The sequence below is a fragment of the Nicotiana sylvestris genome, chromosome 1 (genome assembly GCF_000393655.2).
Source record: "Nicotiana sylvestris chromosome 1, ASM39365v2, whole genome shotgun sequence".
Taxonomy (NCBI): Eukaryota; Viridiplantae; Streptophyta; class Magnoliopsida; order Solanales; family Solanaceae; genus Nicotiana; species Nicotiana sylvestris.
The window spans coordinates 109,562,228-109,701,445 of NC_091057.1; the positions used below are offsets into that span (position 1 = coordinate 109,562,228).

General features: G+C 38.8%; 3 protein-coding genes and 1 pseudogene across 3 annotated transcripts; 2 read left to right on the forward strand and 2 right to left on the reverse strand.

Moving 5' to 3' along the window:
• The first annotated feature begins 20,714 nt into the window (after positions 1 to 20,714).
• Positions 20,715 to 95,556, forward strand: LOC104222004 (telomerase reverse transcriptase-like; annotated as a pseudogene).
• Positions 95,557 to 105,508: 9,952 nt separating this feature from the next.
• On the forward strand, positions 105,509 to 109,610 carry LOC104210943 (ATP synthase subunit O, mitochondrial). The gene is made up of 6 exons (XM_009759916.2): positions 105,509 to 105,873; positions 106,374 to 106,421; positions 106,852 to 107,095; positions 108,444 to 108,556; positions 109,176 to 109,262; positions 109,349 to 109,610. Exons 1-6 carry the CDS (start codon positions 105,769 to 105,771, stop codon positions 109,466 to 109,468), a joined length of 717 nt encoding a protein of 238 aa, XP_009758218.1. The 5' UTR covers positions 105,509 to 105,768; the 3' UTR covers positions 109,469 to 109,610.
• Positions 109,611 to 113,592: 3,982 nt separating this feature from the next.
• LOC138873168 (secreted RxLR effector protein 78-like) lies at positions 113,593 to 113,946 on the reverse strand. Its single transcript, XM_070151610.1, has one exon. It carries the CDS (start codon positions 113,944 to 113,946, stop codon positions 113,593 to 113,595), a length of 354 nt encoding a protein of 117 aa, XP_070007711.1.
• Positions 113,947 to 114,482: 536 nt separating this feature from the next.
• LOC138873172 (uncharacterized) lies at positions 114,483 to 114,980 on the reverse strand. The gene has a single exon (XM_070151614.1). The coding sequence runs from the start codon at positions 114,978 to 114,980 to the stop codon at positions 114,483 to 114,485; it is 498 nt and encodes a 165-aa protein (XP_070007715.1).
• Between the last annotated feature and the right edge of the window lie 24,238 nt (positions 114,981 to 139,218).

The window sequence follows — 139,218 nt, forward strand, 5'->3', positions numbered from 1 at the left end:
AGAATCATGACATTGTCTCCCTTGCTGGGATGTTATTGTTTTGTTATTGTCTCCCTTGCTGGGATTTGATTGTTGTACTATTGTTCCCTTACCGGGATTTTATTGTGATTTCATTTATTTCCTTGCCCTTATTTCTTGTGATTGTTGTTTGGGTGAGGAAGAGCGTTAAAGCACGAAGGGTGATGCCGTGTATGATTTTGTGAGGAAGAATGTAAAGCACGAAGTGTGATGTCGTGCCGCACCATGTACAATATTGTGCCGATTATATTGATTTTATGGTGAGGATGAGAGTAAAAGCACGAAGGGTGATACTGTGCACTTGTCCTTGATTTTCCTGATTCTTGCTGATAATTGAGTTATGTTGTCCTTTACGTTTATTTATTGATTTTTCGTTGTTACTTGATTTATTTTGATATTATAGATTCCCTTACCGTATTTGCCTTGTGATTGTTACTTGGGTGAGGAAGAGTGTAAAGCACGAAGGGTGATGCCGTGTATTGTTTTGGGTGAGAGTGTTAAAGCACGAAGGGTGATGTCGTGCACTTGTCTTCAATTTCCTAATTTTTATTGATAACTGAGTTACGGTTTCTCTACAATTAATTACTGGTTTCCTGTTGATACCTGTTGTACCCCACAGCATGATTCCCCCCCCCCCTTCCTATTTTCAATTGAACTGTGGTGATCCTCATATTTATTTGTTGATCTTCTATTATTATTCGATATCCCCGCAGCACGTTACCCCCTCCCATACTTAACTGTACATTACTCTTCTTCTTTTTTGTTGTATATGATTTAACTGCACATTTTTATTTGGTAGTCTGATCCTAGCCTCGTCACTACTTCGCCGAGGTTAGGCTAGGCACCTACCAACACATGGGTCGATTGTGATGATACTACACTCTGCACTCTTTTGTGCAGATCCCAGTGCTGTACACTTCGGACCGCATTGAGATTGTTGTTTCTTGTTCATCAGGCGACCCGAGGTAGTTCTGCAGGCGTCCCCAGGCCTTGGAGTTTCCTTTTATCTACTATTCCTGTTTCTTTCATGTACTTCCAGAGATAATATTGTATTTATTTATTTCATGCCTTTATTTGTAGTACTCCTAGACAGTCTGTGAAGTTGTGACACCAGTCTTGGGTAGATTTGTTATGGATTGGCATTAGCAGTATTATTAAAACTTTACAATGCAGCCTTCCGCTTATTCAATTCTGTTGTTATCTAATTGTTGGCTCTTAACTGTTATTATATTAAAAATGGAATAAGGTAAATTGTTCAGTTGGTTGGCTTGCCTAGCTTTCACTAGTAGGCGTCATCACGACTCCCGAGGGTGGGAAATCCGGGTCGTGTCACATCTACTCTTAGGTTTTATGTTTTGCCCCTCTAATGTATGACTACCTAGGGATCCCTATGAGATCCCTCTGAACACTTATACATTAGAGCTGAACCTTCCACACTTCACTTACTTAACCATGATTATGAAATCTGGTTGTGAGCACTACCCAGGATCCCTTGAGGTCCTTAGGGAACTCTGACACACCTGAATTATGTGAAAGGCTATGAGGCAATCTGCCAATGGAAACTCTAGAAATATGGGCCTACTTTCAGGCTCCCTATAAAGTAACTTCTTATTCTTCTTATATAATCATGTAATTCATGCAATATTGGTCTGTAATAATTGTTGTAAACAGATACTAGGGATGGATAGTGAAAATGGGAGGGTACCTATGCATGTTATAGACATCAAAGAGGTAGAAACCATGCTTTAGGTTTACATTTTCTATATGCGTGATAGAATCCATGTTTAGAACCAACATGTGCAAAGCATATCATGTATTATAGACCATGCTCTTAGGTTTCATGTTTACTGTTTCTGCATCTCGTTTTAACATTTTTGCTATCACTCAGAAATCATGTTCTAGGATAAAGGGCATTAAAATAAAAAATGCTACTCATGCACACTTGACAGTATGCTCTACAATGTTGCAACCTTTATGCATTTAGAAATCCTGCTTTTTAGGAAATTCTACAATCATATTGTGCATTTAGAAATCCTGCTTTAGGAATCTTGCATATAAATCATTCTATACCTTATGTATGCATATTGGATACTATGTTTAGGTTCTCGTTCATACTCACTCAGTTATGCCTAGTTAAACTACTAATGTATGAAAAGGAATATAAACAATCACATCTTGCTTTAAACAAACTGGTAATAATCCCTATATTTTGTAACACCTAGAACAGCATGCTCTTAGACAAAAAACAACTTCTGAACTTCGAATGGTTCTGGTAGCAACTGCACTATCCCATGCCTAGGCAAGCCTTAGGCAAACAACTCTTATAAAACTGGAAACTGCCTCTTTGTATGTACTACTTAATGATTAACAGGCTTAAAATCAGTAGGCAAACTAATTAGGGCCCCTGCTTCTGAGTTACAAAATAAAAACTGCATATCTCATGTGTTTTGATATTCGCCTAGACATCATGTCTTAGGATACTGTTTAACAATATTGCCCTTGTATGTGTTCCTATCATGTTGTTTACATGCATTATCTGGGGAGGTAAACCTGAGCCTCTTATTTGCTCCGTCCTGCTTTTATTTGCTAAAAGTCCTATGTGTTATTGCTTGTCGCTTTAGTATTTTCTCCTTAAAACCATAGGGGGTCTATCTAGAACTGCCTGTAGGTAGAGGTCCTAACCTTCTCCAGGACCATTAAGAAGGGACGGGTAACATCACGCAATAGAGATCGCTAACCGACACTCGCTTTAATAAACGTTAAGGGGTGGGAAGAGTAGATATAGGATATGATGACTACGCGTTAATGTCACGTGTATCCCCTCATCGAGGACTGTTTACCGGTCATTGAGTGGGGTGATACTGTAGGATAACAAACCTAGGACCCCTCCTTCCAAAATTTCCTTTGCTTAAACTTTACTTTTCTATATGTATACAATTTGTCTAAGTCTTTCCTTTGTCTCATTATTTGAGTCATGTAATGTCCAAAACCTTCTCTTATTTGCAATTATGTGTTTAAAACTATTTATATGTTGATGGACTAGTTCACAAGTATAAGTTCGGCCGGGACCCACCGTTGTGGACCGAGAAGGGTGCCTAACACCTTCCCCTCAAGGTTATTTCTAGCCCTTACCCTAAATCTCTGGTAATGCAAATAAATCCAAGATTTAATCACTCTAGGTGCCCTAACGCACCATAATCCATTAGGTGGAGACTTTTCAAATACCCAATTCCCAAAAGAAAATGAGTTATCACCCCCATGTAATGTCGAAACCCTGACATTCTCTCCGTGGAGGTAAAAAAAAGGGGGCGCGACAGCATGGAGACTCTGTTGGCGATACCTTTAGGCTCTTACCATAACAAACTTGTCTTTTATGAGTCATCCCAAGCATGTTTTACCCCGTACCATTTCCCTTTATGTGAATTTAACTGCCTATTTTAAGCATTTATGTTTCTTTTATTCATGAAACTGACTTGTCTCTTTGTTTCTTTTTTCTGTAACTATCTTTTCAATTATTTAAATGCTGTATTTATTTTTCTTACGTGCAAATACTTGACTACATGCTATTAACTTCTACATATTTCATGATACACATCATATTCCACTTATGCGTATCAAATCCTATAGCAATGCTTCATGAGTGGTTGCGATCTTCCTATTTATTACCCTTAAATTCGGAAAGGCTTATTTGTGGTAAAACCAGTCGATCAGCGGTGCAGTTAATGGATCCATGCCTTCCCCCTCAAGTTGTCCGCTTGAGGGTACTAGCCTAAAACCCCATAGTAACCTTACTCTTATCAATTATGCATGCATCATGGTCAAACCTAGCCGGATCAATTATGTTGTCCACATAATGATCTTTTAAGATGGGCCTTATCCAAAAGTCCACCGGGGTTTCCATAATCCCAACGGACACAACCATGTTCTGTGCATTAATTTTGAGAACTAAATGTCGATATGCTAATCATGAATGTACAAATAGTCGAGTCTGGTAGGGGAGAAAGGCCTAACCCTTTTGTTTTGCAAAAAATGAGGAACGAGGTCCCCAGCTTCGGTATGGTTATCACACCCTCACTCTTGCAAGACTGTTGGAGGAATCTTCCATCAAGTCACCAAATCAATGAATGGAAGGAGAGCGTCATCAAATTTAGCGAAAAGCTATAATATCTGGAATACAGTCTGTTGGAATTGGAAGGAAAAGTGAGGAAGAGAGTCACCGACTGCCAGAACACTGAGGGAAACGAAGGAGGACATTTGGCAAAGGCATTCTTACTGATGAACCTACGCAAATCGGAGGATTTGATCGACAAAAGCATTTAGCCTGAAGAAGGTCCTTTTGAGACCAAATAGATTAGGTCTACTCGCTTTCCAAATGTAATAAGGCCAAAGTGCCAGTAGTGACTTATTTTCTTTATCTTGGTGTCATTTTGGGATTTGTCTACTTTTATATTATGAAATGAAGCATTTATTGTCATTTAAAGTTCTCCAAATTTATTTGTCTCTAGGCCTACCTCGGGCATAATGAGGTTCCCAAAATAGGACATGAATTTACATTTCCGCAATATGTGTTTAAATACTACAAATGTTTCATGATCCTTACTGACTTGTTACCTTTTTTTCTTTATTTTGATTATTCCCATCCCCTTAGGTTGGTTCACTCATATTGGACTCATCAGCATATCATACCATATCTAGAGGCCCTCCACCTCCTCCTCCTCCAAGCAATACGAAAGGCATAGGAAAAGCAAAAATGGACAACATAAGTGGTATCCGAAAGGATAATATTGAGAACGCAGAAACCTCAGATGGTCGTAGTACTCCGGCCCCAATGATCTAGTCTAGAGACTGGAATAAAAGATACTGGAACTGCAAGGAGAACTTGAGCAGGTTCGCAACTTGGCAAACCTGTCACTCACCTTAAATGTCCCCGACATCCACCAACAAAATACAAAGAACCCAACACCTCCTCAGAACACACAAAACCAGAATCCTCCTGTGCCAAATCAATACACAACTCCACCTAAAATCTCAATCCACTGCCAACTCCGCCACCAATTCAAAATCCACAAACCACCACTTACCACACTCCCCAAAACACACCACAACCCATTCCCGATCCCCAAAACTCCACCAATGACCATCATTACACCCAAGTCCCTGGCACCCATCAAACCAACCATATATACGTAGAAATTGTACCTCACTCCATCCAACCCGTCTCCTATACACCATAATCCTTCGAAAAAGACCTTCTCATTTAAAAGATGGCTGAAGAACTTAAGAAGTTAACAAACTGAGTTCAAGGTGTCGAAGGTGGCAAAGGAATAAAAGGGCTGAATTATGAAGACTTATGCATACAACTAGATGTAGAATTGCTAGAATGATACAAACCTCCCAAGTTTGAGATGTTTGACGGCACAGGTAATCCCAAGGTTCATCTAAGGACCTATTGTGACAAGCTTGTCGGGGTCGAGAAAGATTATGACGACCCAGCCGGTCGTCTTAAAAAGTAACGCCCTGATCCCCTATCAATTGCTTTCCCCAAGTTTATTTCTGCTATTTTGATTTGTCGGGATGTTCGATTTTGAGTTTTGGATAGTTTTGGGACACTTAGTCCCTAAATGAAAGCTTAAGTGTTGGAAAGTTGGACGTAGTCAGAATAGTGTTCGGATTTTGGGCTTAGGGGCTTGTTCGAATTGTGTTTTGGAGATCCGCAACTAATTTAGGCTTGAAATACCGAAAGATCGAATTTTGTAGTTTCCGGTTCGATAGTGAGATTTTGATCCGAGGGTCAAAATGAATTTCGGAAGTTGGAGTAGATCCATAGTGTTGAATGTGACGTGTGTGCAAAATTTCAAGTCATTCGGACGAAGTTTGATAGACTTTTTGATCGAAAGTGTATTTTTAGAGTTTTTGGAATTCTTAGGGTTGAATCCGATGAAAAATAGGTGTTTTGATGTTGTTTTGAGCGTTCCGAAGGTTGGAACAAGTTTGAATGATGTTTTAGGATTGGTTGGCATGTTTGGTTGAGGTCCCTGGGGCCTCGGGGTGATTTCGGATGGTTGACGGAAAGATTTTTGGGGTTTGAAGTTTGCAACTTCAGCTGTTATCTGTCATAACCGCACCTGCAGTTTGGGTCCTGCAGGTGCGGCGTCACAGAAATGGCTCAGTGGTCGCAAAAGCTGAAATGAGGAAGGGGTCCAGGAACCGAAGAAGCGGTATAAGGAACCGCATTTGTGTGACCGTAGATACGGAATTTGAGGTCGTAAGTGCGAAATTGGGCTTTTAAGTGAGAACCGCAGAAGTGGTTCCCCAACCGTAAAAGCGGTATCGCAAGTGCAATTATCTGACCGCAGATGCAAAAATAGCTGGGAAGAAATATGAAATTTCAAGGGTTTAGTTTCAAAAGTTGGAAATTCGACTTGAAGTTCGGGAGAGGGCGATTTTGGGAGGAAATTGAAGAGGAGATCATTGGGTAACAATTATTTAACCTTTCTATTTTTATTCCATCAATCTATAGTTAGTTTAATCATTTAGTTTCGGATTGGAGATAAAAATTGGAGAAAAATTGGAAGAAAGTTCTTAGACCTTGAATTCGACTATTGATTGGGAATATGACATTGGATTTGGATAATTTTGGTATGCATGAAATCGTGAGAGCATGAGGATTCTGAAAATATAAATTTAACCCAATTCCGAGATGTGGGCCCGAGGGGCGTTTTGGTCATTTTACCTAATTTCGCAAATTATCTTAGAATCGCTTTATAAAATTAGTTACTTGAAGTGTTATTTACATTATACAATTGAATTGAATAGATTTGGACCATTTGGAGTCGAGTACTCGTGGCAAGAGCGTGGTTTCGGGTTGATTTTTGAGCAGGTTCGAGTTAAGTGGCTTGTCTAACCTTGTGTGGGGGACCTTTTCCTTATGATTTGGTATATTTGGTAATTGAAATGCCTTGTACGTGAGGTGATGAGTGCGTACTTGTTCTAATTGTTGGAAATCTGCTTTTCTTTAAGTAATTACTAGTATGTTTCCTTTCTTGTTTATATTACTTGCACTTTTAAGCTTGTTGTTAGCTTAGGAAAGTATGTATAATTGCTTTATTTGCTCAAACTGTTTTACCTGAATTCTGTGCAGCATGCTATCCTAGAATTACATGTTTACCTTAATATGAAACTGAATTTGCCGAATATATATCTATGTTGTTGCTGTGTATTTACATTTGGGACTACGGATGTGGGATTCTGGTAGATTCCATTTACCTGTTTATTTCGGACTACGGATGTGGGATTCTGGTAGATCCCCCTTGTCTGTTTATTTGGGACTACGGATGTGGGATTTCGGTAGATCCCCCTGCACAGTTATATGGAACTACGAGACTGCACCCGGTAGATTCTCCTAGTACTCGGTATTTACATTTGTGGACTACGGAATGGGATTCAGGTAGATCCCCGGTGCATTATGAGTTGGACTGCGGGATGACACCTGGGAGATCCACTGGACATTTACATTTGGGGGATATAGGATGGTATCCTGGTAGATCCCTGGTTGTTATCTCTATGTTGAGTTGTGTTCCCTCAGTGATTATCTTGCCTCTGTTTTAGTTGTTGTTGCTCTTTCTATTTTATGTTATTTCTTACTGTTGCACTTAATTAGACTGTCTTGTTCTACACTGTTATACTTTGTATTTTATTTAACCTCAGTAGGGCCCTGACCTTCTTCGTCACTACCCGACCGAGTTTAGGCTTGGCACTTACTGAGTACCATTGTTGTGTACTCATGCCCCTTCTGCACATGTTTTTCATGTGAAGATCCAGGTACTTTCACTCAGTCTTATCATCCTTGAGGCAAGGTGCTTCTGTATAGACTATGAGGTATATCTTCCGCGTCCGCAGACCAAGGAGTCCCTTTCTATCTTTCTGTAATAGTATAGCCCTATAGTACTTCCCTTTTGTTAGACATTTCTGGGGTTAAAGCTTCTTATGTATCTCTTAGCTTGTGATTCATGGGTTTCCGGGTTTTGGGAGAGACATATATTAGATTTGAGAGCTATATTTTGTATGCCAAGCGGCACTTTTAAACGCTGTTTTATTATATTATTTCTATTTTAAATTGTATTCTTCCGCAAATTGGTTATCCTTCGCATTTTAGGCTTACCTAGTCGTAGAGACTAGGTGCCATCACGATGGTTCACAGAGGGCAAACCGAGCTCGTGATAAGTTGGTATCAAAGCTCTAAGTTCATATGAGTCATGGATCACAAGCCCGTTTATTAGAGTCTCGCTGATCAGTACAGAGACGTCTGTACTTATCTAAGAGAGGCTATGTAACTGTTAAGAAAATTCCACTTTATTTGATTTCATTCTCGTGCGATATTTTGACATCACAATTCTAAACTTCTGTCTTCTATTCACTCACAGATGGTGAGGACACGTGTTACCTAAGATGATCAGGCACCCACGCCCCTACTGCAGCCGTCAGAGGCTAGGGCCAGGGTAGAGAACGAGGACACGCACTTGGTGCAGCCAGAGCACCCGCGCAATCTGCCACCGAGGTGCCACCAGCAGTTCCAGCTGGAGACCAGGCACCTGACACGCCTACTGCAACTTCTACTCAAGCTCTTCAGGAGACTCTGGCATAGTTCATGAGCATGTACACCACTCTAATTCAGGCAGGGTTGCTTCCCCTTGCTGCAGCTACATCTCAGGCTAGGGGAGGAGCACAGACTCCCGCGGCTCGCACTCCTGAGGAGTGAGTGCATGTTGAGCAGGTCCCTGAGATTATTCTTGTACTTCCTACAGTACTAGTTTAGCCCGAGGGTAGGGCATCGGCTTGAGAGGAGCAACTGAGGCTTGAGAGGTTCAAGAGGTACAAGCATCATGTATTCAATGGTCTAGCATCGGAGGATGCTCTGGGATTTTTAAATGAGAGTTACCACATTCTACGTAGCATGGGTATATCAGGATCGAGCGGGGTTTCCTTCACTACCTTCCAGCTTCGAGGAGCTACCTATGAGTGGTGGCGCACCTATAAGTTAGACAGTCCGGATGAGGCTGCTTCACTAACTTGGACTCAGTTTTCAAATCTGTTCCTGAGAGAGTATGTTCCTCAGAGCCTTAGAGACACATGGCGCGCAGAGTTTGAGCATTTGCACCAGGATGCTATGACTGTCTTAGAGTATGCTGTCCGTTACACTAGTTTGGCTAGGCATGCACCAGCCTTGGTTTCTACTATTCACGAGAGGGTTCACCGGTTTATTGAAGGCCTTATTCCTAGTATCAGGTCTAACATGGATCGTGAGTTGAAGATGGATATTTCTTATCAACAGGTGGTGAGCATTGCTAGGAGTATTGACGGTATGCATGCTAGGGAGAGAGAGGAGAGGGAGGCCAAGAGGTCTCGAGAGTCAGGCCATTTTTCTGGTGCCCATGCCCCAGCAACAGGTTGTTATGGTAGGGGTTCTATGAGTCGCCCTGTTCATTCAGCTCTTCCAGTAGCCAATGGTATTCCAGCTCCTCCTAGACTTCACGAGCCTTATTATGCACCTCCGGTATATAGCGCGCATCCCGCGTAGGGTGCTTTCAGAGGTCAGTTTAGCAGACCTGGCCCGAGCGAGTCACAGCCACCACATCCTCCTAGAGCTTGTTTTGAGTGTGGTGACACACGTCATATGCTGAGGGATTGCCCCAAACTTGGGAGGGGTACACCTCCACAGACATCTCATTCACAGCGTGCCCCGTAGAGTTCACAGGCTATGGTTACAGCTCCAGTTGCTACCCTACCTGCTCAGCCAGCTAGAGGTGGAGGTCGGGGAGGTAGAGGTCACCCTAGAGGGGGAGGCCATGCCAGATACTATGCCCTTCTTTCCCGTACCAAGGATGTTGCCTCCAATTTTGTCATCACATGTATTATATTGGTTTGTCATAGAGATGCATCGATTCTATTTGATCCAGGCTCCACTTACTCATATGTGTCTTATTATTTTGCTCCGCATTTGGGTGTATCTCAGGATTCTTTGAGTTCCCCTATTTATGTGTCTACTCCTGTAGGAGATTCTCTTGTTGTGACCCGCATTTATCAGTCGTGTTTGGTTGCTCTTAGTGGTTTTGAGACTAGAGCCGATTTATTGTTACTCAGCATGGTTGACTTTGATATTATCTTGGGAATGGACTGGTTGTCGCCCCATTACGTTATTCTTGATTGTCACGCCAAAACCGTGATGCTGGCTATGCCAGGTGCACCGCGTGTTGAGTGTAAGAGTACTTTAGATCACACTCCCAGTAGAGTTATTTCTTTTCTTAAAGCTCAGCGTATGGTTGAGAAGGGGTGTGACACGTATTTAGCTTATGTGAGAGATATCAGTATTGATACCCCTTCGGTTGATTCAGTCCTAGTAGTACGGGATTTTCTCGATGTGTTTCCAGCTGATCTTCCAGGCATGCCGCCTGATAGAGATATTGATTTTGGAATTTATCCATTGATGGGCACTCAGCCCATTTCTATTCCTCTGTATCATATGGCTCCTCCTGAGTTGAAGGAGTTGAAGAATCAGTTGCAGGAATTTCTTGATAAGGGTTTTATTCGGCCCAGTGTATCACCTTAGGGTGCTCATATCTTGTTTGTGAAGAAAAAGGATGGTTCTATGCGTATATGTATTGATTATCGCCAGTTGAACAAGGGTACAGTTAAGAATCGTTATCCTTTGCCTTGTATTGATGATCTGTTTGACCAACTTCATGGCGCACAGGGGTTTTCTAAGATTGATTTGCGCTCAGGTCACCATTAGTTGAAGATTCGGGAGCCAGATATCCTGAAGACTGCTTTCAGGACTCAGTATGGTCATTACGAGTTCCTTGTTATGTCATTTGGGCTGACCAATACCCCAATAGCCTTTATGCATTTGATGCATAGTGTGTATGGCCGTATCTTAACTCGTTCGTCATTGTCTTTATTAATGATATTCTGGTGCACTCCCGGAATTGGGACGATCATGAGCAGCACCTGAGGACTGTGCTTCAGACTCTGAGAGAGAAGAAGGTATATGCTAAGTTCTCAAAATGTGAGTTTTGGTTGGATTCAGTAGCATTCCTAGGCCACGTGGTATCGAGTGAGGGTATTTAGGTGGATCCGAAGAAGATAGAGGTCGTGCATAGTTGGCCCAGACCATCATCAGCTATCAAGATCCGCAGTTTCCTTGGCTTTGCAGGTTACTACCGTCGTTTTGTGGAGGGGTTTTCATCGATTGCAGTCCCAATGACCAGGTTGGCCTAGAAGGGTGCTCCGTTTTAGTGGACGGAGGAGTGTGAGATGAGCTTTCAAAAGCTCAAGACAGCTTTGACTATAGCCCTAGTTTTGATATTGCCTACAGGTTCGGGGTCTTATACGGTCTATTATGATGCCTCAAGGATTAGCCTCGGGGCGGTGTTGATGCAGGACGGTAGGGTGATTACCTACCTGTCCAGACAGTTGAAGATACATGAGAAGAACTACCCTGTTCAAGATCTTGAGTTAGCTGCCGTTTTTCACTCCCTGAAGATTTGGTGCCATTATTTATACGGGGTTCCCTATGAGATTTGTACTGACCATCAGAGCTTGCAGCACCTGTTTAAGCAAAAGGATCTAATTTGCGCCAGAGGAGGTGGTTTGAGTTGTTGAAGGACTATGACATCACTATTTTGTATCACCTGGCAACGCTAATGTGGTGGCCGATGCTTTAAGTCGCTGGGCAGAGAGTTTGGGAAGTTTGGCTTACTTACCAGCATTGGAAAGGCCTATGGCGATGGATGTTTAGGCCTTAGCCAGCCAATTTGTGAGATTGGATCTTTCGGAGCCCAATCGGGTTCTAGCTTGCGTGGTTTCTCGGTCTTCCTTATTTGATCGCATTAGGGAGCGGCAGTATAATAACCCTCATTTGCTAGTCCTCAAGGACAAGGTTCAGCACGGTGATGCCAGAGATGTGACTATTGGTAATGATAGGGTATTGAGGATGTAGCGTCGGATTTGTGTACCCAATGTTGCTGGTCTTCAAGAGTTGATTCTAAAGGAGGCCCATAGCTCGCAATATTCCATTCATCTGGGTACCACGAAGATGTATCAGGATTTGATTTAGCTCTACTAGTGGAGACGGATGAAGAAAGATATAGCTGTATTTGTAGCTCGGCGCCTCAACTGTCAGTAGGTGAAGTATGAGCACCAGATACCAGGTGGGTTACTTCAGCAGATAGAGATTCCAGAGTGGAAATGGGAGCGGATCACCATGTACTTTGTAGTTGGGCTTCAACGGACTTTGAGAAAGTTCGATGCTATTTGGGTTATTGTGGATCGGCTCACCAAGTCCGCTCATTTCATTCCTTTGTATACTACTTATTCTTCGGAGCGGTTAGCGGAGATTTATATTCGGGAGATTGTTCGTCTGCATGGTATTCTAGTGTCCATCATTTCAAATAGAGGTACTCAGACGGACGGTTTTGGAGGGTCATTCAGCATGAGTTAGGTACTCGGGTGGAGTTGAGTACAGCATTTCACCCTCAGACGGACGGACAGTTCGAGTGTACTATTCATATTCTTGAGGATATCCTCCATGCGTGTGTGATCAAGTTTGGAGGGTCTTGGGATCAGTTCTTGCCATTGGAGAAGTTTGCTTACAACAACAGTTATCAGTCCAACATTCAGATGGCACTATATGAGGCTTTATATGGTAGGCGGTGTAGATCCCCGATGGGTTGGTTTGAGCCGGGTGAGGCTAGATTATTGGGCACAGACTTAGTTCAGGATGCTTTGGAGAAGGTTAAGGTGATTCAGGATAGACTCCGCACAGCCCAGTCCAGATAGAAGAGTTACGCGGACCGGAAGGTTCGTGATATTTCCTATATGGTTGGAGAGCGGGTTCTGCTTCGGGTTTCGCCTATAAAGGGCGTTATGAGATTTGGGAAGAAGGGAAATTTGAGTACGAGGTTTATTGGCCCTTTTGAGATATTGAGGCGTGTTGGGGATGCTGTTTATGAGCTTGCCTTACCTCCCAGCTTGGCAGGAGTTCATCCGATATTTTATGTTTCGATGCTCAGGAGGTATCACGATGATCTATCGCACATGTTGGATTTCAGTTCAGTCCAGTTGGACAAGGATCTAACCTATGTTGAGGAGCCAGTGGCAATATTGGACAGGCAGGTTAGAAAGCTGAGGTCAAAGAACATTGCATCAGTAAAGGTTCAATGATAGGGCCAACCGGTCGAGGAGGTGACTTGGGAGATCGAGTAGGATATGGGCAGCCGTTACTCTCATCTTTTCACTACTTCATATATGTCTTTATGCTCGTTCGAGGACAAACAAATGTTTAAGTGTAGGAGGATGTGACGACTCGGACGGTCGTCTTATGAATTTATGCCTTGATCCTCCATTAACTGCTTTCCCCAGGTTTATTTCTGCTATTTTGATTTGCCGGGATGTTCGGTAATGAGTTTTGGAGTGTTTTGGGATACTTAGTCCCTAAATGAAAGCTTAAGTGTTAGGGGCATGTTCAGATTGTGTCTTGGTTGTCCATAGCTAATTTAGGCTTGAAATACCGAAAGGTAGAATTTTGCAGTTTCCGGTACGATAGTGAGATTTTGATCCGAGGGTCGGAATGGAATTCCGGAAGTTGGAATAGCTCCGTAGTGTCGAATGTGACGTGTGTGCAACATTTTAGGTCATTCGGACGTGGTTTGATAGACTTTTTGATCGAAAGTGTATTTTTAGAGTTTTTGGAATTCTTAGGCTTGAATTTGATGAAACATAGGTGTTTTGATGTTCTTTTGAGCATTTTGAAGGTTGGAACAAGTTTGAATGATGTTTTAGGATTGGTTGGCATGTTTAGCTGAGGTCCCGGGGGCCACGGGGTGATTTCGGATGGTTGATGAAAAGATTTTTGGAGTTTGAAGTTTGCAGCTTTAGCTATTATCTGTCATAACCGCACCTGTGGTTTGGGTCCCACAGGTGCGGTGCCGCAGAAACGGCTCAGTGGTTGCAGAAGAGGAAATGAGTAAGGGGGCCAGGAACCACAGAAGCGGCATAAGGAACCGCATCTGCATGATCGCAGATGCAGAATTTGAGGTCACAGGTGCGAGATTGGGCTTTTAAGTGAGAACCGCAGAAGCGGTTCCCCAACCGTAGAAGAAGTCTTGCAGATATGGAAATAGCTGGGCAAAAATATGAAATTTCGAGAGTTTAGTTTCAAAAGTTGGAAATTCGACTTGGAGTTCGGGAGAGGGCGATTTTGGGGGGAAATTGAAGAGGAGATCATTGGGTAACAATTATTTAATCCTTTCTAGTTTTATTCCATCAATCTATAGTCAGTTTCATCATTTAATTTCGGATTGGAGATGAAAATTGGGAAAAAGTTGGAAGAAAGTTCTTAGACCTTGAATTTGACTTTTGATTGGGAATTTGACCTTTGATTTGGATAATTTTGGTATGCATGAACTCGTGAGAGCGTGAGGATTCTGAAAATATAAATTTTATCTGATTCCAAGATGTGGGCTTGAGGGGCGTTTTGGTCATTTTACCTAATTTCGCAAATTAATTAGAATTTCTTTGTAGAATCAGTTACTTGAAGTGTTATTTACATTATGCAATTGAATTGAATAGATTTGGGCCATTTGTAGTTGAGTACTCGTGGCAAGAGCGTGGTTTTGGGTTAATTTTTGAGCCGGTTCAAGATAAGTGGCTTGTCTAACCTTGTGTGGGGGACCTTCCCCTTAGGATTTGATATATTTGGTAATTGAAATGCCTTGTACATGAGGTGACGAGTGTGTACTTGTGCTAATTGTTTGAAATCCAATTTTCTTTAAGTAATTACTAGTATGTTTCCTTTCCCGTTTATATTACTTGCACTTTAAGCCTATTGTTAGCTTAGGAAAGCATGTCTAAGTGATTTAATTACTTTATCTTCTAAAATTGTTTTACCCGAATTCTGTGCAGCATGCTAGACTAGAATTACCTGTTTACCTTAATATGAAACAGACATTTGCCGAATATATTTCTATGTTGATGTTGTGTATTTACATTTGGGACTACGGATGTTGGATTCCGGTAGATCCCCCTTTCCTGTTTATTTGGGACTACGGATGTGGGATTCCGGTAGATCCCCCTTGTATTTTTATTTGGGACTATGGATGTGGGATTCCTGTAGATCCCCCTGCACAATTATATGGAACTATGGGACTGCACCCGGTAGATTCCCCCAGTACTGGGTATTTACATTTGGGGACTACGGAACGGGATTCTGGTAGATCCCCAGCGCATTATGAGTTGGACTACAGGACGACACCCTAGAGATCCACTAGACATTTACATTTGGGGGCTATAGGATGGTATCCTGGTAGATCCCCGGTTGTTATCTCTGTGTTGAGCTGTGTTCCCTCAGTGATTATTTTGCCTTTGTTCTAGTTGTTGTTGCTCTTTCTATTTTATGTTATTTCTTATAGTTGCACTTAATTATACTATCTTGTTCTACACTGTTATACTTTGTATTTTATTTAACCTCAGTAGGGCCCTGACCTTCCTCGTCACTACCCGACCGAGTTTAGGCTTGGCACTTACTGAGTACCATTGTGGTGTACTCATGCCCCTTCTGCACATGTTTTTCATGTGAAGATCCAGGTACTTTCACTCAGTCTTATCATCCTTGAGGCAAGGCGCTTCTGTATAGACTATGAGGTATATCTTCCGCGTCCGCAGACCAAGGAGTCCCTTTCTATCTTTCTGTAATAGTATAGCCCTATAGTACTTCCCTTTTGTTAGATATTTCTGGAGTTAGAGCTTCTTATGTATCTCTTAGCTTGTAATTCATGGGTTTCCGGGTTTTGGGAGTGACATATATTAGATTTGAGAGTTATATTTTGTATGTTGAGCGGCACTTTTAAACGTTGTTTTATTATATTATTTCTGTTTTAAATTGTATTCTTCCGCAAATCTGTTATCTTCTGCGTCTTAGGCTTACCTAGTTGTAGAGACTAGGTGCCATCACGATGGGTCACGGAGGGCAAACCGGGGTCGTGACAAAGATGAAAAGATCCGGATGAAGATCTTTATGAGGAGCCTTACTAGGGATGCTTTGTCTTGGTACATTAGCCAAGATCCCATTAAATGGTCCAATTGGGTAAGTTTGGCGTCAGATTTCATGGACCGGTTCAGATTCAATACAAAGAACGCATCGGATGTTTTCTACATTCAGAATCTTAAGAAGAAACCTACCAAGACTTTCCATGAGTATGCTACTCGTTGGAGGTCGGAAGAGGCCAATGTCAGGCCATCTTTGGACAAGGAACAGATGAACAAATTCTTCGTCAGAGCACAGGATCCGCAATATTATGAAAGGTTGATGGTTATCGAAAATCATAAAATCTCTGATATCATCAAACTTGGAGAAAGCATCGAGGAAGGAATCAAGAGCGAGATAGCAACGAATTTTGAGGCACTATAGGACACAAATAAGGCATTACAATCAGGTGGCATATCAAAGAAGAGAGATGTTGGGGCAGTAACGTTTGCCCAAGGTCCGAAATCTCCACTTACATATCAAACACCTCTACCCACATATCAAACACCTCCACCCACATATCAAACACCTCTATCCACGTACCAAGCACCACCACCCGCATATCAAACTTTATCTCCCAGATATTCCCAACTAGCCGTTGTCCATCACACCTATTACTCCCAACATCCCATTTCTAATCACCTCCAACTCGTCAAAACTTTCCAAGACCAAGACCCAACTTCGACCGCAAGCCACCCAGACAATACACCGCCATTACTGAGTCCATCGACCAGTTGTATGAAAGGTTGAAAGTTACAGGTTACGTCACTCATGTTCCCGCTGTGGCCTTAGAAAACCCATCCCAATGGGTCAATCCTAAACAAAACTTGTGCGTACCATTCCGGTATGAAAGGGCACACCACTGTTGAGTGCCGAACATTAAAGGATAAGATTCAGACGCTACTTGAGAACAAGGTCATACAAGCAAAGGAAGTCATACCTAATGTCCACGACAATCCTCTCCCTGATCATAGAGGCGGTGGAGTACATGTGATAGAGACGAATGAAGAATGGGACCCTGATGGGTCGACTGGGCTTATTCGAGAAGGTGATGCTTTTAAAGTTGCAGTCACCCTTACTCCTATTGTGGTACATACTCAGTCACCAATCGAGGTTGAGGTAACCGCGTCAGTTCCATTAGAGGTAGAGGTGGCTCCGCCTGCAGCCACCCCTGCTCCATTTGAAGTAGAAATAGTCACACCTTTCACTGTGATAGTATCGACCACACCTCTATTCAACTCAAAAGAAATACCTTGGGATTATGTTGCTGAGGCTCGGCGAAAAGGGAAGGCATAGGTAGAGGAATCTGACGCTGTACAAGGAATGAATAGGACTAGAAGGGTCTATACACCTGAACAATTGGGAGATTCAAGTAAGGATGCCACTACAAGACAGCCTATCATTGAGACTGGGCCGGATGACCTGTGGTGGAAGGTACAAGAAAAGGAGTATTCCATCGTTGACCATATGAATAAAACCCCAGCTCAGATATTTATCCTCTCGCTATTGCAAAATTCAGAGGCATAAGAACGCTTTAATGAAAGTACTGAGCGAAGCTTATGTACCCAATAACATCAGTGGCAGAGAAATGGCCAACATGGTGGGGCGGGTATTGGAAAGTCATAAGATCATCTTCCACGAAGATGAGCTGCCGCCTGAGGTATTGAATCACAATCGGGCATTGCATATTACAGTGCAATTTGAAGACAAGTTCATTGCCAGGGTCTTGGTTGACGGGGGTTCAAGCCTAAATATTTGTCCATTGGACACTCTGAAAAGGTTGGACAAAGGTTTTCATGAAGTACGGGTAGGAACCATGAACGTGAAAGCTTTCGATGGATCTCAAAGGGCCGCGATCGGGGAAATCAATCTTTGCTTGCAGATGGGGCCAACTTGGTTCGACGTCGAGTTTTAGGTGCTTGACATACCAGCCTCATATAATCTTTTGTTGGGCTAGCCATGGATCCATGCCGCTGGAGCCGTACCTTCCACACTACATCAAGCCGTGAAGTTTGAATGGAACCACCAGGAGGTAATCATTCATGCAGATGGAAGTAACCCCATTTACACTAGTCAAACCATCCTGGCCATTGGACATAGAAGAAGGCTATGAGGGGAAACCTATCATCACATTGAATGGGCCAATGCCATCTAGAAGGATAAATGGTGGAGCAGTAAAATAGAAAGCATATTGGCCTAGTCTGGATATGAACCCAGCAAAGGATTGGGAAAGAACCTCCAAGGTATCACCAAACCAATACAGCTGAAAAATCATGGTACCACCTTTGGGCTCAGATACCAGTACACATGGCAAGAGTATAGAAATTAGTCGCCTCCATGGCGTGGACCGTACTACCCTCTTGAGCAACCAGTGCTACATTTGGAACAAGCTTTTCACCAAGCTGATACAATATGGGGGACTGCTGAAGAGGAAGCACTAGCTGGGTTGAAGAATTTGTTCTTGGAGGATGAGGACATGAACTGCAGTGCCATAATTGAGGAGGAGGAGGAAGAAGGCCTCACTATTCAGACCATGAAGAAAGGAGCCATTCTCAGGAACTGGACTGCCACTCCATCCCGAGCCCGCCGAGTCCCTGGGCAGATTGGCATATTTTACTTCTATAGTCATTCTAGGCATTTAAGATTTCATGTAATTTTGTTTTAAGATTTACTTATTTCAAAATAAATGCTCGATTCGTCGAGCCGTACTTTGTCTGGATGATTTTTTAGTTTTAATCAAATGTGTTTGCTCTTTATTATTCACTACTATCTTTACACTTTTCCTTTCTACATTGTTATTATTACTTTTCCTAATAAACCAGTGATCATGACATGTAATGAGGAAAAGCAACATGAGAATAGTGATTCAGACAAAGAAGATGAGATACCCGAGAAAATTGTCAGGGAAGTTGAAAACTTTGAGAATAAGCCTAAGTCCAATCTAGATGAGACCGAAGCAGTAAATTTGGGAGACGCCGAAACCATCAAGGAGACCCGCAACAGCATTCATTTTTCACCAACAGAGAAGGAAGAGTACATTCGCTTCCTAAAAGAGTATGAGGATATTTTCGCACGGTCGTATGATGGCATGACCGGTTTGAGCACATCCATAGTGGCTCACAAGCTTCCTACCAATCCCATATGTCTGACAGTAAATTAGAAACTCAGAAAGTAGAAACCAGACATGAGCCTGAAAATCAAGGAAGAAGTTACCAAGCAGATCAAAGCCAAAGTTCTCAAGGTGGTTGAGTACCCAACTTGGTTAGCTAGCATTGCACCAGTTCCGAAGAATGATGGGAAGGTCGGAGTATGTGTTGACTATTGAGATTTAAATGCAAGTACCAAGGACAACTTCCCTCTGCCAAATATACACATCCTGATCGATAATTTCGCTAAGCATGAACTCCAATCCTTTGTAGATTGCTTCGGGGGCTATCACCAAATCTGGATAGATGAAGAAGATGCAAAGAGGACAACTTTTATTACACCTTGGGGTGTATACTATTACAAGATGATTCCATTCGGTCTGAAGAATGCTGGGGCCACTTACATGAGAACCATGACAACCATATTTCATGATATGGTACATAAGAAAATAGAGGTGTATGTGGACGATGTCATTATCACATCAAGAGGGCCGCAGTTCACAAAGCGGACCTGAGAAAGTTCTTTGACAGGATAAGGAGGTAAAATTTGAAACTGAATCCCACCAATTGTGCATTTGGGGATCCTGCAGGAAAATTATTGGGATTCATCATCAGTCATTGAGGGATCGAGCCGGATCCATCTAAAGTTAAGGCTTTAGGAGTTACCACCACCCAAGAGCAAAAAGGATGTGATGAGGTTTATAGGACGTCTCAACTATATCAGTCGCTTCATAGAACAGTCCACAGTCATATGTGAACCCATCTTCAAGATGCTGAGGAAAGATGTTGAAATAAGCTGGACAGACGATTGTCAGAAAGCTTTTGACAAGATCAAGGAGTACCTGTCCACACAACCAGTTATTGTCCCGCCAGAACTAGGACGACCTTTGCTACTCTATCTATCTGTATTGGATGGAGCCTTTGGATGTGTTTTGGGACAACATGATGAGACAGGAAGAAAAGAGCAAGCCATATATTACTTGAGTAAGAAGTTCATACCTTACGAAGCACGGTACTCTCTGCTAGAGCGCACTTGATGTGCTTTGACCTGGACAGTTCAGAAATTGAGACATTACTTCTATGCCTACACTACATACCTTATATCCAGGATGGACCCTCTAAAGTACATATTCCAAAAACCCATGCCGATTGGAAAATTGGCCAAATGGTAGATACCTTTAAGTGAGGTCAACATCATTTACGTAACTCAAAAGGTAGTCAAGGGACAAGCATTGGCAGATCACTTTGCTGAAAATCCTGTAGGAGGAGAATACGAACCCTTGAAAACATATTTTCCTGATAAGGAAGTATCGTTCGTAGGAGACGACATTATCGAAGCATATGACGGTTGGAGGATGTTCTTTGATGGAGCCGCAAATTTCAAAGGAGTAGGCATTGGAGTAGTTTTGGTATCAGAAATGGGTCAACATTATCTGGTATTTGCTAAACTCAGATTTCCCTGCACCAACAACATGGCAGAGTATGAAGCCTGCATACTAGAACTCAACATGGCAATCGACATGAATATTCAGGAATTGCTGGTGATCGGTAATTCAAATTTGCTTGTGCACCAACAAAGAGAGTGGACCACTAAGAATTCCAAGATATTGCCATATCTGTACCATGTGCAGGAATTGAGAAAGAGGTTCACGAAGATAGAATTCCAATATGTGCCTAGAATTCAGAATGAGTTTGCCGACGTATTGGCCACTTTGTCATATATGATACAACAACCAGATAAGAATTACATTGATCCCATTCGGGTGAGGATCCATAATCACCCAGCATATTGTGCTCATGTTGAAAAAGAAGCGGATGGAAAGCCTTGGTTCCATGACATCAAGGAGTATTTGTCAAATGGAGAATATCCGGAGCATGAAACACACACTCCGAAGATTGTCCAATCAATTCTTCCACAGCGGAGGAAACATGTACAAGAGAACACCTGATTTGGGTTTGTTAAGATGTCTCGACGCAAAAGAAGCTTCTAAATTACTTGAGGACGTACATGTTGGGACCTGTGGCTCGACATGAATGGTTTCATCTTGGATAAGAAGATACTCAGGGCCATTTAGTTTTGGATGACTATGGAGATAGATTTCATCTAGTATGTCCGCAAATGCTTTTAATGACAGGTACATGCCGATATGATAAAAGTGTCGTCAAACAAGCTCACCTTGGTCATTTGCGCTTGTGGAATGGATGTTATTGGTCCTATTGATCCCACTACTTCAAACGGGCACAAATTTATTCTGATAACCATTGATTACTTCATAAAATGGGTAAAAGTTGTAACCAAGAAAGTCGTCGCAGATTTTGTCAAGGATCGAATTGTTTGTCGATTCGGTGTTCCCGAATCCATTGTTACTGATAATGCCGCCAATCTCAACAGTGATCTGATGAAAGCTATGTGTGAAACTTTCAAAATCAAGCACATGAATTCCACAGCTTACAGACCTCAGATGAATGGAGCCATAGAAGCCGCCACCAAAAACATCAAGAAGATACTAAGGAAGATGGTAGAAAATCACAAACAGTGGCACGAAAAGCTACCTTTTGCTTTATTAGGATACCGCACTACAATTCGCACATCAACCGAGGCAACTCCCTACATGCACGTTTATGGTACCGAAGTTGTCATCCCAGCCGAAGTAGAGATCCCTTCTTTAAGAGTCATACAGGAAGATGAACTCCGCAATGCAGAGTGGATAAGGAGTCGCTACGAACAATTGGCCCTTATCGATGGAAAGAGGATGAACGCAGTGTGTCACGGCCAACTTTATCATAATAGAATGTCCACAACTTTCTACAAAAGGGTCAAACCCATGAAATTTACCCCAGGTAAGCTGGTGCTGAAGAAGATCTTCCCACATCAAGATGAAGCCAAAGGGAAATTCTCTCCCAACTAGCAAGGTCCGTACATGGTTCATAGGGTGCTGACAGGAGGAGCACTCATACTTGCAGAAATGGATGGAGAAATCTAGCTGAAACCAATCAATTCAGACGCAGACAAGAGATACTATGCTTAGATTATTTACATTTCCTCATCTGATGTAATTGAACTACGCCCTTGACCTGATTCTCGTTTAAGAGGGGATATGTAGGCAGCCTTATGGGTTTGGTCATATCATAATAAAATTTTCATTTTCCCCCAAGATCAGAAACTGGGGAAGAATTTTGAGGAGGGTCCTCAAAATTCTGGAGCAAGTCCAGCCAACACCAACAAGAGTCAGACGGTCAATAATCAATTAAGAAACTGGGGGATTCTCAAAATTCTGAAGAAGGTTCAGCTAGATCCATTATCCACAAACAGCCGAAGGATCATCTACTAAACTGGGGCAGAATTTTGAGAACCTTCAAAATTCCGACATAAGACAATTGCAATGCCTTTGAGACGTATTACAGTCACTAGTTCATCAAAAATTATTTAATATATCAATAAGTTTCTAAAAACAACTATATTTTTATCAATAATTGCATATTTTCGAAAACTTTATTTCCATATCAGTCAGGTGTCACCCAGGGTAACTCAAAGGCCTTTATAATGGAGCAAATCAAAGCTAGCGGACAAAGGCACGAACCAACCTCCCCCCACAAAACTTACAATTTTTCTTTGAACGCAGGCACATTTGACGTAACGATAGCACTCACAAGCATAAATACACAAAGCAAATTCACCATCCATCCAGCCAACAGATACTGAATATATCTCCAGCTAAGAAATACACTACTCTTATTTGCTACTCGCTCTTTGCATGGGACTAATCCATGTCCCCCATATCTGCATGAGGCTAATCCCTGCCTCCATATTTTCATGAGGCTAATCTTTGCCTCCATATCTGCATGAGGCTAATCCTTGCTTCCACATTTGCATGAGGTTAATCCTTGCCTCCAAATCTGCATGAGGCTAATCTTTGCCTCCATATTTGCATGAGCCTAATCCTTGCATCCATATCTGCATGAGGCTAATCCTTGCCTCTATATTTGCATGAGGCTAATCCCTGCCTCCAGATCTGCATGAGGATAATCCATGCCTCCATATCTGCATGAGGCTAATCCCTGTCTCCATATCTGCATGAGCTAATCCCTGCCTCCATATCTGTATGAGGCTAATCCTAGCATCCCTATCTCCATGAGGCTAATCCATGCCTCCATATTTGCATGAGGCTAATCCTTGCCTCTACACCTGCATGAGGCTATTCCTTGCCTCCATACCTGTATGAGGCCAATCATTGCCTCCATACTTGCATGAGGTCAATCCTTGCCTCCCCATCTACATGGGACTAAGCGGTGTCCCTCTTCGCATAAATATTGCTCTATTTCTAGTACTATCTACTCGTTTTCCAATCGGGCTAAGCTCCACCCTTCATTCCACAAGACTAAGCTTTATCTTGTTAACATCATTACTGCACATCATGGGCTAAATAATTGCCAATCTATCCAAAGGCTTCATAGTCTAAAAGGCATCATCCTCATAGCCGGAAAACACCATGCCACTGCCTGAGGATCCCTCAAATTTGCGTATCATTATTCAAAGGAATCATAGTTCAGAGGCACCATCCTCATGGCTCGAGAACATCATTTCACGGCCTGCGGATCTCTTATCAAACGATTCATGGCCCAGGACATCATGGCCTAAGGACGTCATCCCTAACCGTTCGAAGACAACTTTCATAGTCCAAAGGGAACTTGCATCATGTTTAAATTTATGCAGAATATACATTTGCGGTATTCTTATTTGCAGGTAACCCAGTAAGCAACGGCTATCCCAACAGGAGTGATTTCGCTCCAGTTCTCCCATCCATATAAAACCTAACCATTCCCATAAATCGTTCACTCACCCAGCCCTAGATGTTGCGTCCGTTCTTGAAATGACTTCATCTGTATACTTCGCCGATGAATCTGGAACTACATATGGCCTGATTCCTGTAAAACCAAGTATATGTAGGCAAATCGAAGACCGGAGTCCGGCCTTGGCTTTCAAAATATCCGGCCCGGTCAAAATTGGCCATCATTTCTTTACCCGAAAACTCTTTCATCCTTCCCAGGTAAAGAGAGTCAGTTGTTGATACCTAATTTTTCCCAAAATATTTTAAAATTGCTTATATACCTTCAGAGTCATGCATTAATATCAATTAGTATTTTTTCAATAATTGTTCTACATTTTTTATAAATTTGTCCAATATTTTATTTCCAATAAATAATTACAAAATTGCATCACAAATGATTTCAAAAAAAACCTTTCTTGATATCATTTATTATTTATGGTCTTATTAAGACCAAATCATTCCATAAATAGCCAAATTGGCACCTTTTGGCTATAATTGCAATAGCGTTGCAATTTTAGACCATGCATATAATTTTGTACTATTTTTACAAAAAATTAGTCTTTTGCATTTTTAAAATACCAAATAATCATTTTTAAAATGTTTCTATGCATGAAATTCATTTTTTATAATTGGTAGCTATTTTATAAATTATTTTCATTAATTTTGATTGGGTATTTAAAAATAGCCCCATTTTATTTCAACTATAACCTAATAAAACCAGCCCAAATCACCTAATTACACTAGCCCAAAGACCCAGGCCCAAACCTAAATCCTACCAGACCCAATTCCGCCCAAATCCTCGCGGTTGATCATTTTTTATCAACGACCCAGGTTAATTCTTTCCTTAATTATACTAATGACCTAACCCCAAACCCCTAATTCCCTCTCACCCTCTCCGTCGTCACCCCTCTCCTTCTCTCTCAAACTCCCTCTGCCCTAACCCTAATCCCTCTTCGCTGTTTCTTGCTCGTCGTTAACAATGATGGCTCACCACCACTCCCAGCCTTAATGGCTCTCCTATGATCGGGATTCATGCTGTCTTTGAGGTCCCCAAGGGACTAGTGGCTGGTCCGCTCACCCTTGGGCCTGTTCTCACCATCCTCAGGCCACCATGGCTCGATTGAGTAAGATCGTCCAATTTTTTGTTAGACCTATGGTTTCTAAGTTGGCCTCTCTTTATCTCTAGGTCATTTTTCTGGAAACCCTAATTCCCTAACAGATTGAGAATATTTGAACTATTTTTTGCTTGTTTTATGAAAAAAAAAACCTTTCGATTTTCAAAGCGTCGCTTCATTTTCCTTCATAACTAGGGTTTCTGAAACTTTCTTTAAGACGATTTTGATTTCTAAGTGTTGTTCTCTGATCCCTGAGTGTTTAATCAGGTTTTGTTAAGCTTTCCCTTTAAACCTAACTAGTTATGTTGAAAACTCCTAATTGTTTGGCTTTAGTCTTGGATTTTGTGTTCGTCTTTACTGTTTGTTCATTTGATTTGTCTGTATGTTTGATTCTCATGGATATGCTTCGATTAATGAGAGTATTTTATGATTTTCACCCTAGTAATATCTTATTAAGGTTTTCGATTTGGTTCTTCCTGTTTATACTCCGTTTATTGGCTTACTCATGGAAGTCTATACTATTTCCCTTAATATTAGTACTATTTTTCGATTCTTGAATCCTTGATTTACTATGTTGATACTCTTATACTGATTTCCGACTATTTTTCCTATTTTCATAACCCTTAAATTATTTTTTACCTTATTATGTCATTGATTGTATTATCAATTTATTCCTACTATTATTTCCTTAATTAGACCCTTATGTATATATCCCTAATTACATATTTTGAACCTATGTTGTTTGAATTCTTTCCTTATTTGTTACCTGCTTTATATCATCGATAAATTACTCCCTTAATTAAGGGAGACTTGGCTGATTTTCGTTCTTAATTGATTCTGTAGTTCTATAATTGTTGAACAATTGATCTTGTCTTATTTACCTATCTTTCAAACTATTATATATACTCTCTTCTCTTTTCATTACACACACGAACACATTGGTTCAAAAGCTATCTCTCTCATAGTCAAAACTTTCTGCGTTACTTACTACTATTCTAAGTTAGCTGGCTTCAAGCCAAGGCTGACTATTATGCTCTCCTGCTCCTTCACTTTTGTGTTTACTGTCCTCTTGGCTGGTATGTCCCGATTTCAATTAAAAGTTTCAAAACAACATGTTTCTTTTATTACTTCAATTCCTTATGTTTCTAGTCTGTTTTCACTTATGGTTTTGTTGTTCAACTTGCAACTAATATGTTTACTTCATTGCTTCATCGGCATGCTTCTGAATGTGTCCCCTCCCTTAGACTCAACATATTTATGAAATGTTATCCCCTTCTAGTATACCATAATATGACTCTTCTTTACTAATATTTCTGTGCAAAGTAGTTGAATATCATTAATTAGCCTGATTCTGTAGTTCCTTAACCCTTTAGCATATTGCTGATTCTATGCTTCAGTGTTGTTGTAACTATGTGCTTACCTATGTGACCTATGTGTCCCAAAATCCCATTACCCCTATTTGTGGTTGTTGAACCTGCCTTGGTTCTATGTTCCTTGGTTATGTATGAACTTGCGTTGGTGTTATGTTTTGACTATTGCTTATTACTCTACTCTCTTTTCAAAACTATCTCTGTTTTTTTTTACAAAACTATTTCAAACAAGTCTCTTTTCAAACAGTTTTCCTGCTTAAATCTTTTCAAGTACTTGCACATCTACTCTTAGGTTTTATGTTCTACCCCTCTATGATGTGTGACTGCCTAGGGATCCCTATGAGATCCCTCTGAACTCTGATACATTAGAGCTGGCCCTTCTATATTGCACTTACTCAACCGTGATTATGAAATCTGGGTGTGAGCACTGCCCGGGATCCCTTGAGGTCCTTAGGGAACTCTGACACACTCAGATTATGTGAAAGGCTGTGAGGCATTCTGGCATTGGAAACTCTAGAAATTTGGGCCTACTTTCAGGCTCCCTATAGAGTAACTTCTTATTCTTCTTATCTGATCATGTAATTCATGTAATATTGGTCTGTAATAATTGTTATAAATAGATACTGGGGATGGATAGTGAAAATATGAGGGTAGTTATGCATGCTATAGACATCAAAAGGGTAGAAACCATGCTTTAGGTTTACATTTTCTATATGCGTGATAGAATCCATGTTTAGAACAAACATGTGCAAAACATATCATGTATTATAGACCATGCTCTTAGGTTTCATATATACTGTTTCAGCATCTCATTTTGACATTCTTGCTATCACTTGAAAATTTTGTTCTAGGATAAAGGGCATTAAAATAAAAACTACTACTCCTGCACACTTGACAGTATACTTTACAATGTTGTAACCTTTATGAATTTAGAAATCCTGCTTTTTAGGAAATTCTGCAATCATATAGTGCATTTAGAAATCCTACTTTAGGAATCTTGCATATAAATCATTCTATAACTTTTTTGTGCATATTGGATACTATGTTTAGGTTCACGTTCATACTCACGCAGCTACGCCTAATTAAAGTACTAATGCATGAAAAGGAATATAAACAGTCTCATCCTACTTCAAACAAACTGGTAATAATCCCTGTATTTTGTAACACCTAGAACAACATGCTCTTAGGCAAAAAATGACTTCTAAACTTTGAATGGTTCTGGTAGCAACTGTGCACTATCCCAAGCCTAGGCAAGCCTTACGCAATCAGATCTTATAAATTGGAAACTGCCTCTTTGTGTGTACTGCTTAATGATTAACAGGCTTAAAATCAGTAGGTAAACTGATTAGGGCCCCTACTTCTGAGTTACAAAATAAAAACTGCATATCTCATGTGTTCTGATATTCGCCTAGACATCATGTCTTAAGATACTATTAACAATATTGCCCTTGTATGTGTTTGAGTCGTGCTGTTTACATGCATTATCTGCGGAGGTAAACCTGAGCCTCTTATTTGCTCCTTCCTACTTTTATTTGCTAAAAGTCCTATATGTTCTTGCTTGTCGCTTTAGTATTTTCTCCTTTAAACCTTAGGGGGTCTATCTAGAACTGCCTGTAGGTAGAGGTCCTAACCTCCTCCAAGACAATTAAGAAGGAACGGGTAATAATACGTAATAGAGATCGCTAACCAACACTCGCTTTAATAACCGCTAAGAGGTGGGAAGGGTAGATATGGGATATGATGACTACATGTTAATGTCACGTGTATTCCCTCATCGAAGAGTGTTTACCGGGTATTGCGTGGGGTGATCCTATAGGATAACAAACCTAGGACCCCTCCTTCCCAAATTCCCTTTGCTTAAACTTTACTTTTCTATATGTATACAATTTGTCTAAGCCTTTCTTTTTTCTCATTATTTGAGTCATGTAATGTCCAAAACCTGCTCTTATTTGTAATTATGTGTTTAAAACTATTTATTTGTTGATGGACTAGTTCACAAGTATAAGTTCGGTCGGGACCCAACCTTGTGGACCGAGAGGGGTGCCTAATACTTTTCCCTCAAGGTTATTTCAAGACCATACCCTAAATCTCTGGTAATGCAAACCAATCCAAGAGTTAATCACTCTGGTTGCCCTAACACACAATAATCCATTAAGTGGTGACTCTTCAAATACCCAATTTCTAAAAGGAAATGAGTTATCACCCCCATGTAATGTTGAAACCCGGACCTTCTCTCCACGGAGGGAAAAAAGGGGGCGCGACAGTTCCAATAGTGTAAGCATGACATTTGTGATTTGAAAGTTTCCCACCCTAATGCGGGGCGGGACTATGGCACTTGCGCAGACTTCATTCGGCAACTCACAGTGTGCCACTGCTCTTGGAGAAGGTGGGTGTGGAACGCAAACATTGTTTGAGGCGGCCAGCCTCGTCTATTTGCTTGAGGTTCAAGAGGAACCTCATCAACTTGGTCATTATCCCCGTCATCCCCCAATGGAACGTTTCCAAGAGGATCATTGTTGTTGAGAGCCATTGTATCACCTACAATTGTTTGATAAAAAGATTAGTACCTCGGAAGGAAAGGAAGACAAATCACACAAAAAACCAAATATATAGCTAAATCCTTTTTTAGCTCCCCGACAATGACGCCAAAAACTGATGTTGCCCAAGTTCACACCTCAAATTGAAGTTGCGAAGTGGTCGATGCAATTATAATTAACTAACTAGGAGTCAGGATCGAATCCACAGGGAGCGTAGATGGGATGAGTGGTATATATTTGACTAAGTGCGTAAAGTGTCTAAGTTGCACTTCCACTAACTTTGTTTTGATTCTACTTCTAAATTATGCTACGATTTGCAAATATAAAATGTGAAACTAGAGGATGATATTTTTGGTGTTGTTTTTCAAGTTGTAAAAAATCTAGGTCTGTGACTTCCACCTAGGTGGTTTCCTAAGGGTTGTGGTCATTAGAGCGAGTTTCATTGGTCGGGGTGTATTATATCAATCAACACATAATTACCCACTCAATACCTCTCGGTAAGAGAGCGGTTTTGCCGAATTTGGCTTTCTCAAGCCCAAACGGGTGTTGCACAAAACAGTTGATAAATGATCAAGTTGGGTTTTACTATCTCTAGGTTCAACCCTTTAATTGGGACTGTCAATTTCTTGAGTTTACCCCAATTTCTTATTAGTCAAATTTTCCTAGACTCAATCTCTATCTCAAGTAGAGACTAAGTCAAATAGGCTTGAATCAATATTTGCAACCATTAATTCTACCATTAAAGCAAGAGCTGGGCTAAATATTATACACCCAACCATAAACAAGCCCTAAATCAAACAATCATTGGGTACTCACACAAGGGTTGGGTCACACCCCTAGCTAGAAATTTAGCTACTCATAGGTGAAAATGAAGAAATTAAAGAAGAAAGCATGATTTAACTCCTATTGAATGATAAATAGATGAAAATCTAATGTTTAATCACTAAAGTAAGCTAAAGGTGCTTAAACCAGTAAAGAAAAACGGCTAGCAACTTTCAGATATTCAAATTTTACCTAATTTTGATAAAAAAGACTATTTATATACAGGTAAAATTATCGGACAAAATTGCATCTGTGGAGGTTCTGCCGCCGCACAATTCTGTGTTTGGTCCGCAATTTGAAGCTAGCTTGATAGGGTGGACTTCTACGGCCGCACAATTTTGGGATGCGGCCTCTCTTCTTCAGATTACGCAGACCGCACATTTCTGAGTGCGACCACACTCTTGAACTTGAGCTTGACATGAGAGACTTTTGCGGCCCGTACATTTTTGAGTGACGCCTCACTTTTGATTCTATGGACGCACAATAATAGTGAGGTCTGCACTTCTTCATGGACCCAGACTTCTATCTCTCTGAACCTCATCTTTTGCGGCCGCACAATAATTGTGCGGTCCGCACTTTGCTCTTTTGCTTGGTGTTAGTCCTTGTCCAAAAATTACTCCTTCTTGAGTTGATTTTCATCTCTTTGGCTCATTTTCTAATAATCCTGCAATAACCACATTTTATCAGTTCTCGGGAATACCTTTAAGCATATTTGAGCTAAAACTAAAGTAAAAGGGTGAAAATAAGTAGTAACAATCCCTACTTATCAGTATCCATGGAGAGGTTTTTTGCAGAGAGTTTTGGTCGGGGTGATGTAGCTCGGTAGGGGCCATCATTGGTATTTCTAGTGGTGGAGTGAGTATGGCCCCCTTTGGTACATGTGGGTTTGGGATTTATGTGGGCCTCACCCTAAAAAGATGACAGGCTTTCGCTTGGGCCCTTTGGGCCTATTGACTTGTTACCCTTGGGCGCTGCCTGGACACTTCCTTTTTGAAGTGTAGGCCCTTTGTCTTTGCTAGATATTGGATCTCTCCCCTCTGGTCCCACTTTCCTTTTCATGCTCGTATTGGGCTGCTCTTTTGTGGGATGGTTCTTGGTGGGCTGATTTAGAGGGAGGGAAGTGTTTTCCATTGTCCCATTATTTGGGATGGTGTCCTGCACAGAGTTAGGCTTTGAATTATAGCAGAAAGTTTTTGTTTGAGGAACTTACGGAATTTGCATCAAACATTCGGACTTGGATGTCGCCTGTTGAATTGGTGACTTTACCTTTCCTTCCCTAGGTTGTTGTTGTTTGGCGTTGCTAAGGGGGTGAACCTATTTTTTATTCTGCGGAAGATTACCGATTTCCACTCCTCTTCCTCATTATCATTGGCTTTAGCATTTGAGCATTCTGACTGGTCCTATGATGGGGAAAAGGGCTTCTACTTGTGTGTGTACCTTCTCAGGTTGTGTCCCAACCTCCTGTATCCTGTATAGAGGATGTTTTCCACTTCATATACTACCACTTGTTTGTGGTCCCCAATGGTGACGGATGTCGCAGTTGGTGTTTCCAGTGGGATTTGAATACAAATTCGTGCATATCTACCCCTTAGCGTAGCTGATATGCACGCATCAACTTTGAGAAGTTTCCCAAGTTTTCTGCCCACCTTTTTAGTACCTCCTTGTCGTAAAATTCGATTAGCATTTGAGGTAATCGTACCCGCATAGCAGTGAGAGATAGGGTGGCTTCTTGTGGGACAAATTTTGGTTCCCACATTCTAACTGAGGGAAAATTCTGGATATGAACCATGGGCCTTGGTGTATTGCCTTGATCATGTTTTATTCCTTTCCAAACTTGATTATGAAAAGTCTCATTCTAGGACAATCAAGATTAACTGTTCAGAGGGGTTTCATAGTTCAATTATTCTGGATCGGAGAAGATGATGTGGCATACGTCGACCAAAAATTTTATAATGACTGAGAAGCGCCTTGGCTCATATAGCATGTTCTTATCCCTTTGAGAGAGATGACTGGGCCTAGTTTTTCCTTTCCCTTTAACTCACATCCTCATTTATCAAGATCTAATGTGTAGTATTCCGTTTGGGAAGTATCTTTCTTGTCTAGGAGCATTTCCTTTGTCACAACCCGGAATTTTCACCCTCGGGACCGTGATGGTGCCTAACATTTCACTTGCTAGGTAAGCCAACATTAGAACAATTTATCCATTTTCAACAATTCAAATTAAATGATAAGAAAGAACTGAAATAACTGTAATAACCCAAAGTAAATGCGGAAGCCAAAACAGCTAAAATATCTGATACAACCCTAGACCCAATGTCACAAGTGCATGAGCTACTAGAGTAGTACAAATAAAGGTCTCAATAAAACAATAAGTTATCTGAGCATTAATACACAACTAATAAAAAGAAAAGGGGACTCTAAGAGCTGCGGACGCTGAGCAGTTATACCTCAAGTCTCTGCAAAACTGGCCAATTCGGGCACGCTAATAACCGCCACTAGGACTGACTCCAAAATTTGCACAAGAAGTGCAGAGTGTAGTATGAGTACAACCGACCTGAGGTACTCCATAAGTGTCGAGCCTAACCTCTACGAAGTAGTGACGAGGCTAAGGTACGTCACTTACCCTACAACATGTATGCAGTATATAATAAATATAGGAGAATAAAATATGGAACAAAATAAAAGAGTTAACTGAAGCAAATAGCTAATACTTCGAAGAAAACCTGTGACGATCAGAAATTACCGATCCTTAGAGTTCTGTATGAAAATTCCGAAAACCAACATAGCATAAGGAAATAGAAACACATAGATTGTTGTGGCACGGAACTCGATACCACCGCACAATACAATCCTTCCTTATTCCACCATAACAATATCACAATCATAAATAAATATATGTTGCGGCGCGCAACCCAATCTCACCATATAACAAAATCAATATCACAATTCACTCTTATTTCACAGTATCAATCCACCATTATTTCACTTGTTGCGGTGTAAAACCTGATCCTACCATATCAATACAAATTCACCCTTATTCCACCATATCAATACACCCTTATTCCACCTGTTACGGTGTGCAACTCGATCCTATCATATCAGTATCCAATAATCAATGAGTGGAATCAAGTCAATAACTCAAATCACAAGAACCTCTATGATTGATGAATATGAAGCTAAATCAGAAAGGAAGCCTCGTACCAAATTGACAATTCACATATATAATATTAAACGGCAAGACAAGTCCAGTAAATGATAATTAAAAGGTGTAAGTAAGTCAATTAAGGCAATAATAGTGAGTCATGAAAACATGGAAAGTTTTAACATTCTTAACATGAGAAACAATGATTAACAAGTAGCAAATAAAGCATGGAAGGCATTTAGGACACATAATAGTTAAAGCATGGGAGGAAATAATTAAGGAAAATGGAAAATTAGGGGAACAAGTTATTCGACAGCGTATAAGCACTCGTCACTTTGCATATACGCTGCAACACATAAAATTCACATAGCACATAATCTGAGGGTGCCTAATTTCCTAAAATCAAGGTTAAACTCAACACTTACCTCACTTCGTAGTCAACTCAGAGCTCTATCGGGGCCTTTCTCTAGAATCTGCTTCCAAACCATTCGTATCTAACCACAAATGACTCAACAATATCAAATATTGCTAAAGGAATTAATTAAAATGCATAAATTTAGGATTCCCACTCTTTTCCCCCAAAAAAGTCAAAACCCTAGGCTCGTTTGGTCTAAACCCCGAAATTCGGACAAAAACCCGATTACACATTCATCCCTGATGGTAATTATGTAATTTGTTTCGAAATACGACCCTAACTTGAGGTCTAAATTCCATTTTACAAAAATCTCTAATTCTACCCAAATTCCCAATTTCTACCATGAAAATCCTAGATTTTAGGTGGAAATCATATGAAATATAATGGGTAATTGAAAAAAAGTACGTTAGAATCACTTACCAACAAATTGGGGAAGAAGAGCTCCTGGAAAAATTGCCTCTAGGGTTTTCTAGGTATGAAAATTTAAAAGAATGAATAAAATCCCCTTTTTGGGACTGTTTTAATCACTGGAGTCAAGTGTTCATTGCGTTCGTGTGAAACCTGACGCGTTCGCTAAGGCACTGCCCATATGGTTTACGCGATCGCGAGCCACTCTACGCATTCGCGTAGGCTTAGCCCCCTAGCCTTCGTGTTTGTGATCCTTGTCATGCATTCGCATAGAGTGACTTCAAAATCCCAGCCCCCACCTCTATAACACTACGTATTCGCGGTTGATTGGATGCATTCACGAAGAGCAGGACCCCAATGCTCCACGTTCGCGACCAAGTTCTCGTATTCGCGTAGAACAAAATCCTCCCCAACCCAAATTCGCGATCGCGAAGAAGGAAACCCTAGAAACCAGTAGAAATTTAAGAACAGAAATTTCCAAGTTCAAATCATCCGTAGCATATCTGAAACTCACCCAAGCCCTTGGGGCTCCAAACCAATTATGCACACAAGTCTAAAAACATGATACAAACTCACTCGCGCAATCAAAACACAAAAATAATACCTAGAACTACGAGTTGGGCATAAGATCAAATGAAATTTTCAAGAAAACTTTAGAACTTCTATTTTAACAACCGGACGTCCGAATAACGTCAAACAAACTCTATTTCTCACCAAATTTGGCTGATAAGTCATAAATATAGAAATGGACCTATATCGAGTTCTGGAACCGAAATATGGACACGATATCATTAAAGTCAAATATTCGTCAAACCTTTAAATTCATTAAACCTTTAAACTTTAAATTTTCGACAAAAGCGATAACTCGAGCTAGGGACCTCCAAATTCGATTCTGGGCATACGCCCAAATCCCAAATTACAATACGGACCCACCGAGACCGTAAAAACACAGATCCGGGTCTATTTGCCCAAAACATTGACCAAAGTCAACTCAAATAGATTTTTAAAGTAAAATTTTATATTTTACCAATTTTTAACATAAAAGCCTTCTGAAAAAATACCCCGATTATGCATGCAAATTGAGGAAGGCTTAAGGAAGCTATTGGAGGCTTCAAAACACAGAATTAAGGTTTAAAATTATAGATGACCTATCGAGTCATCACATTCTCCACCTCTAAAATAACCATTCATCCTCAAACGGACATAGAAAAGTACTTGGGCTGGTAAAAAAGTGTGGATACCTGCTCTGCATGTCTGACTCGGACACCCAAGTAGCTGCCTCGACCGGCTGACCTCTCCATTGCACTTGCACTGAAGGATAACTCTTTGACCTCAACTGTCGAACCTATTGAGCTAGAATAGCCACCGGCTCCTCCTCATAATTCAAATCCTTTTCCAACTGGACTTAGCTAAAATCTAACACATAGGACGGATCATTGTGATACTTCCAGAGCATGGACACATGAAACACTAGATGGAATGGTGAGGTGGCAAAGCGAGCTTGTAAGCTACCTCACCTACTCTTTAAAGAATCTCAAAATGTCCGATAAACCTAGGGTTCAACTTGCCCTACTTTCCGAACCTCATCACACCCTTCATGGGTAAAACCCGGAGTAATACCCTCTCTCCGACCATGAATGCAACATCACGAACTCAGTAGTCGTCATAACTCTCCTGCCTAGACTGAGCTGTGCGAAGTCGATCCTAAATAATCTTGACCTTATCCAAGGCATCATGTACTAAATTTGTATACCCAACAACCGAGTCTTCCCCGACTCGAATAATCCAACTAGCAATCAACACCGCCTTCTTATAATACCTCATAGGGAGCCATCTGAATGCTCAACTGGCAGATGGTTTTGTAGGCAAACAACGCAAGTAGAAAGAACTGATCCCAAGAACCCCCAAAATCTATAACACAAGCATGAAGAATATCCTCTAATATCTAAATAGTGCGCTCGGATTGTCTATCCATCTGAGGATGAAATGATGTGCTTAACTCAACTTGCGTGCCTATCTCGCATTGTACTACCCTCTAGAAGTGTGAGGTGAACTGCGTACCTCGATTAGAAATGATAAACACATGCACACCATGAAGACGAATGATCCCACGGATATATATCTCAGCCAACCGCTCTGAAGAATAGGTAACTGCCACATGAATGAAATGCGCTGACTTGGTCAGCATGTCCATAATAACCAATACTGCATCAAACTTCCTCTGAGTCCATGGGAGTCTAACAACAAAATCCATAGTGATACACTCCCACTTCCAATTAGGAATCTCTAACTTCTGAAGCAAACCACCAGATCTCTAATGCCCGTACTTTACTTGCTAATAATTTAGACACCAATCTACATATGCAACTATATCATTCTTCATACTCCTCTACCAATAATGTTTCCACAAGTCCTGATACATATTAGCGGCATCCGGATGAATAGAATACCGGGAACTATGGGCCTCCTCAAGAATCAACTCATGAAGCCCATTTACATTAGGCACACAAATACAATCATGCATCCTCAAAACTCCATCATCTCCAACAGTAACCTGCTTGACACCACCGTGCCGCACCATGTATCTAAGTACAAGCAAATGAGGGTCGTTGTACTGCCGATCTCTGATGCGCTCAAACAAAGAAGACCAAGCAACTGTACAAGCTATAACACTGTTGGCTCAGAAATATCCAGTCTCACGAACTAACTGGCCAAGGCCTGAACATCTAATGTGAGTGGTCTCTCACCAACGGGGATATATGCAAGGCTGCTCAGACTAGCTGAGTTCCTACTCAAAGCATCGGCCACCACATTGACCTTCCCGCGATGATAAAATATGGTGATATTATAGTCTTTCAATAGCTCCAACCACCTCATCTACCTTAAATTGAGCACCTTATGCTTGAACAAATACTGCAAACTCTGATGGTTTATGAATACCTCACATGGAACGCCATAAAGATAGTGCCTCCAAATCATCAGCACATGAACAATGGTTGCCAGCTCTAGACTTCTTTTCTGAGTCATGTAATAAATTTGATTCTGATGGTACCACTTAAACACACTACTTTAGGATTTTAAATTTAGACCTTAACTGTGTATAAGTCATGTTGTCTATATACATTATTTGTGGAGGTATAACTGAGCCTTCTACTTGTTTTCTGTGTTTTTCCCTTTTAAATACAGTCCTACTTGTTTTGTATATCGCTTTAGCATTTTGCCTTTAAACCTGAGGATCTGTCTAGAACCTTCTTATAGGATAGGATTCCTAAATTCCTCTGGGACCGATAGGAAGGGACGGGTAACAGCATGCAATAAGAGTCGAGACCAATCTTCGCTCTAATTACCTTCACGGGGTGGGAAAGGGTAGATATGGATATAATGATCGTTGCGCTAATACCGCGTGTAGCCCCTTTTTTAGGAGTGTCATACCGGGTATTGCATTGATGTGATCCATATTACAAACAAACCTAGGACGCCCCCTTTACATTCATAAGCATGCTTAGATCGTAACTCTTTTTAAAACCTTGCTTTTATTAATCGTTTTCAAACACTTGTGTATTTAAATCCCCTATTATTTGAGCCCTACTTGTTTATTTGCTAATTGCACAAATTTACAAAAACTATCTGGCCGGGAACCACACTAGTGGATCCTGAGGGGTGCCTAACACCTTCCCCTTAGGATAATTTCAAGCACTTACCCTATCTCTGATTATCAAACATAGTTGTAGATGAACCTTATGGGTGACATAACGCACCTTAAAATAGTTAGGTGGTGTCTCTTCAAAAAATGCAAACCTCTTTCCCAAAGGAATGAGTTGTCCCATACCCAAATGTCATGAACCCGATTTTCACGGAAGGAAAAAAATGGGGGTGCGACAACGTGAGTACACCAACTCAGTAAGTAACAAGTACAAACTATGGACTGACAGGTAGTGATGAACCAAACCTCAACAGGTAATTCGATTAAACTGACAGAAAAAAGTAGACATGCTTGCAGTTCAAGTAAAAATTCAACAGTAAATAAATGCAGTCTGAACAGCACGGAGTATAAAGCTCAGGAAATCTCTATGTACCAATGAACAGATAGCATGATCAATTTTCCGTGTACCTCCACTCACAAGTTCTCAACAACTCGGTATTGTATATGGCCATCTGACACAGGGAAGATCCATCTCGGAATATATATACATCATTGACCGCAGTTATCCTGCACCGAGGAAGTCCATTCTATCCCTATGGAGAAGATACATCTCCAGGTATAAATACTTCGGACAAGATCCATATCCAGGGAAGATCCATCCCTCAATATCATCAACTGCGCTCACTAGGGGTGTAAAGACTCCGGAGGGGCTCCGTTTAGCCCAAGCGCTATAACAAGCCAACTAAGGCATAATCAATATCTCGTTACGGTGTGTAACCCAATCCCATACTGTCACTCAATATCAGGCTCTCAGTCATCACTCTCCAGTCTCACACACACGGGCTCAAAAAGTCATGATACTAGCCCGAACAATGATATGATATGTCAAATAACAATAATCGAGACTGAACAGGACTGAGTTTGGAACATCAATGAAGCTAATGATATGACAACAAGAAACAACCTCTCGGGTCTCAACAATATTGGCATGAAGCCTTAACATGATAATTAGCATGATTTACAACTCATTGACTTGATCACATAATTACAACACAAATATCAACAAGAAAGAGTCACTAAGTGGTGCCATAGAATGATCCAGGCCGTGATTCTCATGGTGCACGCCCACACGCCCATCACTTGGCATTTGCATCACCTCAATAGTAATCATTGAACACAAAGTTCGGGGTTTAGAACCCTTAGAACCAAGCTTGGAAACGTTACTTACCTCAAATCAAGCCAAACTTTAGCCCGTGATACCCTTGCATCTCGATTTAGCCTCCAAATGCCTCAAATCTAACCAAAATCAGTATATATCATTAATACACGCTAAAGGAACAAAGCACAAGCAAAAATAATCAAATTAACTTAAAAATCCCGAAATTGGCCAAACCCGACCCCCGGGCCCATGTCTCAAAACTTGATAAAAATCACATCACAAGAATCCTTATCCTCCCATGAGTCTATACATACCAAGAACATCAAAATCGAACCTCAAATGGCCCCTCAAATCACCACTCAAAGCTCTCCAAAACGCAAGTCCCAACCTTCAATTTTAACCAGTAAATTCCACAAATTTCATGTATAATCAGTTGGAAACCACCATAGAATCGGGTATTGAGTTCAAAAATATTACCTCCAAGTGTTACCCCTTGAATCCCTCTTCAATTCCTCTCACAAAAGCTCCAAGTCTGAACTCAAATGGTGGAAAAATGACCAAATTTTGCAAAGGCAAGAATTTATATGTTCTGTCCAGGGGTTCCGCATCTGCAGTCCAATACCGCACCTATGACCCCCGAACCTACGACAAGAAGTCCGCATCTGCGGAATTTCACTTAAAGTCCCCATCTGCACCTGCGATCAAACCACAGTATCAGCGGGCTCGCAGGTGCGACTAACCTTTCGCATCTGCGCTACATCCCCAGCCAACCGGCCTTCACTCCTGCGATCAAAATGTCGCTTCTGCGATTTGCACCTGCGGTCCCCAATCTGCAGGTGCGATTATGACAGAAACACAGCAGTTTCACCTACAAACTCTATTTTCCAACTCTTGGATAACCCGTCGAAATCATCTCGAGGCCCTCGAGACCTCAACCAAACCTGCCAACAAGTCACATATCACCATTCAAACTCATACCAACCATCGGAACACTCAAAGCAATGCCGAAATACCAAATCACCCTCGGATTCAAGCCTAAGGATTTCAAAACTTCCGAACTCTGCCATTGATCAAAAAGTCTATCAAACCTCATCCGAATGACCTGAAATTTTGCACACACATCCCAATAACACAGCAGACTTACTCCTGTCGCGCCCCCTTTTTCCTGGCGAAAGTCTGGGTTTCGACGTTCATGGGGGAATAACTCTTTCCTTTTGGGAATTTGGTATTTAGAAAGTCGCCACCAACAGATTATGGTGCATTAGGGCACCTAGAGCGATTAAATCATGTAACTAGTTTGCATTACCAGAGATTAGGGTAAGAGCTCGAAATAACCTTGAGGGGAAGGTGTTAGGCACCCCTCACGGTCCACAACAGTGGGTCTTGGCTGAACTTAAACTACGTGAATTAGTCATTTTGGCAAATAAACAGTTTTAACACATACTCACAGATAAAGGCATGTTTTGACATTCTAAGTGCATGTATGATTCAAGTAATGAAAACAAGGGAAAAGGTTTGAACAATTTGCACATATATAAAGAAAAGTAAATTCATTTAAACAACGAGAGTTGGGAAAGAGGGGTCCTAGGTTGGTTAGCCTACAGGATCATACCCACACAATGCCCGGTAATCACTCCTTAATGAGGGGCTACACGTGATATTAGCGTGTAGTCATCATATCCTTATTACCTAATTCCTTCCCCTTGGTCATAGCCTAAAGCGTTCTAGCAACCTTAAAAGATATCCTATGCGTGCCCTACTCGTCCCTTCCTTGTGGCTCTGGAGGTATTTAGGACCTCTAATTTAGGTATTATTGGACCATCTTAAGGTACATAAAGGAGAAAATCTAGGTGTCAACCAAAACAATTAGGACTGCATTAAAGAGGGAATAATCAAAGGCTCACATTTTACCTCCACAAACAAAGCAAGTAGGTGCACGTCTTAAACAACAGTTTTCAGATATTTAAGAGAAACTCTAGAACAGGATATCTAGGTGAGCAGAGAATATGCAATATTAAGTTTGGACCAAAGTGTCAAAGACATATTCAGCTTGCCTACTTATTTTAGACCTATTGAATATGAGCAGTCACAGATAACAGAATATAGTTTACAGTTGAAGGATTTTTAATCGCCCTATAGGCTTGCCTATGCGTATAATAGTGATATCCTATGGTATCTAATCATTAATTAGGAATGAAATGAGACAGTGAACAATTTTAAACGGGCTATTTGGATCCTATAGGTATGCTCTCTAGTAATATTAATTAAGGCAGCGTTAAAAACTTATTAAAGAAACGAACAGATTAGTTAATTAAACCAATTCAGAGTCTACAAACATGAGTTAAAGTTAAACTAAACTGGTTTTAGATCTTATAGGCATGATTTCTAATTAAACATAAGGCGAAGCAAGCAGAATTTATTTGATCAAAGCGAAATTTCTATAGGCATGATTTTTATTAAAGCTGATTTAGACCCTATAGGCATGATCTCTATTATTAAAACTGATTTAGATCCTATAGGCATGGCTTCTAATTGTGTGAAAGTAAAGCAAGTAGAATTTGTTTGAACCAAAGCAAATCCTATAGGCATATTATCCAACAAACACATTTTTTGAACCAAATGAACCCCTATAGGCATGTCATCTAACAAAACACATTTGAATTGAAATGGACCCTATAGGCATGTTATCTACCCCAACTTTACCCACAGTATGTGACTACCCACCCTTTTCACTAAACACCCCAATGTTTGTATACAAAAATTATTATAGACCAAGAATTGAATATAAATATACATTAAACTATAGGGAGCCTGAAGTAGGCCAAAAGCAATCCTGGTGTACCAAGCCTTCACTAGTCTCAAACGCCCAAAGTTCCATAGCCCAATTCATGTCTAGGTGTATCAGAGTTCCCTACGGACTTCAAGGATCCTGGGCAGTGCTCACACCCAGACCTTTCTCAAATAAGAACTAATTTATGTGTAGTGTGGAAGTGCCAACCCTGATATGCCAGAGTTCAGAGAGACCTCAAGGATCTCTAAGTAGTACACATACCAGAGGGGCAGGACTTAATGAACTAAGAGTAAGTGAGAGTGCATAATGACTTGAAAGAGTTTGGTAAACAACAGCCAAAGGGGCCTTAGTAGTAGAAGATTTTCTGAAATCAGTACTAGTTAGGGTGGAAAACAGTTTGAGAAAACATGAAGAACACTTTTGAGATCAGAGAGCAAGTCACAGAACACATAGTTTCAGAAACATTTTGGGCAAGCAGATTCTTCATAGAGGGAAAGAAGGATTGGGGGACATATAGAATATAGCCTAGTGTATAAGCAAACAGATAGACAAATGAGGTTGTGAAGTTGACAAGTTAGCTACAAAGATTACAATAAAGACATGTTGATAACACATAAGTCTTAGGCACACAATCAGAATACTTTGTAGGGCTAGATACCTTAACAGGATCTCGTTAGTCAAACTAGAATAGGTAAGACTTAAATGAACAAACTAGGCAGGCACTTCATGAAGCATTCAAAGTTTGGAAATACTAATCACATATAGAGCAACCATGATGTAGACATGTTGGGTGAGATAGTAAACAAACAATGTAGCTTAGACATACTAGTGAACAAATAGGTTGCATGCAATTATCTAAAGGCCGGATTGGGCATGCTAAATAGATCCTTATGGTTAACTATACTAGTCATATCTTTTAATAGAACAAAACTCCAATCATGCTAAGTGATACAGTAGTTAGGCAGTATAATCTAAGAATGTTGATTACATATTGAGCAAATGACAGTAGAGTAGTAAATAGAACTGGAAATCACAACTAATGAACTGCAGCAGCAAAGAAAAACACATAGTTTTGGAATGGGAATTGAATCAGGACATATCAGTTAAGGAGAGAATACATAGTATAGAGCAGAGATGGTGCAAATAGCCAGCCTTGGCTTACAGTCGGCTGGATTAGTGAGAATTGCAAGCAACAGAAGAGAATAGAGAGCTTTTGAGAGAGTGAGAGTATATATGAACTAGTGTTCGTGTTTAAGAATAAGAATGAGAGTGTATAAATAGCACTTAGGGAGATGAAATAAATAAGATAAAAAATTATCTAGAGTTCATAAATAAAGTAGGTAAATATAATCAATCAGTTAATTGGGACTAATCCCCATTAATTTGCACAAACAGATCCGGGAAGGTCACGTTAATACAAAGAGAATCCATTACCAGCCATGATTGGGGCTTAAGTAAGGTAACAAATCATAAATGGACCATAAATTAATCAATCAGCTGGAATAAGGCAAATAACACTAATTACAAGCCACAAATAAGGAAAGTATGTAAAAACCCAAAAGAATACTGACTTTAACGGAAAAAATTGGTTCAAATCCCTAATAGAAATCAATTAATAAAAATATCCTAAAGAATACTAGTTTTAGCAAGAAAACTAGTTCAAATCCTCAATAGAAATCAATCACTACATCGGGTTGACAAAAATAAACAAATAACGGAGAAAAATTGAAGAAAATACATGCAACAAACAGAAACATCTAGGTTTTAAGCATATACACGAGAATCAGTCAAGATGGTAAAGAAACAATTAGTTAAAACACTGAAAAGTTAGAAAAACCCTTTTGAAAAAACACTTAGGGCGAACCCTAATTTCACAAGAAAGCAAATGGAATCGAAATAGTTAACCAAAATAGGAGATCTTCAAGGAAAAATGACAGATAATACTCGAACCCTTTCAGATCTACAAAGATCTGAACGGATTCGAGTAGTTGTAAAATTAGGGTTTTCAAAAACAGCTAAGATGAAAGAAACTTGATTAAAAGCATTCAAACTAAAAACGGAAGGAAATCAGTACTCACAAACACGGATGGCCCTAGACAGTCTTGTAAACAAACTTCGGACGAAGGAACAGGTTAAATCTCCTTGAGATTCTTTAGGGATCCATATAATCAACAACCAGAGGGCATAGAAGTCCTGTAGTGGTCGGAGAATACTCATAATCTCCATAGACGAGAGTTTCTCGCCAGTGAAAGCGATTAGGGTTAGGGTTAGGACTTGAGAGCATTTGAGAGAAGAGGGATCAGATGTCGACGTGAAAGAGGAGAGGAAATGAAGGGTTTGGGGGAGGTCATTAGGTTTAATTTAGGTAAGGGTGAATCTGAACCGTTGATCAAAATGATCAACGGCCAGGATTTGGCAAGGAGTGGGTCACGTAGGTGCTGGGTTTGGGCTGGGTATATTTTGGGTTAAAATTGGGCTGAGTATTAGGTCAAATTTAGAATTAGAATTGAATAGAAAATGGGGTCAAATTTTAAATAGCCAATTTTAACAACTAAATAATTTATAAAAAAATAATAAACGAGTACCAAAATGTCTTTGTGCACTAAAATGATTTTAAATAGTTATTTAATATTTTAAAAATATAAAAGATTATTTTATGAATAAATAATATAATTATACATTAGTATGGGCTATTATTGCAAAGAAGTGCAATTTAGCTTGAAAAATGCAAATATAATTACAAAAAATGCACTAAAAATATTTAAACACTATGTTGGCATAAATAACGAATTTAGATGGCCAAATCATCACAAAATCAGTATGAAGGATAATTATTGGATATTTATATAATAAAAAGAGGAGAAATAAATTGATTTGGAGCCCTTAAAACTATAGAAAAATTATAAAAATGCTTATGCATGCTTATAACTGCATATGTACTATTTTAAAAGTGTATATATATATATATATATATATATATATATATATATATATATATATATATATATATATATATATATATATATATATGTATATGTATATATAAAATATGTGAGAGAAAAATTGGGTATCAACAACTCCAATTTCATGAATTCTAATCCGACCCCGATATCAAAATTTCCACTACCAACCGAAAAATGCCAAAACTCTAATTTTGCCGATTCAAGTCTAAATCTACCACGGACCTCCAAAATACATTCTGATCAGGCTCTTATGTCCCACATAACCTCACGAAGCTATCCAAACCATAAAAATCAAGTTCCGAGATCATGTACTCACAAGTCAACTTCCGGTTGACTTTTCCAACTAAAGCTTCCCAAAAAGAGACTAAGTGTCTCATATCTCTGCAAAACCACTCCGAACCCAAACCAACCAATGTGATACGATGAAAATGTAGCTAAACAACACATTAAAAAGCAGAAATTGGGGAAATGGAGCGGTAACTCATGAGCAACCGGTCGGGTCGTTACAATACTAGAGGTGCCTATGTTCTTGATTCCGCATGTGTCATATTGTTCTGTCATCTATTCATGGGTCTCAGAAAATACATAAGTTGATAAAGTTTATTTCATGATATAAATCAAAGGCATAATGGTCTTATGACATTCCGAGAGATTTTATTGACATACTTCTCATGCATTGCATCCATTTACATTGACTCATGACTAGATGGCGTTATATACATGTATAAATATATATTATATGTATATGGGATATGGGAAAAGGTTACGTTGTTATATATGCACCACCACCTGATCAGCTGGTATACGTTGATGATTTTGCCCACAGCGACCGAGATGATATAATGGGATGCTCTCAGAGGCTTGATGATGTTGTGAACGCATATACCTATTCATGGTATGATAGTTATACGCATAAGCATGACATTTTAAATATTAAATGATTCATAGAGCTATTCAGACTTACATGTCGAGTTTTTTACTCCATGTTTCTCTCATGTCTATCATTTACTGATTTTCATTCCTTACATACTCGATACATTATTTGTACTGACGTCATTTTGCCTGGGGACACTGTGTTTCATGCCCGCAAGTCCCGATAGACAGGTTAAGAGCCCTCCAAGTAGGCTATCAGCTCAGCAGAAGGTGTTGGTGCACTCCATTTGCTCCGGAGTTGTTTATTTGGTTAGTATGATTAGGACATGTATTGATTGGTATAGCGGGGCCCTGTCCCGACCTTCAGGATATTTATGTACTCTTATAGGCTTGTAGACAGATGTCATGTATACGGATATTTATATAGCCTTGTCGTCCAATATTTTGAGTATATAAAGGATCACGTTAGCCTTATAGGCCCGTATGTCATAGGTATAAGTTTCTACATCAAGTTGGGTCGTTCTATGTCGGGTATTCTCTCATATTTACACTTGTTATCTCATGACGCCCCTTTTGGCCTACTTACCCATGATGATGTGATAAGAAAGATACGTTATGTTGGTACTCGATTGAGCAAGGTGTCGGGTGCCCGTCGCGGCCCATCGATTTGGTTCGTGACAGGAACTTCTCTAGAAAAAGCTGAGAGATCTGATCCCAAGTAAGAGCAGGCGATCCACTTAGTCTGGTAGATACATAACCTTTCCATCATCTCTTGGCGGAACCCGTCATCTAAAACACAGTAAAATTGACCCTATTGGTCTCAACTATACCCATGTTCCGCATCACCTCGTGGCAGCGATCAAGATAATCATGTGGGTCTTCAGAATGTGCACCACTGAAGTGAAATGGGAAGAGCTTTGTAAACTTGTCCAATCTCAATAAGCCCTCAGAAGACATGGTGGGCCTCTCACAGGCATGTGCTGCAACAACTTACTGAACTACCCCAACTGGCGGGGCCGCTGGAGTCTGATATTGGGGAGCCATCTGCTCCGGAGTGCGAGTAGAGGGAGTCTATGCTCCTCCCCCTGGCCTGAGAGATGGCTGGTGCTAGTACAGAAAATGTGGCCACACTCTCCATAAGGCCCACCAAACGAACTAGAGCGTCCTGAAGCACTGGGGTGGTGATAAACCCCTCCAGGACCTAAGCTAGTCCAACAGGTACAATCTGAGCTAGAACCTCCTCATCAAAATCTACCTGAGGCTCCACTGTTGGTGCGGCTGCTCGAGCTCTAGGCTGAGCTCTGCCTCTGCCTTGACCTCTTTTAGATAAGTTTGTCAAACACAAATTGTTTCTCACCAAAAGTACTTTTGAAAAAAGCACTTTTGAGAAAAAACTTCTCGCAAAATAAGCTGATTTTTGTAGCTTGGTCAAACAAGCTATAAGTAAGTAGAGAAGGCGGTAACATTTCACTGGTTTAGGGTGCTTGATAAGTTTAAACTTCACATTTGATTGAGTTTTAATTAAATTATGTTGTAACCCGGAAGGCCATTTCTTCTCAAATTTTGGCTTTCATGGGCTTTTAAGCTAAAATATTTTGTAGTGTTTGGATAAAGTAAAAAAGTGCTTTTAAACATTTGTTTTTAAGCTAAAATGACAAAAACAAGTCAAAAGCCAAAAGTTAAAATTCCTTATGACTGAAAAGCTATTTTGACTAAAAATTCACTTAAAATAAGCTCATCCAAACGGGCTCTAAGACGCCAAGGACCAAAACTTATTATCATGACTACTTGGTTAATGTTCATTTTAAGATGTTATTTCGTTCTCCGCTTATTCTTTCATGACATTTAGCTTTTTTATGTTATTAAATTTATATATGCTTGCAGACCATCGATACGTAAAGATCTTCTTATTTGAAATATTTTTCAATCATTAATATAATTATTGAAGGAACTATATCTCATTTTTATGATATGATTTATTTTTTTATCAATATTGCATGTATGATAATTTTTAGTCTTATCATTTTTATAATTTGATTTTACATTTTACCTCTATTTAAGTATGGTAAATACTTTGTCTTGTTAGAAGACTTTCGAAGGATAAATGACAGCTCAACTATACTCAACTCAATGTAGTCCGAAAATTATTTCTTGCAAATACATGGTCGAACAATTTTCGATGTTGGATTGTATCTAACACAACTTTTTTTTTTAGACACAACCAACTTTACATTGTATCTTCAATAGGGATATCAATGTCGACACCATGAATTCCGGTCATGATAGAGCAACCGAAATAGATGAAATGAACATACACATTTATAAGGATGTAGTCGGTGAGATACACTTTAGTATATGTTTGTACCTTACAAAACCGAATAAACAAAAATTACATATATGTAACTAAACTTTGATTGTTCATGTTCATAGGTTCAGATGATATACAATCATCTTGATCTTGACAAACACGTTACCATACGGCAATCCACAATATTGTTATCCCAAGAAAATTGTAGTTTTTCTTTTAAGTATAATTATTTACTCAATCCTTTATTTTAATAATATTATTATGAAATTATAAAATCGTGTCTTATATAACTTAATATACACGTGCAACGCACGTATGGAGAGACTAGTTATTATAAAAGTGGGAAGCTCAAAAGTTAACAGTTCAATTACTAAATTACCCTTCTAAATAATTTGAATAAATTATTTATAAAATTAAGAAAATAAGTAACGCTACAAACAACCCCAAACCAGTGCTTCATACCCCTTCATTAATAGTCACAACCATTCAAATTACAAAGCTAAAAGTAACATATCATCACTTCTCAAATCTAAAGAAATAAATTGTTACTTCCCAAAGCTAAATAAACTAATCGTGACTTTTCATTCTTTTGATACCTTTTACTAAATGTTCATAAAATTATTTATTTCATAATATCAAAATACCAGCAAAAACAACGTAACACATTTGTTTTGGTAACACCAACATTCTAGCAACAATACACACATGAACCATATGTGTTAAGACTCCTGGTATAAGTATGGTAAAAATGACACCTTTTTTTTTTTTTAAATTCATCCTTGACATGCTTTTTTTGTTTTACCTCTTATGCGTCATGCATGCTATATTTATTGTGGTTTATTGATTTGTTGTATAGTTTTAACGTTGTTTGTGACTGACAAAGATATAAGGATTCAAAATCTTATTTTGTTTGCATGTCAATAAAATTGTATTATTTTTTATTATCGCTATTTTTCATGTGCGACAAATAAGCGCATTTTCATTACTTAGTACCCGTTGAAATATAATTTTGCTTTTTCTTTCCTTTAAGATGTTGATCCAGTTTAGAATCTATATATTACTACCATAATAAGTTTCTGATTTAGTTTCTTTTCTTTGGTCTATTTGAAGATTACAAGAGAGAGATAAGTTTGATCTTTGTGTAGTTTTTTCCATTCATTTGTTCACGTGAAAGAAGGATAGATCTAAATTATCATTTGGTATAAAATATGTTTAGGAATGGAAATATAAAATTAGAAAAATTTAATAAAAGAGTTGCAAATTATAAAAAAAAAAATATGTCCAACTCTCATGATTTTCAAGAGTACCGACAAAACCAAGCACCTTGATAGTATATAGTATATCTGTCAAATTATTTTTATCGTAGCAGATTTTAGTCATAATCATTATTTCTTTTGTTCCGATTTATGTGATATTTTTTGCTTTACGAGATTCAAACTTCTTAATTTTACCATACATTTGGATATAATTTTTTTTAGTTTTTTTTCAAAATAAAAGTTACGTATATGAATACTATATAAAAAAATACCATAATCATAATTATTAATAATACCAAATATCTAAACCAAAAGAATAATTCGTTTGACTCTCAAAATCTAAACACTTTTACATGAATTTGGATAGAAGAAGCATAAAGTTCAAGAACGTGTCTATAGTTGGGCCGCATCTAGGAATGAAGTATGCGATAATCTTTAATTAAGAAAACCACAAAAAAAAAGATATATAATTAAAGAATAAATTGATTAGCAAGCTATCATTTTATTTTTCTATAGATTAAATAAATAGAAAATTTTACTTTTTGTCCACCTGAAAAAAAAAACGTCTCTCAGTTAGCTGACTCTATTTTTATAGTTAAGAATAAAAAATAAACGATCTCTAAAAAAATAAAAAAACTTTTAGATTATAAAACGGTTATGCGTTATTGCTAAAACTAAAAAGTAAACATGAAAATTTGTGAAATTGAATAATAAAATTTCAAAACTTAAACAAAATTTAAATTTTGAATATAATATTGACTGAAATGACTATTGACTGAAATGACTATTGACTTCTAAGGTAGAGTTTCTTCTTTTATTGAGTTGGATAAATAGAATCCACAATCATTATTTTTGTACTTACACTTTTGTCTTCACTTTTATATTATGGATCAAACATAAATTTTAATATAATATTTATATTATTTAAATTGTTTATACTTATAAAGACAGAATACATGCATGCCGAGAAACAAATAATAATAATAATAATAATAATAATAATAATAATAATAATAATAAAAGAAAGAAACGATATAGCGTAAAGAAGCAAAATACTCATAGGATTCGTTGGCGGCGATAAAAACTATCATTGTGTGAGCTTTCAGGTATTTCTTTTGAGATTTGTCCAATATCATAGAGTAAATGGCTTAGATTTTGACATAGCATGTGCTTAGACATTCTGTAAATTGTGAAATCACAGTGACAAAATTAAAATATGGACACAACTAGAAATATAGGAGTATGTGTTTTTAAGAGAAAGATGGGTAATGATGGCTATGTGATGTTGTTGAAAAATAATAATGATGATGTAATGGTTATTAGCTTGTAAAGGATAGATATGAGATATGGAAATTGTGAAAAACGTACTGCCTGTGGAATTGAACATATTTAAGAAGCTACAGTTATGGACTTTTTATCATTTAGTACATAAAATATAATTTTCAATCATGATGTAATGATGATGGCAATGAGAAGGTGAAATAATTATATGGTAGTATAAGTCATGGTATAGTTTTCTGAAGCTACTATGTTTCGGCACTTTCGAAGTACTACTGTTGGCATATGTTTGTGCACAATTATTTATTAACCGGATTGGGGGTTGGCTTTGATTTTGACTCATCCTAAGATTATGAAAAATTATTCACTTAGACTAATTAGGACGTATTATTCAATATTTTGGATAGATTGAGGCCATTGGAGGCCGTTTGGTTGCTGTCTTAGACGTTGCAAGGTTGGGGAACTTTCTGTTAGCGAGGTAAGTGAGACTTTAAGCTTTGATGTTTGCTTTCTAAAATTCACTTTGAAAAATGTGTTTTCTCTACCTTGTCCATGTGTTGGGACAAGTGTGCGCTTGGCAGAATCGGTGGTCTTAGACTAGCCGCAAATATATTATTTTATGAAAAATAAAAAAAATATTTTATAAGTTGTTTGATAGTTTGATACAGTTGTGAGCCATGATATTGAGTTTGATACGGTTGTGAACCATGATGTTGAGTTTGATACGGCTATGAGCCATGGTGTTGTGTTTAATACGGTTGTGAGCCATGATATTGAGTTTGATACGGCGGCTATGAGTCATGATGTTGGGGCATTGTGTATGCCTTTGTACATCACCCGAGCATTGTGTATGCTTCTTGATATTTATATTTGGGGCATTGCGTATGCTTCAGTGAGCATTGTGTATGCTCTTTTACATATTTGAGGCATTTTGGTGTTGTTATGGACTCGTAAAGGTGTTAAAGGTGTTGTTTAATTTTTTTCATTGCAGTCATGACACGTCCTTAGTGTATACCGTGTTAAGATATGTGTACTCTTGTTGGTTAAATCTTATTACACTACTAGAAATTTGGCAAAAAACGACCAAAGTCGACCGATCAATTTTGTCGGCCAAAAAACCGACCAAAGTTTGTCGGTTTTTCAAAATATTTTTTTTTTATGAAACCGACCAACTTTGGTTGGTTTTTCATTTAAAATAAATTAAAAATGGTAATATTCAAAAACTGACAGAAATCGGTCTGTTAATTCGGTCGTACATTTTAAAGAACCAACCAACTTTGATCGGTTATTTTCGTGTGAAAATACAATTAAAGAGTATAAATAAAATAAAAGACAGTCTTAAAATAAAATACACCAATAGTCTAGTAGTAGAATAGTATCCTGCCACAGTACAGATCCCGGTTTGATTCCCAGATGGTGCATTTTTTAATTACATAACTAAAATACTGACCAATTTTAGTAAATTTTTTTCGGCAAATTATTTTATTTGAATTTAATTGACCGACCAACTTTGGTCGGTATGCCTTTCTGACTTTCAAAATACCATCCACACATAAATGGTCGCCTTTTGGACGGTTATTAGCCATTACCGACCAACTTTGGTCGATTTTTTTGGACGATTTTGCTTGGATTTCTAGTACTGTTAACTTTGTTGATAAATATGTATTGAGTTATTGTATAATTATCGTAGTTATTATGTCGTTCTTGTTGTGGCGTATTTATATTTTCTAACACTTGTTCCAGAGGTATTTAGAGTGGCGGGTCGAGGATCTTACTAAGTTATATTTACATATAACTCACTCCTTACCTGCTTGTCTATGCAGATAGTATTCGTGACGACAGAGCTAGTAGCTGACGAGTTCGCTAGTTGATCTGGTTATTTAGATGAGTCACCGCATAGTTCGTGGAGGCTGCCAAGAGAGTCCATATCATTTATTTATACAATGTCTTTTATTTTGGGATTCACACACTCGATCATAAGCCTTTTGTAATTCTCTTAGATGCTCCATGGTCTAGTGTGAGATTTGGGCCAGAGTGTTGTTCCTCCATTTTAGTTACTATTATTTATAAATATTTGTAGAACAATTTGGATCACTAATCATTTGCATTTAATTATTTGAATGTTAGGAATTTGCGTTTATTTCGGTTGAATTTTGAATAAGTATTAAATGTATGGTATAAGTTGGCTCGCATGGCGGGTATTTTTAATTGGGTGCCAGTCACATTTAAGGGTAGGTTGGGATGTAACAGATACCCTCTTAGCTTCATCGTGAGTTTACTTCTTTATATTTTGATTCTCTTTAATAAACATTTTGGCTCAGCCATTGCTTGTAAACGTTACGTTTTGGATCCGCCACTGTCTTCGTGGTTCCCAGCTAGCAATTACACTGGGAAGAAAGACGATTAGGATTGAGATTTTGACAAAGTGGTCAATTATTTCAACTAGCATGATTTATCCAGGGATTTTTTTATGGATTTTTTCATTCTTATACACTATTGGAAACTTTATTACCCTAAATATCCATGTTTAATTAATTACCCGGCATAAACAAGTTTTGTTTACAAAATATATACAATCCACCTTAAAAGGCTCCCAATCCATTATTTGTGTCTTCAATCAAGGGATTTAGTTACATCATTTTCCTTTTTTCTCTCCTCTCTCCCCTCTTCTCTCCAAAATCGGAAACATAAGGAAACAAATTAAATTTTGATAACAAATTAAATAAACTACAATCACACTTATTTAAAGAAATTTTCACCATTCCATGTTAGGATCAGAAGAAGAAATGTATGATTTCAAAGCAAGAAGATTAGATTCATCAGAGCTAATCTTTGTTATAATGTTATTTGATTTGTACACAAGTAAATGGTAATGCTGTAGGAGCTCAAAGTGTATTTAAACATATACGGGGTTGCTGGGACTAGTTTATCAGAAAATTCTTTTGTCAATAATTTTATATTATCAATGCGTTGTCACCATTAGTTCACATTTGATTGGGTTATTTGAGAGCTTCCTGCTGCTAATGTCCTGGAGCTTGCTACCTTCCACCACCACAAATATATAGGGTAACTATATCCATCAAGACTAGAACAAATGGGAAGAAATCACCTATTGTTTTTACCTATTCCAGAATTTGAATTTGCGACCTCATGGTTCTCAACCCACTTCATTGACCACTAAGTCACATCCTTGGATGCGTCATGAAGCACAATTCTCGTTCTATTGACTTCATTTTTGTTCATTTTAGGCCCCTTAACTCTTTGATTGACTTCAATTTGCTAATTCTTTAACTGAAGTAACCATTGGATGGGTTTTCCTATGTCAACTCTCTCAAATTCACTTTTCGACGATTTGCCATGCTCTGCACTATTATCTCTACTTTCTTGTAGCTGTGAAAGTGTGGACGACTTAGTTGTTTATCCTAAAAAAATTGATGGTATTACATGTCTTGCACTAATTCTTTTGTTCATTATTTTTTTAGGAAGGAGTGAATTCTTAAACTTATTTTGCTTAGTCTCTTTTCTGACACTTGTTGTAAACATCTAAACCTGCTTTGCTTAGTCTCTTCTCTATCACGTTTGTTTGACCTAGATACCATTCAATTATTAAGTTGCTGAAAACTCTCATCCGCAAAGCTCACCATTGCCAACATGTAAGGCTTTTGGAAAAGCACTGTTCTACTCCACCATTGAATCAAGGTGCCAAAAGTATTATTGCAACTGTCTTGGAGGTTAGTCTTTGTTAAACTTCTTCAAGCTTCAGTTCACCCTCTTCTTGTTTCTGGTCCTTCTGAGGTATAAAAAGATTTGAAAAGAAAGAAAATTAGTCATTAGTTACCATGCAGAGTTGTCCAAGTTAAATTGTTGACCAGGGCTTCAAACCCAACATGTTCTATTCTTTTATAAGATGTTGACACTTGAGACGTATCAACTAAGCCACAATTAACTATTGAAATTTGGATATATTCAATTTGTGAGCCAGGATGTTGCCTATTTCAATCAATTATTGTTATCTAGCAGAAGAATGTGGCTCATATAACCTCTTCCGTAGTGGTATTTGTTGCGGAAGCCAAATGTATATAGTGTGAATAAGTCACAACTACTATACCAAAAATTATGATAGCCGCCAAATAATAAATAAGACAATAAAACAACAATAAAAGGAACACCAGAATTTACGAGGTTCGGCTAATTTTGCCTACTCCTCGGACACAACCAATATTTTATTCCACTCCAAAAATACAAGTGAAATAATACTAAAGAAAGAAGATACAAATGCCTTAAGAAGATAAGAAAGCAAATGAGAGGTGTGTTTAAATCCTAAACATTAGGCCTCCTTTTATAGGAAAAATATCCTACCAAATGGCTTGTGGGATTTGCCAAATTCAACAGTATTTTTATCTGACATGACCAATTGATGGATGGTCCTACTCAGTTGTCTGTAAATAGCATTTCCAGATATGGATATTGAAAGTGATCTTCTTAACTATTTAGGATCAGAGACACGAAACCGAAGCAAGTATACTTACAAATGGTTGTGCTGAAGGCAGATTAGCTCACAATGACATCAAGTCCGAAAGTTGTAGCACAACTCCAGAATCACAACCCCCTCTCCGTTGGAGCCAACCAAGTGTTATTGTCTAAAGAAGCAGGTTGTATCATTTATTTGGGCTGTTTGTCCAAGTGTAGTGCCCATAAATTTACTGGGACTCTTTCTAATTGGAGAGTTCTAACAAAGAATATTTCCAAGCTTGTTAAGCTACGAAGGTTTGAGAAGTTCACGCTCAAGCAAAGCATGAGGAAAATTAAACTATCTAGGTATCCTCGACTATCAGATCAGTACTCCTTACTGGAACATAAAGTACTAGAGCACTGGATATTTTGGTTCTTTTCTTCGATTGCCACTGGTTCAAGCTAACTTTTACGTAAATGAAGCCGTGCTTGAGAAACAAGATATATTTTATTATCGCAAGCCTACGTGTGAGTATTATTTCCAAATTTATGACTTGCTTGAGAGATCAAGGTTATCAAGAATTAAATGTTGCTTCTGTCAAGAAAATAATATGGAATAGATCATTTGGTTTCTCAAAAGTTCGGCTTTGTCCAAAAGGAAAGGGGGTAAGAATGATGGCAAACCTTAAAGCATCGGCAATGTTGACTGTGAATCCTCCATTGCAATCCAAAGGTCTGAGAAAAGTAGGTGTTGGTAGAAATGTCAAATGTTACAATTACCAATCTGTTAATGAGTCCTCACAGATTTGCACTTGGTGCTCAAACGTATAGTAGTAAATGAACCAGAGAGGTTGGGTTCGTCTGTATTTGGCTACAATGATGTATATAAAGGCTTGTCCCTTTCTTGTCACCCCTGAAGAATGGTTTTTCTGTCAAACCTGGAGTTTTCATCATTGTATCAGACGTTGAAAAAGCTTTTGACTCTGTAGACCAAAGATAAGCTACTAAGTGTGCTGGATGATCTCAATTTGGAGGAAGAATTAATATTTTTTAAGCAAAGTTGTTCAAGTTGTGTGCACTAAGAAATCATTGCGGATACCACAAATCTGGACATTAGTGAGTAAAGAGAATGCCCCTGACTCCGTCAATGCCAGGTCTTGTCTTCCCACTGGCCCGTTGCATGGAATTCTTGTAAAGCAACAGGTAGGATGTTTTGAAGTGCTTTAGGGTAAACATATCTACATGCACATTTCATGGCCTTCTTTTTGGCTCCTTTCACTTGTATGTGGTTTCTTAATTTCTTGGCACTGATGTATTTGTTTGAAGGGACATGTACTTTTTACTAGAATGTTGTACTGCCTTAGGATTAGATCTGCATGCACATTTCATAGTCTTCTCTTGGCTTCTTTCGCTTAGATGTGTATCTGTTTCATAATTCCTTGGCACTGAGTGTATTTGTTTGAAGGCACAAATACTTCTTACATTCCATTGTTGATGGCAACCTTGTACATATTATAATTTGCATTTACAAAATACTATTCTGCAAATTGAAGAAACACATGATGGGATGACCCAACAACCAAGGCAGTGTAAATCAACAAGAAGGTTTGAAGTTAAAAATAGTCATGAAAATTGCACATTATTATAGGTATCAATAATCTATGAAGAATTGGGGTGTGGTGGGGGGACAGGGGGTAAGGGGAGGCAGATCAACCAAAGTTCTACTCCTCCTAGAAAGGGAAATGAATCATTCTTTCTAGGGGAAAAAATCATTCTTTCTGAATTTTCAGTTTGTTTAAGGCCCCATCAACCAAAGAACAAATAAGAAAATAGCAGTTTGACAAATAACTTATATCATTCCAGTTAAACATGACCTGGTATTTATCCTTTAAGAACCTTACTTACAAGAAGTGGCTATAACAAATCTAAATAACCGATAAGCTTGAAATGTTGAAAAACATTTTTAAGTGCTGAAACTAATTTTTTAAATAAGTATTTACGTGTTTGAATAAATATGTTGAAACTGATAATAACTAGTTGATGTGATTGGTAGAAAAGTGCTGATAAGCTATTCTTTTATTAAAATGACTAAAATACCCCTAAAACTTTACAAATGATTATCAATTAAAAAAATTCTTTGTAAAGAAAAGGATGAATAATGAAAATAGCATGAAGAGAAAATTAGAAAATTTATTTTCGGAAAAGTATTTTGTGAATTCAAAAATATTATTAAGGATAATTTAGTAAAAACTTTGGTCAAACTAAAAGTACTTATAAGTTGAAAAGCCATAAATTGGGGGTGACAAACTTATGACTTAGGACTAATTTTAGCTTATAAGCACTTGGCTTATAAACACTTTGGGTGTTTACCAAACGCATAGATAAGTCAAAAGGTGCTAGCCAGTTTGACCAGCTTATAAGCTTATAGCCAAACACCCTCTTAATCTTCCAGGTGCAAGGCAGAAAAGTAAGAAAAGAACAACTTCCAATGAAATCTGTTGGTATACCTAAAGCACATAAAGCGCAATGTGCTGCGGTTAGGTAGCAAATTTTTCTTGCAATCTGTTGGTATACCTCAAGGGAGTGTTTTGTCCTGTCAACTCTGCTCTTTGTATTTAGGACATCTCGAGAAGTCAGTAATATTTCCATTCCTTGACAAAGCTTGTGGACCTGCCCCCTGGATTTCCTTCAGAGGAATGTTTTCTTGATGGTACAGCTTCAGGATGTGCTCACCTCATAATGTGTAAACCTAGCTATCTGTTACTTAGATTTATTGATGACTTGCTTTTCATCTCAACCTCAAAGGAACAGGCTTCTAGGTTCTTCTCACGGTTGCAGAGAGGGTTTCGAGCCTACAACTGCGACATGAACAAAAAGAAATTTGGAATGAACTTTAAGATAAGCACTATACCAGATCTGAGATCGGATAGATTGTATGTGGTTGAAGATGGAACCTCATTTCTTCGGTGGAGTGGACTATTTATCAACTGCTCAACGTGGAAATTCAGGCAGATTACACAAGGTCAGCTATCTTCCTAGTGGCAATATGGCATCACTTGTGGATTTCATATGAGCTGTTATTTTGTTTGTTCTGGTGCTTCCTAATGTTTATATCATGATAAAGGGGAGTTACTACCATAGTACCATGCCTAGTCGATCGAAATGGTTGTCGCAACCACCATTTTATTTAGCATACTCGGTATTAAACTGACCTTATTTGGCTATCAATTACTCATTAAAACTTGTTAACTTAATGTTTAGGAAGCTTGGCAATTAGCAATGTTTCCCTCTGCATGATTGTTTGTACTCTTCTTTCTAACCGACTTTCTCAATGCTCAGGGAATTTGATTGAATCAGTAGATATTTATTGATGTGATCCTTTTTCACAGGTATTTGAATTTCCCTCTGAGTTCAACACTCACTGTTGGCTGGCTAAATAAACCAGGCCGTGACTTGAGGGTTAAGCTGTGTGGTTATCTGAGACCGAAATGCCATCCTATATTCTATGATTCTAACATAAACTCAGCAGCTGTGGTCAGACTCAACATTTATCAAGCTTTTCTTTTGTGTGCCATGAAGTTCCATTGCTACATCTCTGATTTATCAAGCATATGTAGATTCAGCACCAAATTTTATGCAGATGCTTTTGGAAAATCATTGAGGTATGAAATATTTAGTACACCATCATTGGGGCGATTTCGTGCTCTTTATACACTGGTGATGGATCTACATTGGAACACAGCCACTTCAATTATTTTAAATCTAACCTCTGCTAGAGCTCTAAATGAAAGGGATTAGGGGCAAGGGAGAGTGCATCAGTATTTACATTCTTAATCTTATTGTACTCCAGTTACTGTTGACATCATGCTGCTTTGCTTTTACTTCATTTTTCTCATCTAGGTATATGAAAAAGCTCATGATCAAGAGGAGGATGTTCTCCTTCAAAACATGGTTCAGATTTTCGTCCAATTCTTGAAGCGGGGAAAGGTGAAATCGAATGGCTCGGATTAACTGCTTATATTCATGTGTTGAAGAGGAAATAGTCAAGGTATAAGGAGTTGTTACGTGTATTAGATAGATTCTAAGCTCGTAAGTGTGGACATGTCATTTTTGACCCTCCACAAGATTTTTCATATTTTAGCGTGTAAATATTTAATTTAGGCATAATATAAATATTTTAAGTAATTTTGACTTTTTACTTTATTTTATTACAAGAAAACAAAATTACAAAAATAGGTTCATTAATGTTTTGTAGTCATTTTTAATCTTAAAAAAAATACAAAAATAGTATCGTATTTTTATTTTAATATGATATTTGAAAATACCAAAAATAGATTTGTTTTAATGGTTAGTTTTATTTTAATAATTTTTTTTGAATAATAGGATTAATTAATAAATGGGACCGTATTTTTAATCCCGTTTGCAGGGAAAGAATAGAACTTAGGCTCGAGCAACCCATTTTTAGGCCTAATTTTGGACCTAGCCCATAATTTTCAAACCCATAATTCCTAGGCCCATACCCCTTAACATGTCCATGGTTTTCGGCTGAACCAAAAACAACACCTCGAGCCCATCAGCGATCTCCACTAGCCCCACCCCACCTCCAGATCTCTCTCACACAAGGGGCAGCAGCCCGTCGCCCTCACCAAGCTCACTCTTATCACCATCGTTTCCGCCTTCAACCAAACCGGCGACCACGCACAGAACCCTCCTCCGCACGATCGCAGAACGGCTTCAAACCATCGTCTTCAAATCTGATCGTGGACTACCATCCTTCAGTTGCTTCCCTTAACAGCTGCCTCTCTCTCGTTTTTTTGGGCCTCATCTCCATCGTCGGCGGGTCCTCAGCGATGTCTATTTCCATTGAAAGCTAGTCGTTTCAAGTTGCCCTGTTATTGGCTTGAGGTTTGAAGACGCCATATTACGAACATAAGAAATGGTCGTGGTTCGTTCCTTAGCTTTCCGAAGACTCCGTTGTTCGTAGTTTCATTCTGGGGCTTAGTTCATCGTCTTCCATTTGAGTTATGGTTCAAGTTTGTCATCTACTGGTTTTCCAGATTTCATAGGGGATTTTGTCAATTAATATGGTCGCCGGTGAGGTTCTGTTTAATGGTTCCGGTCCCGTTTGAGATTTCCGATGAGACGTTCCAATATTGATCTTGTCCGTGGTTTTGAAATTTCAGATTTTGTTACTGAGGTCCAATTCTCTACCTTGCTGCCTTAATATTTTTATCTATTGGAATGAAAATGGCATGGATTTCCTATGGGCTGTGTGTTATTTTGTTGAATTGCTTGTGATTATACCATCGATATTATTGCCTATTAGAATTGTTGTTGCATGTTTGTTTAATCTCCGGTTATTACCAGTTTGCTAAGAGTATCAGATCTTCACGTTACTAAATGAGTTTCATCTTGAGCACAATACTTTTAAAGGTGTTAGTAATTCTCAAATATGTTTCCTTTGTAAATTCATTGATTTCGTTGGTGAGTTATGGTTTGAAATTGTTCCTTCTGTTGCTTTTCGAGGTTTTCAATATATTCCGTTGTTGTACATATTGTGAAAGAATCGGTTTGGCTTAAACCAGTCACAAAATAGCTTGACTGCAAGAGTAATTGGAGCTAATTGGACCAAGCGATTTTAGAGATAAAGTGTATTTGAGTCTTAGTTTTATTTTGAATTCTGAGCCTCACGTTACATTGATCTTAAAGTAGAAAACAATCCAATGTAGAACACTTCAGCATGCTTTTAATTTATCATCGTGATTGTGTACACGTTCGCGTGACATAATTACGATTCCTTAGAAATCGAGGTGTGCTATTTAGCAAATTTTCCATGGCCCTCGTAAAGTTACAAAGCGTAGTTGCTTTAGGCGCATTATTTTAATAATACTACCTTCCTAAACTCGGTTGTGCATTTCATGTGACTCAAATCAAAATCTTAAAACGTTGACTAAAATGTGTTTAGGATTGCGGGTGCATTTCATGTGGCGCGATCCAAAGACACGTTTTAAACGACGTTCAATCTTCTTTAAAAATTAAATAAAGGTGGTTAAAATTTAAAATTTGCACATAGGTTTATAATGGTTAAAAAATTAGATAATTAAGCCGAAGATGACAGTTGAGCGACTGTGCTAGAACCACGGAATTCGAGAATGTTTAACACCTTCTCCCGGGTTAACAGAATTCCTTACCCGGATTTTTGTGTTCGCGGACCGTGAATAGAGTCAACTTTCCTCGATTCGGGATTTTAAACCGGTAACTTGGGACACCATAAACCTCCCAAGTGGCGACTCTAAGTAATTAGTCCCGTTTCGATTGTTCTTTAATTGGAAAAACTCTCTTGTATTTATACCCTTTACGGGGGTGTAAGTAAAAAATGAGGTGTGATAGCTCTGGCGATTCTGCTGGGGATCGAACCCAGAATCTCTGGTTCAGGGTTCAAGAATTCGAGCTTAGAATAATTGTTATAGTTTGTTTTATCCATTATCTGATTTTGTTACATGATTTGGGCCTAATGTGCTAATTGATTGCTTTTACCGCTTTGATATTCCGTGAACTGTATATAAACTGTTGCGAAATCCCTCTTTTCTCTAAGTCTTCTAAATCATGAAGAAGTGTGCACTTCATGTGACTTCTTTTCTGTTAGAGTCATATTCCAAATTTAGAACGAGGTTCAGACAAGTTGCAAAGCCGGTGAAGCTTCTGTATTCCCGGTACGCTGCCCCCCCCCCGGCTCGAGCTGTCCGCTCGGGTAAGCCAGGTCTAGAACAATAAATCCAGGTTTTTAAACCTAGAAAAACACAGCCTCATGCCGGATCCCTAGTAGGAACGTTTGTCTGCATCACGTGCATTTGACTTAGGGGACTCAACACAGGGGTTGGGTCCGTCTAGGACAGGTGTACCCAAAATAACAAACCATCTTGATGCATCGTATGTGCTACATGTTGCATTTCTTCAAGGGTAAAAGGGTCATTTGGAGGACCAATGATAATTGAGGGCGAATGAAAAAAAAAAGAGAAAAAAAGAGAGGCTGAAGTGTAAGAATGAAGCGAGTAGGGCCCAATTATATTTTTGTTACATTTTATTAAGAAAAAAAAAAAGATCATGGAAACTTCAAAAAGATTTTGCACTTTTTATCATTTTTCAAAAATCAAAAATCGAAAAAAAAGAAAAGAAAATCCAAAAAGATTTTATATATTTCATCATTTTTCGAAAAAAAAAAGAGAAAAAAAATGTGTTTTCTATATGTCAGTTGTTTTTTTATTTTTATTCTCGACTGTATCCAATCCGCCCGAACTACGCATACCTAATTCTCGTCTTTCGGGGCCTGACACGTTGGCAACCCACATAGGGTTCGGTCTTCCTAGTAAATCTTAGGTTCTTGGCTTTGCGGGGTCATAGCCAAATTTTGCACTTCTAGCCACCTTTTGGCCAAATAAGTCAGTTTGCAAAAACAGCCTCAATCATGTCTTCCATGTGTCCAGTAGGGAGTGTTATTGTCTCACATAGTGTTAATTTAAAGTTTTCTCATACCGGTATAGATTTATTTACCGAAGTTTGAGCATGACAGACACCCCGTGACCATCCGGTCAGGATCGCTCAGCCAGGAGTTGCTTAAGGAGATTTGTTTTATTTTTACGTTTTGAGTCTGTTCTTCATTTTATGCCGTCTTTTACTTTCTAGTTTCGTACAGTAATATCAAGTCTTTTGTTATTGTATTTTCCGCTTTATATTTGAAAAATATGTTGTAACTCAAAAATCCAAAAACAAAAAGAGATGTTGCATTTTATATTTCGTTATAAATTTTCTTTAGAATACTAATTCTAGAAATGAGAAAATTTTGAGGTTGTTTTTCCTTTAGGTAATTAATATCTAGGACTTAAAATGAATTGTTTTTATGTTTCCTTTAGTATATTAGGACCGAAATTCAAAAAGAAAAGAAAAGAAAAAAAGAATTTTCTTTTAGTATCTCTTTAAAAGTTTTCTTTAAGGCGTTAATTCCAAAATCCAAAAAGATTTTCTTTGAGGTGTCTCTTTGGGAAATTAATGAAAAATGAGGTGAAAAAAATTCTTTTATTTTCATCAGAACATTAGGATATTGTACATAGAAAAAATACTTTATCTTTTGTTCATCATTAGAATTTTTTTTTAGGTAATCAAAATTGAAATCTAAAAGCATTTTGTTTTATCTTTTTCATTGCTCGTTTCGAAATATCGCGTCAGGATATCAAATGAAAATTCAAAATATGTTTCTGTGGTTTATTGTTTAGATTGCCTTCTTAAAAAAAACGAATCAAAAAATATTTTTCTCTCGTAGGATTTTTCCTTAATAATTTCCCATGGAGTATTTGTCTTGGAAAAAATATATGCTCGTTAAGCTTGAGTTTAGAATAGGTTATAGAACATTAAGTCTAGAAAATTAAAAAAAAAAAGAGATTTGTTTCTTTTATTTCTCTTTTCTCGTTAGAGTAGTCATTAAGCTAAAAAGAAAAAGAACGTTAGTTTGTTTCCTTTATTCCCGAACTACGCAAAGATCTGATTCATGCGGCGTCATGATACGTAGGCAACCTACATAAGGTTCGATCAAATTATTTTTTATATTAAAAGAAAAAAAAAAAAAAAGATGGTGAAATTATGGGATGTGAGAAATGAGAAGGAAAAAAAGAGCGATAATCAGAAAGAAAAAAAAGGAAAGAAAAATGAGCGAGCTAAGAAGTGCGAGGAAAGAAAAGAAAAAAGAAGATTCAAATGGACAAATTGGGATGATACCAAGTGACCTTATAACCCTCGAAGTCATTCTAGAACCATTAATTGTTGTTAGGTGCATTGCACGCAATGTGATATTTCTGGTGTTAAATGTCCTAACGCTAACGGGATGACCCCATTTTGTTCCTTTTGATATCTTCATAGCAGAAATGTGGTTGGTTTGTGGTTCTCGAAGTAGTAACTCCTCTCCACAACATAAAGTCAAAAGACAATGACACACAACAACAAAACTGAGTTGGTTGATACTGGGGCCCGAAAGCAGTTGGTTGAACAGGACAATAGGTTGTTGAAGAGTTAAAGATGTTGAGACAACACATGACAGACATGTATCAGGCCTGGATGACTGGGAAGGCACCACCCCCGCCACCACCTAGCTTCCTAAATGCTACCCTTACCCAAACACCGATCACAATGCCATATGATTCCCCACACTCTCCAGATCCACCCGCTTATCATGGCTTTCCCAACCACCCTAGTAGCTCCATCACTCATCTTCCAATTACCTTTCCCAAAAATTGCCCTCCTGCATATCCATTATCCCCAACAATGAACACCCACTCAGAGCTCATGATGCCCAATATTGATCCTCAAAGGTTGCCCACAAGGTTCATGAGTCATACAAGAAGAGCCTTCGGGATGAGCTTCATGTTGAAAATGAAAAGGTTACAGGAAAAGAAGGGCGAGATAGGATACCCAGGAGGCTGAAAGGCATAGAACAGTTCTTAAAGAACAAGCAAGGAATGGGAGACCAGGGTAGCATGACTTACAAAGAACTGTCTTTGTCCCCTAACGTTTGTCTGCCTGCGGGGTTTAAAGTGCCAAAGTTTAACTTGTATGATGGGTGTGGAGATCCGGTAGCCCATCTGAGGGATTACTGCAGTGAAATGAGAAGTGTTGGCGAGAAAGATGATTTGTTGATGGCGTATTTCAGTGAGAGCTTAACTAGGGTAGCTTTGGAATGGCATAATCGTCAAGATGCCGGCAAGTGGAATACATTGGGCGATATGGCCCAAGATTTTGTGCGACACTTCCAATACAATATAGACATTGTCCTAGACCGCTCCTCCCTATCTCAAATGGATGTTGATACCCAATTTTTTCCCTATGTATTTTTATACAAAATACTTTCAAAATAGCATGTACATGCACATATAAGCATGCCCCAAGAGTTTTGGTATTTTTTCCCTAATTTTTAAGATTTTTGAAATCAATTTATTGTCTATTTTAGCAGTACAAAATCCATAATTATTCCCAAAATCATCAATTTTGGTGAATAATTTATTTTATTCCCACATTTATACCAAAATATAGTTAATATAATTTTTGTATATTTTTACAAATTTATTTGGTATTTTAGAAGCTAAATTGTATATAATTGCAATTATAGCCTACTTTAAGATTAATAGCATTTTATAATTGTAAAATTGGTTCCAATATTTTTAAATTTATATTTATATATTATTAATTGGGTCAGTACTTTTAATTTACTTTTAAAATTGTTTTAACTATTTTATATAAAATAAAAAGGGAAAACTGGCTATTTAACATTTATCCTCATTTCATTGCAATTATAGCCCATTCGGATTTCAATTTTAGCCTCAATTTAACCCCAACCCAATTAACCCAAGACCCACCCAAATCCGCCCCAGCCCAATCCTTAAACTAACCCGGCCCAGTTCCGAATTAATTTGAGCCATTGATCAAACAAAATCAACGGCCCAGATCCCCCTTTCCATAATTAAACCCTCACCTACCCCTTCCCCCGTCTCATTCTTTCGAGACTCCTCATCTCTCTATCTCTCAAACTCTCTCGAAGGTTCCTGAAACTCTAGCCTCTCTCATCCCATCTTCAACCTCCGACTCACCGGAATCCATGGCCTCTCAGGCCATGGACGACCTATACTCACCTCCTCCGGCTCTTGCATGCCTGATGCTCGAAGGATCGAGGCCAAACCTCGAAGGTCTTCACTCAGACCTTCACCGATTTGAAGATTCCGGCCATCTCCGACCTTGCTCCGGTGGCTCTTGTTCTTCTGAGCATGTTTCTGACCTCATTAGACTTAGATCAGACTTTCTTCCAAGTCTTTCTCATTTCTAGGGTTTCTCCGAAACCCTAAGCTATTCTAGGTTCTTTCTATGTTTGTTTTCTTATATCTATGCTATATCTATGTTCTACTGGAGTTTGGAAACTTTTTCCCCAATCTTTTCTTTCAAAATTTGTTTCTCTTCGATTTAGGGTTTCTGAAAAAATCTTAAAATGTTTTCTGACTCTTTTTTTTTTTTTTTTGTGAATCAGTCTATGTTATGTTTGTATGTTCTCTTTTCTACCTAGCATGTTCTTCTCCTGTATCTTTATGTTTGCCTTATTTTGCATGTTCTTCTATTGTGCTCCGTTCTTTCTTCTATTGGTTTCTATATCATGCTTTCACACGTTTATCTTATGTGTTCATTTACCCCTGTGTTCCTTTACTGTATTTTCTACTAATCTCTTAGTTCTTATTTTCCTTCTTCTGGACTTTGTTCTTTCTAAACATGTTTCATCTACTGTTTCCTTAAGTTTACACTACCTCTTTGTCTTCTGAACTTGTTTAAGTTCCAAGTTTTTCTTAAAACATGTCTTTATGCTTCAAATCAGCTTTTTCACTATGTTTGTTTCGAACCTGCTATTTTACCTATTTGTTTTCTCATGAGTCTCTGAAAAAGACCTCTGAGCCTGTTTCAGTTATTTGTCTTCTCATCTCTACATCTGATTCGAGTCGAAAACCCTAGGATTTAGGGTTTTTGGCGAATTTAATCTCGTGCTTGGACTAGGGTTCTATTATGGAACCCTGGATTTTCTCAAACTAAGTTTGAGTCTATGTACTGAATTTGAACCTCTTTGTTTATAACTCTGGACTTTTCTATACTAGATTCTTTCTAATTAGCATGACAGTTCTTTCTTGTTTGACATGTTTGTGTGCTTTATATATGAGGAATTCTTTCTTCAAAAGGGGTTTTGCCAACTACTAATTGATTGATTCTGAAATCCTCTAATGGGGTTTGATTGATCGTTACTGGTTTTCTTTGATTAAACCTTTCTTCACCTTTTCTGGTTGGGTTCATTCATACCAAAACTCAAATTCGGATTCTACTGACTGTTGATTGATTGTCTTTCCTTATTTGCACAAACCGTGTTGCTATCAAACTCTTTCCTTAAATAGTTCCTATGTATTTTCCCTTCTTGTACTACTTTGGAAAAGATTCTGATCAAATTCTTTCCTTAATTACCTTCTACCCGTTTGAAATCAAATCCCTTAGCTGAAGGGAAATTCTATGCGATTGATTGTAAACTATTTTCTTACCTTTCTTACTTGCTTCTCTGCACTATAAAAGGGACAATTCAATACTTTTTACAACACACTTCGAATTGCATACTCTTACACACTACTACTACTTTCAAAACCTGCATTCCCTCTTTCTCTCTTCTCTACTGATGTTCTCTGCTCCTGCTTATTATTAGCTGGGTGAAAGTCAAGGCTAATATACTACTACTACTTTGTCTTTGCATCCTGTTCTTGCTCTTTTACTGGTATGTCTTGATTCAGTCCCTAGAAATCATCCTAATGTGTTTACTTAGAACCTTTACATCTATGCCTATTACCTGCAAAGTTTGACATGTTCATATGCTGCTGTTTGCTTTACTTTCTTGCGAATGCTTGATCCTTATACCTTTACTCTCTATGTGTTTGTAAATGGGGATTCAGGGCATGGCAACATGAGTTGTTGTCCATGAACGGAATTTTAACCCCAAATAAAGGGTGTCAGTATGTTTTATTGCTGATCATGTCCTTTGCCCACTTTTCTTTTGTCTACTGTTTCTGTTATGAATCCCCTACCCTTACCCCCTATGTATGCTGAGTTAAGGCTCATGATCTGGTAGCCTCTTAAATGGCTGCCCAGGCCTGAGCCTGGCTTTCAATAAGCCCTAACTCCTCAACTTGAAATGACAAGTTGGTCAGGGGTGTGCCAGTACTTCAAGTTGCTTGGCATGACCACCAGCTTATCACTCCCCTCCCCTGCACTTGCACCTACTCTTAGACTATAAGTTCTTCCCCCCCCTCCTATGAGCCTTGCTTTGGGACCTTGAGTTCCCTCTGAACTTGGACATTTGAGGGCTGGCCCTTCCACACTGCACTATGTCCTTGATTCTGAAATATATTTGGGGTGTAAGCATTGCCCGGAGCCCCTTTGAGACTCTTGGGAACTTTGACACATCCCAAATAAGAGAAAGGCTTTGGAACTTGATCTTTGGAGTTGGTTTACTTCATGCTTCAGACAGAAGTACGAATCAGGCTCTCCTTGGTTGGGACTTTTAGTTTTCTGATGTAATTTTTATTTTATTTTTCTTTTATCAATTCTGGTTTGTAATAATCTTGTAATAAATATTTGGGGTCGGCTAGTGGAAAAGGGTGGGGAACTATACATGCAAGGGGTAGATATCATGCCTATAGGGGTTATCATTTATAAAATTCTGCATCTCATCTAGAGATCATGCCTATAGGAATTACTATGTTTTAAAGTTCTGCATTTTATAAATCATTGAAACTCTGCATTCTCACATAGATACCATGTCCATAAGATTTTCTGCATTCTCATATAGACACCATGCCTATAGGACTTTCTGTATTCTGCATATGCATCTATCATTAGGCAAACGTGTATATAGGTTTAAATAACAATTAGTATTTTAGACACCAGTCCTATAGGACTTCTGCACTTCTATAAACGTTTAAAATCAGTAACACCTAGATATCATGTCTATAGGATTCTTGCAATTGTTTAAGATCAATGACACTTAGAAACCATGCATATAGGATCAGTTAATTGAATCAGCCTCGTTTCGAATCTAAAACCCGTCTTAAAATTTGCAGATCCCTTCTTCTAAAATCAGTAAAGCTTTTCCTTAAAATCAATATACTTTGCATTATTAGATATCATGCCTATAGGTTTCACCTAGGCAAGTTTTAGGGTAAAAGCCATAAGTGCATCAGTTTTTGACAATTCCAACTAGCAGGTAGGTCTGATTCGGATTTCTCATCTGAAGTATGTAATAAATCAGTCTGCCTCACGCATTTTTTTTAAGTTTAATTCAGACCTAATCACTACATATAAGACATGCTAAACTCTATGCTTTTCTGACTTGAGGAGGTTTATTTGAGCCTTTAAACTGTTATGTGTTTTCCCATATCTGCTTTATGTGTTTTGTTTGTCGCCCTAGAATTTTATCCTTTTAAAACCATTAAAGCCCCAACTCCCTCCCCTTCAGGATTAATAGTCTCAATGCCTCCGAGATTGATAGGATTGGGACGGGTAATAGCATGCAATAAGTAACGTTACCATTCCGCACTTTAATACCTTAACGGGGTGGGAAGGGTAGAATATGGATATGATGACCGGTACGCTAATATCACGTGCGACCCCTCTTCTGAGGAGTAATTGCTGGATATTGCATTGAAGTGATCCATATTAATCACAAACCTAGGACCCCCTTTTCTTTATTCGCTTCCTTTAGAGTTGTTTAAACTTTTCAAATCCTTTCTATCTTTCTACTTACTTTCATAAGTTTCAACCTAATTGCAATGTTGTATGCAAGTCCTTATTTGAGCCTTGATTGTTTACTTGTAAAGTCACAATTATAGCATGGCCAAGAACCACACTTGTGGGTCCTGAGGGGTACCTAACACCTTCCCCTCGGGATAATTTCTAGCCCTTACCCTAATCTCTGGTCTCTTTATCTAAAAAGTGTCCTAATGCACTATAATCATTAGGTGACGACTCTTCAACTTCTAAACCCAATTCTCGAAAGGGAATAGAGTTGTCCTCCCAATGTCGTATACCCGATTTCTGACCCCACGGTTAGAGAAAAAGGGGGCGTCGACAATGGAAAAGAAACCCAAGAAAGGTTTTAGGGATTTTTAGCTCAGATGGAATGAACAAATTGCTCGGGATAGTCCTCCCATTGATAGAAAGATGTTGGTGAGCCCCGCCGACGACAGGGTCCAGTGGTCGTTCTTGCTAAACGTTTTCAGCCTCAATGTCGACCTCGTGGATATGCTTGTAATCCTCCCCAATGCTACTTCTCCCCACAGAACTCCCAAAGTCGTACATCACTTTCCCAGTACCCTGTCCACAATGCACCACCATATGCTTCACACCCACAAGGCCCGCGATGGCCCACACCACTTCCCTAAATGTCTTACCCGCCCCCATGAGCCTGCCAAAAACCCCCTGGATCGGGTTTTCCGCCCAATCAAGCATTTAAGAATGAGAGGTTGCTGGAAGAAGAAAAGGCTTTCACCCCTATTGGAGAATCATATGCCAGTTTGTTCCAAAAGTTGAAGCAATTGGACATGTTGAAGCCGATTCATATAAAAATGCCAAACCCTCTGTCAAAGAAGTTTGATTTTTCTCAAAGGTGCGCATATTGCTCAGATGCCCCGGGGCATGACATAGAGAAGTGTTGGAATCTGAAGAAAGCAATTCAAAAGCTTATTGATGTAGGCGACATTGTCGTACAAAATCCAGATGCAGCAAACACTAGCCAAAGTCCATCGCCTGTGCATAATGAGACGCATATGGTGGGCATGGTTTATTCTGAAAAGGAATGTGATAATTCTTCTGGGAGCCTTGGAGGTCCACGTGCTACTAAGCTTTCAGCACTATCAGGGGTTGATCTTAAGAACGAGCCGGCAAAAGGAACCCAAAAGCAATTTGTTAAGAATAATATGATGAAGACTTGTGGAGGTCCTAGTATTGCTGATGCAGAATTCAGTGGCTAAGATACCATGCTTGGTAATTGGAAAGACGCTCCAGTTCTTGGTCAGCCGGAGAGGAGCTTTTGGTGGTTTAGTTTGTTGTCATTTCTATTGTTCGGGTTATTGCAGGGCTGTAATCCGGACATCGTCTTATGACTCAAATCCTTCTATCCTTTATTTTGTCTAGTTCCTTTAGTCTTATTATCTCACTTAGTGTTTTCTAGGTTTGTTCTAGGTTTGTAACCCCAGTCTAGTTTGTCTGTTTTGTTGTCCAAACCCTTTTACCATCTGTCTAATGTAAGTTTCTGTTTTCTGTTATTTCTAGTCATTTTTGTTTATTTCTCTTTTCCTTTTATAGTCCTTTTCCTGTTGACTCTAGCGATGTGACATGCACGCGTAATTCTCAGCCTGGTTTTAAAAGTCAGTTTAATCAAAAAGCAATGAAACAATGTTGAAGATGTAGGGACATTTGAGGGAAATAAGTAAAGGCATTTTGTAAGCACGTGATTTTTGACCCTCCCCGGGAATTTTTACGCTCTTAGCTTAAAATATCTAATTTAGGACTAATAGAGCTATTTTAACTATTTTTTACTTTATTTCATTGCAAAAAAAAAAAATTACAAAAAAAAAAGTATATATATAAATTTTAGTTTATGTATCCCTCATAAACTTGAAACAAAATCAAAAAATTGCACGTTATTTTGGTACTTTATATAAATTCGAAAATTAACAAAAAAATATATATAATTCTATTAATGTTTTGAAGTCATTTTAATACAAAAAATATTATTTCATATTTTTGTATTTATTAAAAAAAAACGAAAATTACAAAAAATAGTTTTATTAATATGTTATAGTTATTTTAACTTTAAAAAATACAAAAAATAGTACTTCATATTTTATCTTAATATTTACGAAAATTACAAAAAAATAGTTTTATTAATATTTTTGTAGCTATTTTAAAATCTTGAAAAATATTTAAAAATATATGGTTTCATTTAAATACTAGTCTTATTTTGGTAGTTATTTTGCTTACATAGGACTAGTTAAGCAACGTATTCCTATTTCTCGGGTCCGGGCAAAAGAATAATATTCGGGTTCAAACTACCCGGTTTTAGGCCTAATTTTCGGACCTAGCCCATAATAAACCGTGTCCAGGACACGTGGGGAACCCCACCACGCGTGGGGGACATATGCCTCGAACCCCACCACGCGTGGGGCTCATTTTCATGGGCATTGAAACACGGACAAACACAAAGAAAGGGGGGACCAACGAAAAAGGGATTTTAAAAAAATTGTGGGAAAAGGGGGTTACTGTATAAAAAAGGAAAAACGGACGAAAGAGAGGGGGGGACTTTTTTTGAAAAAGGTTGAAAAAAAACTGGAGACTTTGGAACATACTACTGTTCCTCTTTCTTCTTAAAAGAGAAAGGGAAAAAAACGTTCAGAAGGAGAAAAAAAGAAAGGAAAAAAAAAGGAGAAGGCATTTGGAATTTTTGGAAAGAGGTACTGTGGATCATCTTCTTCGCAGGAAGAAGAAAGAAAAACCCTACTGTCACCTTCCCTCCGTCGACCACCTGCCCCGACGCCATAACCTCCCACGTCCCAGCTGCCCAAACGACCACTGTTCCTCCGTCTTCTTCAAAAAACCCGCCCAAAAACCCTACTGCGTCGTCAACTGAACCGGTCACACCCCCACGTCCACTGCTATCACGCAGCAGCTGTTGCTTCCTCACCGGAACAGCTGCAGCATCAACGACCCTACTGACCACGACCAACGGCAGCCCCGCCATCGTCAACCTCCCGCACCAGTCCGTCGACCACCAAACTGATCAAACGACCATAACCATCACTGAAACCACCCTTTCCGACTTCTTCAAGTCAAACGACCCCCACATCCGCTGCTATCATTGCAGCAGCCGCTGTTCTTCCTCGCCGGAACAGCTGCACCACCAAGTCACCTTCCACCGCGACCAGACGACCATCGTCCAAACGACCACTCAGTCCCGTCACCTCCATCATAACCAGTCCGTCGACCACTGCCCGGCGACCAAGCAACCAGCAAAAACCCACCTCCATTAACGCCGGCACCCTCACGTCCAAAACCTTCAACCAACCCACCTGCTCGTCGACAGTTGTGGGGTCCAAACTCTCCGTCGAGGTCGTCCGGTACGTCGAGGCGCTGTCCGAGGTTCCGTCGTTGTTCTTCGTTCAGAAAGGTCCGGCTTAAGTTCCGTCGGAATCGTGTTTGTCGTCCTGAGTTTGCCGAGGTTCAAAAGGTTAGTAAACTTCAAGCATTAGATAAGGAAATGTTACGTTAAACATTCGAAGATGCAATATATAAATTGATGCGATAATGTTCTGCTTATGTTTTCACCATATGCGTTTTGTTCATTTTTGGTGTTACATATTTTTGTTTATGTGATATCATTTAATTAAGTAGGGTTAGTTGTTCCATGACACAGTTTAACGTTAATTTATTCGTCTTTTCTCTTGCTTAGTTCATTCGGACAAAACTAGTATTACTTGTTGTTATTACTTCCAAAACACTCATTTTGCTAGATTCCTTTTATTAAAATTGTAACGAGTTATGAGATTTCAGTTGTAAATAGGCTATAAGGTTTAGTACTGTTAAAGGCATAAAAATGGCATCCCTTTAAAAATATAAAAATAAAAATAAATAATAATAATAAAAAAAATAATAAGTGAAATGAGACGAGCCTCGCCAAATAAAAGGGACAAATTGCGGGGCCCTCTAAGTGTATATATTAAATACTTAGATTCCGGGACGGGCCGTTAGCAAATTTCACGGCCCTACCAAAAAAAATAATAATGCGCTAGTTGCTTTAGGCGCGCCTTTAATAATGTTATCTCCCTAAATTCGGGTGCACATTTATGTGACCCAAATCCAAATCTCAACGGAGTCGAAATATGTCTCTAGTCACGGGCGCATTGATTGTGGCGTGGCCCGAGATGCATTTCCATGACGTTACAAATTCTTTAAAAAATAAGAATGACATGAGCCTCGCCGAATAAAAAATACAAATTGCGGGGCCCTCAGTAAATACTTGTTTAAAATTACTTAGAATTCAGGAGGGCCGTTTAGCGAATTTCGCGGCCTCCGCAAAAAAAATAATAACGCGATAGTCTCTTTAGGCGCGTGTTTAATAATTTACTTTCTTAAGCTCGGGTGTGCATTTCATGCGACCCAAATCCAAATCTCAAAACATCAAATAAAACGCGTTCCGGATTGTGGGTGCATTTCATGTGACGCAGTCCAAAGACGTGTTTTAAACGATGTTCACATTCTCCTAAAAACAATAATAGTAAAGCGGTTAAAAGATAAATTTGCACATAAGTTCATAGTGTATTAAAAATCAGATAAATAAGCCAAATATAACAGTTGAGCGACCGTGCTAGAACCACGGAACTCGGGAATGCCTAACACCTTCTCCCGGGTTAACAGAATTCCTTATCTAGATTTCTGGTACGCAGACTGTAATATAGAGTCATTATTTTCCTCGATTCGGGATTAAAATTGGTGACTTGGGACACCCTAAATCTCCCAAGTGGCGACTCTGAAATAATTAAACCAATCCCGTTTCGATTGTCCTTTAATTGGAAAAAACTCCCTTGCGCCCTGCGGGTGCGTAAAAAGGAGGTGTGACAGCTCTGGCGACTCTGTTGGGGATGTTTTTGACCCAGAACCACTGGTTCAGCGTTAAGAATTCGAGCTTAGAATAATTGTTATTATTTGGCTTTATTTATTATCTATTAGTTGGTTTTATTATATGTTTTAGCCTAAATGTGCTAAATGCTGCTCTTACCGCTTTGATATTACTTGGACTGTATATATAAACTGTGCCGAAACCCCTCTCTTCTCTCTCTTGAGGAGTGCACGCTGGTCGTGACTTCTTTCTGTTAGTGTCATATACCAAAATAGAACGAGGATTCGGAGGAGTTGCAAAACCGGATGGCCTTTTGGTTACCGGTACACAGCTCCCATCCTTGGCTCGAGTTGTCCGCTCGGGTAAGCCAGGTCTAGAACAAACACCTAGGCTTTAAAACTTAGTATAACAAAGCCTCATGCCGGATCCCTAGTAGGAACGCTTATTTGCATCATGTGCATTTGACTTAGGGGACTCAACACAGGGGTTGGGTCTGTCTAGGACTAGCAACCTGATATGAAAAGACCATCCTGATGCATCCTATTTGTTTTCCGTGCATTTATTTTGTCTCACTGACCGGTGTTTGAATATTATGAATATTGTGACATTGAAAAAAAAAGAAATAGCGGTTAGGGAATTGATTGTTTATTTTTGAAAAAATATCCAATACCCAAATACTGTCAAAACTCTGCCGAAATTTTGAGAAAATAATAATAATAAAAAAAAGAATGTCTTATTAATTTGTTTTATTAAAAGCAAAGGAAAAATAGAAGGAAAAAACAATCGTTGTTCTGTCTTGGTTGTTCAAAAAAAAAATAGAAAAAATAAATAAAATACATTGTTTTAAAAAAAATAGTTTTTTTTTTGCAAGCGGTTTTATTATTTGTTGCAAATATACATATATAAAAATCCAAAAGTTTCCTGTATTTTCAAAAATATATATATGTCTTTATTTGTTGCAAAAATATTTGTCTTGCCAAAAAGTCTAGAAAGGTTTTTAGACCCCCAATTTTCAAAACAATAAAAATCCAAAAATATTTTCCATTATGGACTTCTTTAGAAAGTCATTCTAATTGTTTTTTTTTTTAAAAAAAATATATATATATATATAATATAAACAAAACAAAAAGAATAAAAATAAAATAAAAAAAAACCGAAAATATTTTGATTCTTCTTTAGAAGATTCAGAAAAAAACATGCTAGAAGCATTTCTTTTATTAAAGGTAAAATTCTAAAAAAAAAATATTTTCTTCTTCTTCTTTAGAATAAAAAAAAAGCCAATGAAATTCAAAAATATACTTCCTTTCTTCTTTTGAAGTAGTTCTTTCAAATTCAAAAAAGGTTAGTTCATTTACTTATCCTTGATTGCCCGAACTACGCGGGTTTGATTCTCACCGGATGTGAGATACGTAGGCAACCCTCATCGGGTCCAACCCCACCGTTTTGCTAAAAAGCCAAAAACAAACAAATAATAATCATAAAAAAATATATATGTCAAATTTCAATTTTTGTCATAAAGAAGTCGGGTGACGCTGTTTTATCAAGACATAGCCGAATGTTCCCGAAAGGGACGCCGGAAGGCTGACTTTGCATAAAACAGCCACCTTTGGATCATTTTTTAAGATTTGGTCCAGTTGACCCACACAACCTTAAAAATCCTCGTCCCCGAGACGTTGAAAGGTCGTGTTTGCAATATTGAGTTTTCTAATTTGAAAAACGAAAAAAGAGTCATAAATAAGTCAGGTGATGTTGTTTTATCATAAATAGCCGAATGTTCCCGAAAGGGACGCCGGAAGGCTAACTTTGCATAAACAGCCACCTTTGGGTCATTGTTTTGCAACACCAAGTTTTATTATAATTTGAAAAAAGAGTCGACGGTCAGGTGAATACCGTCTTTTGTCATAATAAGCCGAGCCAGCTTCGGCCGCGTCTTAAACCGTTCTTGCCGAAATAGCCTTAGAGTATCTTCGGTTGTCGAAAGGTTATTTTCGTAAAAGAATGGACAAATTTGTAAAGTGTCATAAAATAATCCTCCCCGGCCTCAAAATTTATATGAAATTTGGAAGGGGCCACATTTGCAAAAATAACCGTCCGGTTGCATTTGGCAAACGGGGAAAGGAACTATCCGTTCGTTTTTGAGTTTGTAATTGTTGATTAGAGTATGCGAATTATTTTGATTTTCGGGTTCGTTTGTTGTCTCTTGTCAAAAGTCTGTTTTTGCAATCAAGTTTGTTTTAATTTGAAAAATGGAAATTCCAAAAAAAAAAAAAATGTGTGCGTTTATTATTGTTTATCTTTTATTGGTCCGAACTACGCAAGGTCTGATTCATGCGGGGTCATGATACGTAGGCAATCTCCATAAGATTCGACCACAACAAAAAGAAAAAAATAAAAAAAAAAGGGAAAAATGAAAAAAATCGAAAAAGAGAAAAGAAAAAAAGATCGAAAGGAAAAGAAAATACAAAATAAATACAGGGGTTCCCAAAGTACTTCAAAGGGGCAAATAAACAAGTCGGGGTGACGCATGTTGTTTAAAGCAAAGCATGTTAGAAACGGTTAACTGCCTAGGGGCATTGCATCCTCAATGTGTTGTTGTCAAATCTGTTAAACTCTAAACGCTAACAAGTTTGTTGTTTTCCGAATCTCAAACAGTTAGTTGTTAAAGAATTCTGGCAACACACCCTTACCAAACTATATCCAAAGGACCGATAACAACAAGCATGGCTACTTCAGAGAATAGTACCGAGGAAGAAAGGCCGATGAGCCAGTTGTTAATGGAAGCGATGGGAAAGATAGAAAGGATGGGACTAGATATGAATGCAATGCAGGTAGCTCTAGCCAAAGCACAAAAGAGCCCTGAGCCATTGGGGCACATGCCGGAATACCCTCACTCCGGCCCTTCAACAAGCCTCCCAAATCCCCGTTACCATCAAGAAAGAAGCCCTCATGATTCCCAGGCTCCACCACCCCATCAACCTCTCCCCACACCCGATATTCCCACTTTTGTGGGACCCACATCAGCCCCCTTGCACAGAACGACCAGCGAGCCATTGTTTCAGGCTCACGATACGCAATACTATCCCCCTGAGCCTACATTCCATGCCCTCGAACCACATGCTCACAATCCACACTTGGAGGTACCGGTAGAGATCGAGAAGCCGGTTAAAGCCCCTGAACAGGATAAGGTGTTTAGAAAGTTCAAAAGCTTGGAGCAGTCCTTCAGGAACCTGCACGGTTTGGGCAACCAGGTCAGCGTAGCATACAAAGATCTATGCCCTTTCCCAGACGTCCAACTCCCGGCTGGGTTCAAGATGCCTAAGTTTGATTTATATGAAGGGCACGGTGATCCCATGGCACATTTGCGGGGATTCTGTAGCAAAATGAGAGGGGCAGGCGGCAAGGATGAGCTGCTAATAGCTTATTTCGGCCAGAGTCTGAGCGGATCTGCGCTAGAATGGTATACCAGGCAGGATTCCAGTAGGTGGTATACTTGGGATGATCTGGCGCAGGCTTTCGCAAGTCATTTCCAGTACAATCTCGAGATAGTCCCTGACCGTCTCACATTGCTGAGGACTGAAAAGAAGCCCGGGGAAAGTTTTCGTGAGTTTGGTTTCCGCTGGAGAGAACAAGCGGCCAGAGTTGATCCTCCCATGAAAGAGGGAGAAATGGTGGACTACTTCTTGCAAACACTTGATCCAACTTACTTTGGTCACTTGGTGACAACGGTTGGGAAATCCTTCAATGAAGTGGTAAAGATAGGGGTCATGATAGAGGAGGGCCTAAGGTCTGACAAAATCCTAAATTACTCAGCGCTCAAGGCAACGACCCAAGCTATTCAGAGCGGCGCGGGAGGTGTGCTCGAGGTCGCATCAGTCGAAGCAGGTACTGGGTCCAAATTCAGAGGTCCTTCCCCTCACTACCAGCCCAGGCCCAGTCATACAAATTATCCACACACTCCATACAACCTTCCACAACCCTACTACCCACCATTAGAGCCACTCTTTTCAGACCATCATGCCCAAGCCTGCCCCCGAGCTCCACATAATCCGCCTCAGTATTATCCTTCGAACGAGGTCCGGTCGCAGGGTCAACCATCAGGTCACCCCCGCTGGCGAGAGCCAACACCACATAATGTATTCTTGCCTTCACATCGTTTCCAAGCACCCAACGACCCTAGAAAACAGGGGCATGGGGGAAAACAAAGGCAAGGAAACAATTTCACGCCAATTGGGGAGTCCTACGCAAGTTTGTTTGAAAAGCTAAAGCTTTCAGGACTGATTGAGCCGCTCCTTGGCTATACTCCAGATCCATATGCAAAAGGGTTCAATCCTGCTGTACGATGCATGTACCACTCTAATGTCCAAGGACATAGCATTGAAGACTGTCGTTCTTTGAAAAAGGAAATCGAAAGAATGATTCAGGAAGGGGCAATTGTGATCGACGACAGTGACAGGGAGCAGGCGAATCATCTTGAGAACTTGTTGATTGATGTTGATAATACTGAAGTTGGGGATGGTCTTGGCAATGTTGATATAGAGATCAATGGCTAAAATGTCATGCTTTGCAGTTGGAAAGACACTCCATTTTGGGTCAACCGAAGAGGATCTTTGATGGTCTATTTTGTTGTCATTTCCGCTGTTCGGATTATTAGGATTGTAATTCGGATTTGTCTTGTGTCAAACCTTCCTATCTTTCCATTTTGACATATAAGTTTGTTTAAGTTTTGTCGAGGCTGGGTTAGAATTTTATTCTGGTTGTTTTGTTTGTCTGGTCATTCAAACCATTTCACCGGTAATCTAATGCAAAATCCGGTCCTTTTTATTTCAAGTTTTGTTTAGTCCTTTTATCATTTTTTATTCAATACCGATTCTAGGGACATGACATGCGCACCCAATTTGGGCCTAGTCTTTAAAGTTAATCATAAAACCCCAGAAAGGCGATCAATCCATTTAAAGGAAATAAGAACGGTTTGAGATTATTTGGAGCCCGAGTCATGTGGAACTGGGGCAAGTTAAACACAAAACCGTTAAAGAAAGATTCGCCTAAATTGGCATGAGGGTCATTCATAATAAGGAGAATGAGAGTGTCGCCCAACGGTGCTTTAGAAGGGACAAATGACCAAACAAATGTTGAATATAATTGTCAAGTCCAGCACCACCAGAAGAGACTACGAATTTAAACTGTATTGTTTGCACTTTGCATGTTTTGAAGACTGGAATGACGAAGGCATTTTGTTCTGCTACCCAAACACTTTATCCTTCGTTAACCCCTTTTGAGCCTTATTTATTTTCTTTCATACCCCTCGTTCGGAATTAGTAGCAACGAATAAAATACGCGAGCATGGCAGGTAAGAGAAAAGAAAGAAAAGAAAACAACAAAATGGAAAAAGAAGAATAAAAGAAAAAAGGAGAGAAAGAAAAAACGACAAAAAGAAAGGAGAAATGAAAGAGAAAAGAAAAGAAAAGTGATAACAAAAAAAAAAAAAAAAGAGAAAGTCAGATGAAAAAGAGGAATTGGGAACTACGTTTGACCTGATTCCTCAAAGAGGATACGTAGGCGCTTCACGGCTCGGTCATAGTTTTGAAAAATGAAAAAATCAATTAAAATATCCCCAAGCAAGAAACTGGGGCAAATGTCGCGTTTATTGTGAATAAATCTAATTCCGAAGGTTGTAACTAATAACCCAAAATTAATGCATTTTTGAGCCTTTTATACCCTTTCTTTCTAGCCCTATCCAAAACCCACATTACGGTCCAAAGAAAGACCTTCTGACCAGTCTTCAAAAGATGCCAAGTCAGACAAATGAAGAGTCTTACCGGCGCACATAACATTCTGTTCCACAGCAGAAAGGACTCTAATCTCCAACAGAAAGAGTCATGCCGGCAACACTCCAAATCCCCAGCTGGAGAGAGACATAAAACGAGAGAGTCTTATTGGTGAAAACCTTCACAGGCACCATAAGGCGATGAAAGCTGAGAGAAGAACCCAAAAATGAGAGAGACTTGATAGTGAAAACCCTTCGGGCACTACAAGTCGAATAAGATTGAGAATCAGATGGGGAATCGCCAATTGAAGATCTTGAAAGATGATTGACGGCAGAGGATAGGCCACATACGCATGTCATGGCCATTAGAGTCGGTATCTGCGTTTGATAGGTTTTTTTTTACAGTTTCTTTTGTAAAAGAGTCATCGTTTCCTTTGTCTTTTATTTTGTTTCTGTTATCTTTCTCCTTTCATAAAATTTTTTTTTAGAGTCTGTCCGGTCAGAACAAGTATGAAATGACTTCGAATAGGCCATCAGCTTTCCAAAATGAGATCTGACTAGTACATCCAAGTGGTATAGTCAGCGAGGAACAAGCGCGAGGCCAGTGTCAAAATATATATCCCCAGCAAAAGGCCCATGAACAGAGCAAGGAGAGCAGTGAGCATGATTTGGCAAAATCCATACTAGACTAAGAGGTCGGGGAAATGCCAGTTTCCAAGCTATGCCACAAAAGAAGAGGGATATCCCCCAGGAGAAAGGGATTATCCCCAGCACATAATATCATCCCCCAACAAGTTGTGCAACGCAAAGCAAGGAAGGAAAAAGGAAAAGTCATCCCAGCAGGAGTATCACAACCAACCACCATGTTTTAAACTAACAATTTTGTTTGATTTGAAACAGGTAAGGGAAATGGCATTGAGGCAGAAACGCATGCCGCAAGGGATATTATCAAACTGGGGCAGAAAATTTTCCTTCCATTTAGAAAATTTTCTGGAAGTCAGGTACCCCCAGCTGATAACATTTTACCGCCAACAGGTAAGTAAATAATTCCTCAACAGTGTTATCCCTAGCAGTTGCGAGGGGTCCAACACAAGGTTGGAAAGTCGGTAGCCTCAGCGGTCAGACTTCAAAGGAGGAAGCTAATAATAATAATAATAATAAATAAATAAATAAACAAATAAATAAAAGAATAATAAAAATAAAATGGGGAAGGTAGAAAGGGAAATCCATCCCAATCCCCAGCAAGTATTCGGGTCTTAAGGATATTTTTGGGTTCATCCGCCCTCGAATAGGATATTTTGGGTTCATCCGCCCTCAAATAGGATATGTTGGGTTCATCCGCCCTCAAATAGGATATGTTGGGTTCATCCGCCCTCAAATAGGATATGTTGGGTTCATCCGCCCTCAAATAGGATATGTTGGGTTCATCCGCCCTCAAATAGGATATGTTTGGGTTCATCCGCCCTCAAATAGGATATGTCGGGTTCATCCGCCCTCAAATAGGATCTGTTGGGTTCATCCGCCCTCGAATAGGATATGTCGGGTTAATCCGCCCTCAAATAGGATTTGTTGGGTTCATCCGCCCTCAAATAGGATATGTTGGGTTCATCCGCCCTCAAATAGGATATGTTGGGTTCATCCGCCCTCAAATAGGATCTGTTGGGTTCATCCGCCCTCAAATAGGATCTGTCGGGTTCATCCGCCCTCGAATAGGATATTTTGGGTTCATCCGCCCTCGAATAGGATTTTATTTTCAAAGTTATTGTTAAAGACATGCGCCCACCTGAATAACGAGAGGAATACATTTTGTCTTTTCATTTCTGTTCTAGGTCACCCACCAGTATAATGCGGGAATACATTTTTTGTCTTTTCATTGTTGTTCTGAGTCACCCACCAGTATAATGCGGGAATACATTTCTGTCTTTTCATTTCTATTCTGGGTCACCCACTAGTATAATGCGGGCATATCATTTTTCATATCTTTACCAACAGGCGCCCACCTGTATAACGAGAGGAATACTTTCAGTCTTTAAAATTCTTACCAGGCGCCCACCTGTATAACGAGAGGAATACATTTCAGTATTTGCATTTCATGATCCAGGCGCCCACCTGTATAACGAGAGGAATACATTTCAGTCTTTTTATTTCAAGTGTTGAATTTGGGAGCCCGCCCAGATAATAGAGGCATACATTCAGTCTTTTTTACTTTTAAGTGTTGAATTTGGGAGCCCGCCCAGATAATAGAGGCATACATTCAGTCTTTTTTACTTTTAAGTGTTGAAGTTGGGAGCCCGCCCATAATAACAGAGGAATACATTCAGTCTTTACTTTTAAGTGTTGAAATTGGGAGCCCGCCCAGATAACAGAGGCATACATTCCACGTATTTACCCATAGGAGACGCATTTCCTCCTAAGTTTGTTTAGTTTCACCTATAGGAGACGCATTTCCTCCCAGGTTTGTTTCAGTTTCACCCATAGGAGATGCATTTCCTCCTAAGTTCAGTTCTACCAATAGGAGACGCACTTCCTAAGTTTATTGTACCCAATAGGAGACGCACTTCCTAAGTTCATTTCACCCATAGGAGACGCACTTCCTAAGTTTAGTTCTACCAATAGGAGACGCACTTCCTAAGTTCAGTTTTACCATTAGGAGACGCACTTCCTAAGAATAGGTTCACCAATAGGAGACGCACTTCCTAAGTTGATTTCACCAATAGGAGACGCACTTCCTAAGCTAAGTTTTACCAATAGGAGACGCACTTCCTAGATCCATTGTACCAATAGGAGACGCACTTCCTAAGAAAAGTTTCACCCAGTAGGAGACACACTTCCTAAGAACAGTTTTTCCCAATAGGAGACGCACTTCCTAAGTTTATTGTACCCATAGGAGACGCACTTCCTAAGTTTATTGTACCCCCAGGAGACGCACTTCCTCAAAGTTCAGTTTCACCAATAGGAGACGCACTTCCTAAAGTTCAGTTTCACTATAGGAGACGCACTTCCTAAAGCAAGTTTCACCAATAGGAGACGCACTTCCTAAGCAAGTTTCACCAGTAGGAGACGCACTTCCTAAGCAAGTTTCACCAGTAGGAGACGCACTTCCTAAGCAAGTTTCACCAGTAGGAGACGCACTTCCTAAGCAAGTTTCACCAGTAGGAGACGCACTTCCTAAGATAAGTTTCACCAGTAGGAGACGCACTTCCTAAGTTCATTTCACCCATAGGAGACGCACTTCCTAAGTCAGTTTCACCATAGGAGACGCACTTCCTAAAGTTCAGTTTCACCATAGGAGACGCACTTCCTAAGTTCATTTCACCCATAGGAGACGCACTTCCTAAGTCAGTTTCACCATAGGAGACGCACTTCCTAAAGTTCAGTTTCACCATAGGAGACGCACTTCCTAAGTTCATTTCACCCATAGGAGACGCACTTCCTAAGTCAGTTTCACCATAGGAGACGCACTTCCTAAAGTTCAGTTTCACCATAGGAGACGCACTTCCTAAAGCAAGTTTCACCAGTAGGAGACGCACTTCCTAAGCAAGTTTCACCAGTAGGAGACGCACTTCCTAAGCAAGTTTCACCAGTAGGAGACGCACTTCCTAAGCAAGTTTCACCAGTAGGAGACGCACTTCCTAAGATAAGTTTCACCAGTAGGAGACGCACTTCCTAAGTTCATTTCACCCATAGGAGACGCACTTCCTAAGTCAGTTTCACCATAGGAGACGCACTTCCTAAAGTTCAGTTTCACCATAGGAGACGCACTTCCTAAGTTCATTTCACCCATAGGAGACGCACTTCCTAAGTCAGTTTCACCATAGGAGACGCACTTCCTAAAGTTCAGTTTCACCATAGGAGACGCACTTCCTAAGTTCATTTCACCCATAGGAGACGCACTTCCTAAGTCAGTTTCACCATAGGAGACGCACTTCCTAAAGTTCAGTTTCACCATAGGAGACGCACTTCCTAAAGCAAGTTTCACCAATAGGAGACGCACTTCCTAAGCAAGTTTCACCAGTAGGAGACGCACTTCCTAAGCAAGTTTCACCAGTAGGAGACGCACTTCCTAAGCAAGTTTCACCAGTAGGAGACGCACTTCCTAAGCAAGTTTTATCAGTAGGAGACGCACTTCCTAAGATAAGTTTCACCAGTAGGAGACGCACTTCCTAAGTTCATTTCACCCATAGGAGACGCACTTCCTAAGTCAGTTTCACCATAGGAGACGCACTTCCTAAAGTTCAGTTTCACCATAGGAGACGCACTTCCTAAGTTCATTTCACCCATAGGAGACGCACTTCCTAAGTCAGTTTCACCATAGGAGACGCACTTCCTAAAGTTCAGTTTCACCATAGGAGACGCACTTCCTAAGTTCATTTCACCCATAGGAGACGCACTTCCTAAGTCAGTTTCACCATAGGAGACGCACTTCCTAAAGCAAGTTTCACCATAGGAGACGCACTTCCTAAAGCAAGTTTCATCAATAGGAGACGCACTTCCTAAGCAAGTTTCACAATAGGAGACGCACTTCCTAAGAATAGTTTCACCCTTAGGAGACGCACTTCCTAGTTTAGCTCATTCCGATTCAACCATAGAAGACACACTTTCTAGTTTAAGTCGTTGAGGTTTTATTTTAGCAGACACATTTGCTAGCAAGAGTTTTGGTTTTACTCATAGGAGATGCACATCCTAGCCTAGTCTTTAGTTCACTCTCATCATTGCATCAGTAGTGTAAGTGAGTTACAATTTTGCTAACGACTCACAAACCTTCCCAGCACAAACTGGGTTAGGAAATTTTGTTTGTTTTGTTTGTTTTGATTGTCAGGGACCCGCCTGTAGAACGGAGAAAACATTTTTCAAAATCAAGCAGTGACCCACTGGAGAGCAGAAGGATTACAACAAAAATCCCCAGCACTCAATCCAAGATAGAAGCAACAAGAATCTCGCCCCAAGAATGCGAGTCAACAGTCTGAGAGGGTCAACAAAAGCTAGTCACAAAAAACAAAAAGAAAAAAAGAAGAAAAAGAAAAAGAGAAAAATGAATGAATCCGAAGCACGGATGTGGAGAACAAATGTGATCTGCTCAAGAACTAGCGCCTACAACTAGCAAGTATCAAGGTTCAAGTCCAAAAGTCTGTATGAAGCACCATTCAAGACTCAAGACCAAGTTTCAGAAGACTTAAGAGATAGGAATCCTTGTAACTAGTAGCTGATAGGCTTAGTTAGTCTTTTTCAGTTTTCATTTTTGTTGTAATGACAGGACCGCGGACCGGAACCTCAACGGAACGGCACCTCGATCGGCTCTTCACCTCGGTACACTTCACTATCTCTCTCATTCCCGAACTACACGTGGCCTGATTCCTGTATAACCAAGGATATGTAGGCAGCTCAGATACCAGGGCTCGGTCACATTCCCTCCCTTTCCTTAAGTGTAGTCCGTCCAAGTAATGGTCGGGTCAAAAACACGTCTAGTCGTTCTTTGTCGGAAAACTCTTCGTGTTTCCAGTCAAAGAGGGGCAGCTGTAAGCACGTGATTTTTGACCCTCCCCGAGAATTTTCACATTTTTAGCGTGAATATGTGAAATTGGGTCTAGTATAGCTATTTTAACTATTTTACCTTATTTTGTTGCAAAAAGAAAAAATCACAAAATATATATATAAATTTTAGTTTATGTATTTCTCATAAACTTGAAAAATACAAAAAAATTGTACTTTATTTTGGAACTTTATATAAATTCGAAAATTAACAAAAAAATATATATAATTCTATTAATGTTTTGAAGTCATTTTAATACAAAAAATATTATTTCATATTTTTGTCTTTATTAAAAAAAAACGAAAATTACAAAAAATAGTTTTATTAATATGTTATAGTTATTTTAACTTTAAAAAATACAAAAAATAGTACTTCATATTTTATCTTAATATTTACGAAAATTACAAAAAAATAGTTTTATTAATATTTTTGTAGCTATTTTAAAATCTTGAAAAATATTTAAAAATATATGGTTTCATTTAAATACTAGTCTTATTTTGGTAGTTATTTTGCTTACATAGGACTAGTTAAGCAACGTATTCCTATTTCTCGGGTCCGGGCAAAAGAATAATATTCGGGTTCAAACTACCCGGTTTTAGGCCTAATTTTCGGACCTAGCCCATAATAAACCGTGTCCAGGACACGTGGGGAACCCCACCACGCATGGGGGACATATGCCTCGAACCCCACCACGCGTGGGGCTCATTTTCATGGGCATTGAAACACGGACAAACACAAAGAAAGGGGGGACCAACGAAAAAGGGATTTTAAAAATTTTTTGGGAAAAGGGGGTTACTGTATAAAAAAGGAAAAACGGACGAAAGAGAGGGGGGGACTTTTTTTGAAAAAGGTTGAAAAAAAACTGGAGACTTTGGAACATACTACTGTTCCTCTTTCTTCTTAAAAGAGAAAGGGAAAAAAACGTTCAGAAGGAGAAAAAAAGAAAGGAAAAAAAAAGGAGAAGGCATTTGGAATTTTTGGAAAGAGGTACTGTGGATCATCTTCTTCGCAGGAAGAAGAAAGAAAAACCTTACTGTCACCTTCCCTCCGTCGACCACCTGCCCCGACGCCATAACCTCCCACGTCCCAGCTGCCCAAACGACCACTGTTCCTCCGTCTTCTTCAAAAAACCCGCCCAAAAACCCTACTGCGTCGTCAACTGAACCGGTCACACCCCCACGTCCACTGCTATCACGCAGCAGCTGTTGCTTCCTCACCGGAACAGCTGCAGCATCAACGACCCTACTGACCACGACCAACGGCAGCCCCGCCATCGTCAACCTCCCGCACCAGTCCGTCGACCACCAAACTGCTCAAACGACCATAACCATCGCTGAAACCACCCTTTCTGACTTCTTCAAGTCAAACGACCCCCACATCCGCTGCTATCATTGCAGCAGCCGCTGTTCTTCCTCGCCGGAACAGCTGCACCACCAAGTCACTTTCCACCGCGACCAGACGACCATCGTCCAAACGACCACTCAGTCCCGTCACCTCCATCATAACCAGTCCGTCGACCACTGCCCGGCGACCAAGCAACCAGCAAAAACCCACCTCCATTAACGCCGGCACCCTCACGTCCAAAACCTTCAACCAACCCACCTGCTCGTCGACAGTTGTGGGGTCCAAACTCTCCGTCGAGGTCGTCCGGTACGTCGAGGCGCTGTCCGAGGTTCCGTCGTTGTTCTTCGTTCAGAAAGGTCCGGCTTAAGTTCCGTCGGAATCGTGTTTGTCGTCCTGAGTTTGCCGAGGTTCAAAAGGTTAGTAAACTTCAAGCATTAGATAAGGAAATGTTACGTTAAACATTCGAAGATGCAATATATAAATTGATGCGATAATGTTCTGCTTATGTTTTCACCATATGCGTTTTGTTCATTTTTGGTGTTACATATTTTTGTTTATGTGATATCATTTAATTAAGTAGGGTTAGTTGTTCCATGACACAGTTTAACGTTAATTTATTCGTCTTTTCTCTTGCTTAGTTCATTCGGACAAAACTAGTATTACTTGTTGTTATTACTTCCAAAACACTCATTTTGCTAGATTCCTTTTATTAAAATTGTAACGAGTTATGAGATTTCAGTTGTAAATAGGCTATAAGGTTTAGTACTGTTAAAGGCATAAAAATGGCATCCCTTTAAAAATATAAAAATAAAAATAAATAATAATAATAAAAAAAATAATAAGTGAAATGAGACGAGCCTCGCCAAATAAAAGGGACAAATTGCGGGGCCCTCTAAGTGTATATATTAAATACTTAGATTCCGGGACGGGCCGTTAGCAAATTTCACGGCCCTACCAAAAAAAATAATAATGCGCTAGTTGCTTTAGGCGCGCCTTTAATAATGTTATCTCCCTAAATTCGGGTGCACATTTATGTGACCCAAATCCAAATCTCAACGGAGTCGAAATATGTCTCTAGTCACGGGCGCATTGATTGTGGCGTGGCCCGAGATGCATTTCCATGACGTTACAAATTCTTTAAAAAATAAGAATGACATGAGCCTCGCCGAATAAAAAATACAAATTGCGGGGCCCTCAGTAAATACTTGTTTAAAATTACTTAGAATTCAGGAGGGCCGTTTAGCGAATTTCGCGGCCTCCGCAAAAAAAAAATAATAACGCGATAGTCTCTTTAGGCGCGTGTTTAATAATTTACTTTCTTAAGCTCGGGTGTGCATTTCATGCGACCCAAATCCAAATCTCAAAACATCAAATAAAACGCGTTCCGGATTGTGGGTGCATTTCATGTGACGCAGTCCAAAGACGTGTTTTAAACGATGTTCACATTCTCCTAAAAACAATAATAGTAAAGCGGTTAAAAGATAAATTTGCACATAAGTTCATAGTGTATTAAAAATCAGATAAATAAGCCAAATATAACAGTTGAGCGACCGTGCTAGAACCACGGAACTCGGGAATGCCTAACACCTTCTCCCGGGTTAACAGAATTCCTTATCTAGATTTCTGGTACGCAGACTGTAATATAGAGTCATTATTTTCCTCGATTCGGGATTAAAATTGGTGACTTGGGACACCCTAAATCTCCCAAGTGGCGACTCTGAAATAATTAAACCAATCCCGTTTCGATTGTCCTTTAATTGGAAAAAACTCCCTTGCGCCCTGCGGGTGCGTAAAAAGGAGGTGTGACACATTTTAGATCACTTCAAGCCTAAATTGTGTGAAACTGGGGCAGATAGAACATAAAGAACCCCTATTGAAATGCATCCTGCCGCATCAATTTGAAGATAAAAGCAAGTTTACCCCAAATTTGTAGGGGGCCGTTCGTGGTAATGAGAGTGAAAGTGTTGTCCAATGGTGCTTTGTATATAACAAATGTAGAAGGCGAATATGTGGGTACGGTCATCAAGTCTGGCGCAACCAAAAGATGTTACGAATGTTTTCCTTGGTTTGTTTAATTGCGTTGTTTGTACTTGACATGTTTTGAAGGTTGGAATGACGAAGGCATTTTGTTCTGCTATCTAAACACTTTATCCCCCGTCACCCCTTTTGAGCCTTATTTATTTTCTTTCATACCCCTCTTTCGGAATCAGTAGCGAATATCAGAAACACAAGCATGAAAGATAAGAAAAGGAAGAAAGAAAAAGAGAAAGAAAAGGAAAGAGAAAGAAAGAAAAAAAAAGAGAAGAAAAAAAAAGAAAAAGAAGAAAAGAGAAAAGAAAAGAAAAACAATAAAAAGAAAAAAAGAAAAGCAAAAGGGAAAAAAAAGAGAAGAGAGAGAAAAGAAAAAAACATAACAACAAAGTAATTTCTATGACATGAACTACGTTCGACCTGGTTCCTTTAAAGGATACGTAGGCAACCTCACGGTTCGGTCCCATCAAAATAAAAATCCAAAAGTCCCTGAGCAAGAAACTGGGGCAGAAGTTGTGGTTGTTGTAAGAAATCTGATTCTGAAAGTTGTAATTTTGAACCCATGAGAATTGTTTTGAGCCTTTGATATCCTTTCTTTTTAACCCTATCCAAAATCCCACGTTACGGTCCAAAGAAAGACCTTCCGATCAGTCTTCGAGAAATGTCAAGTCAAGCAAGGAGAGGTAATTCATATCAGGAGCAACACTCTGGTCCAAGTAGAAAAATAATGAAAATAAGAGAGTCTTATTGGTGAAAACCCTCATCGGCAGCGTAGGGCAATGAGAGCTGAGAGAAATCCAAAAATGAGAGAGTCTTATTGGGGAAAACCCTCGCGGGTACCGTAGGGAAATTGGAGCTGAGATAAATCCAAAAATGAGAGAGTTTTATTGGGGAAAACCCTCGCGGGCAGCGTAGGGCAACGAGAGCTGAGAGAAATCCAAAAATGAGAGAGTCTTATTGGTAAAAACCCTCGTGGGCACCATAAAGCGACGGTAAGTTGAGAGAAAGAACAAAATGAGAGAGGCTTGATGGTGAAAACCCTTTGGGCACTATAAGTCGAATAAGGATTGTGAATCAGATTGGATGATCGGAGCATTGAAGCCCAGTTTCACGGTTTAGAGGTATAACAGGGGTTGAACATCAGACTTGCTCAACAAAATAGGCTACAGGTGCATGTCATGGTCATTAGAGTTGGTATCCACATCTGATAGGTTTCTACTTTGTAGTTTTCTTGTTAGGAATCATCTCTTTCCTTTGTTCTTTACTTTGTTCCTTTTGTCTTGTTTACTTCTTCTTCCTGAGTCTGTTTGGTCAAAATAAGTGAGAAATGACTTCAAAATTTGCCACCAGCTTTCCAATTGCACAAAATGGGATCTGGCCAGCACATCAAAAGTGGCATAAGTTAGGAAAGAACAACAAACGCACTGAGTTGGTAGCAATCAACATGTTTTGGGGTCCATGAGAAATACAAAGGTTTGGTATATTTCAATTCATGAACAGTGCAACAGATAAAGGATGTTGGGTGAACGGGTCAAAGGTATTCTCTGTGATGAGATCAACAAAAAAAGTGTTTAACCAGTGACAAGCGAGGTCTTCCAAGCAGAAATCAAAGTTCGTGGCAAGTGAAGGAGCAACAGACCTCAAGGCCAGGGCCAGTGGTTTAAGTCAAGAAAAAACAACATGCGCGATGAGTGGGTGGCAATTGTCGTGCTTTGAGATTCATGAGAAACACAAAGGTTTAGTACATGAAAGAGCACAATGCAATATATGAAGGGTATTGGGTTGGAATGGATCAGAAGTATTTTCCGTGATAAGGGTGACAAAAAGTGGTCAATCAATAAACAATCAAGGTCTTCGAGTGGAAATCAAATTTATCATGGGAAGTGAAGGAGAAAATGTCCTCAAAGTCAAGGCCACAAACCAACCACCACATTTTAAACTGACAATATTTTTCTTTGATTGAAATAGGGGCAGAAAATTTCGTTTGTTTTGGAGAAACCCTCCGCAAGGAAAAGCAAACACCAGACAGGTTTGACCGTAAACTTTCAGGACCCTCCTGGAAAACGAGACCTAGTTTAAAGTTCAGAAATAGCATAATCTAGCATAAATGTATCCCAAAAGAATATAAGTTAGCTTAGAAGTTTGCATGTTCAAGATAGGATTCAATTAGGAGTTTCCAGGACCCTCCTGAATAATGGGAGTTAGCTTTAAGATTTCGATTAGATAATAACATTAGGCGTAAACTCTACTGTAGGGTAGTATAATTTAGACATGAAAGTTGTCACCCTTAAGATAAAATTTGACCTTTGATTTTCAGGACTCTCCTAGATAATGGGGAGTAGTTTAAAGATTCTCTTAGATAGCAAGATTTAGCAGAAGTCACACTTGTAGAAGATATAACTTAGATTTAAAATTATCATTTAGTTAAGAGTTGTCAGCCCCCCCTCCTGCATAATGGGACCTAACTTTCAAATTCTTAGTAATATTTGGTAATATGACTCAGTTTAACACTCACATATGTGCCCAATTACCAAACTGGGGAAGAAAAATTTTCTTTGTTTTTGTCTATTTTGTTGAAATCAGGAGCCCGCCTAGAGAACAAGGGAGTACAATTTAAGTTTTAGCTTTCAAATTTTTTGTTTTGTCTATGTTGAAGTCAGGAGCCCGCCTAGAGAGCAGGGAATACTTTCAAGTTAGCAGTCAGGAGACCGCCTGGAGAACAAGGGAGTACAATTTAAGTTTTAGCTTTCAAATTTTTTGTTTTGTCAAGTTGAAGTCAGGAGCCCGCCTGGAGAGCAGGGAATACATTTCAAGTTAAAGTCAGGAGCCCGCCTGGAGAGCATGGAATACAGTTCAAGTTGAAATCAGGAGCCCGCCTGGAGAACAAGGGAGTACAATTTAAGTTTTAGCGTTCAAATTCTTTGTTTTGTCAAGTTGAAGTCAGGAGCTCGCCTGGAGAGCAGGGAATACATTTCATGTTGAAGTCAGGAGCCCGCCTAGAGAGCAGGGAATACATTTCAAGTTGAAGTCAGGAGCCCGCCTGGAGAGTAGGGAATATTTTCATGTTGAAATCAGGAGCCCGCCTGGAGAACAAGGGAGTAAAACCTAAATTTTAGCTGTCGAATTCTTTGTTGAAGTTAGGAGCCTGCCTGGAAAGCAGGGAATACTTTCAAGTCAACAATCAGGAGCCCGCCTGGAGAACAAGAGAGTACAATTCAAGTTTTAGCTTTCAAGTTCTTATTGATATTTGGTAATGTGATCCATTTTACACTTACATCTGTGCCCAGCCACCAAATCGGGGCAGAAAATTTTCTTTGTTTTGTCTATGTTGTGAAGTCAGGAGCCCGCCTAGAGAGCAGGGAATACATTTCAAGTTAGCAGTCAGGAGCCCGCCTGGAGAGCAGGGAATACATTCAAGTTCAGCGGTCAGGAGCCCGCCTAGAGAGCAGGGAACACATTTCAAGTTAGCAGTCAGGGGCCCCGCCTGGAGAATAGGGTGAGTTTTTACTTTAGTCAAGCTTAGTTTATAGTGTTCCTAGTCTATTCTTTACTTTAATTTCATCATTTCATCAATAGTACAAGTGATTTACAATTTTGCTAACAACTCACAAATCTTCCTAGTGCAAACTGGGGCAGAAAAAATTCTTTGTTTTGTTTATTTTCTTGTAATCAGGCGCCCACCTGGAGAACAAGGGGAAACAACTCAAGTTTCTAGGGAAAGCAATTTCGAAGGAAGACAGTTCAAATTTCAGGGGGAAATGGTTCAAGGTGCAAAGGAAAATAGTGTTAAGTAACAAGAGAAGACAGTTCGAGTCCAACAGTCAGGCGTCCACTTAAAGAAAAGGAAAAACATCTCAGATTGCAAGTCAAGTTAGCGACCAAAGAATATCGTGGCAAGAATGCGAGTCAACAATCCGAGGTAATCAACAGAAGTTAGTCACAATAAAGAAAAAAAAAGAAAGGCAAGAAGTGAATCCAAATGCAGAAGTTGATGAAAGATGTGGGTTGCTCAAAACATGGCCGAGGTAACAAGCATTGCATACCTGGTTTTGATCCGAAAAGTTGAAGAAGGATGAACTAGCACCTGCAACTAGCAAGCATCAAGGTTCAAATCTAAAGTTTGCATGAAGAACCATTCAAGACTCAAGATCAAGCTTCAGAAGACTTATAGATAGAAATCTTGTAACTCGTAATTGATAGGCTTAGCTAGTCTTTTTCATGTTTTGATTTTGATGTAATAGCAGGACTACGGATCGGAACCTCGATGGAACGGTACCTCGACCGGCTCTCCACCTCGGCATACTCCATCATCTCACTCACCTCTGAACTACACGTGGCCTGATTCCTTTATAGCCAAGGATATATAGGCAGCTCAGATACCAGAGCTTGGTCACATTCCCCTTTTCTCATAATTTTAGTCTCTCCAAATAAGGGTCGGGTCAAAAACCTGTCTAGTCATTCTTTGTCTGAAAATACTACGTCTTTCCAGTCAAAGAGGGGCAGCTGTAGACATGTGATTTTTGACCCTCCCCAAGATTTTTCACATTTTAGCGCGTAAATATTTAATTTAGGCATAATATAGATATTTTAAGTAATTTTGACTTTTTACTTTATTTTATTACAAGAAAACAAAATTACAAAAATAGGTTCATTAATGTTTTGTAGTCATTTTTAATCTTAAAAAAAATACAAAAATAGTATCGTATTTTTATTTTAATATGATATTTGAAAATACCAAAAATAGATTTGTTTTAATGGTTAGTTTTATTTTAATAATTTTTTTTGAATAGTAGGATTAATTAATAAATGGGACCGTATTTTTAATCCCGTTTGCAGGGAAAGAATAGAACTTAGGCTCGAGCAACCCATTTTTAGGCCTAATTTTGGACCTAGCCCATAATTCCTAGGACCATACCCCTTAACCTAAAAACCCTATAATCTACAATATAAAAAGAAGAAAAACAGAAAAGAACAAAAAAAGGGCTGAAAAACAAAAAGAAATTGACGACCAGTTGCGCAAGGAACGACCGCCCCCCCCCCAGCCAAGCTTCATCATCTTCCTCAAAGAAAACCCTAGAGGACCCCAATCTTGAAGACCAAGCAACCATGTCCATGGTTTTCGGCTGAACCAAAAACAACACCTCGAGCCCATCAGCGATCTCCACTAGCCCCACCCCACCTCCAGATCTCTCTCACACAAGGGACAGCTGCCCGTCGCCCTCACCAAGCTCACTCTTATCACCATCGTTTCCACCTTCAACCAAACCGGCGACCACGCACAGAAACCTCCTCCGCACGATCACAGAATGGCTTCAAACCATCATCTTCAAATCTGATCGTGGACCACCATCCTTCAGTTGCTTCCCTTAATAACTGCCTCTCTCTCATTTTTTTGGGCCTCATCTCCATCGCCGGCGGGTCCTCAGCGATGTCTATTTCCATTGAAAGCTAGTCGTTTAAGTTTCCCTATTATTGGCTTGAGGTTTGAAGACGCCATATTACGAACATAAGAAATGGTCGTGGTTCGTTCCTTAGCTTTCCGAAGACTCCGTCGTTCGCAGTTTCATTTTGGAGCTTAGTTCATCGTCTTCCATTTGAGTTATGGTTCAAGTTTGTCATCTACTGGTTTTCAAGATTTCATGGGGGATTTTGTCAATTAATATGGTCGCCGGTGAGGTTCTGTTTAATGGTTCCGGTCCCGTTTGAGATTTCCGATAAGACGTTCCAATATTGATCTTGTCCGTGGTTTTGAAATTTCAGATTTTGTTACTGAGGTCCAATTCTCTACGTTGCTGCCTTAATATTTTTATCTATTGGAATGAAAATGGCACGGATTTCCTATGGGCTGTGTGTTATTTTGTTGAATTGCTTGTGATTATACCATCGATATTATTACCTATTAGAATTGTTGTTGCATGTTTGTTTAATCTCCGGTTATTACCAGTTTGCTAAGAGTATCAGATCTTCACGTTACTAAATAAGTTTCATCTTGAGCACAATACTTTTAAAGGTGTTAGTAATTCTCAAATATGTTTCCTTTGTAAATTCATTGATTTCGTTGGTGAGTTATGGTTTGAAATTGTTCCTTCTGTTGTTTTTCGAGGTTTTCAATATATTTCGTTGTTGTACATATTGTGAAAGAATCGGTTTGGCTTAAACCAGTCACAAAATAGCTTGACTGCAGGAGTAATTGGAGCTAATTGGACCAAGCGATTTTAGAGATAAAGTGTATTTGAGTCTTAGTTTTATTTTGAATTCTGAGCCTCACGTTACATTGATCTTAAAGTAGAAAACAATCCAATGTAGAACACTTCGGCGTGCTTTTAATTTATCATCGTGATTGTGTACACGTTCGCGTGACATAATTACGATTCCTTAGAAATCGAGGTGTGCCATTTAGCAAATTTTCCATGGCCCTCATAAAGTTACAAACGCGTAGTTGCTTTAGGCGTGTTATTTTAATAATACTACCTTCCTAAACTCGGGTGGGCATTTCATGTGACCCAAATCAAAATTTTAAAATGTTGACTAAAATGTGTTTAGGAGTGCGGGTGCATTTCATGTGGCGCGATCCAAAAACACGTTTTAAACGACGTTCAATCTTTAAAAATTAAATAAAGGCGGTTAAAAGTTAAAAATTGCACATAGGTTTATAATCGTTAAAAAATTAGATAATTAAGCCGAATATGACAGTTGAGTGACCGTGCTAGAACCACGGAATTTGGGAATGTCTAACACCTTCTCTCGGGTTAACAGAATTCTTTACCCGGATTTCTGTGTTCGCGGACTGTGAATAGAGTCAACTTTCCTCGATTCGGGATTTTAAACCGGTGACTTGGGACACCATAAACCTCCCAAGTGGCGACTCTAAATAATTAATTCCGTTTCGATTGTCCTTTAATTGGAAAAACTCCCTTGTATTTATACCTTTTACGGGGTGTAAGTAAAAAAGGAGGTGTGACAATGGCGCTTGGTAAGCAAGAAAGTACATTATCTGTATTACAAGAAGCCACAGATGATAAGCGTTCCTCTATACTATGGAAGATAAAGTATTGACAACAGTAGGAAACACACATGTGTTGATTAACTCTTTTCCATTCAATCCATAGTGCTTTGTGATGAAAAACGAAGGTTGTAAATGTAATGAAAATAATCACGGAGCGAGAATAACATTAGCGTACATGTCAACTCAGCGGAAGAATTGTTGAACTCACTATCAAAAGAATTGCCCTACGTCGAATTTTGAATCTCTTGGAAACAAAGTTAGAATTTCATAAACTAAATGTCTTCTTGTGTTGATTGGGAAGAGATTTTTGATCACACTCTTACTTTTTATCTCTATTGTCTTTCAGAAAAGAAGAAAACGTATGTTTATATGGAGAGGGAAGATAGCAGTTGAGGGAAAACTACTCCCACTACACTTAAACGTGTTGTAACCTCTCTTTAAAGAGGTTACTTTAAACCCTATCTCTTCTAAAATTCTTTCTTTTTCAAATGGGTTGAGCCATCCCTCATGGAGCGACCCGATACCCGGATCCAATATCCAACATCTCTCACTTCACTCATGATGGGCTGGAATTCAAACCAGTATCATGATTAAATAACATACTTAATTCATACAGACAAGTAGTTCGTGTGACCTGCGAGCATCAAGAGCTATAATATGTTTCAAACCTATTAAGGTTATTCTAAAGCTCTATGTATAAATCCGATCACATTCGGAAAGGATTCACTACTATCATAAGGATCTCGCTACACCCCAGACATCACCTGCTACTCCAGTAGCTAGTCATTTAATCCCTCATCCTCGAAAGAGGTGAACTCGAGTTCATGTTTAACTTTGTATTCATAATTACATTTGATACCCTCATGGTAAGTGTAATGGTCGGCCTATGAATACAAGTTAAATTACAAAAACAAATTATTTATTTGGCTTCCCTTTCTACTCGAATCTTTCCATTCCAAATCAACTGCTTTCCTAGACATGTGCCGAATCACTCATGGCTATTAGTAGCATGCTAAAGTAGTAACATTGATTAGGACTTCAAGAAACAGTAAAAGGTCAAAGGATATTCTAATAAAAGTTAATGTAACTTCTTTGGGATCTCACACAATGAAGAAGCAGGGATTCATTCTTCTATTATCCCATGGTCGATAACACACGTGGTATGAAACACATGTTACGGTGTTCTCATCGTATATTGGCACGCGTGTCTTATTCTTTTAATCATTCAACACCTCCAAATGTCTAACCCGAGTTTCTCACTTCAATAATCCTCAAACTATCTTCTTAGAGAAACTTGCATCTGGTTTACAAAATAAGTCATAATCGAATAGTGAAATTCATAAGTGATTAGTTGTAAAGACCGACCTCTACAAGTAAATATAACCTCGCATTATCCAAGGTTCTATAAGGTCTCATCTTTTCACGATTCTTAACGTAAGAGGAGATTGGTCGTGTTTGAGAGCAAATCCTGCGACTTGTTCGACACACTTTATCAACAAAACATTCATCGCATGCATACGAGATATAAGTATAAATTCAAGAGTCAAATTTTGATGAGTATATTATAATACTAAGTCATTTCACAATACATAAATATATTCATATCCTTCACAAACCTAGAGTCATAACATGTTTCTCAAACAGGTCTCTAGATATCGCCTTTGTAAAAGGATCAGCTATCTTGTTTCGCGTAGGAAATATATTGTAAATTTATCTCTCCACTTGCTACCATGTCTCTCACAAAGTTATACTTGATGTCAATGTGTTTGGTCTTGCTGTGATACTTAGGATCTTTTGTATATGCAATAGCCGCTTGACTATCACAATATAGAATCATGAGATCCTGAGAGCATGTCCTACTTCTAATACATATGGGATTAGGGCTATTTACTACTATTTACATAACTATTCTAACAGTAATTTTCACCATTCAGTTTGTCACCCTTGTTCAAGTCAACAATGATACTTTTCGATGTCATGTCTGTTATTAGAGACAGTATTACAAGTTTAACTCATCAATATATACTTCATTTAATTTATGCATGTGATTACACATTCAAGTAAATTAATTATAATATTAATTCTACATTTAGCATAGAATCGAACAGTCACCACTACGTTTTCATTCATCATCTATATCTAAATATTTTAATTAATATTAAAATCTCTACTTAGTGTGTACTTTATTTCAAGTCTCAATCCATTAGAAAAAAATGATAAACAATGTATGTAACTGGTGAGACAAGTAACATAATTTAAATTTCATTAAGATAAATCACATGATAACAATTTACATGTTGCTAGGACATACATGTACCAATCGAATACTAACTCTTGCACATACACGCTAAAAGGTGCATTGTGCCAAATATCATGATAAATCTCAGTTAAAATTTCACCCCAAGGTTTTCAAAGAGAGTCCACTAAAATAGCTCATGCTTTCCAATCAGTAATTTCTACATAATTAGCCAATTCAGCTCTTTTTAACTGAAAAAGATGTATAATTTCAGGAATAGAAACATTAGGGCCCATTTTAAATTCTTTTAACTCCCTAAATTTCTTTTTTATTTCCATTCGTTCAGCCCTTCGATCCCTTACCTCATTGTCTCACCCTTGGGACATTCCTGATGACTTCAGGCTTCGAGTCTAAATAATTATAGAAATAAGTCTTGCGACGACATACCCTTATATGTTGTCCCCTTTCTTGACTTCGAGAACTCCCACTTGGAGTAATTCGAACTTGTCCATGTTCAGCCATATCTAAAATAGGACCAAGGAATCAGAAATATGGTTGTTACCATTTAATGTGACAACGTATGTCACAAATTTCTGATAGAAGACAAAAAAGATCATAAAAGGGTTTTTAAAGTTGAAAGATTCCATTTTTCACATAAAAATATTTTCGGAAAGTCCAAAACGAGTATGTCATGAATATATAAGTTTTAGGCAAAAATATTTAACAAGTTATTTCAAAAATGCTGAAAACAGAAGCAGTTTTTTATCAGAAAAATAGTAAAAAACTACCAATCTTCAAGAAATCATATCTCACTTGTTTTTAATTCGTTTTTTTACATATAATATATTTTCGAAAATTTCAAAACTAGTAGAACATGATTTTATGAGTTTTAGGCAAAAACAATTTAACAAGTTATGGCTAAAATGCTAAAAACAGAAGCAGTTTTTTATCAGAAAAATAGTAAAACAATTACCAATCTTCAAGATATCATATCTCACTCGTTTTTAATCCGTTTTTCACATATAATATATTTTTGAAAATCCCAAAACGAGTAAAATATGATTATATAAGTTTTAGTCAAAAATGTTTAACACGTTATTTCTAAAACGCAAAAAAACAGAAACAATTTTCTCTGAAACTTGTCAAAAATTAGCCAATAAAAAAAATTTCAACCTAAACTTATAAAAAAAACGATTTCAAGACAATTTACATGAATAACTGGATCATGCAAACATTGCTCTAATACCAATATAATAAAAATAATCGCGGGACGGGAACAACATTAGCGTACCTGTCAACACAGCGGAAGAATTGTTGAACTCACCACCAAAAGAATTGCCCCAAGTCGAACTTTGAATCTCTTGGAAACAAAGTTAGAATTTCACAAACTAAATGTCTACTTGTATTGATTGGGAAGAGATTTTTTATCCCACTCTTGCTTTTTATCTCTATTGTCTTTCAGAAAAGAAGAAAGCATATGTTTATATGGAGAGGGAAGATAGCAGTTATGGGAAAACTGCTCCCACTACACTTAAATGTGTAGTAATCTCTTTGAAGAGTCCCACTACATTTAAATGTGTGGTAACCTCTCTTTAGAGAGGTTATTTTAAACCTTATCTCTTCTAAAAAAAATTCCAAATGGGTTGGGCCAACCCTCATTAAACGACCTGATACCCAGATCCAATATCCAATAGTAAAAAAAATTTAAGCTTCAATCTGGAGCCTTCTAAGATGAGCTTGATATAAAAGACTAAACCATGTAGTTCTCCTGGTATATTCTGAAAGCTATTTATAGAGACTGCTATATTGGCAATGGTATTTTAAAGCGATACTATTCAAATCATATTGTCACGACCCAAAATTCACTAAGGATCGTGATGGAGCCGGACACCGCTGTCAGGCAAGCCAACCAAGATACTTAATTAAATTCTCGTTTTAATAATTTTGAAAACTATGATTTTCCTTCAATTTTACCAGTAAAAGATAATCGTTTCAAATCAAATATAAATGTTAAGAAGTTAATACAAGATACCCCATAATCATCCCAGAACCCGGTGTCACAAGTGCATGAGCATTTACTAGGAATGAAATAAAATACGATAAATGTCCGAAATACAAGTGAACAGAAATGAAAATACAGTACAATACTCTGAAGGAGACTCTGCTGGCTACGGTCGTCTCGATAAATGCAACCCACCTGAGTCTCCGTATCAACTATGTCGCTGTGCCACTAGCCACACATGAACCTGTGCAACAAAAATGCACAGCAAGCGTAGTATGAGTACAAAAACAACGTGTACCCAATGAGTATCCCGTCTAATCTCGAAGAAGTAGAGACGAGAGGCCGACTTCGACATTTACTAGTGGTCCAATGGAAATATATTATTAATGTGAATAATCATGGTTTTATTAAGAACGGCAGAAATCTCAAATAAGTCCCGAACAGGTAAAAGTTCCTTTTTATATTAAAAGTTTCTGAATTCATAGTCTATTAATTTTCAATTATCTCAAGGCTAGGAGGGCAAATATCAATATCAATAAGCTTCAAGGCATACCAGCATGCGCAAACCCTGCCGAGGTTGTACAGCCTGATCCAACAAAAATGTAAAATATGCACTGCCGTGGGTCGAATGACATGAAACATAGATGCATCTATTATCCCGCTCGTGAATTATTCATGCGATGCAGTCAACATAAAATAAACAAACACCTTGCTCGCGAATCATACATGCGACGCAGGTACACATAGAATCACATATTTAAACAGTTAACCAAGTTCATTAGTGAACAACTATCCAAGGAAAATTCAAATTCTCCCTTTCTAACGATTTAAGAAAAAAAATGAAGTTTAATCCTTTTAGAAATTCATTTGCGAATTCGATAGAATTTAAGAAATTCAAACTGTCAATAGGATCACAAATATTTTCAAGTATAGCATGTTTTTGGGGCCTAGACTACCCGGGCAATAGCATAATAATAGCTACGCACGGACCCTCGTCACCTCGTGCGTACATAGCCCCCACAAATAGGAGCACAAAACCAATTAACTCACCTATGGGGACAATTCCCTCTTACAAGGTTAGAAAGGAGACTCACCTCGCTTCGAAGACCCAAAACCGACATTCCACGCTCTTCCAAAAACTCGAATCAATGCACAATGCTCCAAAACTAGCCAATAATTATGCAAATCCATTAATATATGTTCAATTACTCATTACAGTCCAATTTATAACAATTCCTAACCCCGATCGAAAAGTTGACAAAATTGCCTTTGGGCCCACATGCCCGGATTCCAAAAAATTTCGAAGATAAAGTTTACCCATGAACGCACGAACTCAAATATATGATTTTCTTCTAATTTCATACCCAAAATCGTGGTCAAATTCAAAGAATATTAATTTTCTAGGTTTCCCCTCAAACCCCAAGTTTCTACCAATTTCCATGTCCAAATCCGTATATAATCATGTATTTAACTAAAAACTAGCATAAATTACTTACCTCATGCTTGGTGGTGAACATGGCACCTCAAAGTTGCTCCAAAATCGGCTCCAATGGAAGAAATGAGGTTGAAATGAACCCAACCCCCGATTTAAAAGAACCTCACTACCTCCAGCGTTTCCACACCTGCGGTCTCGCAGGTGCGAACCAAACGCCGCTTCAGCGGTCTAGAGCTCCCAGCCCATTCCGCTTCTGCGCCCTCTCCTCCGCAGATGCGGTCCCGTATCTGCGGCAAAACAATTGCATCTGCAGTCCCAGCCTAGCTGTCTATTTCTGCTTCTGCGACATGAGGGCCGCTTCTGCGGCTCCGCACCTGCGGCCCTAGTCTCGTAGGTGCGATTACTCCAGCAACCAGCAACTTCAACCCTTTTCAAAATTCCATTTTCGATCCGTTAACCACCCGGAATCCACCCGAGGACCCTGGGTTCCCAACCAATCATACCAACCAGTCCCAAGACATATTACGGACTTGCTCGAGGCCTCAAATCATATCCAATAGCGTTAAAATCATGAATCGACCTCCAATCCAAGCTTAATGAACTTTAGAATTTCAAACTTATTCATTCGATGCCAAAACATATAAATCATGTCCGATTGACCTCAAATTTTGCACACAAGTCATATTCGACATTACGAACCTACTCCAACTTTCGGAATAGAAATCCAACCTTGATATCAAAAGTCCACTTCCGGTCAAACTTTTCAAAAGCCTTCAAATTTCTAACTTTAGCCAAATGACTCCAAAATGACCTACGGACCTCCGAATTCACTTCCGATCGCGCTCCCAATTCCAGAATCACCATACGGAACTATTCCCAGACTCACAATCTCAAACAGACATTGATAACCCTGAAATGAACTTCAATCCAAACTTATGAGGTTCTTCCAAAAATGCTAACTTCCACAATAGGCGCCGAAACGTTCCCGGTTCTTCCAAAACCCAGTCCGGATATACGCCCAAGTTCGAAATCATCATACGAATCTGCTGGAACCTTCGAATCCCGATTTTGAGGTCATTTACTCAAAAATCTAACCTTAGTCAATTCTTTCGACTTAAAGCTTCCGAAATAAGAATTCTCTTTCCAAATCAACTTCGAACTTCCCGGAATTCAATTGCGACTGTGCGCACAAGCCATAATACCTGAAGTGAAGCTGCTCATGGCCTCAAACTGCTGAACGATGCGCTAAAGCTCAAAACGACCGATCAGGTCGTTACACATATACACAGTGGTCCTCCTTTGAATTGCTCCTTGAATTCATTGTAATCACTCATTGGTTGAGCATAATTTGAATGTCACAAGTAAAACTTTAAAATTAAGCAAAAGCGTACTATAGTTTTTGGTTGAAAAAAGCTTGCCTCCCTTTTTACCGTTTTGCGTTCCCATATTGTTTTATTGTGTTGTTTGTTTCTACTTCTTCCAGTCCATAATAAGTGGCCAATTTTACCTTTTTATTTTGGTCCAAAATAAGTGTCCATTTATATAATCAAGAAAAAATTCTTTATTTCTAAAGTTCAAACAAAGAAATATTTCTAAAGTTCAAACAATGAAAATTCAAACAAAAATATCTTCATTTTACTTTTGAAATTCCTAAAGTTCAAATCAAAGAAAAGGAATTTTTAGAAGTCTTTATTTTAAAAAATAAAAATAAAATCAAAATAAAAAATCCAAAAAAATATTTCCTTTCTTCTTTTAAAGCATTTCTCTCGAAAATTCCAAAAAAAAAAAAACAAAAAAAATGTTCTTCTTTTTCTTATGGTTTTCTTGGTCCGAGTTTTATAAAAGTAAACAAAAAAAGAGTTAGTTTATTTACTCTATTCTCGATCTTCCCGAACTACGCAAGATCTGATTCATGCGGCGTCATGATACGTAGGCAATCCCCATCAGATTCGATCATAGCCATAGAATTGATTGAGTGAAAAATAACTAAAAAAAGAGAAAGAAAATTGGGTAAAAGGGGAAATAAAAGAGTGACAAAAACAAAAAAGAAAAAAGACTGCCAAAAAATAAAAGAAGCGGCAAAAATGAAAAAATAAAAAAATCAAAAGTGATTAAAAAGAAGCAGAAATAAAAGAAAATAGATATTGAGTGAAAAAGAGAGTTAGTTAGGGCCGGGATGAAACATGCAACCATTCAAACACATGGTAGAAACATTTAACTGTTTAGGTGCATTGCATCCAAACGTGCGATTTCCTATTTGTTAAGCGTCTCAAAAACTAACAAGATTGTTGGGTGTGCAAATTAGCTAGGTTTTTAGTGGTTGGTTTTGTTGGTAGTCGAGCCTCCGCTCCTTCACAAGATCCAAAGGCAAAGATGGTCTTCACAAGCAATCTACCAATCATCGGTCTTGAGGATAGCCCGACATCGGCTATTCTACATCTAGAATTAGCAGCTGCTGAAAAGAATAAGATGTTGCGTCTCTGCATATTGGAAATGTGGGACACCTGGTCTAATGGTAGGGAACCGCCAAATGCAATCCCTGGGTTCCCTGGGTTGATCCCCAGGTCAGGCGAGATTACCAACACCCCTGTGCCCAACCCGCTCAACCCGTGTGGGCGTCCCTCCAATGATCCTGGCATGCCTTCTCTGGTTCGCTCCCAGGCACGGGCTTGAAGGGCACCGCCTCCAATGTTCATCTTTCAGGGCCCACAGCTTCAACCAGAAATAACATATGTGACCCCGTACTCTTTCACTCAACCTCCGCAATATGATCTCTCGATGGAACAAGAAAAGGTTGTTAAAAATTCTGAGCATGAGGAAATGGCTCGGAAGATGAAGAGCCTGGAACAAAGCCTGAAAAACATGTAAGGTTTGAGTGGCCAAAAGAGTGTCTCATACTCTGACCTCTGTATGTTTCCCCATGTCCACGTGCCAGCTGGCTTCAAGATGCCAAAATTTGAAAAGTACGACGAGCATGGAGACTCGGTCGCTCATATGAAACGATACTGTAACCCGTTGAGGGGTGCTGGTGGAAAAGAGGAGCTGCTAATGGCCTATTTTGGGGAAAGCCTCACCGGAATTGCTTCTGAGTGGTATACGGATCAAGAAATTACCCATTGGCACATGTGGGACAATATGACTCGAGATTTTGTTCGCCAGTTCCAGTATAATGTGGACATCGCTCCCGATAGAAACTCTTTGTCCAATTTGAAAAAGAAAATCATGGAAAGCTTCCGTGAATATACTATCAAATGGCGTGAGCAAGCTGCCAGGGTAAAGCCTCCAATGAATGAAATTGAAATGATCACGGTCTTTCAACATGCCAAAGAGGCGGACTACTTCCAGAACATGATATCCGCTATAGGAAAGCCGTTTGCCGAGGCTATCAAAATAAATAAATAAAAATTCAATTTGTTTTTTTTAAAATTACCCTAAAAAGTCTTTTACTCCTCAAATTAAATTATGTTGCAAGGCTAATTAAGTCACATTAATTATTTTTGTCTGGAATTTAATATTTCCTTAATGAGTATGCCCAAGATAAATTGGTCACTTATTATAGACCGGAGGGACTAACTTTAATCCTTAGGTCGACTTTTACTCGTGTTGAGCATAAACGACTAGCAGTTAAAAACCTAGGGTAATAGGTTTAAAGCTTTGAAAAGTCTACATTAAACCAAAAAAGCTTGCGAAATCTTTAAAAGAGGCATCTAATAATTGGTTCATTTCAGAGTTTACCGTCTGATTTATTTTATTGTGCGACCAAACTATCATTCTTGTTAAGAGCTATTTTTAAATACTTTTTAAAATGGGTAGGCAAATTTAGATATGAGTTATAATTTTTAAACTTTAAAAATATGCATAATTGATTCAAGGCCAAAGATGCACTCATAACGGTTTCATTTAACGTGCATTAGCCCATGAGATTTATGCCCCTTGGTCGTCTTGATCACGTGGAGTATTTGTAATGAACTTGTTGACTAATGACTATAAGTTACATGTTAATCTACAATTTGATGCTATTGATGCTCGTTCGGACGGCTTGAATCCTTTGAACAAGATTGAAGTAAATATAGACTTAATCTTTTAAATGTGATTTTCCCAAAGAAATAGTCACTCTGTTTCAATTAAAATGACACAATTTTCTTATTAGTCTATTAAAAAAATAACATATTTTTATATTTAAAAATAATTAATTTTAAATATTTTATTCTATTCACTTTACCTTTAATGAAAAGCTTATATAGTCACGTAAATATTATTGCCTTACAAAATTTTTATCTAAATTAAAATTGATGGAATACTATATATTTCTCAAATTAGAACAACATCCACATTTCCTCTATGTGAAAGTAAAATAAGGATTACAACCGGAAAAAAGAGAAAAAAGGGTACACGTGTCACTGAATGCTAGTGGTAGCATAGAAATTCTATGCCCTTTTAGGTTATAGGTTGTGAAATGTTAAGCGAGTAAAATCACAGCCTCCTCGAGACTCTCTACCCCTAACCCTCACTCCGCCATTTTCAACAGTACAAAGCCTATTAATCTCTGGTGAAAACAAACCGGATTCGAAGATAAAAATTCTCTTGCGATGGCAATGGCAGGGCGAGTCAGATCCACGGTCCCTCTCCTCCGCAAAGCCCTTTGCTCCGATTCAAGATCGACTTTTTATCCCTCCCTCCTCTCCAATCCTGAGGTATTCATTGTTATCAGAGATGAGACCTAATTTTGGTCTTCGATATTGCTGATTTGTTTGTAGATTGTTGGATTTTGCTTTGATCTATATTTTGATTTTAGATTCTTGAAATGATTCTTGGCTTGAAATTATATATTTTTATTTATGTGAAATGGCTGAATGTTGTTATTGGGTTATATATATGAAGTCACAACAAACCGTTTCGTTCTTTTAAAATTAAAAATGAAATCGAAGGAAATAGATGGTATTGTTGCAGCTTAGGGTCCACTATTTTGGTGTGATTCTCTTATTGAATATCCTGTTGGAACCGTTTGTAGTTCTGTTCTATTTACACGCGAACTAAATCTTTGGATGTGCACAGTGCTTAAGCACATCCCATTTGAAGTTTTTGCTGAATCGCTTTTCTTTTCACAGGACTGTTAAAAATGTCCATGTTGAAATCTGGTAAAATGGCATGTTATGTTCATTTTTTTAATATATGTTTGTCATTTTTTGTGCAGTTGTCAAGGAATTATGCTACTGCCCCAGCCAAAGAGCAAAAAGTTAAGGTTAGTAAATCGTATGAGATTGTTGTTGTATTTGTGTGTGTAATATCTGTTTCTGAGATAGTTTTTCTTACTTGAGAGTGGTGAATGTTCTGAAGTTTCAAGTTGAATCCCTCATGATATCTCAAAATGTGTCTCATGATATCTCAAATGTGTCTCATGATATCTCAAATGATATCTCGAAAGTCCTTTTGTTAGATTTTGCCTCATGATATCTCAAATGTGTCTTGATTGCTCTTCTCTTTTCCTGTGTGTGAATTTAAGTTTAAATTCGAAATATGTATCAATCTTTGTCACTTTAAGCAATTACATCATGTCCTTTTTTTCATATTGTCTTCAACCTAAAAGATGCCAAGAAAGGGATACTCTTACCAAATCAAGGAATGCGAGTCTTACATCTATTGCCGTCTTTTGCTTCTCTATGGTGTTTTAGGTTCCTGTGACGATGTATGGGGTTTCTGGAAATTACGCCTCGGCTTTGTACATCTCAGCTGTAAAAGCTAATGCATTGGAGAAGGTTGAGTCTGAGATTTTGGACCTTATTGAGGCTTCAAAGAAAAGTCCTAAATTTTCTCAGTTTATGAAGGATCTCTCTGTGCCTACGGATACAAGAGTGAAGGCCATAAGTGACATCTGTGCACAGGCTAAATTTGGAGATCTCACGAGGAACTTCTTGGGTATGATACAATTATATTGTTATTTCTAAAAGAAAATACTACTATTCCATTTTTTAAACTTGAGATTTGTTGGTTTAAATAACAAATAGAGATGCCATAAATAAACAGATTCTCATTTTTTGAAATTAGATTCTGCTTCAAGATTTTGATCCTGGTAGATTGGTTGTTTTGTTAACTCAAAGATTCGCATCAATTTGGTGTCTATATTCTGTTTTAGAGGATGCAAGTTCCTTTAATCGATGATAATCTTACTAGCAAATTATAAATTCTTCTTCAATGTCGCTATTTGTTGGTATTTATTTTCCTAGCTGCATGGTCATCTTCATACTGGAAGCTGAGGTTTCCTCTGTTATCAGTTCAGGTGTTCTCTTTTACTCCATTGGGGGGAAGGGAGTACGTGAGTTGTGATTAGTTTGGTGTATATCTTCAGGAAATTCGCATTGTAGTTTCACCCCTTCAACATTGTACCCCTTCAGATTAATGCTTGACTAAACAAGACAATCCAGAAGATACATTCCTTTTAATTTTATTTAGTAGGATTCATTTTTACAATTTAGAAGATTAATTTCACATTGAACTACAACTGGCCCCTCTCTCTCTCTATATATATATGTTTATGGTAGAATGATCTTTATGGCAATATTTTTTTTTGCTATAGTGGTATAACCATATGCATTCTCAATCCTTGTTTTATTCCCTGAATGCTAAGCTGCATGTGGGTATTTTATTATACTTATTTTAGTTTTCTTTAGTTGTACAAAAACACGTATGAGGTAACCAAACAATAATGTCAACTCAAGTCTTGACCTTGACCATTTCAACTAATGTGGTAAAGTTGTGGTCATCATCATTCAGCATCCCTTCCCCTAAGCTAATTTGCAAACCTTACAACTTATTTGTATTAACCCTTGTCTATATCATGCTTTCCTCAAGCCAATACTGCAAATACAATTATTTTGAACTTTTCTTTTATTCTGGTATCTGTTTGTCATTTTATCGTTTCTAGTGACATGGGAATTTCCACTTTTTTCCTATTGTTTCATTGCTTCAGGAATAGTTCTTCCTCGTTATCACTTATCACGTTGGCAGCATAAGCTGCTAAGTTATATTTCATTTTGGCAGAACTTTGGCTTACTGTTGCCTTTTCTGCATTGGTTTCTATGTTTGATTTAAAGATCAGAGCTTAACAACCACTAATTTCATCGTTCATCTCTTTGTTTTCTTATTGTCATGTGGTATCTAAGCACGTGTATTTCAGCTTTATTAATCTGCTCAGGTAGTATTTTCTTTCCGTTTATGTTCACTTTATATTTGTCTGACACGTTCTCTTTCACCTGTGCATTTCTAGTTGTTTTGGCCGAAAATGGGAGGCTGAAACATATTGATGCCATAGCAAAAAGGTTTGCAGAGTTAACCATGGCACACAAGGGGGAGCTTAAAGCCACTGTAACAACTGTTATTGTAAGTTCACCTATTTTGAACTACAAGTTTGATTTCGAATTTGGATCCTCATCTTTCGGTCTTCGTATAAACTTTGGCCAGGCTATGAACTTTGTTTTCGACATGGTATTTATTATATCGTTCTTTGAAGAGTAATTGAAACTCAAATTAGGAGGATGAAAGCAAGAAGTTTGCTTATAAACTGCTTATGGCGACTCTTGGAAGATCGTTATGAAGCAACTCTTTTCTACTGCAGAAAGATAGTGTCGTTACAGTTTTTCTTACTTAGCAGTTTGCTTTAAAAGTCATTACATCTGCACTTTTAATGTGACTACAAAATGACATCCAATGTAATTAGTACCATGGGTAGTTCTATTCTAATATTTCAATGTGTATAATCATTATTAGTGGGGACCCTTCATTATTTTCAGTAATGTAATGCTTGATACTTTGAGTTGAATTTTTTCATGCTTGCCAGTCTCTCTTGCACCCTGAGGGATTGGGTGGTTAACTGCTGTATGATACACGAGATTTTAATTTGGACAGTAGGATGTATATGTTACTTTATCTGGTTGTCATAGTTTGTTATTTTCTCGTAGTTAAATATCTGATTATTGTATCTTTTGTTTTCTTTACCCAGCCTCTTCCTCCCGAAGAGGAGAAAGAATTGAAGGAGACATTGCAAGACGTGATGGGAAAAGGGAAGAAGGTGAACATTGAACAGAAGGTACATTATGATACTGATAATTATTTGGTAAATTCTTAACAATAAAGATTGCATCTGCTTATGATGTTATTTCCATTCTTGTACAGATTGATCCTAGCATTCTTGGTGGGCTTGTGATTGAATTTGGGCAGAAAGTTTTTGACATGTCGATAAGGACTAGGGCACGCCAGATGGAAAGACTCTTGAAGGAACCTCTCAACTTCTGATTGCGTGGAAGCCTGTTTTAGTTATTAACCCTGTTGTGGTTTTAGCTGAAGATGAACATCCTCTTTATTTTGACTGCTTGAAGTGGTTTCCTTTTCATATAATGTATTTCTTGTTTCTTGCAAATAAAAGCGTACTTATACACTTGAATCTTCCAAAGGAAATCCTTGTTGAGGATCATTTTTTTTTTGGGTCAATTGCATTTGCATCCCTCTTTTATGTCGTTTGAGATTTGCACCGTCCTTTTCTTATTTTATAGATTTTTTGTGAGGGCAAAGTAGGAATGCAAATAATATTTTCTTTTTGTCTAAAATTGCTCTATTGCAGTCCTAAATCCTAATCGTAGAAATGCTCAGTTATGTGAAGTTGATAGTCAAGTAGGTGCCAATTCTTTGAGTGCAATTATTCTCTCCATTAACAACTAATCTTTGCTTGTAAAATCTTTTGAGTTACTATTTCAACATTGAGAGCTCCAGTCTGTGTAGCATGGCGAATTCATAATGTCTTGTTTTTGCCTTTGGAGGAAGGGCTCCGTAAAACGCAATGCTGTATGTTACAAAACAACCCCCTTTTTCTTATTTACAAAAGTGATTAACTGATTATTATCAAATAAGCTGATCAAATTTCTCCTGATTTTAGCGGTAAAAATTTCACGGGGCGCCCCTAGTTCGTCACCTCATTTAATTTGTATCAACTTTTTAAAAAAATATACTTAACAAGTACAGACAACTTCAAACATTTTCCTTCTTTTTCTTCTTCTTTTTAGGCATTGTGAAAACAAATGTGACGATGAGTTTACATGGCATTTCATATTTGTGAGCAGGTTTTAAGATAGTTTATGGTATTTTATAGTAGTGAACTGTTGTGGCGCTCCTTTCTTTTCTACTCCTTTATTAATTGCAAAGTTGGTTTGTTATATTTGTTGTTGTTTTGACAAATTGATAATTGGGGTTTATTTTTTATGATAGTGAGCTGTTGTGGCTAGGGCTGGGCATATATCGGGTAAAACCAATAACCCGAACCATTAATTATTTATTGGGTTATCGGTATCGGGTTATTGGGTTAACGATTCAGTAACTGTTTAGAAGTTTTTCACTATTGGGTTATCGGTTCGGGCCTCGGTTTGCCAATTTTGTTAATCGGTTAACCGATAACCCAATAAGAATTAATAAAATTACAACTTTACCCTTAAGTATATACATAAGCTAGGGCTTCAGTTTATTCTCTCCTATTCTTTCTCAGTCGCGCTCTTCAGTTGCTTCATCTTCATTCTTCATAGACCTTACTAGTTACTCCTAGCGTTAGTCTTTAGTCTTATACATTAGGATTTTAATTTCTATAACAAAATTCATCTTAATATAAGGATTGCTCTATGGTTCCTTTTTTTTAGGTTAGACATTTGACAAACAACATCCATATTATATTGGACTGTTTGAGGGCTTCAACGCTTGTGGAAGTGAAAGTATTGTGTGAAATAAAAATTCTAAATCAACTATTATTGTTATCATATCGGAGGAGACAACTAATGCCTTGGAATATTTTGTGGGAATTGTTCCAGGTTGATAAGTATTTATCCACTGATTTTTTGGTGAAGCCTATAAGGATTGAGCAGTTGTTGTCTTGTTAACTTGAATATAAACTGTTAGTACTATATGTTTGGACTTGTTAATTTTAAGGTAAAATTGCTACCACTTTGTATTATTATTAATGTAGTTGGACAACTATTGCTGAAGAATTAGTACTATTCCAGTTGTGGCCACTGGACAAAATGCATAAATGAGTGGTATATTATATGTGAATTCTTCTCTTTTTTTGCTTAACTCCAGTGAATTGTCTTCTCTTTATTGCTTAACTCTAGATTGTGTTATCTTGTAGGGTAAACCGATTACCGAACCGATAATGATCGATAGCCGATTAACCGATATCCGATAACCGATATCTTATCGGTTTATTAAATTTGTAAACCGGTAACCGATAATATTCATAACCGAACCGAACTGACCGACGCCCACCCCTAGTTGTGGCGCTTCTTTCTTTGCTACTGCTTAGGTTTTCTTCTTCTTAATTGCAAAATGGGTTTATTAGATTGTTGTTTTTTGACAAATTGATAATTGGAGTTTGTTCTTTATGATATTTGGAGGTCATGTTTCAAATTTGAGATCATTTGGAGTAGATTTAAGTGTTGAATCGTGTATTGGATTGTTGAATTTTGAAGAACAATTTTTTCTTTTTGAGCAATTTGTACTTTAGACTTATTTGGCCTTAAGTGCATGAAACATTGGTTGCACTTTAGACCTATTTGAACTTAAGTGTAATTTTTTCATTTGATACCTATTTGACCTTAAGTGGATAAAAATATTTATTGCACTTCAGGCTTATTTGTTGTTAAGTGCAATTTTTGTTCTTTAGACTTAATTAGACTTAAGTGCATTACACTTCGAACTAAATTTTTTTCTTCAACTTCATACCAGAAAAATCTGAAATTGATTCTAAAATGGATAGACTTGCAAATTTTTGTGCAAAGTGGATATAACTTCAATGGTAACCCCAAAATTGAGTAAACATGCAAATACCCCATTTTAGCGATATCTTTTAAGATCACCAAGAAAGATGAAAAGGATGAAGAAGTAGGTAAAAATGAATATAAAAGAACAAGAGTGCTATTTAATGTATAATGGGTTTTTACAAAGGAAAACTTACACAAATGTCCCAAATAAGTCTCAACTTACCAAGCTCTAGCCATAATTATAGACTTATAAAAACTAGCCAAGCACATATAAAACTTGAAAAATCAAATAAATAAGGTTCTTTCTCTCAAAGAATCACATGCAAAAATCACCTTCCATATTTTTAAGAGTGATTAGCAACATTAGATGCAAGATAGAAAGGAAATTTAATGGATGGGGTAGCAAATAAGGTAATGAAATACGAAAAAAAATACAATATTCCAAATATATATAAGCAAAAAAGGAACTTTTTCAATGCGTATAGTTGAAATTCATTGAAAACATATACAACAACAACAACAACAACAACAACAACAACAATGACCCAGTATAATCCCACAAGTGGGGTCTGAGGAGGGTAATATGTACGCAGACCTTACCCCTACCCCGAGGGGCAGAGAGGCTGTTTCCAGGAGACCATTGGCTCAAGAAAGCAACAAGAGACGATATATTAGTATCATCAATAGAATCATAATAAAATAGCAGCAATATAAGAAATACGAAATAGATGGAAGGTATAATAATAACCAGCAGCTAAAGCCCTGCATCAGTAGATGACCACTAGAATCCTAAAACTAACTCCTAACTGGCTAATCTCACTCTAGTGCGCTGTAGAAATATTCACAACTTCCCCCTAGCCTACAACCTTAATGCTCGACCTCCACAATTCCCTGTCAAGGGCCATGTCCTCAGCAATTCTAAATCGCGCCATGTCCTGCCTAATCACCTCTCCCGAATTCTTCTTAGGTCGACCTCTACCTCTCCGCGTACCCACCACAACCAGTTGCTCACACCTCCTCACCGGTGCATCAGTGCTCCTCCTGTGAATGCCGAACCATCAGAGTCTTGCTTCCCGCATCTTGTCCTCCATGGGGGCCACACCCACCTTATCTCGAATTTCTTCATTCCTAATCTTATCTATCTTTGTATGCCCGCACATCCACCTCAACATCCTCATCTTTGCTACTTTCATCTTCTGGATATGTGAGTTCTTAACCGGCCAACACTCAGTCCTACAACATGGCAGGCCTAACCACTTCTCTATAAAACTTACCTTTTAGTAACGGTGGCACTTTCTTATCACACAGGACTCCCGATGATAACCTCCACTTCATCCACCCCTATACGGTGTGTGACATCCTCGTCGATCTCCCAATCCCCTGAATAACCAACCCAAGGTACTTGAAACTACCCCTCTTGGGAATGACTTGAGAGTCAAGCCTCACGTCCACTCCCGCTTCCGTTGGCTCGACCCCAGATTTGCACTCAAGATATTCCGTCTTCGTCCTGCTCAACTTGAAACCTTTAGACTCAAGGGCATGTCTCCAAACCTCTAGCCTCTCGTTGACGCCGCTTCGTGTTTCATCAATTAGAACTATGTCATCAGCAAATAGCATGTACTATGGAACCTCTTCTTGAACATGATAAGTTAGTGCATCCATCACCAGGGAAAATAGGAATGGGCTGAACGCAGACCCTTGGTGCAACCCCGTAACAATCGAGAAGTGCTCGGAGTCGCCTCCTACTGTCCTAACCCGAGTCTTAGCTCCATCATACATGTCTTTAATCACCCTAATGTAGGCAACCAGAACCCCTTTAGCCTCCAAGTAGCTCCATAAGACCTCCCTAGGAACCCTGTCGTACGCTTTCTCCAGATCAATAAACACCATGTGGAGATCCTTCTTCCTATCCCTGTATTGTTCCACCATCCTCCTAGTAAGGTGGATAGCTTCTGTAGTAGATCGCCCCGACATGAACCCGAATTGATTTTCTGAATTAGACACCGTCCTTCGCACTCTCATTTCTACCACTCTCTCCCAAACTTTCATGGTATGACTCAGTAATTTGATACCCCTATAGTTGTTACAGCTCTGGATATCGCTTTTGTTCTTATACAACGGAACTATTGTACTCTACCTCCACTATTCAGACATCCTATTAGTCTTGAGTATAATATTAAATAACCCAGTAAGCCATTCCAAGCCTGCTCTACCCACACACCTCCAAAGTTCAACTGGAATTTCATCTGGTTCGATAGCTTTTCCCCTTCTCATCTTACGCATCGCCTCCATGACCTCATCGACCTCAATGTCCCTACAATAACTTAATTCATGGGGACTGTCAGCATTCCTCAATTAACCTTGTACAATATCCGGATCCCCTTCTTCATTTAGAAGTTTATGAAAGTAGGTCTGCCACCTCCTCTTAGTTTGGTCATCCCCCATCAAAACTTTGCCGTCCTCATCTTTTATGCACCTCACTTGGTCCAGATCCCGAGCCGTCCTCTCTCTCACTTTAGCCAGTCGGAATAACTTCTTCTCCCCGCTTTGTTCCCCAGGTCCTCATACAGACAAGAAAAAGCTGCAGTCTTAGCCTCCGTGACTGCTATTTTCGCCTCCTTTCTAGCTACCTTATACCTCTCATTGTTCGCTCTCCTCTCTTCCTCGCCAGTGCTCCCTACTAACCGCAGGTCAACCGCCTTCTTTGCTTCTACTTTACCTTGGACAATTGCATTCCACCACCAGTCTCCTTTGTGGCCACCGGTGTGGACCGAAGAAATCCCTAACACCTCTCTCGCCGCCTTCCTTATACAGTTTGCTTTCGTCGACCACATAGTGTTTGCGTCCCCACTACTTCTCCACGCTCCCATTGCCGATAACCTTCCTTCCAACTCCTGAGCTTTATCCTTAGTCAAGGCGCCCCACCTAATCCTCAAACGGCCTCGTACTGTCCTCTTCTTCCTCCTTATCATAATACCAATGTCCATCACCAAAAGCCTATGCTGCATTGCGAGGGTCTCGCCAGGGATAACCTTGCAATCCTCGCATAACCTTCTGTCGCATCTTCTGAGGAGGAGATAGTCAATCTAAGTCTTCTCCCCCGAACTTTGGTAAGTAACCAAATGCTCCTCCCGCTTCGGAAAACTTGAGTTTGCAATCACTAGATCAAATGCCTTGGCAAAGTCCAACAGCGAAGTGCCCCCTCCGTTCCGCTCCCCGAAATCGAAGCCGCCATGCACCTCAGTATAACCACCTGCAGACGACCCAATATGACCATTGAAGTCTCCTCCTATGAATAACCTCTCGGAAGGCGGGATACTACGAACGATCTCATCCAACTCCTCCCAAAAACGCCTTTTAATCTCCTCATCCAAGCCTGCTTGCGGCGCGTACGCGCTAACGACATTTAAAGTACACTCACCCACCACCAACTTAATAGTCATTAATCTATCATTCACCCGCCTGACCTCTACCACCGACTCTCTAAGATGGCTATCTACCAGGATACCCACTCCATTCTTACCCCTCATGATTCCAGAGTACCACAACTTATACCCATCCGCGTTTTTCGCACTCCATCATTAAAAACATATAGATAAGTCAATATACAAAATTTGAGAAAGATTGGAGGTGATTTGGACCGATTTTGTATCAAAATTTGTAATTAAATCGAGTTCAAAAAATTCTTCTGCGACACATGTATGAAATATGTATCACACACAGGTATACATGGATATACATGTGATACACAATTGATATATATATATATATATATATATATATATATATATATATATATATATATATATATATATATATATATATATATATATATATATATATATGTGTGTGTGTGTGTGTGTGTGTGTGTGTGTGTGTGTGTGTGTGTATGTGTGTGTGTGTGTGATACACATATATTTTTCATGTTCAGTTTTTACTTCGAATTTTCAATTCAAACCACCTCAAAACTTCACCAAATCACTCCAAAACTGAGATTCAAGCTCCTTAGAATGTACCCAATCTATTCTAATAACACCCACTCAAAATAAAAATTTGACATTTTTTTTTCAACAAATAGCTAATTGACTTATATTATTAGTTTTTTATGAATTGACCAATTTTTGTAATGAGTTACTTATAAATGGACATGGTTGGTAGTTTCCCATTTACAAATGCATCAGCCAACTTCTATCCAAGTTGGACTTGGGCTGGAGTAGTAAGGTGTAGCCCATCTGGCTTCAAAGGTAGGCCCAAAACATCTACAATTATTACATTTGGAAGGTTTAATTCCAAGTTGGCTTCTCTCACCCCCTCAATAAATAAAGTAAAAATAACACGGTATAGCCACTTTTCGGACTGATCATTAAAAAATAGCCAGCGTTTACGAAGTCAATGAAAAATAGCCACTATTTTGCTGCAACAGAGACCGGTCCAACATAATATAATGGAGTTCGGTGCACCTGTGTATGAACTCCAGCATATTATGCTGGACCGATATACTTTGCTGACTCCAGTATAATATACTGGAGACTAGAGCATCGGTGCTCCAAACTCCAATATATTATACTGGACAATTATACTTGCTGGAACTCCAGTATATTATGCTGGAGTTCTAGTGTACTTATGCTGGAACTCCATCATATTATGCTGGAGTTCCAGCATACTTATCCCGGAACTCCAGTATAATATCCTGGAGTTCAAGCATACTTATGCTGGAACTCCAGTATAATATACTGACGTATTTTTTGGGTTTTGAATAGTGTTTTCGCTCAGATTTATCTTTACATAAAAAGTGGCTAAGTTTCGATTACTTTTAAAATTGAGCTATTTTTGAATGACCAGTCGTAAATCTGGCTATTTTTGAATTTCTCCCATAAATAAAGGGTCCTTGTCAAGAAGCTAGGGCTACCTATACAATTATAGCAAAAATTAATAAAAATTGAAACAGACATAAATAGGCAAATTTGGTCAGAAGAAAAAAGAAAATTTATGATAATATTAATTTTTTTTAGAAAATTAACAATGAAACGGATAAATATTTTACATGAATATTTCACTCTTCACGATCACTAGCTCTTGAATATACAGTGGATGCTTAATGTAATCACTTAAAAGAAAGAAGATATCACTGTAATTGTAAGGCTAATGTTAAATGAACCCTCAGATATTCTCTCTTTAAAAAATAAATGTATTATATAGGAATTTGAAATTTTAAGGCAATCATATGTTTGTGTGGAAGAAAATTATTAAAATTGGCCAAGTTTTCGTTTACACTGATTATGGTAAGTGTCTTCTCAAGAAATTATTCTGGTTGACAAATAAAGGAAAAAGAGTTTATTGCACAACTAACGCTTCTTTATGATTTTCTCTAGTCTATTTTTTTTTCTATCAAACATAAGCTCCACTTTTACGACTCACAACTATCATCTAACACCACAATCATCAAAATTACGGCCATCAACCTTTGTTTAAGTTGAAAGATAACGCCATAACGTGGATATTAGTTGTCTTTCATATAATATTTTTCACTAAATTGTACATTTTACAGAGCAGATTCTACATCGTACGTGGTCCATTTATAGATGTTAACATGTCAATTTGAGGAAACAAAGATAATTACATTTAAAACCACTAATAAAATTCCTGAAATTAGCCAAACATACGAAAGTTGTGTTGTTCACTGTGACATGCATGCAATATGATTTGGCAGTTCAAATTACTGTTTTCAATTTTCATAAATGGTAGATCGTTATATTTTTTAATATTCAAATCATCATGTGAAAGCAAAAAAGGTTATTATATTAATAAATATCATTAAATGAGCAAGGAAAACAAATTTGTACCTGAAAAAGAGGAAGCAATGGAGAGTTCAAATCACTACGCAAGTTTGAAAAAGTTTTTCCAATTTGCTCTTGTAAGACTTTGCTTCTTCCCAAGTTAATGTATCTCTCTCCCCTTGATACCAAAGGATTGCTCTAATTATTCCACCACCATGCACGGCTATTGTCGCTCTTTTAGTCATCTCAATGTATAGCCTTGGCAAATATATTACAAGTCAGTGAGTTCTGAATGAGTATTATTTTATTATATATATATTTCGTTATAACGTAACTTCAACATTTTCTTCTATATTTCTTCTATATTTGTACACGTTTCAAGTTGAAATCAATAATTTCAATTGAACCAGTTGCATATGATGTATCTGTTGGGAAGCGTGTCAAGCTAATAGAAAGAAAAGAATATTTAAGAGAGAAAAACAATAAATTGTACAAGACAAGATTTACGTGGTTCGGCAATTTTTGCCTACTCCGCGGCCACACAAAAAATAGTTCTTTATTAATTGAAGAGAGAAAGAAGAAGTTTTGGGATGATCTACAAATGAAAATGTAGACCCCTATTTATAGGCACCTGTCGAGGTAAGCGCTTACATCATAAGAATGCCGATGTAAGCGCTTACATCATAAGAATGCTGAGGTAAGAGCTTACATCACAAGAATGTCGATGTAAGCGCTTACATCATATTTTCATCTCTTTTTGATTTTTTTTCTTTTGTTTTGTCTACTTTCACATACAACAATAGATTTGGTCCTATCAATCTCCCCCTCAAACCTATGTTACATCAAGAAAGAAAATAAAGAAAGATTTGCTATTCTCTAGTGGCGCCTTCACTCTATCAGTCTTGAAGGCTAACTGAGGCAGTGCACAACCTCAGTTTGTCAACACCGACAACTTTGGTCAACATGTCTGACGGGTTGTTTGATCCTGGTATCTTCTATAGGGAAAGAGTTCCTTCATTTATCAACTCTCGGATATGATGATACCTCAACTGGATATGCTTCGATCTTGCATAAAACACTGGATTCTTGGCAAGATGAATTGCACTTTGGCTATCGCTGAAAAGCTCACAATTGTCCTGCTCTTTACCTAGCTCTTTAAGAAAATTCTTGAGCCAAATCATCTCTTTTCCAGCTTCTGAGATTGCCATGTACTCTGCTTTAGTGGTAGATAGAGCAACACTTTTCTGAAGTCTGGACATCCAACTAACAGCAGTACCACCCAAGGTGAACACGTAGCCCGTGGTACTTTTTCGACTATCCAGATCGCCGCCTAAATTTGCATCAGCAAAACCTTGTAAGATAATATTGCTCTTTTTAAAACAAAGTGCCATACCTGAAGTGCCTTTGAGATATTGCAATATCCATTTTACACTTTCCCAATGCTCCTTTCCTGGATCTGACATGTATCTACTGACAACTCCAACTGCATGGGCTATGTCAGGTCTAGTGCAAACCATAACATACATCAAACTTCCTACTGTTGAAGCATACGGAACTTTGGACATGTACTTCCTTTCTTCATCTGTCTTAGGCGATTGGTCCTTTGACAGATTTAGATGGCTTCCAAGTGGAGTGCTTCTGGTCTGCATCATGAAGACTGAACCTGCTTAGTACCTTCTGTATGTACTTTTCTTGAGACAACTTTAAGGTTCCTTCCGACCTGTTTCTGCTAATCCTCATCCCAAGCATTTGCTTAGCTGGTCCTAAGTCTTTCATTTCAAACTCCTCCGCCAGTTGTTGCTTAACCAAGTTGATCTCATTTATGCTAGATCCTGCAATTAGCATATCATCAACGTACAACAATAAAATGATATAGGATTCATCAAGATTTTTGATATAACAACAATGGTCCATCTCACATCGTGTGAAACCATTTTTATGCATGAATCCATCAAATTTCTTGTACCATTGTCGGGGAGCTTGTTTCAAATCATACAAACTCTTCTTCAACTTACACACAAGGTTTTCTTTACCAGAAACTTGAAAACCTTCAGGTTGCTTAATGTAGATGTCTTCTTCAAGGTCACCATGCAAGAAAGCAGTTTTAACATCTAGCTGCTCCAAATGCAAATTTTCTGTAGCTACGATACTTAGCACCAACCTGATAGTAGTTAATTTGACTACAGGAGAGAGATCTAGGTGTGGTCAATTCCTTACTTCTGCTGAAAGCCTTTTACTACTAATCGTGCTTTGTATCTCTTCTTACCATCATGCTCTTCCTTGACTCTGTACACCCACTTGTTCTGCAATGCCTTCTTTCCTTTTGGTAACTCCGTAAGTATCCATGTTTTATTCTTTTGAAGAGAATTCATCTCTTCTTTCATGGCTAGCTACCACTTATCAGAGTCTATTACCTGCATTGCTTCAACAAAATGCTATGGTTATCCAGCATCAGTAAGAAGTAAATAGTGAAGAGAGAGTTTTAACCTATCTGGAGCATTCGTGACTCTTTTAGATCTCCTCAATGTAGGTTCATGAGTAACAGAATCCGAATTTGATTCAGGTCCTGATTCCAGATTTGATTTTGCATTTGATTCTATCTCTGGTTCCGGTTCCGGTTCTGATCCAAGTTCGGCTTCTAGTTCTTCTTCAAATTCGGCTTCTAATTCGTCATCTTCAATTTCAGAATCAGTTGTAATCCCTCTAGCCACTTTATTTTCTGAGATTTCTTCTAACTCAATTGTTTCAGACATTGTCTGTTTGCTGGTGTTGGTTGGTTCTACTTCAAGTTTGTCCTTGTACATCACATTTTCATTAAATGTGACATTCCTGTATCTTAGGATCTTTCTATTCTGATCATCCCAAAACCGATAACCAAAATTATCATCACCATAGCCAATAAAGAAACATTTTTTGGCTTTAGGATCAAGCTTATCTCTATCATTAGAGTTTACATGCACATAAGCAACACAACAAAAAATTTTCAGATGTGAGAAAGTTACCTTCTTTCCTGTCCATACCTCCTCGGGAATTTCAAAATTTAGTGGTACAGAGGGTCCCCTATTTATGAGGTAAGCTGCCGTGTTAACAGCCTCAGCCTAAAAATACTTCGGCAATCCAGAATGTATTCTCATACGTGTGGCTCGTTCATTCAGGGTTCTGTTCATCATCTCAGCAACACCATTTTGTTCCGGTGTTCCAGGAACTGTCTTGATCATTCTGATCCCATTCTCCAAGCAAAATGCTTTGAACTCTTGGCTATCATACTCTCCTCCATTGTCAGACTTCAGACATTTTAACTTTAGACTTGTCTGATTTTCAGCTTCAGCTTTCCATCTTTTAAAGGTAACAAACACATCAGATTTATTTTTCAGAAAATAAACCCATACCTTTCTTGCGGAGTCATCAATGAAGGTGACATAATAGCGTGAGCCTCCTAGAGAAGTTATAGGAGCTGGTCCCCACACATCTGTATGCACTAGTTCCAGCTTCTCTTTCTTTGGCGTCCTTCCCACCTTTGAGAAACTAACTCTCTTTTGTTTCCCGTAAATGCAATCTTCGCACAAACCTAATTCAACATTTTTTAAGTTTGGCAACTTTTCTTTGGATGCCAAAAGCTTCATTCCCTTCTCACTCATATGCCCGAGCCTCCGGTGCCACAATGTTGTATCATGACCATGATCAACTGTTGCTATAGTATCTCTTTCTATTGTAGTTGCATACAGTGTTCCCCTTTTGAAGCCTAGTTCCACAACCAAATTCCCTTTGGTTATCTTCTACGATCCGTTTCCGAATGTTATTGTATATCCTTCATCGTCAATCTAACCCATAGATATCAGATTTTTCTTGAGGCCAGGAACATGTCGTACATTTTGCAATTTCCATAGCGTGCCTTGTGAAGTCTTTATATGAACTTCACCTTTTCCGGCAATGTCGAGAGGTTCGCCGTCTGCTAGATAAAATTTCTCAAATTTTCCAGCAATATAATTATGCAATAATTCTTTGCATGATGTAGATTGAAAGGATACACCTGAGTCCAGAATCCAAGATTCAACTGGACTGTCTGCACAACAAATTAGTGCATCACCGACTTGTTCAGTAATTACATTTGCTGAATTTTCTTCCTTCTTCTTCTTTGGTTCTCTACACTGACTACTGTAGTGACCCTTTTTATCGCAATTCCAACAAGTAATGTCCTTGCGATTTTTGGATTGTCCTCTTCTCCTTGACTTTGATCTGCCACGACCATAACTCTATCCTCTTTGGTTGATTCTCCCCCTGCTTTCGGTACTAAAAGCAGATCCTGGGGAATCACTTGATTCTCTTCGGCAAATATCTTCGCTTAGAACCAAGTCTCTAATATCATTCAATTTGAGTTTGGTACATCCTGATGAACTGCTAACTGCAGTTACTGTGCAGATCAACTCTCCGGTAGAGATGATAGTAGAATCAACGCCCTGATTTCGTCATCAATTGTTATATTAACAGAACTCAACTGAGTTAATATTGTATTAAACTCATTGATATGTTCCGTGACTGATCCACCTTCTGTCATTTTTAAGTTGAACAATCGACGCATCAAATAGACTTTATTTGAAGCAGATGTCTTCTCATACATATTTGATAACGCCTTCATCAGACCTGTAGTGGTCTTCTCGTTAATGATGTTAAACGCCACATTTCGTGTTAGCGTCAAACGAATCACACCAAGAGCTTGGCGATCTAATAGATTCCAATCCGCTTTGGACATAGTCTCCGGTTTCACCTCGGTCAGAGGTAAGTGTAGTTTTTTCTGGTACAAATAGTCTTCTATTTGCATTTTTCAGAATCCAAAATCTTTGCCATTGAACTTGTCAATCTTAACCTTCCCTTCTTCCGATGCTATTTTTCACAAAAATAATTTATGTGAATAATGCTTGTGAATAGTAACGATAATCAATAGTGTCGCACTATTCTTGTGAATAGTACCTGCACTAGTACTGTACTTTTCCATCAGAGTTACATTGTCTGTGCTCTGATACCAGTTGTTGGGAAGCGTATCATGCTAATAGAAAGAAAAGAATATTTAAGAGAGAAAAGCAATAAATTGCACAAAACAAGACAAGACAAGATTTACGTAGTTCGGCAATTTTTGCCTACTCCACGGCCACACAAAGAATAGCTCTTTATAAATTGAAGAGAGAAAGAAGAAGTTTTGGGATGATCTACAAATGAAAATGTAGACCCCTATTTATAGGCATTTGAATGCCTTGCCGAGGTAAGCGCTTACATCATAAGAATGCCGATGTAAGCGCTTACATCATAAGAATGCTGAGGTAAGCGCTTACATCACAAGAATGTCGATGTAAGCGCTTACATTATATTTTCATCTCTTTTTGATTTTTCTTTCTTTTGTTTTGTCTACTTTCACATACAACAATATGTTTGGTCATATCAGTATCCAATATATACATTAAAGCAAGATGTGTACCTGGAACCCTGTGACCATTTATCGATACCAGCCGCGCAAGGGACTAACCCTATGATCCCGAATTCGGGGTCTTTCTCCAAGATATCAATGGCAAACACCATAGTTGGCCCTATCCCACAAGTCTTGTTCAAGTCAATGACATAATGTAGAGGCTCTTGGGCTACTTCCCATATTGAGTTTCCATTCAGCCGTAAGATCGCCAGATTCCGGCGACATTCCGGTGGTACATAGCCATCCCAAACTTTGTCAACGACCCCTCCTCGTCCAGCCATGTTACTTTGTCCGGCTAGTATGAATATTTGTTTTTGGTGCTTAGTTTCGAATATTGTACAATTCATAACTCATAGGATATATGCTAAAAGCCCGAAAAGTATTAAGTGAAAAGTTAATCTCTCATATTTAACTTTTTGATTGTATCATTTAATATTGATGATAAATTCAAGCACCAAAGAAAAAAAATTAATCAAGAAAAGAAAATTTTGATACAATGGATTTAATTTTTTTCCCTTGGAAACTGATTAAAAAAGGGGATGAGAAAGGGGGAGGCTTTTGACTAGTATATACTAGTTGGATTAACAAGCTTGTTTTAGTTGCAGGAGGCCAAAGAAGTACATAATTTTAATTCAATCTCCAAAAAGGAATTGGAAAGCAGTCATAAGGCGTCGTGGCTTCTAATGCCAATTGACTTTCCAATTGGAAATCTTATTTTCCTTTTATAATTTAGAACATTTGGATTAATAGGAACAACATTAACCATAACAATACTATCAACCCTATTAATGATTCCCTTATCATGTAGAGGGCTTTGGAATTCAAACTTCTCACTGGAAAAATTCCTATACACTCTCCCAAATTAGTCATTAAAATCATTTGGCATAAACCTCCAAAGGGTTGTTTTAAACTAAACGTTGATGTTAGCTTCACAAACTATAACCAACATTGTGGCTCAGGTAATGTTTTCAGAAATTCTAATGGCAATTGGGTTGTTGGCTTTACAAAATTATCTCATGCTAATGGTTCACTAGCAGCTGAATTGAAAGCCCTAAGACAGGGCCTCAAAACAGCAAATGAATGGAAACTCTTCCTACTTGAAATAGAGACGGACTGCTCAGAGGTAATCTAGGCAATACATGAAAGTAACAAATTATTTAACAGGGTTGTTAATGATTGCAGGTGGTTAATGCACCAACAGAAGGTTATCCTCCAACACCTTTAGGCAGGGGAATAGGGTTGCTCATCAACTAGCCAAAAAATGCCTGGACATAGACAATTAAGTTTTTGGAATAGCTGGAAGAAGAAATGCCCAGAAGACAAGAAAAAAAGTTTTTGTTAAACCTACAAGTGATGTAATAGATTTTATGGATAGTGAAAGATTTGAAATTATTACTCATGAAAAACTCCTATCTTTTGATGCTTGCAAACTTTTAGCAAGCTTAATTAACTAGTGTGTCCTTCACACATCTTATGATAAACATGTACCAGACATTCCTTAGTAATTAATATATATATATATTTTCTGTTTGCTCAAAAAAAAATTGACTTTCCAATTCTGGAAACAAACTCTAAAAGGAATGAGATTAATTAAAAAAATTCATCCTAGTGAATTCTTGTCCTAAAATACATTCTTGTAGTTGATTCTTCATTCTTATTTATACGGAGTAGGAAAATATTTTAATAAATAAAATTAATATGATTTATAAGAGAAACTGTTATGCTCTTTGAAAAATTAAATTAACATGAGAACTTTTTAGTACGTGTGAAGCAGATAAAGAAAGACGGTACTACCATCTTTGATAATACTCCTATTTTTGCATCTGTTTTAATTCACCTTTCACATTAAATAGTTTTATATTTTACTAATTTTGGTTCTCTATAGTATAGGAAATTTTAAATGTTTCAGGGTATTTCCATCTTCATAGTAGTATCTTATTAACATCTAATATATGATAGAGCCATCAGCCATATATATATATATATATATATATATATATTATCTTGGTCATCATGAAATTGTGTGTAATTGCAGGGATGTAATTACACTCTCCAATTCTCAAGGGGAAGTGAAAATTGATGGTAATTACATTGTGTAATTACAATGTTGCTTTTTAGTTTCTTTATAACTTTTTATTTCTATTATTTTAATTTTTAATTTTATTTTTTACTTTTTAATTTCTTTTGAACTTTTAAAATATATTTTTCTTTGTACATTATTTATCTTTCATTTCTCTATTTTTACTTCTTGTGATTCCATGTAATTGCTTATATTTTATTAGTTATTTTTTTATTATTCTATATTTTAGTTTCTTATTTAGTCCTTTTTTGCTGATATGTAATTTTCTTATTGGGTTAATTATCATGTCGAATGTATTTCAAGAGAATGAGATTCACACACTTATATTAGTTTGGAGTAGTCAAATTTGTGTTTAATAGACACACATCTAATAGGTAAATGTTTTAGTTCAAGTTTCAAAAATAAATTGGTGATAACTTTAAGGGGTTGCATATGTATTTGGCCAATTTTTTACTAGTTCATCAATCTCTCAAATTTTCACAAGTTGTCCTCCAGATCTTCATTTCTTCATTTTTAGTCTTCAAACCTTCATACTTTGCCTTTAAATCTTCAAATCTTCATATCAGCCTTCAAACCTTCATATTCCCAGATCAAGATGGAAAAAACCTCAAAAGTGGTGCCTCAAAATACTGCTCCTTCAACATTTACACCGACCGCAAATACCGAGGTGACCCTTTCGGTAGCAGCCCTGGAACCTCCTCTTATAGAATTTATCCCCGGAGGCTGCTTCATAGATAATGACTTTAAGGTCGAGAAAGTCTCCAAACAACGGGACCGAGGTGAGGAGGAATGGAGTTACGTTTGCTCCATCATCGAGGAGTCGCTTCAAGTGGCCCGAGAGGACAACAAATGGGAAGGCAAAAACGTGGTCGTTCCCAGTCCTGATGAGGATATCACGACGCACGTGGAGGGATACTTAAGCGTTTATATGTATCCCTTCACGCTCGGTCGATGGACATGGTGTTCCTTGGTTTTTGTAAGAGGTACGAGATCTACCTCGGGCAGATCCACCCGTTCTTTTGAAGGATAGTGACCTTCCTCCGTCACTTTGCCAACAAAATGGAGGAGCCGCAGTTCATGATCGACCATCTGCTTCGTGTTTATAACCCTGAATCTTCTGGGGGCGTTAATCAAGCTTGCCCGATGGGCAAAGAAGGTTCCATTCTCCTACATCGACGAGGACAGAGACAGAGGTTGGCAAGGGAGGTTTGTTCGAATAAAAATCGAAGACCTTATTCTCTCCGAGTTCCTGCCATTCCTCGAGAAGTGGAACTCAAAACATAAGTTTGTTTCCTCTTTATTTACTCCTTTGGTTTTACCCTTCTTTTCTCATTAATCATTTTTCTGATATGTAGCTGTCACCCGAGTCCCATGCAATCCCTCATTTTTGGGAGCGGGTCAAGGGCATCTGCAAATAATTCACCTATTCAAAGCATGAGTGGCGCAAACTCTCTAAAGGCAAATAAGAGGCTCGTTCTCATGGTGAGTGTCCTTCTTCTCTTAGTTGAATTTACCTATAAGTCATTTTCATTTCATCATCATTCTGACTAAGACCTTTCTTTTCACAGGTTTGCCCAAGACCACCAAACCTCGGGCAATTACCAAGGCTGTTGCCTCATCCTCCTGTGAAAAACAATTCGCTTCGGTACAACCTACTGCCGAAGTTGCTGCAAAGAAGGAGGAGAAAACAAGAAAGAATAAAAGGTCCCTTGACTCCTCGGACACTCCCGCCGAGGCCAAGAAGAAGAGGATCGTAGTCAGGGTCAGAAACAGTACCAAGAAAAGTACTCGTGCTAGGATCCTGAATCCTGAATCCCTCTATCGGCTCAGGGACTACCCCGAAGATGATGACATGGAGTTCATTGTCCAAGAGCCGATTGACACCGCACAAGAGCCAGCAGTCCCGGAGGGGGGTGATTGTAAAGCTGAATCCTCCTTAGCAAGGGAGCTCGAGGAGGAGTATGTGGCCACTGCTTCTCAAGAAGATACTCCTGTTCTGAAAGAGGTAGCCAATGTCATTGATGTCGTGGAGTCATCGTCTCACAAGGAGCCTATTTTATATGAGGCTCGAGCCATTAGAGAACTCCAGTTATTTGGATATCCCGGAATAGGATGCACTGCCTGGGTCAGGTGGACCGAGTTTGAGCCCAAAGCTCGAGAAGCAGTCCCTCCCCTCCTCCAGAGAGTGGACCCTGACCAGAAGAAGACGGTCATGTTCATAGTACTGACAAATACTAGGATGTTATCCGGGCTAGTCGATGTGGCCAGTTACCTCCATTCCTTGCATCACCGGCCACAAACTAGGCCCTCAATTTGTTTTTCAAAGGAGTAGATGTCGGCATGCTGGAAGACTACTCCAGTTATTTGGATATCCCGGAATAGGATGCACTGCCTGGGTCAGGTGGACCGAGTTTGAGCCCAAAGCTCGAGAAGCAGTCCCTCCCCTCCTCCAGAGAGTGGACCCTGACCAGAAGAAGACGGTCATGTTCATAGTACTGACAAATACTAGGATGTTATCCGGGCTAGTCGATGTGGCCAGTTACCTCCATTCCTTGGTAACAAAAAAGAAGCAAGTGAAAATGAACGAGGTATATAGGCCAAGCCTTTTCAATAAGGCACAACAGGCGCTAAACAGGGTATACTTTCTTCCCCTCATATCTTTAAGGAGTTCATTTTGCCTTAGCGGATTTAAACAATTTTTCTTTTTTATGCCTCAGTGCTTCATCATGAGAGCTTCCACTAGTCTCGAATGGAGGTGAGTCACCTCGAGTTCGAGATCAAGGAGTAGGTCCAGCAAAAGGACATGTACAAAGCTCTTTGTGAGTAAAAAGATGAAGTCCTTAGGGACCATCCCGTCCTCCAAGCTGTGCTGGAAAAAGATCAAAAGGAGGCCTCGAAGTCAAAATAGGAACACACCCTTCTGGTCGAAAAGGTAAGAGTGTTTGAAATCAATAACGAGAAGTTAAACGCAGATGCTAACGCTGCAACCTCACAGGTTTAAGAGAAGATAACCCTGATCGACCAGCTGAGGTCTGAAATGGACGAGGTCAAAGCCTCAGCTAAGGAATTGAGGGGAAAAATAGATCTCCTGGCCTCAGAGCGGGACGCCACCAAAGAGGATTCAACATCGACCAAAGTACAACTCTGGGTTATGAGAGAAAAAAATGACAAATGGTCTCAGCTGAATGAGGAGCTTTGGGCATCACCCGACTTAGCCATTATAGAACGAGATGCTCAGGGCCAATATTACACCTACTGAAGTCCAAATTGGAGGCAGCTTCGAACGATGCCTCCAAAGTTCAGGACATGTTGGCCTAGTACAAGAACGATATGGAGGTAGTCGAGGCCCGTGTAATAATAAAGGCCGAATATATGAAGTGGCTGTCTTGGAGAGAGACTCTTGAGGAGATCCATGTCCGGCAGATTGACCTAGCAGCCGAGATCGAAGAGGCGAAGAGGCTCGAAGCCGAGGCCAGAGCGAGATATCAGCCCGATGGTTCGGGCAGCGACTAAGCAGGACACACCTTTGTTTATTTTTTGTTCTTTCTTGTAGCTACATATTTTGTATTTTTGGGTTGTCTCATAGCGCCTCTGTGAATACCTTTTTGTGTGTATATATATATTTTCTCTTCGGCTATACATTGGGTCCTTTACTTTTATTTATTTGCTTAAGTTTAAGACATAAAACTTGTGTTTTGAACTTCATAATATGCCATCGATGCCTTAGCATAAATTTTGACGTTGCTTAAAATGTTTGTTCTCCCGAAGCCTAGATGAGGCATGGATTAAGTAATAACTCCAAGTTGCTTTGACTTCGGAGGACCCGATTAAAAATAAAGTCTTTGTTAAAATATTTGAACGTTTTAACTGGACACAATTATTCTTTGCCGAAGGTGGATCTTTTCATGGTTGTAATTCAAGATCGAGTATATTGATCAGGTTTGAAGTAATCTTTTTGTTGATTAAAAATATGTAAGGACCTTAACTTTTATGTATGGACTTAGACGTCTCCGAGCTGTTTATATGTTGTGACCGAAGCTCTAAAGGCTTTGTCCCTTAAGTTGGCCATAGACTTTCGTGTTTGGGCCCTGCCTAGTAGGTTCGGTACCTCTGAGATTTAGTAGGCTGAATTTCCCGATCTTATTGTCAGATAGCATTCCCCGGTTCGGGGTGTCCCGTAGGCTTAGGGGTTTAGAACCCAATATTCGTTCTAAGTAATTAATGAAGATATTGCTTATGCAAACGTGAACCGATGAAACATAGAAGACAACTTTTTTTATTACTTTGAGTGTTGTGTAAATAATTGAAGGTACAAAAGCTATTTTTCATGGCGAGAATGACCTATGCGAACACAATTTGTTTGACCCTTAAAATTAATCCTAATATTCAAGCCTTGACTATCAATATCGAATGGGAATGCCTTCTAAATTTCTGAACTTAGGAATTCGGTTCTTAACTTAGGGTGTGATGGCCCCTAGTATTTGAGACTTAATTCGGAGGGCTCGAGTACTATTGATCATGATCCAATGTATTTTAGACCGGTCTTCCAAACTAGGGTACAACGCTTATTTTTGCCTTATTAAAAACCTTACCGTAAAACCCACTTCGGGAAAAAAACCGATCCAAGGGAAAAAGAGCGCAATACATGCTTTCAAACCTAATCCTTAGATTCGCTTTTGACTGAGAACCTGCACGGGTTAGTTCAAAGTGTAATACACCATAAAGAAGATTGTGTTCATACCTTAGTAGTAGTATAACTTTAAGTGTATCAATTTCAATTATTGGGTAGTTGTAGTTCAATATGAGACTAATCGTCTAAATTGTACACAAGAATCCTACTAAATAAATTAAAAGGAATGTATCTTCTGGATTATCTTGTTTGGCTCAAGCATTAATCTGAAGGGGTACAATGTTGAAGGGAAAAATCTACAATGCGAATTTCCTGAAGATATACACCAAACCTAATCACAACTCACCTACTCCCTTTCCCCCCAACGAAGTAAAAGAGAACACCTGAACTGATAACAGAGGAAGCCTAAGTTTTCAGTATGAAGAGATGGCCATGCAGCTAGGAAAATAAATTCCAACAAATAGTAACATTGAAGAAGAATTTATAATTTGCTAGTAAGATTAACATCGATTAAAGGAACTTGCAACCTATAAAACAAAATATAGATACAAATTTGATGTGAATCCTCGAGTTAACAAAACAACCAATCGACTAGGATCAAAATCTTGAAGCAGAATCTAATTTCAAAAAATTAGATTCTGTTTATTTATGGCATCTCTACTTATTATCTAAACCAACAAAATCTCAAGTTTAAAAAATGAAAAAGTAGTATTTTTTCCAGAAATAACAATATAATTTTATCATATCCAAGAAGTTCCTTGTGAGATCTCCAAATTTAGCCTGTGCACAAATGTCACTTATGGCCTTCATTCTTGTATCTGTTGGCACAGAGAGATCCTTCATAAACTGAGAAAATTTAGGACTTTTCTTTGAAGCCTCAATAAGGTCCAAAATCTCAGACTCGACCTTCTCCAACGCACTAGTTTTTATAGGTGCAATGTACAAACCTGAGGCATAATTTCCAGAAACCCCATACATCATCACAGGAACCTAAAACATCATAGAAGCAAAACATGTTAACAGATGTAAGACTTGTATTCCTTGCTTTGGTAAAAATATCCATTTCTTAGCATCTCTTAGGTTGAAGACACTATGAAAAAAAAATGATGTTGTTGTTTCAAGTGACAAAGATTAATATGTATTTTGAATTTAAACTTAAATTCACAAACAAGAAGAGAGGAGCACTCAGAACACATTTGAGATAAATGAGGCAAAATATAACAAGAGGACTTTCTACATTTTGTACAATTGGTAAGAATGAACTGGTCCAAGACATAAATAATTGACAGGAGAACAAGGATGTTTTGAACTTTATGACTAATAATCAACCCCGATAACCATAGTATTCTACAACAATAATGAGAAGATTGATGTTGATTCTCTATCAACCAATAATGTGGAATTATTAACATGGTAAAAAATACACCATTTCTGTTGTTGAGCACTTCTGCAAACACTTTTCATAAAGTATACTAGTTCTATATGACAGACTTATTGGACTTGGCAACAAAAAGACAAAAACAACCGCCATGAGCACATGGGAGAAAAGCATTAGATCATGATATCCTTTGCCAATGGAATCGCCAAATGAAGTGTCACGACCCAAAATCCGAACCGTCGTGATGACGCCTATCGTGAAACTAGGCCAGCCTCAACTCAATAATCCACACAATAATAATAAGTTTGAAAATATTTATGGAAGCTTTTAACAGTTAAAGAACTATTTGAAACATGAGAAATTTCAAGAATAGATACAATCCAGCCCAAAAACCGGGGTGTCACTAGGTGCATGAACGTCTAAGGAAAATACATAGTCTAATGTAATGTCTAAGGAAATAACTGAAATACAACTGGAAAATAAGGTGGAGAGCCAAGGTCTGCGAACGCCGTGCGAATACCTCAATAATCTTCTAAGTCAGAAGCCTTGATCAACCATCGCCACTGGATCCAAAGTGCCTGAATCTGCACACATGGTGCAGGGGGTAACGTGAGTACACCAACTTAGTAAGTAGCAAGTCCAACCTTTGGACTGATAGGTAGTGATGAACTCAACCTCATCAAAGATAACGGTAATAACGTATATAAACGTAGGCATGCTTCCAGTTAAATAGGCAGTTCAAAAAGCAATGAATAGAGCAGATATGAACATGGTAAATAAATGTGACTCTGCTATATCTACATGTCAATGCACATGCTGTATGAAATGCACCATGTTGAGTGCCTCATGTGCCCACAATCTCAAATACTCGTCCACTCAGTACTATATATGGCTCATACGACCCATGGAAGATCCATACCAGAATATATACATCTCTGACAGCAGTCACTCAGGACTGAGGAAGGCCATTCCAGCCTATGGAGAAGATCCATCTCCAGATAATAACAATAACAACCTCACAACCACTCAGTACTGTATATAACACAAGGCCCAGGTAAGATCCATCCCGGAATATATATACACATCACTGACAACAGTCATCCAGTACCGAGGAACATGCCAACCAGCCTCATGGAGAAGATCCATCTCCATGTCAAGGGAAGATCTATCCCTAAATATAATCAACTACGCTCACTGGGGGTGTGTTACAGACTCCGGAGGGGCTCCTACAGCCCAAGCGCTATCACAAGCCAACGAAGGCATATATCAATAATCTGCTGCAATGTGCAGCCAGATCCCATAACTATCACTCACAATCAGGCTCTCGGCCTCACTCAATCATCACTCTCCAATCTTACACACACGGGCTCACAATGTCATGAAACTAGCCCAAATCCATGATATGATGTGCCAAATAATAATAACTGAGACTGAGACATGCTATGATATGCATGAGCAAGACTATGTACAAAATATCAATGAATGTAATGAGATGACATCAAGAAATTACCACTCGGGTCTCAACAGTATCGGCGTGAAGCCCTAACCGAATATCTAGCATGTTTTTACAACACATTTACTTAATCACATGATAGAAACACGGATATCAACAAGAAAGAGTTATTAAATGGTGCCATGGAATGATCTAGGCCGCAATTCTCACGGTGCACGCCCACACGCCCATCACTTGGCATTTGTGTCACCTCAATAGTAATCATAGAACAGATAGTTCAGGATTTCGAACCCTTAAAACCAAGTTTGGAAGCGTTACTTACCTCAAGCCAAGCCAAACTCTAGCCTGCGATGCCATTGCCTCTCGATTCGGCCTCCAAATGCCCCAAATCTAACTAAAATCAGTATATTATCATCAATATACGCTAAAGGCACAAAGCCCACACGAAAATAATCAAATTACTTCAAAAAACCCGAAATTGGCCAAACCCGATCCCTGGGCCCACGTCTCGGAATTCGATAAAAATCACATCACAAGAATGTTTATCCTCCCACGAGTCTATACATACCAAGAACATTAAAATCGGACATCAAATGACCCCTCAAATTCCCAATCAAAGCTCTCCAATTACAAGCCCTAATTCTCCAATTTTAGCCTTTAAATCCCACTAATTTCATGTCAAATTAGTTAGAAATCACCATAGAATCAAGTATTGAGTTCACAAATCTTACCTCCAAGCGTTACCCCTTGAATCCCTCTTCAAATCCTCTCAAAAGCTTCAAAACCGTTCAAAAATGGTGAGAAATGGGCTAAAAATCGCGAAGATTGGTTTTTATATATTCTGCCCAGGTGCTCCCTTCATCGCGAACACGTCCGCCCTCTCGCGTTCACGTAGGCCAACTCAGACTCTCTCTCCGCCTAACCCTTCGCGAACGCGACAACTTCTTCACGAACATGATGCTCAACCAGCTCATTCCTTCGCAAAAGCGGACCTTACCTCGCGAATGCGTAGACCAAAGACCTGGGGTCCCTAATTGCTTCACTCCTCTTCGCGAACGCGACCGTACTCACACGTTCGCGATGCACACACTTCCTTACCCTTCGCGTTCGTGTCCTCTCCTTCGCGAACACGGAGAACAAACCCACCACCACAGAAGACACTCTTCGTGAATGCGATACACCCTTTGCGAATGCGAGACACCCTTTGCGAACGCGATGAACAAACCTCTGCAACAGAAAACCAGCAAAATCTGCAACTCTCAAAACCAAGAATTCGGTCTGATAACCTCTCGAAACTCACTCGAGGCCCTCGCAACCTCAACCAAACATGCCAACACATCCCATAACATCATTCAAACTTAGTCGAGCCTTCGAATTACTCAAAACAACACCAAAACATCAAATCAACCTCGGATTCAAGCCTAAGAACTTAGAAACTTTCAAATTCCACAAACGACGCCAAAACCTATCAAATCAACTCCGAATGACCTAAAAATTTTCACACACATCAAAAATGACACTAGAACCTACTCCAACTTCCGGAATTACATTCTGACCCTGATATCATGATTTCCACTGTCGACCGAAAACTCGAAATTTCCAATTTCGCTAAATCAAGCCTAAATCTACCACAGACCTCTAAATCACATTCCGGACGCGCTCCCAAGTCCAAAATCACCTAACTGAGCTAACCAAATTATAAAAATCCAAATCCAAGATCGAATACTAACAAGTCAAAACTTGGTCAAACCTTTCAAATTTAAAGCTTCAAACTAAGAATTGTTTTACCAAATCTATTCTGATTATCCTGAAAACCAAAACCGACGATTTACATAAGTCATAATACATCACACGGGGCTAGTCATGCCCGAGAACTGGCGAGCGAAGTGCAAATGCTCAAAACGACCGATCGGGTCGTTACATCCTCCCCCACTCAAACATACGTTCATCCTCGAACGTGCCCAGAGTTATTCCACAAGTTAACAACTCGCTGAATAACCTTACCATGCACATACCCTGGGGTGATCCCACGTCACCCTATCTCATATAAGCCGGATAACGCAACATGACTGAAATTTCGCAATCCAACCAAGCCCATGAACCTTAGAACCAAATTTCCACTTCCGAAATTATCCATAAGATCAGAACCTCGTATCTATGCACTGAATTAGTCTGAACACGTTGTATCAATCCATAAACACAACTCAAGATGAAATCACATGATATACCACACAACTCAAACTCTCATAACAATAACTTCTAATCACAGCAGTTGCTCACAGCAACACAATACTTGTAATAAACCTCTTATTAAATAAAACCTCATTCCAACACTTTTGTATATTGCCAATGATGAAAGAAACACGTAAAAAGTCATAACCATTCCTCAGATCAACCATTCATGAAACTCTCTCTCCTTTGGCAAGGACCATAGTAAATTTCTAAACTGAATCCCGATATTATCCTTCCAGTATGCTGAAATAAAATCCAATAGTATTCATTCTAGATCTCAATGACCTCATCTCATCCAACACGACCACTCTAGGGACATGAAACATTGATACAATCTAGATCCACAACCCGTGCGACCCCTGCACCAATAAGCAATAGCCCAAATGTACTCAAATTATGGAAAAATGACTCAAATGAGAGAGCCATACCGCAAGCTCACCAGTACCACCACCACACAAATGCTGAGAACCCATCACACATCGCAGAACCAGAACACATGAATCTAACTCGAAGGATCATACCTTCACACAACTTTGCTGCAATGCACGACCCTATCCAAACACTGGTCCACATGAAACATCTCAAGTCACTATGCTCAAAATCAACAACCACACACAATTTGATGTCTAGTACCAAGAGAAAATCATCATAACCACAGCGAAGTAAATAACATAACACCACACAAACCTGAAAGGACACAACCAATACACTATCCACCGAGCAATATCCAATACCCTTCCTGCTCGAATTCCACTATGAGACCCTAATCGAACCACACCATATGTGCTTATAACCAAAAAAACATAATGCCTCGCAACACGGAAAGGCAACTCATAGATCACTCTAGAACATGAATAAGCATAACAACAATCGAATGGAATATCCCTGAACAATAGCAGTTCAGAGTCAACAAAGCTGACTCGATGCAGAAACACATCCATATTGGCCTACCAATGAACCCTTTATCAAGGAGTTCCTGAAGCTGCTCCTTCAACTCCTTTAACTCCCCCGGTGCCTTACGATATGGTGCCCGACACCAAATTAATACCGAAATAAACAACCCTGTCCGGCGGCATGCCCGACAGTAGGAAATACATCCGGAAAATCCCTCACTACCGGAACTAAATCAATAGTAGGAGTCTTTGCATTGACATCCCTCACGAAGGCCAAATAAGGAAGACAACCCTTCCCAACTATCAGCTGGGTCTTCAAAAATGAAATCACTTACTGGGTACATAACCCGTCGAACCCCGCCACCCAATCCGTGGCATCCCCGGCATAGCCAACATCACCGTCTTAGCGTATCAGTCCAGAATAGCATGACACGGAGACAACCAATTCATACCCAACATCAAATCAAAATCCACCATGCTAAGCAACAACGAATCCACTCGGGGCCCCAACCTTAAATAGTCAACACCCAAGACCGATATACGCGCTCCACAACCACGACATAACCTGTCTATGAGAACTCTTGGTCTCCAAATTCATAAGGCATACGAATCACCATATTCGATCCCAACTCCACTACTCGAACATCTAACACTTATCTGATATTCGATCATTCCACGAGGGATACTCCTATAATTCTTCTGTGCCACCAAGCAAACTTGAATATCAGCAATCAATCCAACAAGAGAGTGCCACAATATTAATGAAGTATCCATAACTCAAACACATCGCCCTTTTTGAAATGTATACCCTCAACAAGCCACACCAATCAGTGATCTCATTTATCTAGTCACCTGAAACTATCTATGATGCCTAAGAATTTATGACCTTCCTTTCAAAACTGAATTGTGACCTTACACATGCAATCTCAACCCTACACAACATACCGCATATACCATGCCATCCTATGATAAATGTGAGACTTCATAATCCACTTCAAACCACAAGCAAATATGTACTCAACTAGCCAAGAACATTCCATTTGATCCCATCTAGAAGAAAACCACTATACATCACATAAATATACGTCTCTAACCGTGGTAGAAAACCATCAAAACTCTTCGAATCCCATTTGCACAAAACCAAACCGTCAGGATTGAATCCTCTAACTCAACCAAGCTACGCAAGCTATTAAAACCTAAGAGCATTGTCACGAAACACCTGTAGAAACCCACCGTATCATAAGCACCCAAGAACCGATCATATCCATTACCATGCTGATCCAACCTACCACCAAGTTGTCCTAATTCTCTGAGTTACTTCTGAATTACCTTTAAATTGATACGTTTCCTTGCTAGTACACCAATATCCTTAACTAAAACTTGCCCCACGAACTTTAGCATATAACCACACCGCTTTAAGGCTCAAAAACTATTGTATTCTTCTAAAGAACCCCCAAAAGTACCACAACCGACATACCCGGTCTGAAGAGACCTTCTGCGAATCTAAAGCCACTACCTTCGCCTTCCTGCTACTAGCATGTAGAATTCATAATGATACAGAAATGCCACAAGTCCTGACATCCTCCCATCTAAATCTCAGTTTCTAGCCAACACACATCCTGAATATTCTCAATTACTACATGTAAATCTTGAATCCTTCAAAACCATTCCTGGGAGTCACCCACTCTACTCCGGTTTCAATTAGACTGATCAAATGACCCGAACGACCTGTGGCCCATTAGAACAACAACACCTATGGAAGTAACCCCACCTTGATGCAACCAAATAAATTCCTGCTCTATGCACCGTACATCCTTCACCAATAACAACTCAAGTCATTCCGTGATTCTCATACACCTATAAAGCATAACATAACCTTTATTAAAAATTTCCTTTACTCGAGCCATCCTCGATCTCAACCCCTGCAAGCCACAACTAATTCACTAGTATACCTCAAACTGAAACAAATACAACATATAACCGTGCAATCAACTAATCAATAGCAGGCTCCCCCACTTGGCTCATAGTCATAGGTCAGAACATACAGAACTCACAATGCCCAAACTCTTCTGCTGTCATAATACCATGGTGAGATTAAACTAAATCCTTTATAAGCTCGTGCAACACAAGCCATCTAGTACTTCAAATCTTCTACAAATATCACATTCACCCTCGTAATATTCAAGCCCACTCTTAAGCGATCCAAATTCAAATTGCAACACATATATTTCATTGGTAATAGATATCTCGCTACAAAACAACATAGGAATCACACAACTTCAGAACACTCCACATGAGATAACCCACATGCTTCTCCTCAAACTAACATCTCTTTATACCCTTCCATCGTCATAAACATCACACAATCACTTAATCTTTATGAGTCTGAACTCGTAACACAACATGGAATCTACTTCACTTCCCAACTAGCCAACATGAAAAGATCCGTCAATACACCCATAACTCGGGGCTACACATCAAATCAAGATGGAAATCAAGCACCAAATAGTTCTTTCTACCCTCAAGCAGACCCCTCTCGTCACATTCAAATCATACGGACACATCTCGTAGTCACATCATACTCATCACATAGCCATCCAGTCATCACTTCTACTAATAGGGACTCTACCGAACATATAATTCCAGAAGCACGTACTCACACAATCAACACTTCAGTGCTCAAGCTATAAGCAAAATTCGGCCTCAAGTCCTCCAGACTAGCCCAACATTAACACATAGAAATCATATCTCGCACTTCGATCAGGGAATCACAAGCCTTCAATGCGTAGCTGATACCAAGCGCTCATACGCACATACGAACACGTGAAAGGAATTCAAAAGGTTACATTTCAAGTTGAATCAAGGACGCACGATAAGAATTCAAGAATGTGGGATTTCCTAAAGCTTCTGCAGCCTCCCAAGGATAAGTACAGACGTCTCCGTACCGATCCGCAGGACTCTACTAAATCTGCTCATGACTCGTGAGACCTATATAACCTAGACTCTGATACTAACTTGTCACGACCCAAAATCCGACCCGTCGTGATGGGCCCTATCGTGAAACTAGGCCAGGCTCAACTCAACAATCCACACGATAATAATAAGTTTGAAAATATTTACGGAAGCTTTTAACAGTTAAAGAACTATTTGAAACATGAGAAATTCCAATTATAGATACAATCCAGCCCAAACACCAGGGTGTCACTAGGTGCAAGAACGTCTAAGGAAATTACATAGTCTAATGTAATGTCTAAGGAAATAACTGAAATACAACTGGAAAATAAGGTGGAGAGCCAAGGTCTGCGAACGCCGTGCAGATACCCCAATAATCTCCAAAGTCAG

Bases quoted from the DNA above. Each gene is read 5' to 3' on its own strand.
- LOC104210943 (XM_009759916.2), top strand. From the start codon at position 105,769: ATGGCAATGGCAGGGCGAGTCAGATCCACGGTCCCTCTCCTCCGCAAA. The intron at 107,096-108,443 runs GTATGATACAAT...GTGCATTTCTAG, and splicing joins TCTCACGAGGAACTTCTTGG to TTGTTTTGGCCGAAAATGGG. The intron at 109,263-109,348 runs GTACATTATGAT...ATTCTTGTACAG, and splicing joins AGGTGAACATTGAACAGAAG to ATTGATCCTAGCATTCTTGG.
- LOC138873168 (XM_070151610.1), bottom strand. From the start codon at position 113,946: ATGTCGGGGCGATCTACTACAGAAGCTATCCACCTTACTAGGAGGATG.
- LOC138873172 (XM_070151614.1), bottom strand. From the start codon at position 114,980: ATGCAGCATAGGCTTTTGGTGATGGACATTGGTATTATGATAAGGAGG.